At 45.5% G+C, this 132,152-nt stretch overlaps 1 long non-coding RNA gene across 1 annotated transcript; it reads left to right on the top strand.

Moving 5' to 3' along the window:
* The first annotated feature begins 29,268 nt into the window (after window positions 1–29,268).
* On the top strand, window positions 29,269–119,179 carry LOC142776284 (uncharacterized). Its single transcript, XR_012887420.1, has 2 exons — window positions 29,269–29,511; window positions 118,594–119,179. It is a non-coding gene; the product is annotated as an uncharacterized LOC142776284 (long non-coding RNA).
* The last annotated feature ends 12,973 nt before the right edge of the window (window positions 119,180–132,152 follow it).

The raw sequence follows: 132,152 nt of genomic DNA, 5'->3' as shown, positions 1-132,152 counted from the left end.
TCTGATAAGCGCAAGTCATATGATGAGCGGTCGGTTGGTTGCTCGATTGGGAATCAAATGGTTTTTCTTTATGAATCCGTGCGCACAAGTCCCTTTGCTGTGCTTGAAAAACTGTTACTTTAAGAGGAAGTGCTACCCATTCTGTCTTCGTTTTCAATATATTTCGTGTGGTTGTATAGTCGGTAGCACTGATTTCTTGAAGAAAGTTAGGACGTCCTTTTGTCGCTGCTATTTTTCTAATCTGCAAAGCTAACTTCAAGAAAATATTGGCCCAATTATTTGGCGATGACTCTTGGAGAATATGCAGAGACAGGCCTCAGGTTGCTAATATTTGTTGGCGTCACATAGCAAGTATTTTTTTTTTGCGCTATAGCGTGAAGGCAACTTGCCGTACCGCATTATCTGCCAGTGACAATCTTTTTGGTGGCTCTAAAAGAAGCAGAAAGGCGGAAAATATTTACAGCAACAAAATTGCTCGATTATACTCTAAAAGTGAGCATTTTAAATAAGTCACTTTAATCTAAATCATGTTCATGTTTCTAGAGCACATAACAAAAGCCATCCGAAATAGTGTATTTCATTACTTGCATGACATGCTATACAGCTCGTCTTCTTTTTGCTAACTGTTCGTGGAAGTGTAATGAAACCAATTATATTCGTTTTATTACGACCGTAATGCGCGAGCGTCCGCTGCTACCGAATATGCAAACGTCCTCTGCGGTGATGTAGCCGTTACGGTTCTCGGGTACTGACCAGAAAGCCACGTGTTCGACCCCGGCCATATTTCGATGGAGGCAGAGAATAGTGGAATATACTGTGCGATGTCAGTGAATCTTAAAGAGCACCAGATGAAAGAAATTCACGGAGCCCTACACGATGGCATCCCTCATAATCATGTCGTGCTTTTGGGGCGTACTACGTCGGGTGATAATTGGATGTACATAACCGTAAAGCATACCTCTTTGTTTCATTGGCTGAGCGGTCTGCACATTGATCGATATGCGGGGTTTAACGTCCTAAAGCCGCTATAGGATTATGAGAGACGCCGCAGTGGAGGTCTTCAGAAATTTTGATTTCAACATTAAATGTTTGAAGCACGTACAAGGGACAGGATATCGTTATCGGGTTAAACTTTTAAAGGCGAAGCTTCAGTATTCACTAATGTTTTGTTATTGCTGTCTTGATGCTCTTGTTGGCGAGCTTTTAAAGTAGCCACTATATAATTGTGCAATTTTATGTTATACGCTGGTGCAATTCTACATTTCTGTGACACAACGTTACACGCGCTAAGGGGCCTCCTAACACTACATGACATTATTATAGTTTTTTTTCATACAGTTTTATGCACTGGCTTGGCTGTGTTCTAGAAAGAGCACCTGTTTTTCGTGCAGAAGTACAGAATTTGATTTACTGATTTATTTATGGACAAGCTGAATATTAACATTATTAATTTATTTGCACCTATCTCGACAGATCCTGACACCAGCTCCCGCACCGCATTTTCAGAACAGATCACTCTTTTTGGCACGCTTTTAGCTACCAATGAGTAATCCCGCGCTGTTCAAGAAACTCGAGGTTGGTGTAATAACTATAGTACTGCATGCATCGTTCCCGTTAGTGACGCCTCAATAACACTATACTCACCTTTTCATTCAGAGAAAATGTGTGGCTCACATAGTAATAATATTACAGTAATATCAATGATAATATTATTATTTGTTACTCTTATTAATATTGAAAGTAATGAAAATAAAATAACAAATGTATTATTCTCATATGATTGTTGTAATGCTGTTGTTGTTGCAGTTCAAAAGTTTATTGAATTTTGGTGTAGGGATTGACCGGTAGTTCTACCAACAACTCTAATAAACGAATCTTGCGAGCTAACCAATAGCGTTCTCGTACAGAGCGCGGTATAGACAGACCTGCTATGTCACAGGAGATGATGACGCACTATAGGGTTCCTTTCTTTTTCACCTTACTATTATTATTCGCTAAATCTGGCAGTGACGCAATCGAGCGAGTCCAGAAAAAATTCATAAGAATTTACAACCATCGTTTTGCTATAAAGGCCTCTAGATCTCGTTCTAACACTGCCAGATTATTATCATTTCCATCACTTCACTGCCGACGAAATCACGCTGACCTCTTATTTCTTTCTCCACTACGGTGTCTCTCATAATCATATGGTGGTTTTGGGACGTTAAACCCCACATATCAATCAACCTCTTATTTTTTTACAAACTAGTTCTCGGTATGACATCCTGCCCTTAGCTACTGAGCTAGGCAAATTTTCGGATTCTGCGTAAGTTAACTAAAGAGAATCGGCCATTTGTTGTAGCTGCCAACTTCTTTCAGCACTATACTGCTCACCGAATGCAAAGTCTATATAGTGTTAACCTTTATCACCTTGACGTTTTTCACAGTTCACTGTCATTGTTTTGATCTTCGTTTTGCACTGTCATTAGATCATTTTTCACAATTTGCAGATTGTTCCCCTATCCGTTTTTCAAGAAGCGTTCCACATAGTTGTATACAGCTAGAAGGGCACGCCGAGCTGTTCGTCCTAGGTTAGCAAGGGCCATGTAAGTGACTCCATCGGGTCCAGGCGATGACGAGCGCTTGCATGCTGCCAATGCTGCCTGAAGCTCCTCTAGAGAAAACATATTGTCCATCCGAGTGTCTCTGGACACCGGCGCGTTTCGTAGGTTACTCATGTTGATCCCGGACCCCTTGTTTGCAACCCTGGCACAGAAGTCTTCCGCTACATCGATTTCACGCCGGCCTTGGTGGAGAGCAAGGTATTTGAACGGACGATTCTGATGTGGCAATGTTCGTAGGCCGCGGATTATTCTCCATATTTGCGAAAGAGGTTTGTGGGGATCGAGCGACTCGCATAGTGACTTCCATCGTTGCGACTGTAGTGCATTGATTTGACGTTGAATCTTCTTTTGTAGACGTCTCGCTTCCCTCAAGTCGTGGATGGATTTCGTGCGCCTATAACGTCGTTTGGCGCGACGACGGATTGCGCGAAGTCGCTCCAACTCCACCTCATATTTGCAAAAATCTGACAAAGGTCCACAATTAAACGTTGCCTCTTGAATAGCGGCCTTCATTATACCTTCTAGGCTTTCAAGAGAACCTTCTTGGTTTCTCTCGCATTGCTTCTCTGTGGATGTTCTGTACTTTGAACAGTCTATCCGTGAAGTGGGCGCGATTTGCGACTTGCTCAGCCCCTTGATTTTTATATAGGTGGGGATGTGGTCTCTGCCATGCGTTTCATTGTCCGCAAACCACTGCACCTTGGTGTTCAGGCTGCTTGACACAAAAGTTAGGTCGAGACAGCTACTATATGTCAGACCCCGTAAAACGTGGGAGCGCCGTCATTTAAACAATATAGTTGGTGGTCAGATGCAAAGGAGGACACTTCTCTTCCCCGACGGTTCATCTTCTGGCTTCCCCACAGGGGGTGATGAGCATTAAAATCACCGGTAATAATCCATGGCCTAGGTGTCGCTGATATAATAGCGCTTAATCTTGCTGGGTCGAAGCGGCCTGAAGGCGAAATATATACTGCCACTAGCGTGAAGTTCATGTTCTTACGCTTAACTGTCAGGCACACGTATTGGTTGCTGTCGTCCGGTGTTACTGGATGCTCAATATATGTGAGTTCGCACCTGATGTAAACAATGACCTTACTGGTTTCGTTACGGGTTGCAGATCTGAAAGCCTCGTATTTAGAAATTCGTATAGCATTGTGAAGACGTGGTTCACAAATTACGATAATTGGAAACTGATTCTTGAAAAAATATGCCCGAAAATCCGAAATGCGGGGTTTAAGACCTCGGGCATTCCATTGGAAAATTGATGCCTCTTTCACTTGTTTACGGAAGGGCTGCAGGGAAAGAGCCATGGTGCTTCTGTAGATTTGATAGCACTGGATTCAAAGCGTCCAATATTTGAAGAGCGCTGTGCGCAGCCGGAGTCTGAATAATATTCAGGAGTACTCGAATTGTCTTCATGAAGGTCTTAATCACGTCTATTATTTCGTTGTGGAGCAACTCGTGGAGCAACGGTTTGGTTCCTCCTTCGTGGAAGTTCAGCCGCCTTGTGCCCCTGCTCAAACCAGGCAAATCGCCTCTGGACATGGCCTCCTATCGCCCCATCGCGCTTGCCAGCTGTTTTGGAAAGGTGATGGAGAGAATGGTGCTGACTCGCCTGGAGTGGTACTTGGAACATAACAATATATACCCCGATGCTTTGACCGACTTTCGACGTGGACGGTCTTCCATAGACAATGTTGTTGATCTTGTCCCGTCTGTACAACAGCAGAAGAGCCTAAAGAGATTATCAGCGGCACTTTTCTTGGATATTAAGGCTGCATACGACAATGTATTACATGAAACCATCCTGGACGCCTTGGGCAGCATTGGATTGGGAGGCCGCGTTTACCAATGGATCGACAGCTATTTGAAGGACAGAACCTTCTTCATTCAGACAGAAGATGGCGCAACAAGGCAACATCATACTTATCGCGGCGTACCTCAAGGTGGGGTCCTAAGCCCCATGCTTTTCAACTTTGCGCTCATCGGCCTCGTTGACGTCCTGCCACACTCCGTACATCTGTCGATATACGCGGACGACATCTGCATCTGGGCATCAGGGGTCACGCGTCTACACGTACGAGCCAGGCTTCAGACAGCGGCTACACTGACGTCAAACTACCTTCAAGGACGAGGACTGGAGCTGTCATATCAGAAATGCTCACTAGTTGCGTTTACGCGCAATACAATGACGCCATATCGCATCAGAAATAATGGACACACAATCATCTATCAAAAGACTCACCGTTTTCTGGGAGTAATAATAGATCGTGATTTGTCTTGGAGCCCTCATATCGCTTTATGAAGAAGAAACTGACCATGATCACCCACGTCCTAAGGTTTCTTGCGGGAAAATCATGGGGTGCATCGGTACGAGCCATGCTTCAACTGTATGCTGCACTTTTTCTTGGCTTCATGCACTACAGCCTACCTGTGCTTGCTAAGGCCCGCATAACAAACGTACATGTCCTCCAGTCATTACAAGCTCAAGCACTGAGAATATGCCTCGGGCTGCCGAGATGCGCATCCTCAGCAGCGACTGTCGCAATCGCTCACGAACACCCTATCACAACCTACATTCGTGTCGATGCTTTAAGAACGCACATAAGACATGCCACCCGGTTTCAATCGCATCACCTCGCCTCCCTTCCAACTTCCAGGCCATGCTCTGTGTTCTGCTTTATTATTGCCCCACATCGCACGGTGATTCCCACGAACTTCACGCACGCAGCAAGACCGTCGTTACCATTGTGGTGTCTAGATCCACTGGAAGCCCTGATGACCATCCCCGAAATGCAAAAGAAGAAAAAATTGTCAAATTTGGCCCTAACACAAACAACATTACTGTTTCTGCATGAGAAATACAGTAGACGCATTCACATTTACACGGATGGGTCGGTCACTTCAACAAGTTCAACAGGCGCAGTGGTAATTTCGGAGAAATCCATCACGATGAAGTTCAGGACCTCGCATCTGACATCATCCACGGCGGCAGAACTCGACGCCATTCGTGCCACTCTGGAGTTCCTAGTTGAAGAACCGCAACAGACATGGTCAATATTCTCCGACTCCAAAGCAGCTCTCCAGGGAATTGCCTCGCCATATCGTCATAGACCAAACGAACAGCTAATTGCTGAAATACGACTGCTTCATCACCGGGCTATAGAGAAACAACATGACATAGCGTATCAATGGACACCAGGGCACTGCAGCATTGATGGAAACGACCGTGCAGATGAAGCAGCCCGAACTGCTCATGATGATGCCTCTTGTGTAGCTATATTATTATCAAGAACGGATGCCGCTGCAAGGCTTCGATCACTTGCACGAGAACTGACACTCGCTCAGTGGAATTCACCGGCATTCTCCAACGTCCGCCTTCATAATTTGGACCCACACCTACAGCTCCGTGTTCCATCAGGAATAACCAGAGCAGAGGAGACACTTTTGTGCCGTCTGTGGATTGGGGTGGCCTTTACGAATGCTTATTCGTTTCGAATCGGAAGGGCCAGAAGCCCGACATGTGACAACTGTGGCTGCGCAGAGACTTTCTCCCATCTTCTCTGCGAGTGTCCCCGCTTCAGCGTGCCAAGAAAAGAACTGTCAAAAGCTTTAGATAGAATAGACAATCGCCAATTGTCGGAAGAAGGGGTATTAGGACACTGTCCGAGACCGTCCTCTGCACGCAAGGCATTGAGAGCGTTGTCGCGCTTTTTGCGGGCAAGTGGTCTTAGAGACAGAATGTAAACAGCGTCGTGGATCGTCTGATGACCTTCTCTCTCTTTTCTCTCATCCTTCATCCCCATTCGCCCCTTCCCCAGTACAGGGTAGCCAGCCGGTCTGAGAACTGGCTAACCTCCCTGTCCTTCCTCAATTATTTCTCCTCCTCCTCCTCTTTCCACATAGTTGCGTATATTCCCCTTCATTTTTCACTGCCATTTCATGAATTTCGTTTTGTATTTTATTCTTCGCATTTTACGCCGATTTCTTTTTGTCTGTGCGTTTTTTCTCACTTTCTTCGATTTTTTTCCTGTAGATTGTATTGTATTGTTTATTGTTTTTCTTTCCGTGTGCCTGCACAAAGACCTTATGGTTGTTCTTGAGCGCGTTAACTATTATTAATATTATTATTATTATTATTATTATTATTAATATTATTATTATTATATGACCAACAAATAGTGAGTATAATTGTCTTAGCAAGGACGTAACTATTGTAAACGAGGAAAATTAGTATACATATTACACCAACCACACGTTTCGGAGCAGCGCATAATTTCATCGGTGGCTGAGCATTCTTAGCGAAAATAAGCTTCTCCCAAGGGCCAGAATTGCACAGAGATACAAATAAATAAACAATGGGAATATTCAGCTTGAGCGAAAATCTTATCTAGAACTTCGCCATGAAAACACGTGTTCTTCAGTGTTTTAATAAAAATAACTATAATAATGTTTTGTAATACGAAGACCCCCTATCACACATGCACTATTGCGTGGCGGAAGTGTAGAATCGCACCATCGTCGTACATTCCAATTGCATGATGAGTAGTTGCTTTGAAGGCCGACCGATTCCCGAGTGCACAAGAATAAGTAATAATCATTGTCAGCAACACCATCAACAAAGTGTGCTGCTACACATTTGCGCTTATAACCTTCAAGATCCCGGAAAAATAATTATGCCCTAGCGAGCCTTTTTGCAGGTGTTCTTAGAAAATGCATTGTCGGATAGTTTCAAAAGGTACATGTTACGCGCACAGGCGTATTATTTTTCTTTGCGGCAGGGTGGATTTGTGCTCAGAAAAATTAAGCGAATATAGCGATGGAGAAAGCGAAGTGAACGAATCTCCAACGTGCTAGCACGTTCTCCTCGTGAAGGCGAAGCTCAAGCTTGCTTAAAGTTCTTTAATTTGTTTAAGACGTCGTAAATAAAAGCCCGTCGATTGGCTACAGCGGTGGTGTATATTCTGTAATATATATGTGCATTTGAACCCGGGGCATTTGTCGGTGCCGACTAACAAATTCAGGGATAATTTTGCGGAGTGAGTGACCATGGCGCTTTAAGCTGCATGCAAATACGCTTCCAGTTAACTTACAATATTAATGAAAGTTGGGCTTGTTAGAACGGGTGAATTTTTGGTTACAGCACGGAAACGACAAACGTGGAAACAAGGGGGACACAAACGAGCGCTGACTCGCCACTGAAATTTATAGTTGAAGAACACAAGAACGTGAAAAAAAACACCAAAAAACAACGTATTAACAGTTTACAGAATTGCCAAAAAAGAATATAAAAAGTTACATAGAGTATCACTTGATGGCACATGTGCTGAGAAAATATGCAAACTCTTTTTTTGGGGGAAAATATATCGATGGCTCACTGACGCACGCTTTATACATTCGTTTAACATGGAAAGTCTCCATCACTTCCCAGTTATCTAGGATCTGTGCTTTACAAAACCTTTGTATGGGCAAAGACAAATGAACAGCCACATGCGCTGGAATGCGACGCAGGATGCAAGGCGTTGGAATTGCTGGAATTGCTGAGCGAATTTCTGTGTTTTCTTAAACGCACATTATGCAATGGCTGCTCTGTCCCACGTATGAATGTCCATATGTAAGAGGGATCTGCTAATCGATACCGCGCTTGCAGGGCAAAAACGTGGACACATGAATAATTCTAGAGTCACTTCTTTCCTTGTCATTTTACTTTATTTTACTCCGAACCATTGAACAAATTCTACTGCTGAATACCTGCACGGGAGAATAATGAAGTGTTAATTGTGTGCACGGCAATACTACCGAGAAATATAACTTTATTATGCCCTACAATGCTGATAGTTTTCCCACATATTTTTAAAATTAGTTGTTACATTCAATGGTTCCATTAATTGCCTATGTCGAAGAGAGAAAATTCATATGCATATCGATGTGTCTTGTCGATTGTTACTTCTTACTTTGAATGACGAAGAGCTATTCTTAAATTTGATGGTTTACTCTAACTTACCAAAGACATGTTATTGCTAATCATGAACATAATATCTACACAGTATAAATACCTTGCGTAGATTGAGCAGCCTCAAAAAAAAAAAAACAACCTTACAGAAAAGAGCTGCAAATTTTATACGTATTGAAGTAACCGAAAGCGCTACGAAGTGCGTGTGCCCTTCCAAGGTAGTTTCACTGCAAAACAAATGCTTACAAAAGTGCCCGTCGCACCTCAGGAACTTTCCTGATATCATCGAAAGTTCACAAGTACGAAGACAGTGTCGTCGAAATTTTGTAACTTAAGTGATTTAAGGAGATGAAGGCTAATTGTTTTTATAAAAAAAATTGAAATTCTCTCCAAAGGAGTCTTCTTAGCACATTAAAGTCTCTCTCGAACCAAGAAATTTCATGGAAATAAAGTGAATTTTCTCTTATTTGGAGAGAATGACGCGCAGTTTATATATAAAGAGAGATTTTAGCATATATTCAAGCGTTCGGCTGCAATAAATGTTTAAAGGCCGTCTCCCTTTGAGTGACGCTGCCGCTTAGCAGTGAACCCAACAGATGGCGCTAGCTGTTGATGTTCAGAATTCCTGGACATTGCTAGCAGATTTGTTGCAATATGCCGCAACTGTCAAAAGGGGGTGGGGGTATTTCTAGTGTGCTAGTTTCCATTTGCCACTTTCTTCGAGCGTAATTTCATAAGTGTACAAACAAGTGAGGTAAAAAAGGGAATCTCAGAGCAATAATCTTTGTTGAAAAAAAAAATGAACAGCGAAAAATATGCGCCTTTGTTTGGCAACTTTTCTATAACCTTGTAAAACAGACGTAACTTTTGTCTGATCAATGGAGTTCGAATTCAGAAATAAAGTTTCATAGCACACAGGTGCCTTTTATTTTAAGTACAATGTTGAAAGATATTGCATTGGCCTCACACAAACATCCCGTCCCTCACTAATAATATTACTAGTATTATTGTGGTGAATGTATCGAAAGCTGTTGATTCAGCGGGTAACAAAAACGCTTAGCCCCTTTTACGTTATTTTTTTAACAAGTGTGTCAATTTATTTATTTATTTATTCATTTATTTACTTCACAATATCCCTAAAGGACCCAAAAGGGACGTTACATATGGGAATAGACACATAAATCAAATGATGAACGTTCACATGGTGTGATAAAGGAAATATACAAAATAACAAACAAAATAACGAGAGAGGGCTATATAATGAAACAAAAGAAACAAGAAAAACGAACACTAGATGCATTGCAAAAAATAAAAATAGAGGAAGAACTAAGCACTGAACAACCTATGAAGGTATTTAAAAAAGCACTCGTGAGGTAGAGTTTTAGTTAGAAATGTTGCGTAAAAGTTCCTGAAAAGTTGTGAAATCGGATTCAGTAGCAATGCGGGATGGCAGGTTATTCTATGCAAATATTGTTCTTGAAGGTATGGTCCTTGCGTTGAAAAACTCTCAAGCGTTTCCCCGAGGGTGAACATGATTAAGTGCGAATACACGGGGTGATGCTATAAGGGGTATTCATTAATTCGCACTATTATATTTAATAATCACACTATGGTGCCTTTATGGTGTAATGGTTCCTGGGAATCGCAATTTGATCACACGGGGGAGTTTACGTTAACTCACTGGCGAATGCCAACGAATTTTAGCTTTACTCCCCCTCACGACCCGCTCTCGACGAGAGACTGAGAGAGAAGGCGGGCGCGCTAGAGAGAGGGGTGCGCGCGCAGCTGCAGTGAGCGAGGAGAGCGGAGGAGCGAGTGAAGGGGGAGGGGGTATAAGGCGCGTTACTGACACAGATATCAGCGTCACGTCCGTGGCTTGTTCGGTAGAGCGTCGCGCTGCGGCCCGCCAAGTCCTCTTTCTTTTAAAGATAGAGAGAAGACTGCGGACGCCGCCGATGGCGGTGGATGGTTTGGGGTCGCTTATAAAGTGTATTCACACTTAAAAGCTGTTGGTGTTTGAACGGTGCGGTGAAGGCATGGGTGATCATCAAGTGTATAGAGACGCGAAAGATGGGCAGTTCAGCGGCGATGAGATAAGTCTTCAAGTTGAGCGCGAGATTTTAGGGCTGGAATGCTGGTTTAGGGTGAATAATAAGAAACAATCAAACGCACTGCGCGGTTTTGTAAAGACTCGATGTCACCGGTGCTTTAGATTTGGGTGGGATCTCATATACCCCACGCGTAGTCAATTTTAGGGCGTATTAGCGTGTTTAATGCTACCTCACGGAGGTTATCTGAAGGATCCTTGAGGTTACGTTTCAGCAGACCTAATGAGAAGTTTTCTGACCAGCGTTAGGCGGATGTGACAATGCCATGTAAGGTCAGAATGCAAGTGAACAAACATCAAGATAATTATGTGAAGTTCTACGTTGAATTACGTTGTTAATATTTTGGTAGAATGTAGGAATGTGGTAGATGCTCTTTGTAATTGATTATAGCTTTATTTTACCTGCATTGATTGCCACAAGTCATGTTTAACACCTCGTGTTAATTGCGTTAAGACCATCTTGAATGACACGTTGGTCATTGTCATATGAAATTAATATATAAATTACAGTCATGCGCGAAAAGTCTGATGTGAGAGGATCAGAAGTTAGGCAAGTCAACAATATAGATGAACAAAAGTAAAGGGCCGAGAACACTGCCCTGCAGAACACCGGAACTTACGTTGGTGGATGAAGATGTGCTGCTGTTGAAAGATGCGTATTTTGATCTAGATGAGAGAACGTTTGTAATACATCCAATAAAATTTTGATGTATAATAAGGTCCATTAGTTTTATCATGAGTCGGCACTATACTTTTCTGCACTATATTTCTGTGGTAAGGGCAGAGCACCTTAGTGTACCGGGCTGTAGTATGTTGTCATATGCTGTCATCGTCGCTTGGCGTTACGCACGCAAAACCACGTCTAACATAGCCATCTGCTGCTCTCAGTCGCGCCAAAGGTAAGTCTTCTTTCTGTTGTCCTTCAAGCACCTTGATGATGATATGAAGTGCCGATCATTTCAATAAAACTACGTATTAAAATTGATTAGGAGGGAAAACAAGCGAAACATAAAAGGAGAAAGAAATTGAAAGAAAGCCAGTAATAAAAATAAAAATAGGTGAAAATGAACAGGCAAAAAGGCAGAAAAACTTGTAAAAAAGAACAAAAAATAAATAAAGGAGCAAAGAATTAGAAAATACCGAAGAGGGACGAGGAAAGTCTAGCTAAGCCTTTCCTTGAGGCTTGGCACCACAAGTGTAAAGCTGCCTTAATTTTTCACGTATACTTCTCTTTGCAGACGCCAGTGCGCAGGAAAGCTCTCGTGCAATACATTGTTGTACTGCGCCCTCTTCCCTACGACACCTATAGTAATGAATGTTGCCCCCCCCCCCCCCCCTACGTATATAGGTACTCTTTTCACTAGCAAGGGTTCGCATATCAATAAGATGTCGATTGGGTCGAAAACATGAAAGTCCCCCTACCTAAGCGCATCGTTCTTCGGGAACAATAATGCTTCGATAGAAAATACCTAAATACATATTTATATTGTCGTGATTATAGCGCACATTTAGCAACTGCATTATTAGGTTTTGCAGGAGAGCCCCACTGCAGTGGTCTAGTGGCTAAAGTACTCGGCTGCTGACCCACAGGTCGTGGGATCGAATCCCGGCTGCGGCGGTTGCATTTCCGATGGAGGCGGAAATGTTGTAGGCCCGTGTGCTCAGATTTGGGTGCACGTTAAAGAACCCCAGGTGGACGAAATTTCCGGAGCCCTCCACTACGGCGTCTCTCATAATCATATGGTGTTTTTGGGACGTTAAACCCCACATATCAATCAATCAATTAAGTTTTGCAGGAGAGAGAAATGTACGTGAAAGGCCACTAAAGTTAGACTTGATTCTTACAGCTGCAAAATAAATATAGAGAGAAGGAAGTCCGTAAATAATTGTGCTGATTTACTAGAAAAAGCGAAGTGTACTTATTTGCTGTTCAATATTGTGTATTTTACGTAATAAAACAATAATAAAAATGTAAATAAAATGTAAATTTAAATGAAAATGTCGTAATATTTGTAATTCCCTTTCGAGCATTACTTTGGTCTACAGTGGTGTCCTAAATCTCCACTGCTCGCTCTTCTAACGCGCGCCATTGCTACAACTAAGAACACTTGCAGCTCCGGACGGAGGGTGAATGTGACCTGAATATAGCTGAATACAATTATCGGTGTAAGCTGTGAGATTGCATTCGCAATACAGAAGTGGCAGACTTTGCGTTAATTAATAGCACCTACCATTCTTAAGGAGCACTCACATCAAATTTACTCTTGCCATGATTTTCGCGTGAAAGAGTAGCAATCGACCCCATAGTAACAATTCAAGTGAGGTCAAGTCATTTATTATTTTCATATAATGAAATGTTATTACCGAAAAATATACAGGCGAGGGTCTCAAAATCGAAGACCGCAGCGGGACCATCGGCTAATAATAGTTAGCAAAAAGTCTAGATAGGAAAAAATTGAGAGTATGTGAACAGCTCTCATTTTATTACAATAAATTATATTATTATAATAAAATATATATTTAAAAGCAAGTAACAAACGAAATTCACGAAACTGAAGAACGAAAATGAAGAACGAATAACAATGACTGTTATTCATTTATATCGCTGGTATCTATAGCACGATTCAAAACGGCCGGCAATCCCGCCATTTTAGGGATGGAAGCATCCTAACGGTGGTGCTACCTCGCGGTCACCTCCAGATCGTGACTCAGGTGACCACTTCTCCACAAAAAAGAGTGACGTGAGGCTCAGCTGCTCCGCAAACATTTCGTCTACTAGGCGCACACATTCAGTCATGCCTTGTCACCTGCTTTGCCATCGTCGCCGTACAAAATGTCGACTAGGGTTTAATACGACTGTCTGTAGCTTGGAGTCACCACGATTCGCGACGTCGCGAATCCTTCCCTTGCCAATCGGCCCTTCGCAGAACAGCGATTTCAAAATGTACGCTGTTCCAAGCAGGGTAACCGAAGGTGCATGCTTCGACTATGCTCACTAGTGCGTCTAAATTAGCTGTATTGGTTCGTTTTGGCGTGCACAGCAGTCAGGTATACGCAGAGGGGTCAATGGAATATCAGTATAGGGAATACCCACCAGCGGAGAAATAGAATACGTTCCTTCTCACCGGGGTCTTCTTTGCGCCTCCTGTTGGTCCCACCTATCCGGTCTCTCATGGTGGGGGCGGCAGTAACGAGGTATTAAATGGATGCAAGAAAGTCTACTTACGAACTAAAATTCACTAGTAACAATACTTGCGTGTTACTTGTTACCGATGACGTCTGTCTATACGCTACTCCCCTTCGGTAGCTTGTGGTCGTGTTGGAGTGTAACGTGCAATGAAAAGACACCCTCATTACGCTTTTTGCGGGTTTCGAATGAGACCACTGCAACTCACAGCGGTTCGCCAACATGCTGACAGACGTTGAAACACGTTGACTTAAGCTATTTTTTTTCACCGATCTTTCATGGGCCGTTTGCATCTTGGTAATTTTAGGAAATCATTCAAAGCGATACGACGACTATCATACATGACGAGTGAGCGTGTTTGCAGGCTTCGGCGCTTGTCGGCACGAGGATAAGAACCCTCGGATCGTATAAGTCGGCGCTACTAGCGCATCGTCACTCAGGATGATATGCGTGGAATCTACCACACCGAACGGGTAGCACTAGTGCCGATGCCGTGGGGCCACTCAATTTTTCATTAGGCTCTCATACGCTGTTTGTCGTCAAAAATAAAATAACCTCCACGTGGCGGAAGCGATTCTACTTTGGCCAAGAGGACCTACGCACACCGAGCAATCGAATGAAGGATACATCTCAATTTTAAAATATGACGTCAGTGCTCCTTTAGGTTTACCTTTGTCTTTTATTTGCGGAGCATAGACCGACGCAGTCGTGGATCCGACGTCGGCGTATCCAGCATCCAAGCCCCACTGCACATGCTTGCGTCTCACGTATCGTGCCAACTGTCGCTCCCCTCCCCCGCTCTAGCCTCGCAAGGCCGACGCAGGCAACGTCTGCTAGTAAAAGAACAAAAAAATAACCGACTGCTCGTGTTACATAACTGTTCATTGGCCACACCCGTATATGTAGGCACTGTATCGCGCGTTCGGAGTTCAGTCAAGGCAGTATTTACTTGGCTTTCGCTTGAGTTGACGCTTTGCTTGACTTTGTAGGTGCGATGAAAGCAACAGTGTCTTCAACTACTAGTGTGGTACAACCCAGCATCAGTCCCCCACCACTCGTTGCTGGCAACGCTTCTCCTTCATTCAATAACTAAGAATAATAAAGACCTCCACAACATTTAAGCATTCTCAAACCATACCCAATTACGCAACATTCACGCGATAACCCCCACCACTTTTCGACGCTTTTACTCGAGTTCGCCGGAACGGGAAAATGTGGGTGGCATTTTTCCTCTTTTTATTCCCAGATGAAATAATATATCAGAGCGTGTCATAAAGTGGCGTTAGCCGTCCACACCAACTACTCCGTAGAAATATTTATGAAGTGGCTGCACACGTGACTGAAGCACCAAAGTTTCCCTATGTGGAAAGCATGTGCTGCCGCCCCAGCCTATAACCAATGGTGGCGGCGACGTTCATGTTGCGCACGTAGTGTGTCGTCACAGACATTAGGAAGTTTTAGAATACCGTGTGCAAGCGCTGCGGGGGTTGTGGGCGTAGTGGGCGCCATATGAGTTTCAGATTAGCGTTTGCCTTGCTGCAAACCGCCACGCACGATCGCAGCGACACCGTAGCCTCGAAACCAGCGCTTGCGGGCCACATGCGGGCCATGATAGCCGCACGCTATTTCGAATTTTCTGCGCGTGGACCGCGAACGCGAACGCCGACTCCCGTTACGACGCATGCGCAGTGCAGCGACCGCACCGCAAGGGCTTGCGGTGCGCTATTCTAAAACTCTCTAATAGAGAGTTTTAGTTTAGCGTGCGCAACGGCCTAGCGTACGCAGCGCGCGATACGGAGCAATAAATAGAGTACATGCGCTGAACCTAAAAAGAGATGCGCACAATAGATCTCTGCGCTTACATTGCGCCCGCTAGGGCCGTTGCGTATCTATACATGTGGCTCTCGCGAGATCTAGAACAGCCGAGACCAAAACACACAAGATGGCTGCGACCTACCACACTACGGTGCTCGTCGCAGCGAATGAAGTCCACGTGTATTTCGTTGCATTTGGAACCTAATTAAATAGCCTGAAGCCAATAAGTGAACAGGTGCAGTGGATTGGGATCGTTGCTAAGCCGGAGCACAACGTTGGGCGGCTGGACAACGTCATTTACGAAGAAGCAGAAACACGATGGTGACGTGAAGCACCGCGATGGATTTGTGGGTTTTATACGAGGGAACGTGTGTAGTGTGTGATCCATTTGAACTGTGGCGGTTGCTGCGTGTGCCTAACTAGAAAATGTCGCCTGCAAAAGCATTCCAAGTGCTAGAAAGTAAACTTTAGTTCTGGTCAACCATTAAGCGTGCACGCGGTTGCACGTCCGTGTTCTAGGAAGCTCAGGTAATTTTTCTGCCACGCGGTGCCTTGTCATTGTGAAAGCAGCTATAACGACCTGAAGAATGACATGTGAAGATCCCGCCGCCAATGGGGGCATTTTCGTATTTAGCGTTGGGCAACCCTCGTTTGTTTGCTTTTTTTCTTTTGTCTCGTGATCTTAGGAATTGTCTGTAGCAAACAATAATTGTTAAACTGCAGTAAGCAATCGTCTTCACCGTGTCTGTTTCTGCTATTGCAAGTTGACCTATCCTCAACACCCGCAACCACTACTCGTCCTCAGAAAAGATCGCCTTGTCTCATGCCCTGACTTCTGTGTTGCGCCGAATAATATTGGTTATTACAACTTCTAGACTCACCACGAGATGGCGTGGAGCAACTCTAAAAGGCACGCCTTTAGACGCTCGTGTGCACTTCACGTTTCAGATGTTGCGCACGGTAAACTAATGTTGTAGACATGCAGCCTTAAACGTAGTGTACCCAGCACGCAGCACGTCGCGGACGTACAGCATTGCGTACACTAAGTTAAAACTCTCTAATGAAAATTCAGATGCTGTTTTTCAGTAACCAACACCGACTTTATTGCACAAGAAGCCATCCGAAGCTTTCGAATAAAGTAAAAATTTATAGATCACACGTACAGTGGGAATCGGTGATATGCAAAACACGAATGAGAAAGATTCCATTGTCGCAATAAAGTCAGCAGAACGTTACGAGGCGGACGTAAATTTTGCCGTACATGACTTCCATGTCATGATTATCATGTTTACAACTGGCATTGGTGCTCTTCGTCCATATACATCAAGTAATAGCGAATTTGGTATATACGGAACTAGCTAAACCGCCGCAAGCAGCCTATGAGCGTAGCATGTAGTCATGTTTTACGTTATACGCAGGTATTGATTATAATGTTCGGACGTGTCGTTTATCTTCCTCATCTATTCACGTCACGTAATACCAAATTTGGTATATGTTAAGCTAGCGAAACGACCACGAGCGCATCATGAGCGTGGCATGTAGTTTTGTTCTTACATGACACGCATGTCATGACTATCATGTTTGGACCAGTCCTATACCTCCGTCATTCATTTGCGCCACACGATACCAAATTTAGAATATATGAAGCTTGCGACACGACCGTGAGCGCATCCTGAGCGTGGCACGTAGTCAAGTTCCTATATGACACGCATGCCATGATTACCATGTTTACGCCACTCATATGTCTTCATCATCCAATCACGTAACGTAATGCCAAATTTGGTGTATATTAAGCTAGCGAAACGGCCGGAAGCGTACCATGATCGTGGCATGTAGTCATGTTCTTACATGACAAGCATGTCATGATTTCCACGTGAGGGCCTGTCACTTATGTTCGCCATGCAGTCATGCCATGCCATACTAAATTTGCGATATGTCATGTTAACAAGACACTCATGGGAGCACCAATACCATGATATGTAAACCATTACACTGACGACGTACATGTTATGATTTTTATGTAACGACTGGTCGCTTGTGCTCGTCATACAGTCCTTTTTTGCCGTACCGATTTCGCTATAGATCAAATTATTCTAATGGCCAGGAGAGCTAAAAGTCGTAAGTGGCTGGATAGATAGATAGGTAGATAAATAGATAGATAGATAGATAGATAGATAGATAGATAGATAAATAGATAGATAGATAGATAGATAGATAGATAGATATATAGATAGTAAATGGTCAATCTCGCCAAAGCTCGCTAAGACATGCTTCGGATAAAAAAATTATGGCAGATTCGCACTAGTGGGGGCAAGCCTGAAGAAAGAGTGAAGCTGGGTCGCCTTCCTGGTTTCGATTCATTAGATGAGAAGCAGCTCTTCGACTAGCCTGTGTAACGCTGTCTCTCCATCCACACCGCTCCCCTCGCCGCAGGTGTTAGAGCGGGGCGAAGTAGCTGCTATGCGCTCGCCGCGAGTCAGCGGATGGCGACGTCAACACCGACGAGGCGGGAGCCAGAAAGCCGAACGAGAGCGTCGGCAGTGAAAGGCCAGCGACACCGACAAGGTGCGTCTCAAGAACACCAATCGTGTTCGAGAATACTGACAGCGCGCGGGTAACACCAACGAGACGCGAGCCAAGGAAGCCGAACACAAGTGTCTTCAACGCATCCCGCGTCCCGTGTCTTTGAGTTTAAAACAAACGTTTACTCTAGTAAATGCTACACCGAGTTTCGCTTCAAACTGTTCATCCAGCACCCGCGGCGACGTCCGTTTCAACCGGGTCAACGCCATGCACACCACTTCTGCTTTGCACCCCATCAGGGTTCCTTTCGGGGAGATGTTCAAAATTTTTCTTCATTTCTCTGTGTTTTTTCTATCTGTTTTTATCACTGTTCCCTTCTACAGTAAAACCTTGGTCATAAAAATGTCATGGCGTCACCAAAAATAGTCATATTATCGAAAATTGTTACAACCAGAAAGCGTGCAAAATTGGCATGCCACAACGAAGGCTGAGGTTCAAGGGGGGTGGTGAAAAGTTCGCAGGCCCCTATCCCATGTATTCCTATGGCAGCGTGGCCTCGGAATTTTTCACCCCCACTCTTTGTACAATTTCATTTGTTGTTTTTAGGGCCACAGCATCATTACGAACAGCCCTGAGTGATTGCCAGGAAAGTTTTCAGACGTCCTAAATTATACTCGCCCTCGTAAGTATATAGTCCCTGAGCGGGTGCGTAAATAATGAGCAAGGTGTTTTGTGACCCGTCACAAGTTGCCGCTTCGTAATCTTCGTACGCTTTTTCACGTCACACTATAGTACTGCTGCCAAAGTCACTTTAGGAGCACTTTGAACTTGTTTTATCAAGGTCAGAAACTTTGAAAACGCTATCTTTTGTAGTTATTTTTATAGCGGTGGTGTTAGGGTTTTTCCGGGATATTTACAGCCGTGCTCTCACAATCGCAGAGTTAGCTGGTGTGCGTGATGATGATGATGATATGTGGGGTTTACCGTCTCAAAACCACCATATGATTATGAGACACGCCGTACTGGAGGGCTCCGGAAATTTTGACCCCGTGGGGTTCTGTAACGTGCACCCAAATTTGAGCAAATGGGCCTACAACATTTCCGCCTCCACCAGAAATGTAGCCGCCGCAACCGGGATTCGATCCCGCGACCTGCGGGTCAGCAGCCGAGTACCTTAGCCACTAAACTAACCTGTGTAACTGCGGTGGGGTAGCTGGTGTGTGTGTTCAAAACAATCGCGCATGGCTGTATGATGCTTAGCTTTTTCGCCAAGACCATCTACTTCGTTTTTCGGTCCTCGTTAATCTTTCACAAAATGTCTGATGTGCAAGGACATGCCCTGAATTGACGCGGCATGCACGTGCACATACAGGAGAACGACAGAAGCATGCGTCGGTGCGTTCAAAAAATTCAAAAAAGGTTAACGCCAACGCCTTCTGTAATATAAGCGTGAAGGTACAGTGTGAATTAGGGGCTTCAATGTTCGCACGCAATATGTCGGAGACTACGACATGCAACTAAAGATTTATCCTGACTATGCACGGTATAGACGGTATCGGTGTTTCAAAACAAACTGGCTCGCGTCGAACGGCCTAACCCAGCAGACTTCCGGTGCGGTACTTCCGGTAATGCTTTTTCAATGGTCGCAAAGATGTTTTCGTGTGGTATTTGAATTTGCTGCTATATTATTTTGGGCATAGTTTTAGTATGTCTTTGAAGCAACGTCTAGTGGCTACATGAAGGGGCTTGACGTAGCGCACGGGAGGTACAGGTGCGGCCACTGTTGCAAGTAACACGGCTCGCGTGGCCGATGGGCGCCGCGCAAAGTATCCGTTGGGATGTTTTGATGAGTGTGACGCCCTGCTCCGTGTTACCCCTGACAGTAGCCGCCCCTATACAAACATAAAATGCATAAACTGCAGGAAAAGCTTGTCAGGGAACCTAATTGGGCCAGTTGGTTCTCCATGTCGATAATGCGGATGCGCTTTAAAGACGCAGACAGAAAATTGACAGGGCACACCTGTCTTTTACCTCTGCACGTCTTCAAAGCGCATCCACATCGTCAGCAGGCAGGAGAAGAGTAGCCTGATGTAAGTTTGAGCTTTTGTACTAGAACTGAAAACCTTCTCTTGTCGAACAGTGAATATATTCGTGTTTTTGTCTAAGCACACAACCTAGGAAAAAAAAAAACGCTTGTTTCTGCACCTGTATCACACCGGTAGATCAAGGGCAATTGTAATCATTCGCTATCCTAAGTGTCCGTGCGACTGAGAAATTATAAAATGTACTGATAATGTGATGACGTGAGCTGCGGCTGGGTCACGCAAACTATAATGGTTTACTCACGAGTGAGTTATTCCTGAATCAAAATTTCAAGTCGAACCAACCTAAACCTACAGTCCGTGTCCACACCGAACGATAAATTAGCTAGAATGTGGCGATGTTCGTTAGCAGCAGAAAGATAGGCGATAAGTCATTTGCTCGCACAGATGTGAGCCCACTCACCAGCGTCGCATAAAAAAAATCAAATGTAACAACAATGAAACGTTGACATCTACGATGGTGTCCACATTTCAACACTGTGCGGCCATTCATGTTGAGCGTGCACGTGGCTACATTGTGTCTCATGTTGCTTTGAACAATGCACATCAATGATGTCGTTAAAGCTGTACGAGAAACACTTTGCGAACAATTTTTTGTGTTATATTTCACTTTTTACTAGCCCTTTCAGGCGTCAGTACGCTTATCTATGTTCCCGGTAACTGGGGGCCTTCGACTAGTATAATGTCTGAGTATCACCTCTGTGCCATTAGTCTGCGCAGCATTGCCTTTAATAAAATGGGCACAACAAACCTACGTGCTCTTAGTAGGAATCCAGTTTTCTCGCGTAAGTGCTGCAATGAAGGCGCCATTTCTATCGTCACCGGTCGCTAAACACAGCGTTTTGACTAACATATAAAACATGTGCAGTTTGCGGACTGCATCCTAGCCTGACGCAGTTGATCCCGAGCGGCCAGCGCTTCATTGGAAAATTTTTATCCGCCTAAAACACCAAAACGCTGCAAGGTCAGCAAGAAAGACTTCAGAACTGCGCAAAAACAAGCTAAATGAGCCGGAATTTTTCAGAGGTGCTTTTCTGGGGAACGCACAATGTTTCCGTTGACCGGCAGGCTATAGTGAAACCGTCTATGAGAAAAGCATTTGGTAGCGTGAGCTACACTGCATGGCCGAAGTTGAGCAGTTTCGTGTGGCATATTGTGACCCTTGCTCTGAGCGAGGAGCTGCGAACGCGCGCGCCTTGCTAGTCTGCGCATTCCAAAGGAGTGACTTCATATCCATGGAAGACGCATTGTGATGGTACCCCGTGGCTTGTGATACTCGATCCACGCTGCTCCCTTCTCTTTTGGTCGCATCTGTCACTGCACTAAGTGTAGTGGTGCGCTTGCCAATATGGTATAGCCATAGACAAGGAGAGAGAAATCGCTGCTCATTAGAGCAGAAGAGCGGAGAAGCTTAACTCATTGGATCCCAAAGTAGGTGCCTGGCAATTAGCGGCGGACAGTAGTTAGAGCGAAAAAAAAGAAGGCTAAATAGTCTACGAAGACACCGGAGCGAAAGAAGGAATGTCTAGCAAAGCGGCGTCACCAGGAGGCGGAGCGACGAGCCTGACCATCTCGGCAGCAGCAACAAAAAAGACCCCGTCGAGAACGCCAAGACTCGCCGATTACTTAGCGAAAGCGCCAGTGCGACTGAAACCGTCAAGACGGACTTCGTAAACAATCCATTTCTATATGCGAGCGACGTCTGTGAAAGCACACGAAAGACTTGACGCCGGTAAGTAGAGCCATGCGTGAAACGTTGAGTTTAGCGGCACCATCTTCGTTCACGCTACCTATATTCTGACTTAGCCGAGCTAAGCCTCTGCTAAATATTTTTTCTACATCATCATTCCGGTGAACTTCAGCCGCGGCGCGCATACTGCTGTTCACTTTGATGAGCTTCCTATTTTTCTGAAGTGAGGCTGCATTGACAGAAGCAGCTTGCCAGGTGCACGATTTTCAGGAAATCGCGCCTCGACTGCAACAAAAAACGAAGGTCTATTCATGTTATCTTATGCGTGGCTCTCTTTGCCCTACCCAGTTATGGTGATCGCAGCGATGAGGGCACTGATGGCGACATTTTTTGCAGCGCCACTTGGGCAGGGTCTGATGTCAAATGGTGTTGAAGAGCATTGAAACAATATCCAAAAGGCTAGCTTTTTGCTAACAGACTCATGAGTCGACTCACTCAGACTATATCGAGCTGGGAGTCTGAGTGAGCCAGGGTGAGTAATATATTGGTGCGTTTGGGTCCGAGTGAGTCCGATTGAAGAAACTTTTCGCGAGTGTGAATCTGAATCAGTGTGAAGCGCAAAATATATTTCATCTGTGTGCCTGAGTGAGCCCCACATGCTTTCCTGGCCTGTGGCTTCGCAGGAAAAATGAAGCACTGAACGCAATAGCAACAAATTAAAATGTTACGTGAATAAAGGCCACCATCCATCTCCTTTGGAATATATTTCGCGGCCTCACGCGTGGCTATAACTGACTAATTGTTGTGAAGATCAATGTACCGTGGTGCTGAGGGGAAGCCTCCATAATAAATGCAAAGCGAGCAATGCTAGGCGAACATTGGCATGGTTTGGGGCTGAAGATACTCCTCTTCGTTCTAACACCTGTATACATGCATATCCAACCTCAAGCTCGCTTCCTTCTTCAATACACCTCCACTCTACTGTACTCTGTTGTCCTTCCTTCTCATCCTCCTATCATTTTTCCGAACCAAAAATTCCCATTCTTACCCCTGGTTATGCTACAGCATACATGGTTACGTTATCTTTTATCCGCTCCTTTCTGTCCTCCTTGTAAGCAGCCTGGTAGTCGAATAGTGAAAAGCGTCTATTACTGAGGGAATGGTGATCGTAGATTAGCAGAGACATGATGCAGAAGTCATGCGTACATCATGCTTGATGCTTGACCTGATGACCTCACGCTGGTACAGCTCTTCTACATCTTCCCCTTTCTTGACCAATAACAAGCCTTATCTTTTGAGTTACGGGTACTGCCAAGGCTCGCGTCATTGACTTGAGCTGTGCGTGGAATTTGTGCAGGTTTTGAAGCTCCTCGTCAGGGTGGGGTAGTTGCCACTTGAGTTTGTAAGCTCTTGGCATGCTCTCTTGTGCGATAAATTGCCGTACTATCTTCAGTTTCCAAAATATCAGAGCGTGGTTCGTCGGCTGGACGCAGGAAGACCGCTGGTGACCAGGACCGCATTGTAGTATTATAGAGAGGGACCTCTAGCCACGTGACAATGGTGGTAGGTACCTCGCACTGCGGTTGTAGTAGATGGCCTGCTTTAGACATATGTCGCGCAGTTGTCCGTGGACCATGCCAGCGTGAAGAAATTTTGTTATTTCCACTTACTTAGCTAGAGGTATCATTACCTTATTGGTGCGGAGTAACAACCGTTTTGCTCATGTATCTCCTCTTGGTATGACCAGTACGCACGCACTTGATCAGGTACTTCTTGCTTCGTGGTCGTGTATTCTCCGCATAATCACAAAACATTCTTAAAGTGTTTTCTTCATTTGTTGCTGCAAGCAGGTCGTTCAGGCGCTACTCCAAACCTGAAAGACAATCAAGCAAATTTAGTTGAAAACGTTCTTTCTTCTTCCGTGTGTTCTTTGCTAAGCAATCGTTCAAAAAAACATTCAGCAAGAAACAACTCCTTTCCAAGTGTTCACGTCATGATTATAGGTTATCGCTGCAATTTCAAAAGCATGCGCGGCAGCAGTATCGGACACTGATGCAGAGGTTCGGAAAGTATGAAAAGTAAAAGTCAGTCATCTGTTTTGCCAACTGCGCCATGCTGACCAAAAAAATAGCCATGCAACTTTGCGCAATCGTACTCGATCGCAAAGGTTTCTTTCTCTATTTGTGTACATATATAACTTGGCTTTCTGTGAGAGATCTAAAAGAAAACAAAGTGAACTGGCCATATTGCACAGAAACAGCGTTCATTCCCATTGCCTTGCATTCCCCGAAAGTGCCGATCGTTTGCTAGAGTCGAAGTAGCTCAAGGTTGGTGCAGTTAGTAGAGATTGACGCAACTTGTGAAAGGTTTCTTCCTTATTTCCAGTCTAAGCCACGTGATACCTCTATAAGTGCGAATCGGGCAAGTTGAGACCGACATGTTGGGTCTGAAGCGCTGCACGATCAAGAGAAGCTTTTAGTTCTTTACTGCTCTAGGTGGGGCTGTTCCCAAAATTCATTCAACGCATTGTGGGCCCAACACCAGACCTTCATTGGTGAAGATACGGCTCAGATATACAGCGAACCTCGTCTTACAATAAAAGCATTTTTTTAATTGAGCCTTAGGTGATGATAGTGACATTCGAACAATAGCTGCTATAGGTTGTGCTCGTGCTCTTCTTTAATCTTCCTTCACTGCAGAGTGTCATCCATGACAACTGTGACACATGGTTGTCTTTCATACATACGATGCATCATGGCCTGAATTATCTCTGGTGGAGAAGTGATACTAAGGCATGCGTAAGAAGCGATAGTGGCCGTTAGTGCGCTCATTGTACCAAGCTTCGAACTTGATTCTGAAAGCTTTGTTTGCCAGAAACCAGAAACCTGATCGGCCCGAAGCCGCTTCAAATGTTGAAGAAAAATTAGCTCCAGCAAATCTTGGTGCTACGCCTACAAGATTCAGCATGGGGTAATTTTTACACAGTAGGCATATATATATATATATATATATATATATATATATATATATATATGTATGTATATATATATGTGTGTATATATATATGTATGTATATATATATATATATATATATATACATATATATATATATATATATATCACCAGAAGAAGCAAACGAAAAACGATGCTTTATTGCCAACGTTACGGCCGGGGACCGGCCTTCGTCAGGGCATACGTGCATATTACACTAACACGCACTTCTTAAAGACATAGCATGGGGGCCCCCAATTGTGAATCATCACTCTTAGCAATATTGACATACATGTTAACAAAAAGATATTCAGACATGCGCAGCATTTTGTTGATAGCGGAGCAGCAGCGCGCTATACAGAATATGGTAAGGCAAGGTGACTTGAAAGCGTAGATACAAATAATATGATGGACACTTGTGATATCGCAACATTTGTGAATGAACAAAAAAAGGCAATGCCTTGGTAAGTTACGTTCGTTGTCAGTGAAATATACATGAGCATAATATCACCATTGATGTCACAAATGTGGTAACAGAGTATGCATGCATTCTGGTCAACTAACTAGTGTGTCAACAATGACACCGCAACGTAATCACGGCAGTGGACAAACGTGTATGTGGGCTACGGCGGTTGATTTATCTGATTTGCCGGTAAAAACGTAAGCCTCCCTGGGTTTTCGTTTATTCCAGACGCTATGGCGTTAAATTTATGAATAAGAAAAGATTCACGAACTTCTCTTTCGTAGTGCGATTTGAAACCAGATTCGAGTATTGTGGCAGTTATGTTGTCGAAAGAGTGGCCTGGGGTAGCGAGATATATATATATATATATATATATATATATATATATATATATATATATATATATATATATATATATATGTGTGTGTGTGTGTGTGTGTGTGTGTGTGTGTGTGTGTGTGTGTGTGTGTTTACGAATGTACAGGAGTTTCAACAAACCTGAACTTTGTCCTTCTTTTCATAGTAACCCTGTTTCTATAGATAACTCAGTTGGCTCAATTGCCTGCATCATAGCCCCTTGGTATCCCATTCGGCGTCGTTATTCTTTTACCTTGTCTTGAAGGGCTGCCGGGACTCTCTTTGCGGGAATGATGATACTCATGGTACCAGGCTTGAGCTTCATACTGCATTTCACGCATTTTAGCAATTCTCAATCCTGAGAACACATTATTATTAAGTTGTACTCCCGAGTAAAGCTCACCAGCATGATTGTTATGTATGCAACATATAAAATTGAGGCGCTTTACCACAGATGAACCCAACGTGATGGGTACGTCCTGTTCCACTGCAAAATAGAATTCTTCATGCATCCGTGAATACGACCACAAACGCAGACATATTCTACTTTAGGCAGAAGTCTTGTTTTCGAAAAACAGTGTCTATGTCAAATCAAAAGCTTGCTGTGACTTGTCTGGTAGCTTCTTAACGTCGTTTTAAGAAATCACGCAGCAGGTGGCGCTCCTTTTCAATTTGCACGTGAACGCTTTCCCTTATGTGTTAACGACCACACTGCAGTGGCATGCTGCTACTGTGGTGACTGCCAGAGCTTGCAAAAAGAAGTTTAGTTGTCCTCAGCATCTACTTGGCACATCTATTTCCTTCTTAGACCTTTCGGTCTTCGTTACGGTGCGATCTTCACTGCGGCTTAAATCGATTTGCGCATGCCTGCGCGAAATGATTTAGGCCACAATACTTTTTTTTCATGATTTTACTATTTTTGGGCAAGTTTCACCACGACAATTAGAATAACCGCCCCGTGCGCTGGGCTCGTTTGGTTCGTGTGGCAATTACGCAGATGGCTTCATTCTGTGACAGCACTGCCACTTCAATGATCTGGCGAAACTACTTGAAGCTTTGAATAATACGGTGAATTTTCCCAGTTTTCTGCAACTAGCGGCTGTTGCATGCTTTTAGCCCTGCATGGGCAGAATTTTTTGGTTGCAAATGAAATGTTCTTCTAAACTTTATAATGACAATTATTCACTCAAATTCTGACCTCTGTCAGCCAATAGTTAAAGAATTCATTTTGTTTCTGGTTTCTCAAGTTGAAGTCAACTTCATTGATGGTTAGGTAGTCGCAGGTTTATATAAATCTCAGAACTTGAGCCGCAGTACATTGATGTCACTGTTATGCACCTCCTCTTCAAACTAGAAAGCATTTACGCCTTTATGTCATCTTCCCCCACAATTGCGAGTAATGCAGCTGCTTACACTTTTTTTCACCAGCTTTGTAAACTCAGTAGTGGTTCGAAACATATCAAACTCACTTTTATATGTGGTCCATCCTAACTATTCTTCTGAATGCATCCAAAGGCTTCAGAGGAGTAAGCAGTGTCAACGGAATCGACATGGCGTACGGACACCATTGCCACAATTTAAGCAGGTTGGCAGTCGAACACTGAAAAGCGTTTATGTCTGAGGGAACGCTAATGCTATATCAGCAGAGATGTGACGCAGAGACCACGTGTACATCGTGCTTGATGCTTGGCCTGGCAACAACACGCTGGAGCAGCTCTGCTGCTCTTCTCACCCTCACTTCCACTTTTATTATCCACATCTTACTACGCTATGTTGTACATGTCTATCCTTTCCTTTATTCTCTCTTCTCTTCCTCACCTTTGCATCATTTCTCCCCACCTTGGCTTATTTTTTCTACCCTCCTGCTATGCTACACTTAAATGGCTATGCAACGCTCCTCTCTACCCCCCTCTTCATCTTTGTTAGGCTCCAGAGGATACTTTAGTAGAGAATCTTTTTGCGCTTGTTCGTTCATATAGGCTCACGGGATAAATTTAAACTGGCGCGAAAACAACACGTAAGAACAACAGCACGCACAAACCAAGTGCTTCACGAGGGTGCGTGTGCCTATACTTTAACGTGTTTTATTAGCTCAGTTTAAACTTCTATACTGAACTTATCAACAAACTACCCCAACAACATACCGTACATGCGCGCTTCGTGTGTGCGCATATGCCTATGTTCATAGGTACTGTATTTTTCACGCAGTTGAAATTTCTCTTGTGGACAACGACAGTGCCCGGCCCCGCCGCAATGGTTTAGTGGCTAAGGTACTCGGCTGCTGACCCGCAGGTCGTGGGTTCGATTCCCGGCTGCGGTGGCTGCATTTCCGATGAAGGCAGAAATGTTGGAGGCCCGTGTACTCAGATTTGTGTGCACGTTAAAGAACCCCAGGTGGTCAAAATTTCCGGAGCCCTCCACTACGGCGTCTCTCATAATCAAATGGTGGTTTTGAGACGTTAAACCCCACAAATCAACGATAGTGCCCGTTTGAGTTCACCTTCACCAGCTCCGCCATAAAACGCTGTTCTAATGGAATTCAACCATTCCATGGAGTGAAGTGGTCCTCCTGCGCTTCATTGTCCTAACGCGAAGTGGCGATAGCGCAGCAAGTAGAAGGATATACGAACCTTCTGCGGATGTCTGCCGACGAAGCGGGTGCGCCAGCTTTCGAGACCATGCCCGTATGATCAAAGTTCACCCTTGCAGCTCGGGCAACACTTCTTTTATTTTGGTAGTATTTCTTTAGGAAAGAGAAAAAATAATCTTGACATTGGTCCTAGAACGCGGCAACCCGAGCGATCATTGATCTTGCTAGCCTCTCCGGCAAAATTATCTTCTGAAGCAATGTGCAGTATATACACTAAAGGTAATGAACGCTAGTTGTCCACTCAGGAAGCCTGAAGGAACATGAACTACTCCTTTCAAGCCGCTTGAGAGGACACCGGTGTGCAATGCGCTTTCGATGTGAATGCGTACAATTGCACACACCACTCCCATGTGAATAGGGGAAACGTTACGATTATTCGGTGAATATTTTTGAGTTAAAAGGGGGTACATTTATTCTTGGAGAAGTAAACAGCGTATCAGGGGCTGCATACTGACCCACTACGTCTGGACGCTATGTTTACTTTGGAAGACGAGCAACCATAAAAAGTGAAGTAAAGTGTGGGATTTGACTAGTTGGTAATCCAATATTAAACTTCTCAGCACGTAAAACTACGGACAACTAACACAAGAGACAAGGACGAGCACAGACTTTCAACTGATTTGTTACTTCTACGACGCACAGATATATGTTACAAAAAAGATGATAAAATCACTTGCTGAAGTAAAAAAAAACAAAAAAGCAAAAAATACAGAGGACAAAAAACACAAAACCAAACATTCAAAAGAGACTGAAAGAAACCATGTGTTCATCCAGGAACCTCACGTGCCAAATTTAAAAACGCCATTTCTTTTTCAGATAACGCTACTGATGGTTTGCTGATGCAGCTACCCGAGCGATTGCTGCAGCTTCGATTACAAGTCTTGTGCCTTCGTTCGGGTGGGACGCGAGAACCCTTGTCTTGTCGAACAAGGGCTGGCACCCACATTCGGAACAATGAGCGGCCAAAAAACCGTCCCGTCCTGCACTCATCACTTTCTGGCAATATTTCCGAAATCTTACATTACGGAACCTGCCTGACTGACCAACGTACTCAAGTCCACAAGACAGAGGTACGCCATAAACAATCCCTGTTGCACACTCAACAAACATTTTTTGGTTCCTAATCTTGCAGCTGCTCGCGGTGTTTCCTACGGGACTAGTTCGGACAGATAACTGAGACGATTTATTCGGTGTGGAAAAAAAACACTGACAGGCCCGCTCGTTGGCCAATTTTCTTGAGTTTAAGCGAGATACCATGCAGATACGGTATCACCACCACCCTCTTGGGAGTTGCTTCTTGTAAAGCGTCCCCATCGTTACCTACTTTTGACTGTTTTGAGTTTAGTTCAGCAAGTCAAATCAGAGAGAGAAAAGCAAACGAAAGGTAGGGAGCTTAACTAGGTTGCACCCGGTTTTCTACCATACACGGGGAAGGAGTAAATTGGGAGGAAAAAAAGAGAAAAAGAAAGAAAGAGAGGCAAAGTAAAACGATTACACGCACAGTAGCGCATGAGTAACCGCAGGGACTATTTTCTGGCATGTTAGCTGGCATTCACTTCGGCTTTGTAGCTTTCACAGTGGTGCTAAGAAATGTTATCGTCGAGTATAGTGCTTTCGTAAGGCCACTCACATTAAGCGATATTGAGAATTTCATCAGATGATCTATCGTAAACAATATTCAACAATGAGCACCATTTTCAAGCGAAGCCTTCAGCTTCATGGACTCATGGAGAGAGAGCAAGTAAGAAACCGAAAGGCAGGGAGGCTAACCACGTGAGCGTCCGGTTCGCCACCCTGAATTTTGCAATAATATTACGCACATTCGTTTCTATACTGGGAGGATGAATTTTTCATATTTTTTGATGTCCTTGTGTGCTTAAGCACCTACATTGATTCATCTCTTCAAGTCCCACAACTAGGTCGCTACTGTATTACTAAAACAATTTTGTTCCTTCTTTTTAACTGTATCATCCTTTCTTAACGAAGCATTTCTTCGTTATGTTCACAAAAGCGCTCACCTGATCCGCGTCCGATAAACTCGTGTCCCGAAAGCACGTGAACTCTCCCAAGAGTGACGCTGGCGCCAATGACTGCCGCTGCAACCAGTTGGCTGGTCAAATCCCAAAGTGGAGCGGGCCGCTGTCCACCGAATTTGTTGGTTTTCAACGAAATTCGGCCACAGTACTTTGCGGCACCCTTCCCTAGCCAGAAGAAAAGCTTTATCATGTTCATGTTGTTAGAGTTGCTGATGTATTTTTTGCACTTTTTTGTCCTGCGCACTAAGTCATTCGTTGTCGCAAAGCTTCCTTTAGAGCGAGAACATTGAGGATATGTGTTAAACTATACTCCTTGATTTGGTGGTCTTCATGCTAGTCTACGTACTTCCCTGCAGAGAAAAATTCATCAGTTCTGCTCCAGTGTCGATCGCTCTCGAATCAAGTGGAATTCGGGACGCTGTATGCACGACATTATGTGCTGTACGATCCGCATATATATGTTTTAATGTGCTCTCTTTCCTCAAAGTATACCGAATTAGTAAGTATGTCGCTTTTAATGAAGGCAGTTTTGATTTAAACAAATTATCTGGTACTAAGAGAAGGATAGTTGTATGGTGACTTTAAGGACATGGAACGTGTATGGGCCACAACTGTTATGAGGGAACAATTCTGCATTGTTTTATAACTTCGTACACAGTCTCCAAACAGCTCGGGTGTGAAGCGTTGGCTAAAAGCAAATGGGAAAGACGTCTCTTGGCTGAGCTGAAGTAGGAATGACGTCTTCAGAAACCTTAGTCTTTTTGCTTTTTGTTAGTTTAACCTTGCGAGCAATCCAGGACATCGAGCATGTATGTACCATTTAAAGCAGACCCCTTTCACGGCACAAATGACGCCTTTCTTCGCGTCAGGGCTGCTTTGGTGAGGCCATGCGTTCTGTCGTCATCACTAAACCTGCTGTGCTGCTCAGAAGACACTTCTCGGCGGGATTCAGAAGCGGGGGAAAGAATTCAATGGGCGCTCGTTGGGGCGCTGGCAGAAGGACAACACGCGGAGTGCTAATTCTGGTACCGCCTTTTGTAATGCCTTCATTTTTTATTTATTTCTATTTTTCTTGCAATAGTACGCGCCGAAATGGAAGCACTTGTGCCTATGACGTAATGCCAACACGTACTATTTTTCGGTGAAGGGCGTGAACGCCTGCAACTTCTGCTTCGGCCACACGAGATAATGCCTTACCTCCTCGTTGTCGATTCTCGTAACTAAGCCCACTGCCACTTTCTCGATCTGGCGTTTTTTCACCTGCACATGTTCCTCAGAAGGAGGTTTTACGTAACATCCACCCAATTTTAACTATGTATACGACTGATAAAGAGCGAATCCTCCTCTTTTTTTTTGCTTGTGCAGCATGCTATGCACGTTTTTGCCCTTTCTGAGGTGAGGATGATATGCGCCATACAGAATGAATACGAAAGACGTCTCGTATATACAGCTGACTGCGCAAACAGTGCGTCCTAGAGATGGGTACAGGGAAATTGAGCCCTTACTTGGCGCGATTCTTGGAGCGATGGGAGGACAAGGACGCTTTTTATGCGATCGAGTATATTGCAGGCGTGGCTATAGATGGCACGCAGCATATTTATTGGAGCGTGCTGCGTGGGTGCTACTTCGCGCGTTCGGAAGAGGGCTGCCCACTGTTGAAGGGAAACTCAAAACGCCCATTCAATGAAATGCGAATTCAACATTTTGTCCCCCTCTGTGGAAATTCATTCGGCTAAGTAGGATACTTGAGGTGGGTGTTTTTTACGAAGTATTATTGTACAGTTTCTGGATTTCAATAATTTAACACGAGAATGCTAGAGAGCTCGTTTCGCAGAAATTCAAGTGTCAGTGTAGGTGCCATTGCCTGTGAGCGCAAAATTAAGGCTCCGTGAGCAGAAACTCGACATAGATGAAAATAAATAACAAGGGTGTTTGGTTCGAGCGAAAGTTAGACCCCGGTCTTCTGCGTGCCAAACAGGTGTTCTACCACAGAAGCAGGCCTTTGATTGCAAATCTTCCAGAAAAAAAACTATCAATACCATGCAGTACGAGGAGCCTTCTCAATGCATGTAATGTTGTGCTGCAGAAGCGTAGAATTGCACAAAATGTCGATACATGTGAAACGCACCACAAGTGGATGGTTTGACGGGGCCTCTAAACAGTTTTCAAGACATCATTGTTTGGTAATCCTGTTTGCGCAGACTGAAAGCTGAAGAGATTAGTTTGGCAAGAACGACAGTGAAAGGGGCACGCAGTACGAAGTTGTTAAGCTAGAAAGTGGAAAAAATAATAAAAAGGATGCCTTTCATCAACACAATCTTCGAGGAGTCAGCTGCCCACATTTATTAGCCACTGACGTTGCAACACGTCGCCAATGGGATGAGCTGAAAGCTCCTTCGCGCCGTACGGGAAGTTTTCATGACAATTTACCCGTTCTTAACAGCGTGTTGCTTACGCCGTTGCGATGGTAAGACAACGGGGAGGCTGAAAGAGGGAGCCACACGTGCGAAACGAGGCATCTCACAAAAGTCTGTATAATGATTCGTAATTTTACGTACTTTTATTTATTTATTTATTTATTAAACATACACGAAGAATTCTGTACATATCCCAGGGTTTTATGTGAGGAGTTATCATGGCGTCTATATTAACACTATTACATACTTACCTTCATTTATTTCAAACAATGGCCCCTATAGCATTCCCCGCGCGATTTCTATAGAGCCGTAGTGTTCGGGGAGCGCATCCTTGGCCCGGCGCTGCAGTATTCAAACTGAAAAAGTCCATTAACGTTGGTACATTTGGCATTCTGTGAAAAAGCGTATTAAAGAAAAAAATGAAACCTCGTGATGATCACTTTTTTTTATGCAAGACTGCAATTTCTTTCAACGTCAGCTTTATTCAATGACAGCCAGCACTCTGCTCTGTAATTTCCACCACCAATAGTTATGCTTAGTGCTACTCCCTACTGGTGCGGCCGATAGCAAGGTATGCTGTTGGAAAAAATTCTTGTACGGTCCCTTTAAAAACCCTTCCATTACAAAGCGCTCACATAAGTTCATCACGAGGAGCAGCAAAAGCACTGACAAAGTTCTCAGCTACGTAGGTGAACGTGTTGCCTTACTGAGTACCTCTCTGTCTCGCAGAAACAAGCATTTATGGCGTAGTGGCCACTTAGTACAGTACTTCCAGTAGGCATTCCATAACAGATGTACACGGCCTATGCAACTCGCCCAGACGTTCCTTTCCCAACAGCACGGTTGAGCTGTCCACCGAGAAGCGAAGGAAGGTGATCACGCTTTCGTTTCCTACTCTTGAGGCGACGCTCAGGCGACCTCCAGCTTTTTGTGAACGCTTTTGCTCTCTAACAATAGAACATTCTGAGGGTTCCCTTACAAAGCATGCTTGCTTTGCAAACGTTTGCGTTGTAATGGGCTCTCTTTCGCTGAAAGTAGGGGGTCGGCGAGCTTTTGAGGTGGAGAGCCGAGTTGCATAAAGCCGACACAGGGGGTGCCCAACATTGATTCAAGGGGAGGGGGTAGGGGATGCAGGCGAAGCAATAAAGTTAGGCGAATAGACAATAACGAAGAGAACTTAAGTAAAGCTTGTTTATTTTGAGCACATATTTTTGAAGGTCGCAATTTAGAAGGCATAGGTAGTAATTTGAAGTGCAAGCGATCTTTGTTTTTGTCCGACCCCTTTTGAGGCCAAAACCATCATTTTGTCCTTGAGATAAGAAATGACAAGGGAAAGGGAAAGGGGGGAGGAAGTTCACTCAAACAGCAAGCCTGCCTCGCCATTTGACGTTTGATGTTCTCAGGCAGCCGTGTGCGGCTGTTTGCTTCGCGCACATCAGCCGTTCTTCACTGTTCAAAAAAATGAGTCCGTGACCCATTTTTGTGCCATTTGCCGTTTACCGGAGAGTGGTTTAGCCAATCACTGATGGAGGAGCGACATGGCTGGGCCACGTCATCTGCTTTCGCCGCTCCGCACTGTCTGCGTCTGCCGCGGGACACTTCGAGCTGCTTGCTTCTTGCTCCACGGTTTTCACGATATGTCATACGTGTTGTTCGCAAACTGCGTGCCAGCAGTGAATAGAGCATTTTCGCCTGTCCCGTATTTAAAAAAAAGCGCGCAGCAATTAAAAATGACGTCCCCAAAGCAGGCGTTTCGATAAGTGACGCCAGCTATCCAGCATTAGGAACAACAAACAAACGTGCAATGTATGCCCTCCGAGATTTGGGAAGGCTTGCCTAGTCCTAGAACTTCAATTATTTCAGTATATGGTTCTCAAAAACGGTGCCGAGTCAATTCGAGTACTGCGTTGTCGACGCTAAAGGACATGAGTCTAAAGCGAATGGGAGCATCAATTCGGAGCTTACGAGATACAGGGCACACGGCGGCAGCTTGATGGATTCGAGGCGGTCGACAATAGCATTAGAAAGGGCAGCCATGTTTTTCGGATGTTGAAATGCCTCGCCGGCGAAGCTTGGCTTGCACGTTGAACAGCTTTCCCGCGGATGGCGGCAGCCGACGGTTTGCGGTACTGCACCGTTACGGCAGGCTTTCCACTAGTGTGAACCGGCCCTAATTGATTCTCGCGGGCCGCAGGTTGCCAACCGCTGTCCTGAAGCAAGTGTTCTGTGCTCGACACACTCATTTCTTGTTCTTATATTTTCTTCCTCAGTGGCACACTTTAGCGCAGTAGTTGTTCAGATTACATTGTTTTGTGACTGCTCTCTATAATATAGAGACTTTGTTCAAAAACTTTAGTCTGTAAGACCATTTTCTTCCAGCTTTGAATTGGCTGCTTTTAAAATATAGTAGTTTGTACACCTTGCATCCTGCAAAAATTTAATCAACGTGTTTAGTTCCCGGCATTGAACATCGTTTTGTTTTCTTTACTCGCCTACTGTTCAGGGCTGCGCATCATACCTTCCATTCTTTTCTCCTCTAGTTGGCAGCCAGAAACTGAGAGGGTCTTTTACGCAATCATCTGAGACAACTGGAAGGCGGAAGCCGTGTTCTTCTTTAGTTCTCAGTCGATTGAGCCTCCCCCTCTCTTTTATTTATATCCGGAAGCTTCCTGCACATGACATGATTTTGCACAGTCTTCCTGATCAGCTCACCTTCGATCAAATAGCGTTGTTTTGTCATTGTCATGCGAACGTGTGGTTTCAAGGTATGTATGGCTGGGAGCAAGAACGATCCCAAAAAACGACGAGGCTCTTCGCAGGTTTAGAAACAACACTTTAAACACACACAAAACACATACACTAAAGCAAGCTGTACAAACACATCGAAAGAATAAACTAGCGAATTTGCTAGTTTAGTGACATTCACAAAGGTCATGTACTGTGGCCAATCACAGGATCACACGCTTGCATGTCCATCTGGTTCGGCGGGTCGTAGGGCTGAGGCACAACGTCAAATTGAGGTGCTCAGAGAGTAAAGGGCCGCTTCGGAGAACTTGGCACAGGTCGGTGGGAACTGGCGATGAAGATTTGTGGTTGCTGCTGCGAAGCGTTTAGAGACGGAGGAAGGTGGCAGCTACGCGACGTCCTCCGCCTCAACTCGTGGACCGTAACACTGAAGTATCACACTAGGCTCTGGCCATCTGATACTCTCGAAGAACTCGCGCTGTTTGCCCCTTCCTTTTCTTTTTGTTACACTTGCCTCCTCGTGCCCATGCCTCTTTAGCGCGTGCCTCAGCATTCTTATCATCTTCTTCCTTCGTCGCACACACTGGCGCGCCCATTCATTGGCACGCACACTTTAGGGATGACGTCAGCGTCAGCGCAATCGCGTATCAAGGCGTCAAAGTGACTCCCAAATTGTGGTGATCTGTGGCACTATGATGACGTCGACTACACACACACACACACACACACACACACACACACACACACACACACACACACACACACACACACACACACACACACACACACACACACACACACACACACACACACACACACGCGCGCGCGCGCACACGCGCACACACGCACACACGCACACACGCACACGCACACGCACACGCACACACACACACACACGCACACACACACACACACACACACACGCACACATTATGTCTGTGACGCTAGATGCGGGAGACCTGGCCTGGCTCATACGCCATGTTTATTTCACTGTCACCTCTTCATCATCTAGTTCTCCTAACCATCCCCGCCTTCTTACGTCACAAGATTCCCCCTCCCCCCGAAAGAAGTCGCGTCAGACACAGAAACAAAAATTGAACATGCACGGCTTAGAAGTGAACACTTTCAAAAAGGGAAGATCATTCCATGTCCCAGGAAGTTCCCGTAAACACACTATAGCTTCATAGGGGAGTGCAGCAGTCCGATAAGTGCTAGAGTTCTGGTGGGTGTGACTGACTGTTGCATACTGAAAAACACAAGTACACCTTGAACGTGGAAACCGCAGATAAAACTGCTTATATTCTTGCGAGGGATGAACGTGGTGGTGTGAAGGCTTTAGAGCACCAGCAGCATGATTATCGTAGGTGTCGTGCTCTTTGCCTTGATTGGTACACCTACAGCGCGACCCATCTGCGTGTTTCTTGACCAAAACTGATGTGGTGATTTTTGCGTGCTTACGGAATACAGGGTGTGGTTTTGCGCCTTCTTCGTCGCTTAGTGTCCTGCTTGTTGTCTCAATAGCTTTGATTGTAGACTGAGTCTTTATCTCTTCTGGAAAAAACTTGGCGATGTACCTTTTTGCGAAAATGTCTTGAATTAGATGACTTGTTTGTCTTAAGCGAGACATATCAAATTTGTCGTCACTTCACTTGACCCACTCTTAGACGCCTTTGTTTAATGCTTGAGTGTTTTTCCAAAGATGTTTGTGTTCATCTTTGTCCTTGTTGGTGTAGCCCTTGGAGATTCTCTTGTTCTTGGGCTTGTTTTTGCTGGCATTGATGGTGTCGCTGCGGAAAGAGCTGAGGTGGCAGCCATTTTTGACCATGGCCCTAATTTTCTGGGCAACTTGATGTGGTGTCCAATAGGCAGATGGTAGTCTGTGGACTGTTAAGCTGCATTTCGGTTATTGAAGGTTGTGCGCTAGAATTTACTGGAGGATCTGCGGAAGCTCCTGTGACGCCGTTCCTAATAGACGCTTCTGGCTCTCGGCAACGTGTGAGATTTGACGCTTCCAAGCGTCCTGTGTTGTTGAGACTCACAGGTGTGCGTGCACTGAATAGTGACACCGCAGCAGGCGTGGTTTGGTCAGATTTAAGTCGGAAATGTTCGTCTTTCTGTGTAACTAACAAGCTAAGCTGTTCTGACGCATGCATATGTACAGAAGGTCCAAGGCCTGGCTGAGTATCTTCCGAGTTTCTCACCTCTATATCAACCGTAGCGAGCATGCGAGATGTGAGGCGAGCGTTGTGAGCAACTGAAGAGCCAAGCAAAGGAAAAGCAGGAGGTGGTTAAAGTGCGCGAGACAGAGAGTACAGTGCACAGGGTGTCTTCCTAACGTGAGTGCTACGGTGCAGTGATGACGTAAAGGTTGGTTTTCGATCAAGCAGTAGCAAAACGTGGTGCGGTGGAGGGTGCACTCTTCCTGCAAACAGATCTGGCCACCTTTCAGTGAGAGGGTGCTTTAATTGGTCTTGTTTCAAAGGCCGATTCATTCTTGGTGTCCCCATGCGTGAGCAGTGCTTTTGACTGTGGTGACCGAGTAGAATTGTTTCCAGAAGGTTGGCAATAAGAAAGTCTTATCATAGTCGTGAAAACAGGCGATCATCTCTCCTCTGATCTTTTGCCACCATTCGTCGTTTCTGTATATGTGTCTCAAGTAAAACCTGAAAGCCTCCCGTTCCATCATCTGCATCATCTCCCGTTCCGACCTTGATGCAGCGGTAGCGTGGAGTTCGAACAGTTGGAATCAGTCCTGCACGTGTCCATCGTCCGCTGCTCCGGTGTACTTGGGGATGTCTAGGTCGGCCGATGGTTATGTCACGGTGCTGGTCGTTGTTGGGCACTTGGCGATGATGCACAACAGCGACAGTCAATGCGGGGACCGACTCTCTGCACGAGCTGCTCTTCTTTTTACGAAAAAGGCGACCCACTAGAAGGCTCTAGAGAGAACGACCCACTGTTCGAAGGCTTCGCCACAACTACCCCGGGTAGAAAGCGGGAGCCGCCTGGTGACCTAACAGCTTGTTAGTATGAGCGGGTCGTGGTAGGTTTTGAGGTGCTCCACGTTGACAATGTCGTGCCCTCGACGGCACATGTCCGAAGATAATTCGATGGGTTCGATCAAGTGATTTACTGGGGAAGTGCGTTCGATAACACGGTAGGGGCCTTTGTATTTGGGCAACAGTTTTGAAGATAGGCCAGTTTCAGATTTGGGTGCACGTTAAAGAACCCCAGGTGGTCAAAATTTCCGGAGTCCTTCACTACGGCGTCTCTCATAATCATATGGTGGTTTTGGGACGTTAAACCTCACATATCAATCAAATCAAGATAGGCCAGTTGCAGTGGTAGGGACCGATAGCCAGACGAGCGCTCCAGGGAGGAACGTTGGCACAGTAGTGCTGGTGTCAGCGCGAATGCCCTTTTTCCGCTTTTGATCATGCGCCGTAAAGGTCTTTGCAAGCTCTCGACACTCTTCAGCAAGCTTGGCTGTAGCAGAAATAGGCGCCCACTCGGACGGATCTGGCTTGCACGGAAGTATCGTGTTGATGGTGTGCGACGGGTGCCTTCCATATAATAAAAAGAAAGGTGAAAAGCCAGTAGTGCTCTGAGGGGCGGTAATATATGCGTAAGTCACGAAGGGTACAATGGTATCCCAATTTGTGTGATCGGCGGTGACGTACTTGGAGAGCATGTCACCGAGCGTACGGTTGAAACGTTCGGTGAGGCCATTCGTCTGCGGGTGGTAAGCAGCAGTTTTGTGGTGAACAACGTTGCACTCTTTGAAAATGGCTTCGACGACTTCAGACAGTAAGACGCGGCCTCGATCACTGAGCAGTTCCTGAGGTGGACCGTGTCGTAGCATGAGTCGTTGGAACAGGAAGGAGGCCACATCGCTTGCTGTAGCCGCGGGGAGAGCGGCAGTTTCGGCGTATCGCGTGAGGTGGTCCACAGCGACAATGGCCCAGCGGTTACCAGCCGACGTTAGTGGAAGTGGCCCATATAAATTGATGCCATTGCGCCCAAACGGCCTGGCACGGCAAGGTAAAGGTTGCAGACCTACCACCGATAGGTGCGTTGAAGTTTTGCCGCGCTGACAATCTATGCAGGAGCGAACGAATTTCTGCACGTAGTGGTACATGCCGCAACAAAAGTACCGTTGGCGAATGCGGTGATAAGTCTTCGATACCCTGAAGTGCGCACAATGCGGATCAGAATGAAAGAACTCGCATATGTCAGAGCTCAGCCGGCGGGGTATGATTACTAGCCATTGGCGGCCGCCACCGTTGTAATTGCGTCGGTGAAGAAGGTCGTCGCGAACGGCGAAATGGTGGGCTTGACGATGGAACGCGCGAGTGGATGGAGTGAATGGATCAGTCGGCAAGTCTATCAGTGAGGCAATCCATTGATCCTAGCGCTGTTCAGTAGCGACGGCATGAATGGTAATGGAAGAAATGGCAAGGCGAGACGCTGAGTTGTGGGCAGTGTCGTCAGGCAAGGGAGAGTGTGACAAACCGTCGGCGTCAGCATGTTGCCTTCCGTTGCGGTACAGCACGCGAATGTCATAGTCTTGCAGGCGAAGAGCCCACCGGGCTATACGGCTTGAGGGATCTTTCAATGACGACAACCAGCATAGTGCGTGATAGTCAGTGACGACATCAAATGGGTGACCATACAAATAAGGTTGGAACTTTGTAAGGGCCCAGACAATTTCCAGACATTCTTTCTCGGTGATGGTGTAATTAGTCTCGGCTTTTGTAAGCCTACGGCTTGCGTACGCCACGACATATTCCGGGAACCCTGGTTTGCGCTGCGCAAGGACAGCGCCGAGGCCGACACCATTGGCTTCCGTGTGTACCTCTGTAGGGGCCATAGGGTGGTAGTGGCGTAGTATAGGAGGCGACGTCAACAAACGACGGAGCGTTGTGAATGCGTCGTCGCACTGTGATGACCACGAATGGAGAGGCCCGTTACTTCCGAGAAGCTTCGTCAGCGGCGATATGATAGTCGCGAAGTTTCGAGTGAAGCGCCGAAAGTAGGAACACAGTCCTACGAAACTGCGCAGTTCCTTGATAGATGTCAGCTTGAGGAACTCGGTCACAGCCCGAAGCTTGGCTGGATCGGGGAGAATTCCGTCCTTGGACACGACGTAGCCGAGTATTGTCAGCTGCCGAGCTGCAAATCGGCACTTCTTTAGGTTCACTTGCAGACTGGCGTCACTCAGACGCGTTAAAACATGCCGCAGGCGTTGAAGTTGCGTGGAGAAGTCCGGAGCGAAAACGACGATGTCATCAAGTTAGCACAGGCACGTGTGCCATCTCAGGTCACCCAGAACGGTATCCATCATGCGCTCGAAGGTGGCGGGTGCATTGCACAGTCCAAATGGCACGACGTTGAATTCGTACATACCGTCGGGGGTGACAAAAGCGGTCTTCGGTCGAGCGTCCTCAGCCATAGGTACTTGCCAGTACCCTGAGCGCAAATCGAGGGATGAAAAGGATTCGACTCATTGCAGGCTTTCAATCGCGTCATCTACCCATGGTAGTGGGTACACTTCCTTACAAGTGATCTTGTTGAGGCGTTGGTAGTCCACCCAGAACTGCACAGAACCGTCCTTCTTCACGACGAGAATGACACGAGACGGCCAGGGGCTGTTAGAGGGTCAAATAACATCGCGGTGAAGCATGTCGTCGACTTGCTTGTTGATTACACGGCGTGCCCCGCCGCGGTGGTCTAGTGGCTAAGGTACTCGGCTACTGATCCGCAGGGCGCTGGTTCGAATCCCGGCTGCGGCGGCTGCATTTCCGATGGAGGCATAAATGTTGTAGGCCCGTGTGCTCAGATTTGGGTGCACGTTAAAGAACCCCAGGTGGTCGAAATTTCCGGAGCTCTCCACTACGGCATCTCTCATAATCATATGGTGGTTTTGGGACGTTAAACCCCGCATATATATCGATTACGTGGCGTTCTGTGGGGAGATACGCGATATGGACTTTTCCGTAGTGGTTGTTGTGCTCCTGTGTCGATGCGATGCGTAACGGCGGATGTGCGACCGATAGAAGGTTGAGCGACATCGAAAGAAGAGCGGAATTCATCCAACAGGCCTAGAAGCTGGGAACGCTGGAGCGGCGTAAGGTTGTCGGGAATAGAGGAACGGAACACATCAGGGGATGATGAAGCAGATGTAGAAACATCACTAAGCGTACTGGGACTTCGGTAGTGCGTGTCATCTGGTTGATCCATGATTTGTTCGTCTTCAATGGGTTACAGGCTGCCGAGACATTCTCCTTGCACCAACGTAACTCTGTACGGGAATGAGTTGAGAACAAAAATAGTGGTGCTGTCGTGAGTGACTTGCACGGCCGTGAAAGGAACCAGCAAGCCTTTTCTGGTGAAAAGACGATGAGATGGCGAGAGGAGTGCTGCGGTGTCGGAAAGACTTGCGCAGCAGATGGACACCGTCGCCAATGAGGTTGCAGGCACTTCCGTGTCGTCGCTGACGAGTGACTTGCTTGGAGCAGATGGATTGTCGGGCGGCGTCAAAGAAGAGAATTGTGTGAGCTCTATTTCTGCTGCTGGGCAATGAATGATGGCGTCGTGGTGGGAGAGAAAATCCCATCCTAGGATGACGTCGTGAGATCATGAAGAAATTATGATGAATTCGACGGCATACATCACGTCCTGAATCATGAGGCAGGCTGTGCACATCGCTGTAGTGTGAATGCTTTGGGCGCTGGCTGTACGGAGGGAGAGCCTGGAAAATGGCGTGGTCACTTTGCACAGTAATCGGTTAAGTTTCGCGTCCATGACGGATATGGCGGCTCCAGTATCTACAAGGGCAGAAGCACGAACACCATCCACAAGCACGCCTATCACGTTCGATGGGCTTTCCTGATGGCTTCCGCAGTTCGACAGCGTCGCAGCCATTACCTCGTGGACTGCGACGACTAGTTTTCCTGGTCAGCCTCGAGTGAACGTGGGCGCATCGGCGGCAGTGAGCGACGTCACGGAGATGGTGAACGGCGGGTAGACGGAGCGGGGTGGGATAACGGTGACATAGGCGGCGGTTAGTCATAAAAGCGGCTCGATTGGCTGGGAAAGTTGGAGGCGACCTGCGGTTGCTGCGCACGATTTCAATAGTGTGCTACGTGACCAACGCAACCACAAGCAAAGCAGATGGGGCGATTGTCAGAAGTGCGCCATCGGTTCGCGGGTCCTATCTATGTCGCAGAACGCGATTGGCGAGCCGGCTGCTGATATGACTGCATAGTGGGCTGCATTCGGGGCACGTGGATGACGTCGGAATATGTAGGCGGCACATTTTCTCCGAAGGCCTGGGGCCTGGCGATGGTTTCGGTGTAACCAAGCGGGCCAGTCACAGGAATCGGTGGGGGCGGCCTGGCGAAAACTTAGGCGTAGCTGAGTGGCGCAGATACGGGAGGCGGCTGGTGGTATTCAGGAACGACCTCCGCAAATTCCTGCTGAATGACTCGGTGAGGGGAGGCAGAAGTGTGTTTGACGCTGTTGAGCATGTTGCGGAGAAGAAAAAAGCCAGTAAAGAGACCTGGCGGGCAAGTTCCTCACGCACGAATGACGTGATTTCGGTGAGTAAGGTTGTGTGGTCAGGAACTGTTGACAAAGCCGAGAAATCAGCGTCACGTGAGGGTGGTCGACGGGTCATCAAGCGCTGCCTCCGCAGCTCTTCGTAACTTTGGCATAATGTAATGATCTCTGCCACAGTGCGAGGGTTCTTGGCCAGGAGCATGGTGAAGGCATCGTTGGCGATGTCTTTTAGAGCATGCGTGATTCTCTTAGCCTCTTACATGTTCGCGTCCACTTTCTTGCACAAGTCAAGGATGTCCTCGATGTAATTTGTGAAGGACTCACCGGTCTGCTGTGCTCGTTCGCGTAAACGCTGTCAGGTTTGCAGCTTACGAACGGCAGAACGTCTGAACACGTCGACGATGGTGGTTTTAAAGGTGGCCCAAGTCGGGAAATCGGATGCGTGGTTGTTGTACCACATGCCGACCGCACCCGCGAGGTAGAAAAACAGGTTGCCGAGTTTTCCTGCCTCGTCCCTGTGATTGGGGACGCTGACGCGTTCGTACAAGGCCAGCCAGTCCTCGACGTCGGTGCCATCCACGCCGGTGAAGAGAGGAGAGTCGCGGATGCGGGGGACACCGGAACAAGGCGTCGGCGCAGGAGGAAGCGTTTGCTGAGCGGCGTCTTCGTGCATGGTAGAAGGCACGGTACGGGATCGAACCAACAAGGGCATCGAATGCGAAGCAAAGGTGTTTAAAGGGCACAGCACTATCCACCAAATTGTTAAGACGTTTATTGGCGGGCACTCGGCGATGATGCACAACAGCGACAGTCAATGAGGGGACCATTGGTTGGTTGGTCCGTTCCTCAACACCTTGGCGCAACCCACCTAGGGGGTAGGCCATGAATGGGACGGTGCCTTGCTTTTTAAATCAATTCACTTCTTGAAAGAGAGGATTGAATTAATTAGGTAATATAGGTAATAATAAAAAGGTGTTAAATTTCTAAAGAAAAAAACCTTGAAGAGAAAACATAATAAACATACAAAAAATATACATAAAACAACTGAAGTTACTTCTTTTTAGCATTTCATACTTTTATATTCTCGTAAGAAATTTGTAACAGCGGTAAAAACGCTCCTGTGGCTGAATCCAAATGCGACTGCGCCAAATGAAAGAATCACCAGAAGTGTGAAGTTTAAGCCCAACTTTCGTAGCGGTTCATCTAGTAGATTTTAATTGATTGATTTGTGGGGTTTAACGTCCCAAAACCACCATTTGATTATGAGAGACGCCGTAGTGAAGGGCTCCGGAAATTTCGACCGCCTGGGGTTCTTTAACGTGCACCCAGATCTGAGCACACGGGCCTACAACATTTCCGCCTCCATCGGAAATGCAGCCGCCGCAGCCGGGAATCGAACCCGCGACTTGCAGGTCAGCAGCCGAGTACCTTGGCCACAAGACCACCGCGGCGGGGTAGTAGATTTTCCCTTTGAGTTTTGAATTTTCGGCATGACAAAAAAAAAGAAGTGCTCCAAAGATTCCCTCTCATTACAATAAAGGCACAAAGGCGACTGGGCCAGACCCGACCTGTGAAGGTAAAAGTTCAATGAGGGGACTCTACAACGCAGCCTGGTAATCACTGTTTCTTCCTTTCTTGATGAACACCACTTGTTATTCTAAGGGAACATTAGCTGAGGTAAGTCTGATACAAACAAAGGGAATTTTTCAAAGTTATTGGCCGTTGTGGGTTTTTCGAAGCGTGCTGCTGTGATATATTCCGAAGTGGGCAAAATAGGTAAAACAGGACAATCAAGGGAAGATACAGCTAGTGCATCTGCATTCTCATTCAGAGCTAAACCTTTATGGCCTAGTACCCAAACTAGTCGGACGAGTCGCACATGTGTAGGAATGAGCGAGTAGAATGTTTCTAAGGTACGCGAAAAAGTTGGTGAGCTTAAGGCAGTACAGACCGAGAGACAGTCTGTTAGAACAATCACCGCTGATAGATCTTGCGGCACTTAACGCAATGCTAGAACTATTGCCAGTAGTTGAGCTTGGTAAATAGGTGTAAAGTCGGGTAATCAAATTGAGAAAGCCCAATCTAGAGAGGATGATACGATTCCTACGCCAGCCTTCTCTTCCTAAACCGAAACGTCAGTCACTATCACAATGGATGTTTCTAGATTGGCCAAATGATCTTCAAAAATGCAATTTATATACTGATATGGTTAATTTTCTGCATTCTTGGGATGTATATCGTCAAATTCTATCCGAATTGCATCTACAGTGTACAGCACAAGTGTTTCCCAAAGGTTAACTCTTAAGGGCTCCAAAGGTTCTCAGTAAATATTATTTGAGGACGACTCTCTGCACGAGCTGCTCTTCTTTTTACGAAAAGGGCGACCCAATAGAAGGCGCTGGAGGGAACGACCCACTGTTCGAAGGCTTCGCCACAATATATATATATATATATATATATATATAAATATATATATATATATATATATATATATATATATATATATATATATATATATATATATATATATATATATATATATGTATATATATATGTATATATCCTGATGAAGGCGACTCTAGGCCGAAACGTCGAAATAAACCACGTTGTGACCGCTCACGGAGGATCTACTAGACTATATATATATATATATATATATATATATATTTATATATATATATATATATATATATATATATATATATATGTATGTATGTGTGTGTGTGTGTGTGTGTGTGTGTGTGTGTGACTTTCTCCCTCCCAGTGGTTAGAGTGCGTTCGTGTAACTCGTGCTGGCTATAGCGAATCTTTAACATACATAATTTTTATTTAATTTTGGCTTTTTGTATCTTCGTGAATAATTTTGCGCTAGTTTCCTTTAGTTTTTTTTAGAACAATTTTTTTCTTGGAAACCTTCACAGGTGACTGGTACCTTCACGGGAATGCTGTAGCTCTTAGAGAGCAGGTAGTTTGCCTTAAAGTAGCGCAATGCACGGATTAGGTAGCAAAACGTTTAGCACTGATGAATCCGGTCGACAACGAATCACTCTATCAAACTGTCTGAAATCTCCACCCCTCCAACTTTTCCATGTTGAACTTGTAAACGCCTGGTTTGAGCAAATTGATGTGCAAAGCAGTGCGTATACACTGATTTTATGACGGCATGGTCATTTTGTGTTCCTGCATCTGCAATGTGTCAATCATATATTGTTGCAGTTTATTTTTTGATGCTTGACTTTTTATCTAAAGCTGCGATAATATTTGTCTTTATTCGGTGACTTTCAAATTAGTCGGGCACTGTATCTTCTAAAAAAAATGACCCCGTCTGCGTGCCTTCTGCTCCCAAAGAATTTAGGATTTCTTTTGACTATTTCTTGGTGTCGGAGAAACCACGTGCTCTCAGTCATTCATTTCGTTTTGCTTTCTGCCTTGGTTATGATACTTGTCACAAACATACTGAAGTCTTTCCTCTCCTGCGAAACTATGTTTCAATTCATGTTCGATAATATGCAGGCTTACATAACGATATTGTGACGAATTTTATTCTTCCTTGGCTCCACGGCTTCCACTCGGGATGTCATCTCCCCTGCACTGCTTTTATCAATTTGGGACAGCGCCATTCCAGGCTCAGACGCAAAAATTAGTGATGAGAATGGCACCACGTCGTGAGTGAAGGAACAGATGAGCATTAGGTGCAAGAAATATTTATTTTGGTGATTAACGAATTCTAGACTGTGCCGAATTCTGCTGTTGGTCAAGTCTCATGAGAAACAAAGGTTGTGAATATTTACGGAGAAAGAAAAGCTAAAAAAAGGAGGCGATCACGAGAGCTCCAGAAGCGTAGAAGCAGCCGGAACACCAGAGATATCGAGCATCGGGCTGCACGAAATGTCTCGAGATGTGGGATTTTTCTCATTAAAAGAATCTTTCCCGTATACATTTGGAAAATCGAGTAGTGTGATTGGGACTGCGCCGTGTAGAGCGAGTAGAAGCTACCGCTTGTCATCACGTGCTTTGTACCATGATTCCTCGTCGTTGCGCCCGTCAGCCCGTCGTGAGGGGTCACCGTTCGCTTACCCCCTACCTTTGTTAACGAAATGGCTGCCATAAAACGGAGGAACCTTTCTGTGCTCCATACGGCTGGCAATAATTAACACAGTTGAAGTAGAGAAAAGAAGACTGACGTCGCCACTGCTTTCAACATCCCAAGAAACACTCTGAAGTTGATATTAAAAAAAAACAACGCCAAGATTAGGACCAGGGCAGCCTATAGAGGCTTCCGGGACTCGACGAGTAAGCCAGCCATTGTATGAACGAAGGTAGGAACAGCATAGAAAGATGAGGCAGGGATCTAATCTGTCTAGAAAAACTGGTACATTATCTTACTCTGGAGAATAGGATGGGTATATTGGAAGTAAGAGGTAGAGAGAAAGAGAGAGAGTAAGATGGCGAGGGGTTTTTTCACACACGTAGTCACACTCCTTCTTGTGAATCACCGAAAGAAAAAGAATAGATCAAGGGGTTGTTTTCGTAATTATACACAACATTGATGAGAACCAAGAGATAATTAAGCCAAAGAAAGAACGGAAGCTGTTATTTGTAGTAATTATGATAAACATTTGAAGAAAGAAAGTACTTCTAAAAAAACTTGCCGCCGGCAGGGACCGAACTTGCTACCTTCGAATAACACCGAGTGCTTTAGCGACTAGACCACCGTAGAAGGTAAGCTACAAGGCACCTTACCAGCTTTGTTATAATTCAAGTACAATAGCAGCGCCTCCCGTCCTCGCTAGAATCGTAACATTCTCTGTAACGAGAAGGGGAGGCATTGCGATTCTCACGGATTCACAAGAGTGGGTATCCGGAGAAAGGAGCCTTGCTCAGCGATGGTCAAACACACGGAACGCTAAGCTGCGAGTAACAGTTGCGGCAAAAGTGGGAGGCGCCGCCTTTGTAGTTAATTTTCTTTCATGCAAGTTAACTGCCTTGCTGTTTTTGCCACTCGTCATTATCACTATTTTTGTATAACAGCCGATGGGAGGGCATGCTCTTAGCATGGACAGCGTATTTTATCCTGTGCAACCCACCGCTACATATATCGCGCTGCGCCCCCTGCAAAACATAAAAAACTAAAAGAAATGCGGGTATTGTTGTGAAGTCACTTTCCTCTCATTGTGAAGCAGTGATGTGGAGCCAGCTTTCACAACAAAATTCGCATCGGCAAACGATTAATACCTTATTATTTATATATCAAATCAAATTGTACAATAGATCAATCTAATTCCCAATTTTTTTCGTATGCAGATATGACTGTACTGGCAAACTGAAATGATTGTATACTTTATGCTTTAAGGACACCTTTAGGTTGGCGTTCATGATTTTGAAATTTTGGTCGTATGTGGTTTAGCCCGTCCTAATTATCTCGGTATTTCCATCTTCATAAGAGATTGACACTTACTGGGTGGCTTACATACGTACTCTTGCACGTATTCTGGAGTCCTATTGGCAATCATGGATTCTTGATGCTTCCAACGCTATGGAGCATTGCCTTTGTTTTCTGCGTGTGTATCTTTATTCCCAACTTAACCTTTTTTTGTTGTTCTCAATCATTTGCTGGGTTTAAAGCAATAATTAGAATATAAAATGAAGAAAAAAAACTAAAATCTATATCGCTCACGTGTACAGGCGTCTCGTTGAAGACGTCTCCACAGTATGGCTTGCTTCGACATTATATGAATGCAATTTTTTGGTATTGTGCTAGGAAAGCTGTCACGTAAAAGTATTCTATGCTCGTTTTATTGTAGCCTGCCTGACATCCTATTTATGTCACTCTGCAACGCAAAACGTAGGTGGGAACTCGTAACTTTTTGAGAACAGCCAAGTCTAACACTGTTCACGAGTCACAAGTCATCCAGTTTACCTCGAGTCATCTTTAACGAGATGCCTTGAGACCTCTCGAACAATTTTCTTCACTCATTTGTTGATACAATGTCGACGATCGTACAGAGCGGACGGGACACATGGGTGAGAGCACATGAACACGAGGTTAGAACACGTAGTTCAAGAGTGTTCCTTTAATTTTCGAAGCAACTCGGTTCCATTCCTGTGCGTCCGGGCTCCCATCGGTTCGAATACAGAGCAAAAAGTACCTCTACGTAGCGCTCGGTGGTGAGGGTACTCATCGCGGGAAGGTGTGCTTCTTTTAAATGCGAAGCATTCCTTTGCGTACTTTAAGGCACTTTCAGCATCTATCTGCGTATCTATCTATCTATCTATCTATCTATCTATCTATCTATCTATCTATCTATCTATCTATCTATCTATCTATCTATCTATCTATCTATCTATCTATCTATCTATCTATCTATCTATCTATCTATCTATCTATCTATCTATCTATCTATCTATCTATCTATCTATCTATCTATCTATCTATCTATCTATCTATCTATCTATCTATCTATCTATCTATCTATCTATCTATCTATCTATCTATCTATCTATCTATCTATCTATCTATCTATCTATCTAGCCAATTACCTCTGGGTGCTCTCATAATCACCCCCTTGACTTGGGCTAAACTAAAATTAGTATGCGAGAGTAAAATGGTTTGACGAAAACGACTCGCTCTTTATGTCATCAATAATGCCACAATCCCATCACGTATGTCGTCAAAGAATTTTCAATTAACACTGGCACATACTTGGGGACAGCTATGTGCCACTGGTTTGAGGGCATGTGCCACAGGTGTTTGACAGTTTATATCTACCCAGGAACGGTGAGAACTTACGTCGCTAAGAAAAACGCTTCGTCGCTAAGAAAAAGCCGACATCGGCAGCCTTCACCGAACGAATGCAAGGAATAAGTGTCGCTGTAACAGCGGGAATCAAACCCTAGAATTCTGGGTGGCAATCAAGTGTTCTACCACAGAGCTACGCCAGGTCTCGCAGCTACCTTTCAAATAGACCCATATGTGTGAACGCCAATTGTGGTTGCAGTGCTGGCTTTGTAACTTTATAAACATTACATATGTACTCCTATAGACGATACAGCCCTCACTTTGGGTTAATATCAGTTGTATTCAGGTGTCATCCGTTTAATTTTAATCATTTAGTAGTGCTCAGGGCTAAGATTCTCAGGAACACCAGCGCTTCATAACCGCTTCACGCTTCTGGTGTTGCTAATATCCATGTAGCTGCTGGCATTATTATGCAACTGTAAACAACTGTTGATGTAAAACATATCAGGCTGTTTAACGTATGTCTCTGTGTGCATCTTCAGTGCAACTTCGTAACGTTTCGCTCAATAAAAAAATTACAACACAGTCAGCTTGCATGTGCATGATTCGCATAACATTGATTCCCAAGGTACGTGGGATCTGTCAAACTTTTTTTTTGCGCTTTTCTTCCCCAGACTACGGGGCGCAGTACTCTACTACAGGATTTAGAAATAAGCGTCTTTACTTACCCCAAGCTGCTGCCATTGCAAATGTTTACGCGTGCTTGGCGGCGTTACACTAACATGTAAAGATTTATTTTATGCGCAAACATATCCATTCACGCTAGAAGAAACAAACAAAGCCAGAACTAGCAGTGGTCAGCCATGTTTTAATATTTTCAGAACCGGGCACTAGCCAGCTGTTCCGAAGAAGTTTCGTTTCAGCGTTAATACATTGTTTATGGCAGAAACGTCACTTGGTGATTTTTGACGGATTTGTGGCTTCGCGTGGCAGACACGCCGTGTTGGCGTGGCCCTAGTAAGGATGAGCAATAGCACATTTATGTGGTCATGGCGACAGAAGTGTAGAATCAGAAATTACATTTTCTCTTTCACTTTAGCTTATCTTGAGATAGCTGCTTGTGCATGTCATTATGATAGGGGACGTCTTCGCGATTTTTGCCGCATCACGTGATAGACAAGCACAGTCGGCTTGGCACGGAAGATTGCGACCAAACATGGTGTGCTTATGCAGTGAACTCGGTATAGAAGAAAACGAATACCTTTACCTTATGCCTATAGTTTGTTCCATAGATCTATTTCATTGGGCACGTAATGAATGCTTGGAATTTCTTTTTTAACTATTTTGATTGTGCTAAAAAGTGAATAGCAAGAAGATATTGCGATTCAGTAGCACTTTCAGATAAAGGGATACAAAGATTAAAAGTAATGTTGTCACATTTTGCAACAATGTTGCTCCATTTGTGCTTATGCAAATGAATGGGTCAACTCTAGAGAGGCCCTTCATGGGCATTTCTCGGCGCGAAAGCTAAAATAAATTGTTTCGCTCTTTTTTATAATACGCAATGAAATAACAGCTTAGCACCCATTTTCTGTTAAACAATTATTGAGCGTTTTCTCCAAGTTTCAAACAAAAACTGCATCGAACCAAGAATATCATTGCACTTAAGCGTTTCTGCCAAAGCCCCCGCTTTTTATGCAACACATATTCTGAGTCTACGCTATTACAGTCTGCATTCTGGGATAATCTAGATGTTGTTATACAACCTCTTTTCACAACAATGCACTTTAAAGAATTTAAGTGCGCACGCTCATGGTGTATCAGTTCTACCACCGAGCCACGCGTTTGGTTAGGGTGCATCAGTGTGACTGTTTACCACGACAGCGTTAAAGAGCTCATTTCGCAGAAATTCAGGTGTCAGCGTCACTGCGAGTGAAAAGCCCTCATCTTATGCGTGACTGAAAAATTGCGAACGATTCAAGAGGTCCGTGGCTCGAATCCCACTGCCATACAGTTCCCAACCGGATTTTTAAAAAAACGTCCGCGTGGTGATGGAACTGCAATAAAAGGCCTGGGGTGTTATCTCACCGGTGACCACCACCGGTAAAGCACTCCCTAACTAGACAAGGATTGGCCATTCTTGTGCAGTATTTGGCCACTACTTCCCACATGCATACGTCAAATAACAAAAATTAAGGATAACATAATCCTGGAACAGAGTGGGGACCACAACATGGTTGTTTGAGTAGAAGTAGATATAGAACCCGGGTAGTTTGCGTGGCAAGCGGATGTTCTACCACGTGGCCACGCGTCTGCTTCTGAATAGAGTGAAAACAACTTAATCTCCTTGGAAATGCAGTGAAAGTAGCTTTCGTGCTTCACAAACACGCGCGTACTGTTTACAAGCTTCATAATGCAACATAAAATATTGCAGTAATAATGCGCGGTACAAGCGTCCATTGCAAACGGGCGTCAGAATATGTGATTATCACAATGGCTCCGTGGTTGAAAGTCGGTACCCCTCTACAAAAGGCATAAACGCTAGTGGATCTGTTCCCTTAAAGCCACGTAGTGGGTGCATAGCAAGTTCGAAAAGGTTTCATGCACAAAGTGTTTGAAGTAAGCACTAGAAACAGGATATCACTATCGCCGAAGCCCAGTGAACGGCGCAGTATCACCGCCTGTCCCAGACCAGGACGGGAAGAACGATACTACAGCGCATCGGAATCAACGCGCCAGCGACGACTCCGGAGGTAGCAAAGCAGCTACCCCGAGACGTTCTCCAAAGACTGAAGGTTCCACCCTTACCGAAGCACATGCATCCACAAGAGCACCAAGAAAGAAGAACGGTGAGAGCCAAGGCCCTCACAAAAGGTCACGCCAACGATCCGCGCGCGTACTACGTGGACGCGGCGAAGTATCCCCACCGGCCAAACACGTACGCAGCAGCAGTCATCGCAGCAGACACTGGAGTACTCACAACGTCGGGAAGCATACGGTGCAAGTCGCCCACGCAAGCCGAAGAGTTTGCAATCGCACTGGCACTAGCGATCCCGGATTGCCGCACGGTCCTCAGCGACTCGAAGACGGCAATAGCCAACTTTGCTGCAAACAACGTCCATGGAACCACTGCAAGAGTATGTTCAACTATAGCAAGACCGGAAACCAACACAACCGTCAAGTGGTTCCCTGCGCACGCCGGGGAGCTGGACGTGGGCCCGAACCGCAACGAGGAGGCATATACGGAGGCACACGCGCTAACTAGCCGCGGGTCTCTGTCAACGCATTCCTCGGAGCCGCAACGACCCGATGCCGAAGACGGAGAGTATTTCATCACAATCTACGCCGACGTTCTGCAATGGTACAGAACGAGCAGACGCCTCTACCCACCGCCTCACCGAGACCTACAACGCAGAGAAGCAGCCACACTACGGCAGCTGCAAGTACAAGCAATATGGACCCCCGTCTGGGCAAAGCACGTTTGCCCGGAGGTTTACACCACTGATGTATGCCAACACTGCAAGAAGGCGCGAGCCACCCAGAGACACCTCCTTTGGGACTGTGCACCACCGCCGGGTAACCAAGAAGTAATGCCAACTGCCATAAGCAGCAAAATTATCAGCCGAGAGCCAGGCAATCAAAGAGACGTGGTCCAGCACGTGCTTAGCATCCTGGAACGCCAGCGGCCGAAAGCGGCGCCCCCACGGGTTTTACGCGAGTAGGTTGCTGCTCCGGGACGTCCGAGCACGCTAGTGTCTCGCTTTAATCCCCCTACCTCTTCCCCCTTTATGCCGGATCGTCAATAAAGTTGTTTCACTCACTCACTCACTATTGCATTGAACTACGATTGGTGAAGCTTTGGGGTCTTTTTATATTTTGTTGATGTCCTGACGGAATTGTAGCAAAGCTGACATTTAAATAATTTGACAATACCTGTACAACTTTGAGACATTTGTAATATTTTCTTTTCCCAGTTTCATGCAATGAAGCACGAGGTGTAACCGTGTTCATTAGGTTCACGTGTAAGTAAAATTACCTTTGAATGATCTATGTTGTACTGATGTTGCGCTCCTCAGTTCATTAAACTTTTCATTTCATTTTATTTCCTCGTTTGTTCGCTACAGCACGGGGTTCAGCATAACATGGTGACTTTTCACTCTGCATACTTGTCGTTCCTTTATCCTGTTTTAAAGGCGTCATACATGTTTGGCTTATATTCAGTAATTCCCGAACCAGGGTTTCTATAATATCCCGCTCATTTACCACCCCGTGTTCTCCATTTATTTTCAAATGCGATCACTTTTCAGCAAATGACCGAACGGTTGTAAATGATTCATTGCGAAAACTTCTCAACTTAACCGACGTCTTAATGCTAGTTGGTTTAGTTCATGCAAGAATCAAGGCGAAAATCTACCTGATCGTTTTTCAGGTATATTTGTCTAACACCCAAACTGTCAGAGGAAGAAATTGCGAAACGATGAAAAATGTGGAATGGCCGTGTGATGGATAAAGATTCTTGACATCAATTTTATGGATAAAGAATCGACTCTGTACAATATCACTGCGTGGGAAACTTAGTAGGAGTGTTGTGCTGAAGACAGGTTTGTTAATACGACAGGTTGTCGCCTACAGCAATATATTGAGCCTACTACGTAATAGTCAAGGTACGCACATAGATAATTGTTTTGTGCAATGTCCAGGAAAAGTCAAAGAATAGAATGCGAAGATAGATGTTGGTAGCCATGCATACATTGCAGAAAATACTACATACACTGTATTGGCGGCCAACCACTCGTATACTATAAATATTTCCGCAAGGTTTACTATTGGTGTTTAAAGAACCTACCGTCGTGTAAATGATACATCTTCTAGGGCCGACTTCAAAACTGCTACTTACCCTGATATGTTGAAAAATTCTTGTAACAGGGAATGTAGCTGGAGCCAAAGTTTTGACCAGTGTGCATGTCTTTCTCAAGGCACCAAGCGAAGCCAAAGTTGAAGACAAGACAAAAAAGTCCAAGGCAAGTCTACTAGTCAATTTAGTGGCTCCACAACTCACCTTGCATAAATAGTTTCATTCTCTTCAAACTTCCATTATCCCCTGATGATCAAGTTTTGTTTGGTGTACCTCAATAAGAAAGTTTTCGCTGCCGTTAGACTGTCCAGTGTCTATTCTAAATGTTACATGGACTAGCACACCGGGACCCATATGAATGCACTCGCTACGCTATATCTTTCCGTAAGTAGCACATATATTATTTTTTGCTGTATTTTCTGCTCATGGGGAGCTTCTGCTCATTTTGTTCAATCAATCGCCACAGCATGGCTGCGTACGTATACTGTAAAGGTCATCGCTCTGATGAACCTCGAGAATTTTTTCGATTCTTGTTGGCTTGTTCATTTTCTGTATGCATGGTGTATGACGGTGGAGGCCTGGTTAGTAATAACGTGCACCAAGGTCTTGAGAAACTCTCCGCAATGTGTAATAAGACATAGGTCATTACACGTAAAGAAGTTGCGTATAATATACGTAAGGGATGTTATCTGCTAAAGAAAGCAAAGACAGAGATAAAAATGAAGCTAATGTATACACATTCTTTCACTCAGCAGCTGCCTTCATTCTCTGGTAGGAAAGGATTAGGATGAAATACGTTTTCCTTGCTTTTTGTAGACGAAGAAACGGAAGTGTCAAATACTACAAATACGCACATAGAAAAAACGACATTAAAAAATTACTACGTGGGCCTTCTTGTTTTGAAACTCTTATGAGCTATCTTTTTTATTTCGCTTTTGTGTCATAATATCGGTTGTATTGCAGCTAACAGTGAGCGCTCTTTCAGCGTCCCGGTTCGAAGGCGCATGGTGAGGCACCTCAGGTGACATATAAACTGGAAGCAGGCGGGCCGCAACATTTTTATTTTTTTTTTAAAGTTTTAAGTTCGGATTTTTAATCAGTGACATGCGAGCTTGGGCGAATTTCAGCGATTGTGCGTTTTTTTTTATACTAACACAAAAACAGTGTTGAAAGTGAAAGTACAATATGCTCAAGCCTATGCTACAGAGAACAAGCTCTCGATGACTAAAATTTGGTTCGTCAAGTCTTTTAATTTAAGATGAGAGTGCAAGTGTCGTCCCCCTTCTTCTGTGTCCTTGCATAACTTCTGCGGAAAAATGCATTACTCTCCATGATAAGCTGCAATCTCCAGCCTGCTACTGCATTCTCATCTCGCTCCTCCCACCTCACTTTTTCCCTCCCTCGATCACGGAGCCCGCACTGTATGTCAGTGAAATATGCCGCGTGGTAATACTGGTTTTATAACTGATGTCGGTACTCGGGACCACCAGTACTGCTGTTAATGGTATCATCATCGCGACATAGTACTGGTGGTACCGTGTTGCACCTCGTTACAGCTGAGAGAGTGCCCTCACATTGTTTTTCTCTTGATGTCGTCCGAATGCTGTGCGTGTAGTTGTCGACGCATACGTTGTCGTATGATATCTCTGCCACAAGAGGCAGTTGCATAGAGTGCACGGACGTTGCGAGATGCTCCCTGAGGACTTGTTGAGAAATCTTTGAACAAGAGGGTGTCACTAGAAATAACGTTTCGACAATGATCTTCATCATCTCGCTTGGCCCCGTCTTCCACTGAATTTCTGTCTTATTTATTTTTCCTTGAGGACAAGGTGCACGAGTGCCGGTTAGCTGTGCTCGCGGGTAGATCCTTAACTATAGGGATGATATAAGCATGCGACCACGCCTAACCTATAGCTTACCATAGGGCGTGAAATCGTTTGTCATAATTTTACAATTTTTCTCAATTTTTAAAAGCTTTTTGGGGCATTTTTATGGTAATACAATAAAATTCGGTGTGATCAACGCACACGTATGAAAAACATGGCTGATTCTTTTCTAATTGGAATTATAGCATCAAAGTGAAAGCTATACTTCATTGAAATAGTTGAGCGTTATATATATATATATATATATATATATATATATATATATATATATATATATATATATATATATATATATATATATATGGGAAAGAAGTGTATACTCATGGGCTCAATTTTCCTTGTTTTGACACAACAATAATGAGATCTAACAGACAATAATGCCAAGGAATGCAAAGGGGAATTTATTAGACCAATATTAATGTAAGTGTGAAGAAAGAAAAGTTGGTGAAAAGAGAACTTGCCATGAGCAGGAACCGATTCCTGCTCAGGGCTCGGTTCCTGCTCATGGCAAGTTATCTTTTCAGCCACTTTTCTTTCTTCACATATATATTACTATTTGTCTAATAACTTTCGCTGTACATTCCTTGGCATTATTGTCGGATATATATATATATGTGTGTGTGTGTGTTTGTGTATGTGTGTGTGTGTGTGTGTGTGTGTGTGTATGAGCACTTTTACAATGTCTAGTTATGTTTGGCAGCTACAGCTACATTTTACGTAGATTCACCCACGTGGACAAAAACAGTATTACTACTCAATTTCGACCACTGATGCCCATAATCATGAACTAACTGTTGTGGTACAGCTGAAGTTAACATATACCTGAAAGCAGCATATCATTTACCCCACACAAGAATCACATGAACAAGCGCCTAAAAAGTCACAGCTTCTCTGCAAGGGCGAAGCAATGAATGCAATAGCTACAAATTTTAATGTCACCCGAAGAAGGGCAAGCAGATCAAAACTGGCAGCGTGCTACTCAAGCACAAAGGACCCACTAAAAGAACACAGAAAACGAACGTGAACTAAGAGCCGTAACAGCTCGATACTTAATGTGCACTGCTGAAATGCAAAAAAAAAAACGCACGAAATGAATCACAAGTATGCGCAGGTCAAACACGAGCTAACAACTTCTTTGTGTTGGAGCAGCATGCTCAATTTTCAAACTTGACCTGACCTCTTAGGGTAGCAAAGTGATCTTCGTACGCTCTTTAAATTCAACTTTATTATGAAAGAACAAGATGTACAAACTACCTTAATCACTAGAAACACAACCACAAAATAAACCACAATCTTGGAAATAATCATTCTGTAGTTCTTTCTACGTCTTGTTTCGTTGCATTTATAGCTACAGCCCAAGCCTACCTCATAATGTATTTAGAGGGCATGCTTGTCTACGAAAACCGTAAAGGTGGAGCATATTCTTTGTTGACATTCCTTTCTAGCCCACACATGGCTGCCAATAGGTACTTATTCGTTCTTTTTAACACGAAAATGTTTTATGCTGGTGTCAACAAAGATTTCAATGATGCAAATGCACGGGTGACCACTTGGTGTAGGATCAAGTACAGATGGTATAAGTAGGAGGCATGTGCACGTCGCAATGAGTGGGGCAATGACCTTTTAAGAGCACTCAATGTGCCATCTCGGCAGTGAAAAAAAGAACACGCTGAAGTTCTACCAAGCTCTCAGTACCGCCAATGGTAAATGGCGTATATAAAAAAATGGCAGATCACACGTAAAGTGGTAATCGATGATATGTGAAGCACGATTGAGGGAGGTGAATATATCACTCTGAAATCAGCCCAACATTACGTGGTGGTTGTAAATTATACTGCACCTGACTTCCATGTCGGGATTAGTATGTTTGGACGTGTCATTTACCTTCGTAGTCTATTGACGTCACGTGATACCAAATTTGGTATATGTGGAGCTATGCAGCGAAATGACCGCGAAAACGCCATCAGCGTAGCATGTAGTCACGTTTTACATGACACGCAAGTCATGATTACCATATATCCACATGTCATTTACCTTCGTCATCTATTCACCTCACGTGATACCAAATTAGGTATATGCTGAGCTAGCGAAACAGCCGTGAACGCATCATGAGTGTGGTATGTTGTCAAGTTCGTGCATGACACGCATGTCATGACTATCATGTTTAAACGAGTTATATACATTCGTGATCTATAGAAGTCACGTAACACCAAATTTTGTATATGTGAAGCTAGCGAAACAGCCGCAAGCACATCAAGAGCGTGATATGTTGTCGTATTCTTACATGAAACGCAAGTCATGATTATCATGTTTCCACCAGTCATATACTTTTATCGACCACTGACGTCACCTAATACGAAATTCAGTATATGTGAAGCTAGCGAAACGGTCGCGAGCACGCCATTAGCGTGGCGTGCAGTCATGGCTTATACGACATACATGTCATGATTTCTACGTTAGGTTCGGTCACTTAAGTTTGCGACGCAGTCATGTCAAACCATAGCAGTTTTGCAACATGTCACGTGAACGAAACCACAGCAAGAGCAGCAAGACCATGAAATTCAAATCATAACACTCATGACATACATATCATGATTTTCACGTTATGATTATTCACTTACACTCGCCATACAGTCTTGTTATGTCATACCGATTTTCATACCGATACCATTATCGAAATAGCCATAAGAGCTGAAAATTGGCAGATCCCCGTACAGTGGGAATCAATGATATGCGAAGCACGAATAGGGAAGGTGGATATATGATTTTAAAATCAACACAACAATACGAGGCGGAGGTAAAGAATGCCATGCATGACTTCCATGTAATGATTATCATGTTTGGACGTGTCATTTACCTTCGTCGTCTATTCAGGTCACGTGGTATCAAATTTTGTATATGCGGAGCTAGTAAACGGCCGCGAGCGCACTCATGTTTGGTCGCCTTCTCTCTACCTCCGTCGTGTAGTTACAGCACCTAAAACCAAATTTGGTGTATGTTAAGCTACGAAACGGCCACGACTGCGCTAACAGCGCAGGATTTGTCATGCTTACATAACATGCATTCATGATTATTATGTTTAGACGTGTCATTTACATTTGTCGACCGTTCACGTCACGTAATACCTAATTTTGTATATGTGGAGCTAGCGAAACGTCCACGAGCGCATCATGAGTATGGCATGAAATGATGTTCCTGCATGACACGCATGTCATGATTATCTTGTTTTGACGTGTCATTTCCTTTTGCCGTCCGTTCGCGTCCCGTAATACCACATTTGGTATAAGTGAAGCTAGCGAAACGGTGGCGAGTGCATCATGAACGTGGCATGTAGTCATGTTAATACATGACATGCATCTCATGATTATCAAGTTTGCACCAGTCTCATACCTTCGTCTCTTTATGTCTCGTAATGGCGAATTTGGCATATATGGAGCCAGTGAAACAGCCACGTGCGCATCATGACCGTTGCATGTAGTCATGTTTGATGACACATATTTTATGATTATCATGTTTGCACCAGTCACATATATTCGTCATACATTCACGTCCCGTAAGGCCCGATTCGGCATATGTGAAGTCTAGCTAAACCGCCACTAGCGCATCTTGAGTGTGGCATGTAATTTTGTTCATACATGACACGCATGTCATGTTAGGATCTGTTGCGATTGTGTTCGCCATGCAGTCATGTCATACCATACCAATTGAGCAACATGTCCTGTGAAGGAAACCACCACAAGAGCAGCAGGACCATGAAATGGAAATCATGACATTCATGACATATATGTCATGATACATGTAGCCACTTATGATCGTCCTACAGTCATGTTATACCATAGAAATTTCGGTAATGATACCTTTATCGAAACGGCCTGGAGAGCTAAAGGTCGTAGATAGATAGATAGATAGATAGATAGATAGATAGATAGATAGATAGATAGATAGATAGATAGATAGATAGATAGATAGATAGATAGATAGATAGATAGATAGATAGATAGATAGATAGATAGATAGATAGATAGACTAAAAAACGCCAAGGTTTCATAACAAATGCTTCGCATTTGGAATGGTGAAGAACGTATAGTTGCTGGCTGAACCTTTCTATTCCTGGTGTCATATATTTGTATTCTAGTTTTTATTGCTATAGCAATGATATGGACACTGTGCACTGGGTTTTGCCACCGGTTTCAACGTTGGTGTCGCCATCACTCACCGCACATGTAACTATATAAGTGTAAACGCAAGAAAGAGAAATAATCGAGAAAAAAGCTGCGGCACGCTGACTCGATTGTGGGACCTCTGCATTGTGAGCCACAGAGGTGTACCTTCTTCAGCGTTTCGACGGCAAGCTATTTATATCTACCCCTTACCGCTCTTGATGGGCATATCTCGGGAGGAACTATCGTGTTTTCTACATTACCAGCAAGATGGCGCGATGAGCGTGCGTCGCCACATTGTCATGACGCGGTGGCGCGTGCCCTCATCTCCCACTCGTACTTTGCCCCGCGGAGAGGAGGGGGTGGACGCTCCATATCTCGCTGGAGGGATCATCGTACATCTTGGCCGGCCTTGGGCTTTAATTGTAACCATTCTGTTGTAGTTACCGGGCGTGCGAAGGTTACTGCAATCATCGCACAGTCTCCGTTTGCGAAAAGGGTGCGCTTTTCAAACACAACGAAGTAACAATCGAGACGCCTATTTGTGTTCATCTGTACCTGTGTGTACGTTTTGTGCGGTATTTGTGCGTGAGAATTGCGGGGAACGTTTCAATTTGCTTCTCATTCTGCGCATGACTCTCCTACTTATTGTTATTGCACACATTGTTTAGCATTTGCAGGCAAGGTGTCACTTTTTTTTCCATCTGTTAGTGTAGATTTTACATCATACGTATGACGAAAACGCGTAAGTGATTTTGGTGGACAGTGGCATAAAACACTTTTGTGTTAAAAGTGGCAACACATAACTACAGGCTGTCATTGTGCATTGTGTAGATGTAATGAAGATTCTAAATTTAGATTAGATACATCCTTACGTTTCTAACAGAAAAAAAACGCGCCCGAAAACACACCACAAAGCTGACTCGGGCTGCAGACATAGACGCAACGTAGGGCAACGTAGAAACAGCTGCAAAATATCTATTAGCGAGATTGTGGCTTGCTCATTATTTTAATTTGATAAAAAATGCCAAAATAGAACCATCCTTTGGAAGTCACAAGCAGCTTAATCGTCAGTGTATAGTGGCAAACTCAATTCAATAATTAACTTACAAGACTCGCAACAAAGATGTGATACGAAATCATTTTAAGGCGGTCTACAAGTTTCCACACCAAGCATGTGTAATTCATGGACTTTCTCGTGAAGAAGTGACGCTGTTGTACCGCATGAGAACTGGCTCCGCATACACCCCAGCCTGGTCATTCAAGACTGGGAGATACGCTTCCCCGTTCTGTGCCTTCTGTGGTGACATCGGGAATATTGAACATTTCATTTGGCTTTGCCCAAATGAAATGTTTTTCGCGCATGGCAATTGAAGGTTTTTCATTTGTTTTGTCTGTTCTTTCGTATTTTGTGAGCATATATAAGCACGCTCTTCGAAATAAAATATTGTTGGAAGTAAGCGCTCCCCTTTGTTCCTTCTCGTGTCATGTGTCTCACATATTTGATGCGCTACGTCATTAATTTATTTAATCCATGGCGGAGACCGTCTCACTTTCACAGTGTTTCTCGATCAATTAGGCTGCCACCACCGCGTTTTTTCGACAGTGATCGTATGCGTTTACTATGGAGCTGTCTTCAAATGGCTCGGCAACGGCTACTGTGGCGCTGCTACAGGCGGGCATGATGCCAAGAGTACAGCTCCTTAGTGCTGTGATTTGTTGTGTTGTGTTGTGTTGTGTTCCGTGCATGATCCAGTAGATTACCTGACTTCGGCCGTGTGTATACTCGCCGTGCGAGCGCTCCAAGTATTACGGCGGACGCCAGTGCTTCCAAGTGTTTCGATGAAGCTCGTACGCTGGCATCAGTTTAAGCATGGCGAGAAAGCTTGTCTAACAAGCGTAATGAAGTATAATAGCAAACTTTTGATGCTCTGCCTTCACCGTACTCCTTAGCGGCCTCCTCTCAGGTGAATCTTTGCTACCTAGCCGAAATATACGGTGAAGAATACCTTCGCCGTCGAAACACTTGTTCACCGCGCCAGCCGCCCCCTGTTAGGCCTGAGCCCAGAGTTCGGTCCTTGGACGGAAAACATGACCGCGCCCGGAACCAGTTGCCCCGCCATGACCAGACCAAGCACGACACAGGTGACTGTTTTCAACCCTAATATCCCTGTAGAATTCCACGGCAACACATATGAGAACGCAGATGACTGGCTTGAGGAGGTCGAGTTCACAGCCAACGTTAATGGGTGGAACGCCGCAAAGAAGTTGGGGTACGTGTATTTCCCTCTTCAGGACGGGGCTTGCACATGGTTCACGAATCGCGTGTGGTCAACGTGGGACGAGTTTCGGTGGAAGTTCCTGGACACCTTCGCAAACACCGAAAGGTGGGAGCATGCACAACAACTCCTCGAATCACGGATCCAAAAGCCAAACGAATACATTGCTATATTTGTTGAGGACAAGGCTCGTCTCTTCCAACGAGCCGACCCCGATATGTCCGAGAGCAGAAAGATCAGCCACCTCATGCGCGGTGTTAAAGAGCAGCTCTCTGCTGGTCTCGTGCAGAACCCACCTTCAAGCGTCGACAAATTTTCGAAGGAGGTGACCGCCATCGAACGCGCACTACAGCTACGCTACCGCCAGTACGACCGCCCAAACAACAGCGGACAAATCAGCGCAACCGCCGTGACCACTGTGACACCTGGCGAGCGTTTTTTGCGTGACCTGATACGCGAAATTGTGCAAGAAGAGGTGAATAAGCTCGCCGCCACACCGAATGACTGCGCGATTGTGTCGGTCACAGAAGTGGTTCGCCAAGAGATAAGGCAAGCGTTTTCACTTCCCGAGCCGAACTCTGACATAGTTAGGCCAACATATGCAGATATTCTCCGTCGATGGCCATCTAACGTGCCGCCACCTCAGCAGTCCCACCAGCAAGAGCTGTCGGCAGTGCCTTGATACTACAGCGAAACGTCGACGCTGATGCGACCTCCACTCCGCAAAACCGACATCTGGCGTACCCCTGATTACAGGCCCTTGTGCTTCCATTGTGGGGAAGCAGGCCACATCGTGCGGTATTGTCTTCATCACGTCGCCGGGTACCAAGGATTTCCGTCCACTACCCCTCGGAGCTATTTCGACGCAAGACGCAACGTTGATACGAGCACGACGATCCCGCGAGACGTTTCCCCTGGGTTCCGGTCACGCTCGCCCTCTGCTGGTCGTTTTCCCTAACCTAATAGAGGTAGCACCACGGACAAGGCAAGAGGAAGATCTCTCATTCCACGCCGGGGAAACTAAAAGCAGCGACCTTAGGGGGGAAGGTTGCGAATTGACGAAGATTTGAAAATCCCCCCTTACCGCCGCGCGAAGTGCCGCACATTTCGAATGAATTGACGAAAGCCGATATTGTCACCGCCGACATTACACTTTCAATTGACGGTCACGACGTGACGGTACTGGTCGACACTGGTGTGGACTTTTCAATAATGAGTGCGAATCTGGCCGACAAACTCAAGAAGGTGAAAATGGAATGGATGGGTCCGCGAATTAGAGGAGCCGGAGGCCAGCTGCTGACGCCTACCGGAAAGTCCACCGCACGAATCGGTGATTCATCATTCGTCGCAACCTTCGTTATTCTTTTTGAGTGTTGTAAACACGTCAACTTGGGTATGAATTTCTTGCGGGAGTACGCTGCCATCATATATATACCGGACGGTGTTCTGACCTTATCAGCGGACCATAGCGCAGCGCTGCAGCGCAAGCCCATGCGCGTCATTGACGACGTGACCAGGCCACCGTTGTCATGCCGCCTCGTCTCTGTCACGTGTAACACGCAGCATACTGGAGAAGGTGTCGCGGAACAAGTATCGACGCTTTTACTCTCTCGAGGAATCGCTATTGCCAGAAGTCTCGTCAGTGTAGTGTCTGGGCAAGCAGAGGGCCCGTTGACGATCTTCAGCAACGAGCGTCGACACATTACAGAGGTTACCACTGTTGCATACTTCGAAGAAATTGTAGAACTCTGCGAGTGCTCGGCAGTGCAACAGGCAGAGACGCCGGCCGCTCCAACACCACTACCTGTCGACGTGAGCACAGATTTATCACCAGCGCAGAGCCAGAGTCTTCTAGATGTTCTCGGCCAATTCGAAAACTGTTTTTCATTGACCTCAAGGGTAAATCAAACGCCACTGACAAACCACCGAATTATAACGGAAGAGACGGCAAGACCGATTCGACAAAACCCATACTGCGTGGCACCGAAAGAACACGAAGCAATCCAAGAACACGTCCAGAAAATGCTCGATGATGACATCATTCAGCCGTCAAAAAGCCCTTGGGCATCATTGGTAGTGCTCGTTGAGAAGAACGATGGCAGCTTACGCTTCTGTGTGGACTACCGCAAGCTGAACCGCATGACAAAGAAAGACGTATAATCATTACCGCGTATTGACGATTCACTTGACAGGCTGAGCCATGCACGCTTCTTCTCGTCGATGGACCTGAAAAGCGAATATAGGCAAATTGAGGTCGATGAGCGAGACAGAGAAAAGACTAATTTTGTTACACCTGACGGGCTTTACGAGTTTAAAGTCTTGCCCTTCGGATTGTGCTCAGCCCCAGCAACATTTCAGAGGCTGGTGGATACCGTCCTATCAGGCCTTAAGTGGCATAGAAGTGTGGCAGCTTGGGCTAGTTGGTATGGCATGACGATAGTTATAGCGCGAGAACAAAACGACGACACAGAAACAAGAAGGACACGAAAGACACGAGCGCTCGTGTCTTTCGTGTCCTTCTTGTCTCTGTGTCATCGTTTTGTTCTCGCGCTATAACTATCGATTAAGTGGCACACATGTCTGGTATACTTCGACGACGTCATTGTTTTCTCAGCAACATTCGAAGAACATCTAAGACGGTTTCTATTAGTATTTCAAGCAATACGGTCCGCTGGCTTAACGCTGAAACCTGAGAAACGTCATTTCGGTTTCATGGAACTCTGATTCTTAGGACATGTGGTGAGCCATGAAGGTGTTCGTCCGGATCCCGATAAGATCGACGCCGTCCGAAAATTACCGGTGCCAACAGATAAGAAGGCCGTAGGACGTTTTCTTGGCCTTTGCGCCTACTACCGCAGATTCATCGCCGATTTCTCGCACATAGCGTCGCCCTTAACACGCATAACCAGAGACGATGTTCCATTTTAATGGGGCGAAGAGGAGCAAGCAGCATTTGACGATCTACAACAGCGCCTGCAGACACCACCTGTGCTTGCTCACTTTGATGAGTACGCTCCTAGCATGATCCACACCGATGCCAGCAACGTAGGTTTAGGCGCTGTACTCGTCCAGTGGCAAGACTCAGCCGAGCGAGTGATTGCATATGCAAGTAGGACGCTTTCCCGTGCCGAGTCCCATTATTCCACAACGGAAAAGGAATGTCTTGCTGTAATATGTGAAGTTATGAAGTTTCACCCATACCTCTACGGCCGTCCCTTCCCCGTAGTCAACGGCCGCCACTCTTTGCTGGCTGACCAACTTGAAGGACCAATCTGGTCGGCTAGCGCGCTGGAGCTTACGCCTACAAGAATTCGATATACCGGTCGTCTATAAGTCGGGACGGCAGCACTCTGATGATGATTGCTTATCTAGGTCAGCTATATAAAGCAAGACGATGTCTCTGAAGATGACGACATGGTGTTTTTAGAAGTGGTCGACACGGTCACCATTTCGTCTAAGCAGAAAGAAGACAGCGAGTTGCTTCCTCTTACTAATTTTCTTAACGGCCAGTCTACAAGCATTCCCAAGATATTTGCAAGAAGCCTGCCATCATTCTTCTTGCGCAGTGGTGTCCACATAAGAAGAACTTTTCCTCCAGCGGAGATGCCCACTTACTTGTCGTCCCAACATCCATTCGCGATGAGATCCTGAGTGCTTGCCATGGTGAGCCAACCTCCAGCCACCTCAGATACACGTGCACATGGCCCAGACTCCAACAGAAGTACTACTGGCCGAAGCTTCCAGACACTGTAAAGCAATAAGTCCGCACGTGCCTCGATTGTCAACGACGAAAATCGCCACCTTTAAACCAGCCGGATAGTTGGGAGCAGTTCAAGTGCCCACTATACCTTTTGCACAAATCGGAATGGACCTCCTTAGACTATTTCCGACTTCGCACACTGGAAACAAATAGGCAATTGTCGATACCGACTATCCTACTCGCTACGCAGAAACAAAGGCTTTATCAAGCGGAACCGCAGGAGAAGCGGCACCATTTTTCATTGAAAATATCGTTCCGAAGAATGGTGCTCTTAGAATTATAATAACGGACAGAGGTACTGCTTTCACGGCCATGCTCCTTAAGTCAGTGCTTGAGCTCAGTGGAATAGTGCATCGAAAAACTACCTCCTACCACACCCAAATCAATGGCTTAACAAAACACCTCAACAAGGCAATCGCCGATATTCTGAGTATGTACATCAACGTGGGTCATCAATTTGGGAGAACGTTCTACCTTACGTGACGTTTGACTATAATACGGCGCAGCAGCAAACTACCCGAAGCACGCCATTTAGTCTTCTTTATGGCCGTGAAGTGACGACAATGCTTGATGCCATGTTGCTGCACGACTGCGACGACTGCGACGATACAGACATGGATGTTCAAGCCTTTACCCAATTAGATGATCATCTGTATCAACGAGAGGGTAAGTTCTCCTGTGTTTTTTTTATTTCCCCTCTGCTTATGTCAGATCACTATTAGAGGCAGTTTAGGAAAAACAAAACACAATGGAATTTGCCCCAATGAGTGTGCTGTTGTTGCTATTATGAGCGAAACCTAGCTTCGATATACAGTGTCTATGCAGCTCATAGTACCAATGAAGAACCATTGGGGAATCAAGCAGAGGGTCCTGCTCTGTAAAACCTGCATGTACGCAAGAATGCATGAAGTGTCGTATGAAAACGCAAACATATGAAATAGAAATACAGCAGATAGCCCCCCCCCCCTAAAAGAAACTACTGGCTACGCCACTGATTCGTGCAATTAGATAATGGAATTACATAACCATATGCCTGGTCAGCTGCCCAAGTGCCTGAGCCAAACGTTGTGTCAAAACAGTCAAAGCTCAATAGCTAAACCATGTCTGTTCTTTACCGCAAGAAATACGAATGAATATGTGCACCACGAGAAGTAAAAGAAAATGCGGCTTTGTTGTCCTATTACGTATTTCTAATATTATTTCTTGCCTCATTCGTGCAGGGGTCAGGCTGCCGACAAAAGAACACAGAGTAAAGCACTCCTAAAAGGTGCCGTATTAGCACTGTATTGCAGAGTTTGCACAACTCTATACAAAAGGATAAAATCTGCAGGCAGTACGTGCAGCTGAACTGCATTAGACACGCTATGATTTCGACCCCCTGGATCTTGTATATGATGTCCTACGAGCTCGAGCTTTATCTTTACAGTGTGTAGGTTGCATATGCTTGATTGGTGAACACTTTGCAGTTGCACTTTTTTGTTTGCCACTTTGCTCTTCATCAGCCACATGTAGTAAAGGTTCATTTGCCATTGGCAATTTTTGCTTTGTTCAATTATCAATACATACTTATCGTCACGTTTGTCTTTTCATGATAAGACAGGATCGCAAAAACCACTTCTCCGATTTTACAGGCAAGCAGTTCTACAAAAATCAAACTTGTTTTATATACAGCAGCACTACTTCAATTCCACGGAACTGAGATGGCGCGGTTTAAACCTGCTGATATGCTAATGTTGCAGCAATAGCAGATATTTTATTTACACGGTTCTTACCAGATGTAGCCGCGATCACTGCAATACTCTTGAGCATTGTAACCGCTTTGTTGCAGTGGTCTTCGTTGAATCAGTAGGGTTAAATACTCTGCTTGTTGACGAAACTTTGTTCAAGGTTGAGAGAACCCACATTTTAGACGGAACAGCACCATAACTCATAAACGGCTTCAATTTTATGACTTCCACAAGAATTAAACATGTCCTATGAATTATGTACTCCTGATGCCTTGGAATGCAGCACAGACACCGCAATCTTTTTCAACAGGTATTCCCAGCAGTCATATTTTGCAAATGAAAGCCAATACATAAGTGCAAAGGTCATTCGTGCACTAACGAATGTGCTTACAAGCTTGCAGACTAAGGAGACGTGACAAAAGTTGTAAGACGGCCGCTGCGTAAACTTAGAGATGGAAGCTACAAAGATATAAAAATTACGTGTATTCGAATCTGTCATATTACGCGCATCCACAAATGCAGGGCGAATAGAAGAAAGATGAAGAAAAATAACTGCTTACTCAGGCATCCTCTGAAGTCTATTTTTTTAAATAAAGCACACACACAAACACATACCAGTCCCTATAACCCGACTATATATGCTGCTAACTGAAGAAAACAACAACTTTAAAATGCCATTTTTTTCGATAGTGGAAGAAAGGCACACGATCGCTTTTAATAACTTGCGTAGCAATTTAATTCGAATGCTCAGCCACGAGTATAACATACGTAGTTTTTAATGCGACCCTGGTGTAACATTAAATAGCAGTTCCAAGCACTGTCTTCCGCATTTCCTATTACACGCATAGAAACAACTACGAAAGTGCCACGTTGAAATTCGCAGTAAATAAGAACAATAAACATAGCACAGGCCCCTGAAATTAGGAACTCCTCACGTACTCCCATAGCGAGAACGAATGTACGTAAAAGTAATCCTTTTACGCTATGGGAGCGGCGGCCGCGAGCACGCTGACTATAGAAGAAAGGAGGAGGACAACGATGATCGGATGTGCGCTGGGTGGCACGCGGCAGCCGCTGGCAGCGGGCAGTTGCGGCCCGGGTTCCGCTAAATAAAGAGGGTTCCTCGTCTGGCTCCGCGTCTTCCCTGCGGGGTTCTGGGCCGAGCAGCCTTAAAACCCCCCCTACAACACATTGCGGTGGTGAAATAAAAAAAAAACAATGTAATGTGATATATAGTAAAGATCACTCTACCACGTTATCTGTTTGGTGGCTACACTAGTGATAAGCTCTCAGCTACGCGAAAAGTAAACAAAGCATCCGTTGGGCTTTTTGCTATCACTCACGTAGTTGGTTAGTACCCCGGCGAAAGTTAGGTGTCGAACAACACGCACGTAGACACTACCGTAAATATAAACCGCAAATAACAGGCGCTTCCGAAACTAAATAAAGTAAGCAGGTGGAAACGTTCAGCAGCAGACAAAACTCCATCAGGTGTTCGTTCAGCGACCTGGGTGCGGTTATTGCCACAGTTGAACTAACTCTACTGGCTCAAGGCTTACGGAAACCAGGCTACCCCTCTAAATGCCGTGATGCCCATTTATAAAGAAGAATATTTAAGAAAAGCGTTTATTTATGGTACAGAGATTGAAATTTCCTGACCACAATTAAATATATTCTCGCTATCAGGCGCATTTTTCGGTCCACGTGGTTCCCTTGGGTGAAGGAAACGTTTCCGAGGCCTCCCTTGCCGAAGGAAATGTGAAAGAGCGTTCAAGAAACGCAGTGGCTCCTTGAGGAGAGGAGCCCGTTCCGACTTGACTTGGTCAAGTCGAGGGGGGCCCTTGAGCGAAGGAGCATCTGTGAATACAGGGGTCAGTGCAAATGTAAACATTCGACAGAAGTTTGTCTAGTTGGGTATGAAACTCGGAGATGATTTCGACTCAAACCAAAAGTTTTGATGAAACCCGACGTTTCGGAACCGACTTGGTTCCTTCCTCAGGGGTGACTGCACGACAAAACGAGAGAGAGGTCATTATCCACCTCGCGAGTGCTTTGAAGACGCGGCTGCCACGTAGCCTCCGCAGTCACCCCTGAGGAAGGAACCAAGTCGGTTCCGTAACGTAGGGTTTCTTCAAAACTTTTGGTTAGAGTTTAAATCATCTCCCAGGGGTTAGTGTGTGAGGGAAGAACGAACAGGTGTTCTGCGCATAAAACACCACAGCATATCCACGGAAAGAATGATGATGAGTGGGGCAAAGCGTCCTTCAATCCTTCCGTGCTTCCGTCCATGCGTCCGTCCGTCCGTACATGCGCCCGTTCGTGCGTCTGTTCATATTGTAGCGATGCTGAGGCAGACAGGTTGAAAAACAAGCGTATTTATTAGGGCGAACTTGTGCCCACGATTCTAAAGACTATGGTCGTCGAGTCCGAGTAGCCGAGTGGCACGGATCCAACTATCTTCCTCTTTCTCGTTGCCGGAGCGCACGAGCGCGTGGCGCATGCCAGCCGGGTCTTGCTTGTGCTTTTGCCACGATGATTGCGGCGGGCTACTTGAACGTGGCCAACCTGTCGCGGCATTATCCCCCTCCTCAGACGCATCGTCCCGATGCTTAAGACAGTGAAAAGATACATACGCACTCTCACTCGTTTTTCGACGATCTGTCATGATAGGGTTTCATGCGGACTACGTGTACCACTTCCGTGGGATTGCGGCGTCTTGAACTCACGTGTTCAGCGGTTCTGACTTCATAAGTGACGTTGCTGATACGGTTGAGTACTTCATAAGGGCCGAAGTATCGGCAAAGAAGCTTTTCAGAGAGTCCGGGGCGGCGCACTGGTATCCATATCCACACTTTGTCCCCGGGATGATAAAGTGCGTCACTGCGTCGCTTGTTGTACCGACTAGAATCGACGTGCTGTTGGTGGCGTATTCGGTATCTTGCCATTTGCCGTGCTTCTTCGGCTCTTTGCAAGAAGTCATGTAAGTCAGGTGGATAGCTGCTTTCATCCTGTAGTGGTAACATGGTATCCAGCGGGGTGGTCACTCTTCGGCCGAATACTACTTCGAAAGGGGCAACGTGGGTTGTTTCTTGAACGGCTGTATTATATGCGAATATTACGTAAGGTAATATTTCATCCCACTGTTTACGTTCAACATCGACATACATTGATAGCATGTCGGTCAGAGTTCGGTTGAGGCGTTCGGTTAAGCCATTTCACTGAGGGTGATACGCCGTTGTTCTTCTGTGATCGGTATTTGTCATGCGCATCAGGCATTGCATTAATATGTCCATCCGTCTGTGCGCCAGTTCATCGTACGTGCACCCGTTCATGCGTCCATTCGTCCATGGGTCTGTCTGTCCGTCCGCTTGTCTGTCTGTATGTCTTTCTGTCCATCTAGGGAACACTTCAAGTACCACCATCTCGCTTCTTTTTATCATATATTCATCATAAACAAGTACCGCCATGCAGCGGACATTCCAAGGACTGAACGAGAGTATGTACCACATTTCTGTTGTCAGCACTTTGTTAACACCGAGAGGGAGATAAAGACACCGTGCTACTTTTTTCGTAACATGTGGACATGTGGGTATCTGCCCAAGGGCAGGTATGTGCCGCTGGTATGCGGGTATACGTCACAGGTTACGCACTACGACAACGGGACGCACAAGCCAAGGCATAAGGAGCTTCACTTCTAAAAAAAGGAAGTGATGGGGAAATGAGTATGCATACACGTGTCCCTGAATCCCTTTTGTCCAACTGGTGGTTTGAAATTAACGATAGGTTTGAAATTCCTAAACGGAGAGCGCAACTCGAAGTGGTCATCTCTGTGTATGTGCAATACCGAATGGATTCAAAAGCCATTTTAGAAACGTTTATACCTACCGGCTGGAGTGTATTGATGTTGTGAATGAGGCAAGATTATGCATATCTCTTAGCTTTTGCGGACCGGAAGTCTGACAAAAGTATGTAGAGTTTGACACAGCCGAAGTTTTGCCCTGCTACACTACAATGCTCTGCTCCTGCTTTCGGTAATTTCTTTGTCATATCCATGCGATGACGATTTGATCAACATTAATAGGCTGTGCTGTTTTGCCAATGTACGGTTTACGATAATATGAACATTCGATCTTGTAAATAGCGCTTGCACTAGTGTCAGATAAAGCTAGATTTTATATAAACATAATCACTTCCAGTGCTTTCAACAATGATGTCATCTTTAGTGTGTTCGAAATTCTTGCATCTTGAACGTGAGCAACGTGTTACTTAGGCAGTAGGATGCCAGTTTACTTTTGCATGCAATAACCTGTCTTTAAAATTTCTAATGTGGCGTACACGACCTTTGGTACTTCGGGAAACGCTTTTCTGCATAGCTCGTTGCTTGCCAGTATTGATTAACACTTACGAAGGATATTATTTATGTTCATGAGTGCATTTGAGTATTTGGTTATAAATGCTAGCGGCTGGTTGGAATTCGCTACAGAGTTTTTAGACGCGAAGCATTTTACGAGGGCGCTTGATCCGAAGACGTCCGCGCTAACCTACACATGCGCCTATTCTCGCTCTCACTCTCCACTATTACACTCCCCCCTCTCTGGCAACCAACGTTTTTAGATACTAAAAACGTTGTTTGCAACGCCGACGGCGGCAGTGTCTGCTATAGTCTAAGCTTTCCCCTCTTTTTTTTCTAGGCATGCCTTCCTGTGGCATCTACACCCCCCCTGTGCATGCGCGTCTTCTCCCTGTTCTGTCCTCTCCTATGCTTCCCCCTTTCTTGCCTCGCAATGCCTACGCAGGAAGAGTCTGCTAGTGAGTTTCTTGATTGAAAAGACCGACTGTTCGTGCTGTGGAATCGTTGACCAGCAACCCGTATACGTATATAAGCACTGGATCTTGACATCCAAGGTAGTATGGGTGAGAGATTTCTCCTGCGCATTGTTAAATAATAACAATTCGCATTATGCACGTTACTAAAAGCGGACTACAGGTATCTGCCTCACCGAGTAGTCTTCCGTCTCCCATTAGTCATCAGCAGCGATGATTTGATTGATAAGTGGGATTTAACGTCCCAAAACAACTATATGATTATGAGACACGCATCATCAGCAGCGATGAAATAACTTCCTAGTGTAAGGAACTATGCGAACGACGACGAAGCAGCGTGAAACGGCAAGCCACAGCGTTGGTGCACACGAGATACCCGAGCTTGCGTTTGTTTTGTATTTTCGGCCTGTTGGCGTTCCTCACTCTTCTGGCGTTCCTCGGCCTTCCAGTAGGTCTGTACGTAAATAAACTGCGTGACATCTGGTGGAGGTGTGTGGACTCCCGTACAAACCTGGAACTTCGCTCCCGTAAGCTTCACCCCTCTACGTGACACGAACATGGCCACCGAGACGCCTCTTAAGGTGGGACCTTCGACCGTCCATGTCACTTGCGGCGCCGTGTATCCTCAACGAGACCCTCCTATCTTCACGGGCTCCACTCAGTCAGACGTCGAAGATTGGTTGGCGAGGTACAACAAAGTCGGCGCAAGTAACAAATGGGACGACCCAAGTAAGCTGGGCTACGTCACATTCTACCTTGCAGACACCGCGCAACTGTGGTTTAATAACCACGCAGCTGACATTACTACGTGGTGTGCATTCAAGACTGCTTTTACGGACGTATTTGGACGACCTGCGGCACGCAAGCTTCAAGCCGAGCACCGTTTACGTCACCGTGCGCAGCAACCAGGCGAGACCTACACGGGCTACATTGAAGATGTGTTGCATCTATGCAACCGCGTCAACTCTACCATGCCTGAGGAAAAAAAATCAGGCACATATTGAAAGGTATTGACGACGGCGCCCTCCAGATGTTGCTCGCGAGAAATCCCCCCACAATTGCTGTCCTTGTTTCCTTCTGTCAAAGCTTCGATGAATTGCGTAGGCAGCGCGCAATTGCTCGTCAAGCCCTCACGACGCCAGACACGCTCGCAAGCTTGCACCTAGCTGCCCATCCTACCGATCAGCAGCCACTGCTTTCGAAAATCAAGGACTTCGTCTGCGAAGAGGTAGCGCGCCAGCTGTCACTGCTGCCACTGGCACATGAGCCCACGCAATTTTTGGCACCGGACTTCCAACACGTCATTCGGACCCAAGTCGCTGAGGCCCTTCCGCCGATGCATCAGCAACCACCAGTCACTACGCTTCTCACGTACGCCGCCGTCGCTGCTCGGCCTACGCAACAGCGTATGCCATATGCTCAACTTGCCACGCCACCCTATGTCGTGCCTACAACCCCAATTGCTGCGCCGTATCCCTACGTGAGATCTTCAGCTCCATTTTACCGTCGCTCAGACGCTTGGAGCACGCCGGATAATAGGCCCATCTGTTTCGCCTGTGGTATAGCTGGACACGTCGCCCGCCACTGTCGCCGAGATCCACCTCCAGTCGACACCTTGGGCAGGCCAATGGCGTCGTCGTCTAGGATGCCATCAAGGTACACCACTGACGGTCCTCGACCCTACGCAAACCATCGGTCACCATTGCCCCGACGACGCTCCCTGTCACCTATGCGTCGCCGACCTGCTACAGAAGAGGGAAACTGATCGCTGCATCTCCGGAGGCAACAGCTGCATACAATTCGAACTGCTTAAGGCCTCCATCTTTCTCGCCGCAAAACGTTATTGACGTCAATGTTGAGGGGACCGCCGCACAAGCGCTTATCGATACAGGGGCCGCCGTTTCCATAATCTGTGAGACCTTCTGTGAGAACCTACAGCTGTGTGCACTGCACGTGTCAATATCCACGGTGAACTTTATGCCATTGAATTTTTTGTACTGGCATCATGCTCCCACGAAGTCATTCTTGGATGGGACTTTCTTTCGCGTCATCGGGCCATCATAGATTGCTCACGTGCAGAAGTTGCCCTTACACCGCTGCCAACCTCTTGTTTGGTGGATTCTCTTTCTGAAGCTTACAAACTTGTCGTTGTTGCAGACACGGAAATAGCACCGAGAACATCCACCCTTGTAGCCCTGACCTGTACGGCCACTCCTGCCGGAACTGTTTTGTTCACTCCGTCTGACGTATTTACCCGCCGCCATAGCCTACACCTGCCCTTTGCCGTACTCACCGTGGAATCCGGTGCTATTGCCATGCTCGTCGCGAACTCGCTATCGTCGCCAGTTACCTTACTTCGCGGAGAATGTTTGGGTAACATACAAGACGTTGACCTCTTGCGCCCTCTAGAGTTCGCTGAACACGCACCTCACCTCCAGCTCAATGCTATGACGCCACCTGTGGCCACACTGCCCGCGCTAGACTCATTCCAGCCCTCTGTTGCCGCTGAGCTATCGCCGACACAAAGAAGGGAACTCTTGTCCCTTCTTCGAGAGTTCCGTTCTGCCTTCGATTGCGCTCAACCATCTTTGGGTCGCACAGCGAACATCACGCACCACATTGACACCGGTACTCATGCTCCCTTACACCAACGACCATATCGAGTTTCAGCGGAAGAGCGCCGTATTATCAACGAAGAAGTCGACGATATGCTCAAGCGTGGTGTCATCCAGCCATCGCAGAGCCCTTGGTCGTCCCCTGTTGTACTTGTGCGCAAAAAGGATGGGTCTATCCGATTCTGTGTCGACTACCGCCGGCTCAATAAGATAATTCGGAAGGATGTGTACCCGTTGCCACGCATTGACGATGCTCTCGATTGCTTGCAAGGAGCAGAATATTTCTCCTCTTTAGATTTACGCTCAGGATACTGGAAAGTTCCAATGGCTGATCCTGACCGATCGAAGACTGCATTTGTAACACCTGATGGGCTGTATGAGTTTAACGTCATGCCGTTTGGACTCTGCAACGCCCTAGCTACCTTCGAACGGATGATGGACACCATCCTTTGCGGCTACAAGTGGAACACGTGCCTTTGCTACCTAGACGACATCGTCGTTTTTTCTCGCGACTTTTCGACTCACCCTTTTCGTCTTCTTGCTATTCTCACGTGTCTCACCTCTGCTGGCCTTCAACTTAACATCAACAAGTGCCATTTTGCCGCACGTCAGCTCACTATACTGGGTCACGTCGTCTGCAAAGAGGGTGTTCTCCCGGATCCGGCAAAACTCCATGCCGTGGCCGACTATCCGAAGCCCTATTCCATCAAGACGCTTCGAAGTTTTATCAGCCTGTGCTCATACTTTCGTTGATTTGGGCGCAACTTCTCTTCCATCATCGCGCCCCTTACCAACCTGTTGACAACTTCCAAAGGCAATTCTTCTTGGTCAAAAGAGTGCGACGAATCATTCACCGCGTTTTGGTGGTTATTATTATCACCTCCAATACTACGTCATTTTGACCCCGATGCGCCTACAGAGGTCCACACCGACGCCAGTGGTGTCGGTCTTGGTGCTGTATTGGCTCAACGAAAACCAGGGTACCAAGAATACGTGGTAGCTTACGCGAGTCGAACCCTCAAGAAAGCCGAGTGTAATTATTCCCTCACGGAGAAAGAGTACCTCGCAATTGTCTGGGCTTTGACGAAGTTCCGCCCATACCTTTATGGCCACCCTTTCGAAGTCGTCACGGACCACCACGCTCTATGCTGGCTATCATCGCTCAAAGACCCGTCGGGGCGCCTTGGCCGTTGGGCGCTTTGCCTACAGGAATACGACATTCGTGTTGTATACCGATCCGGCCGCAAGCACTCCGACGCTGATGCGCTATCCCGCTCGCCGCTACCGGCCAACCCAACCTCCTCGTCACCTTCTTCAGCTGTCATAACACCAATCGACTTCACAGACATGGCATCGGAACAACGCAAAGATGTGTGGATTTCCCAACTCCTCGCCTTTCTGACTGATCCGTTAGCTAATTTGGTCTCAAGAACTATCCGCCAACAAGCCACACATTTCGCTATTCGAGACGACCAACTCTATCGGCGGAATTACACGTCTGAAGGTCGGAGGTGGCTGTTAGTGATACGCAACCACATGCGCTCGGAAATCTGTACTGCTTTCCACAACGACCCGCAAAGCGCTCACGCTGGCGCTCTGAAAACGTACAACCGTACGTCAGCGATACTACTGGCGCGGCATGTACACATTTGTCCGCAAGTACGTACGTGCTTGTACTGCATGCCAGCGACGTAAAGTCCCACCTCAACGCCCTGCCGGTACACTTCAGCGTCTGCCTTGTCAAGCGCGTCCGTTTCATCGCGTCGGTATCGACTTATATGGACCACTTCCCACGTCGTCTTCTGGAAATAGGTGGATAATTGTCGGCGTGGACCACCTCACGCATTACGTGGAGACGGCAGCACTACCCGCAGCAACCGCGAGGGAAGTTGCGTTTTTCATTTTGTGCAACTTTGTTCTTCGCCATGGTGCTCCCCGTGAACTTTTGAGCGACCGGGGGCGTGTTTTCTTGTCTGACGCCATTCAAGCGTTGCTCGCTCAGTGCAACATGGTTCATCGCATGACGACAGCATATCACCCGCAGACGAATGGCCTCACAGAACAATTTATTCGCACTCTCTGTGATATGTTAATGATGCACACAGCTTCACACCAGACCAATTGGGACACTGTCCTTCCATTCGTCACGTATGCGTATAACACCGCTACGCACGCGACAACAGGGTTCTCCCCTTTCTTTCTGTTGTACGGACGCGAACCATCGTGCACGCTGGACACTATCCTCCCATACACGCCCGACTCCCCTGAGTACACTGCAATTTCTGATGTTGCCAGGTACGCAGAAGATTGCAGACGATTAGCCCGTTCACTGACAACCGAGGACCAATGCCACCAGAAGCTACGGCATGACACCGACCGACATCTCTCTACTTTCACGACTGGTGCTCTCGTTTGGCTCTGGATTCCACCGAGCACTCCTGGCCTTTCGTCGAAATTACTGGCACGATACCACGGGCCCTACCGCATTTTCGCCCGTACGTCACCAGTCAATTATGAGATTGAGCCTTTGACACAGTCTCATGACTTACGCCGTCGTGGCCGAGAAAGTGTGCATGTGAGTCGCCTGAAGCCGTATTACGACCCCGCTATAGTGACTACGCCTTAAGTCGCCAGGTTGGCTACGCTATTCACCGGGGGCCAATGTAGGGAACTATGCGAACGATGACGAAGCAGCATGAAACGGCAAGCCACAGCGTTGCTGCACACGCGCGACCCGAGCTTGCGTTTGTTTTGTATTTTCGGCCTGTTGGCGTTCCTCGCTCTTCTGGCGTTCCTCGACCTTCCAGTAGGTCTGTACGTAAATAAACTGCGTGACACTAGAAATAATGACCATTATAATCCAGTAATGACCAGCATATGACCAGAAATAATGACAAGCAAAATCTAGTTGAAAACACCAATCTATCACTGCGTGCTTGGCGCCTCCCCAGCCTTCTCTCCTGTGGAATGCCGCAATGAGAGCCAGCGTCAACGCCACCGTCAGTGTAAGCGTTGGCAGCTAGTTGAAACTAGTTTTATGTATGTACCGTCAGTGTAAGCGTTGGCAGCTAGTTGAAACAGTTGAAACTAGTTTTATGTATTGATCTTGCTCTTTGCATATATCTGTATCTGGGGTCAAGGTTCTCGGCGGTCGTAAGGATTCAAGATGTTTCGCGAGTCGATACAGTCCGCTAAGCACACTTGGCGACAGTGTTCAGGACCCCAGTCGAAAAATTCGTCAGGGCACTCCTAGCTGGCCGTCAGGAATACTGTTTATCGCCCAGGATTTTTTTATATTGTAACGAACAAATACAACGCCGGGAGCTAAAACAGCTATTTATTTATGGCGAAATTGTGCCCGCCAACTAAATACACAAAAGTTGTCCGGAGCTCGCTAGAGAACACTTTGTCAACCTCTTCTTTTGCGTCTCGCCGCGTGCCGCTCCTTCGAAAACACCCGCAAGTCTTCTTTTTCCAGCGCGTGGTGTGGTGACACGTGCAGCCAGCGTTGCATGGTGTGTTTATAGGTTGGCGCGTTTGGCTTGTCAGTGGGTGCGGCAGAATTCATAGGAGCAGGAAGCGGCGCAAGACTTCAGTAGGCGCCTAACAACATGCGACAATATGAACTACAGTTACAATGACGCCGCGATTGGGCTCAATTAGGATAGCTGTTCATTGGCATGCACATGCAGCATATATTTAAAGAATTTTCGTGACTCGACACACAAGGGCAATGACTATTGCAATTTGAAGAGCTCTGAATTGCCCACTCTCGGTCCTACAAAACTTGGCCAACAGATGCGTCTAAAAAGCAGCCCTTAATACGCTAAACTTATTCCAGGACGTGAGCGTTACCTTTCCGAATTATTGAAAACAACATTTTTCATTTATTGCAGGCTGAGCGCGCGTGATTAACTTGATCTTACCTTGTCGCAAAATGTTCATGCCTTCCCGTACTTTGGTGTCAACATGTTTTGTGTTTGTACGACTGTACAGTGCATGGACTTAAGTATTGGTAAATAACGCCACTTTGTGGTTCTCTGTCTGTTTTTTATTTTCGAAGCTTGTCTTTAGGACTGACTGTTCGTATTATACATCTTTAAAGCAAGAGCTCTTAAAACGAATAAAGAACGAAAACAGCAGAATTGAGAATCTGGCAGTTAGACAGTGTCATACCATATTCTTAGGTCTTTTGTACTCGTTTTTTTTTTGTGCGCTTATACAACTTTTGCTTTAAACATGATTGTTCACCAACTAGCCTATCTCGCAGTTTTCTTGTTTGTATTATGTTCCATGACATTGAATTTGAAAGGAATATTGAGTAACTTTTTGTGTCTACTTCCTTCTCTATTTTGAATTTCTTGGAAAAAGAGTAGGCCGACGCAATGCATAAAGATTATAAAGGTTTCATTATATCGAAAGCCGCATATCACAAAAATGAAGACTGTACAAAACTAACACAAACAAGGAAACGATTGGGTCGAGAGCGCAATAAGAAAATTCGAAGCAAAATGACAAAACTATTGGTGACACGACGGCAGCAGTAATACGCCGGTAATTGTCTACGCTGCGGCGTTTTGAACAAAAGTGTAGACAAAGAGGCGAGAAAAAAATGAAAAAAACGTAGGAAGGAAGTATAACAAATGCCCGTAGAGAAAAAATCGCTCATTAGTTGGCGTTGGTAAAATGACGAGGGAGTGGGAGCTGAACGCGGTCGCAATTGATCGCGTCGCCTGGGGAGCGAAGTACGCAGCGCCTGTTCATTTGGCTAAAAGAAAATTGCTCTCTGAACCACGGGGGACCCGAGTTAAGCCTCGCGCAAAATACAAGTCAACTTGGTCACCCGAAAGCACGTCCATATTACACGCACTAAAACGGCCTAACTCCTCGTCATGCGACTTCTTTTTAGTAGATGCACATACTTAAGCCCTTCACGCACTGGATATTTACGCCGGAGACTTACTTCAGAATTTGAAATGTTTTCCATGTTGGCACACTGCACGAACGAAATAAAAATTGAGAGAGTCATACGCAAAATAAATGTCGCTTATTGTTTGTGCGTTCTGCATGGACGAAGTGGAAGAATAAAACATAAATGTTGGCTCTCACACATACCAGGTGTTCTAAGTTAAGGTTTATGGTATTATTAAACTTCAAAACTGGGATGAACATGAAAACTATTTTTGTGGATAACATGTATCCGGGGGGACAAAAAGCTAAACAATGATAATGGCTGTCAGTGGCCCAAATAACTAAGATTTATTAACACTTTTCAGCAAGTGGGCATATTTATATTGAAAACTTGTGGAATATATCAATGGTTTATTTTCCGTGACTTCTGAAATTTTGAACTCTAACAGAGCTGTTTGATAAGTTTTTATGATATTGATGACTACTTCTAACATTAATAATTTTCACATTGACAGCCAAGGCATTGTTCGCACGCATTGAGTATTTGCCTTCTCGGAAAAACTTTACCACCAGTGAAAATTCGCTTAAAAAAATGACAGTATTGTTTGCGTGCACAACGTCAGTGCTTTGGCATGATCGCCTCATAATGTATTCTTCAACTGTGGTATTGTTTGTTTATTTGAGCATTCAATGGGTCCTTTCAGGAACTATGTGGAATAGATCAATGACTTAATTGCCATGATTTGTTCGAGTTTTATTTCAATGAAAAAACTGACAACGTTGTGACTACTGCCACAGATTACTTAGCATTGAGAAAAAACTTCTTTCTTAGAATAAAAGTAGCACTTTAAAAGATTTACAAATAGGGGCTTTTAGCTTAAAGCGCAGAGACTTGGCTGATAACTCTTGTAGAATTTCAATGATGAGTACACAACTGCAAAGAACCTACATTAGAGAGCAATGAAGGACCCAAAAAATTCAATGGAACTCTGGCAACCAAATGATGCGAAATTCCCTGGCGTGTTCATGGGGATGCAAAGCCTTTTCTCGCACTTTGATAATTTTCAGTTTTGCAAGCAGTTTTTAGACACAGGCACACACACAAATGCACACACAGACATTCATTAAAGTATGGTTGAATACCCAGCGAAAAAAGATTCCAGCAAAGTTTAAAACGTTGTGTCGACCTCTCTTGATTTTGTTTTAATTCATTGTTTATCTCTTTATACTTTTTTATGCCAAATTGTCCTAAGGACTCTTTTCCTTTTTGCTCTTTTCAGTATAGCAACTAAGCACACACCGACAATAATGCAATAAAATTCATGCGTATAACGACCCGGTGAGTCACTTTGTTTTTACAGACATCATTCACTTGGCATATTCTACCCAGTCAATAATGGTAGAAAACTTTCTGCCTTGTCTCCTTTGTGCCGCGCAGAAACAACGGGGTCTCAAAATATAGCCATGCGCCATCCGTGTCCTCGCCCGGGCAGGTGCCGCTTGATTGTGACGTCGGATCGTCGAAGCAGCGGCGGAACTTGCCCCGGAGGCTTTTCCGCTGCTTCAAAACCAATGTGACACCGTCTGTAAAGAAAAAAAAAGAATTGCACGTGATCGGCGGTTTTGAAGCCAAAGCGAACTTCAACAAACATACCTTCGGTGATGGGCAGGACCAACGCTGCCACCTCTCTCTAGAGAGCGGTTTTACTTGTCTATTTTTGTAAATGTGCCTGGCAAGCCATAAAGGCTACCGGGCATCCACTGCAGATATAAGAAGTTCGTTATCGAGTGCGGCTTCTTACGCTGCTGCTGCTGCTGCCATGACCGACTATGTTGTGTTGCTGAGAAAGATAGCGCGTTCGAAAAAAGCGGTAACCGGGCACGCACCCAGATGTTTTGGAAGACACGCTTTGCGATTAGTTCCTGCGAAAAAAAGACACTTTCGGCACTAAAGTCGACTTCTGCATTCGGCTACTATCTGTCGGTCAAATCGGTGCCAGTAACAGCTATGCCGCAGTAGCGCTTTCGCAAAGCTCCAAACGCCTTCGCACACGCGTCATTTCAAAGTCAATACCAGATGGCCGCAAAGGTCCTCATACGGAGAGCGTTTAGCCGCCCTTGCTCTGTCTGCGCATGTGCGGTCTTCCGAGTGCGTACCACGCACGCTCGGCCAGCGTATGCAGAGCGTACGTATGGTTTGGGCTTTATGCTGATGCCCTGTACACCCATGTTGCCAGTGCCAGTGTACACTTCTCCAGTCGCCGCTCAAGGTCGCCGCTCCGGTAGCCTGTCCGGTGATTTTACCAATACTTACTAGATGGCGCGCCACCACCCAAGGCGTCGCAGTTTCGACGCAGTGCATCCAAATTACAGAAAAAGAACACAGGCCCCAGTGGCCAGCATTTTTGGATATCAAGGGAGTGTACGGTAGCGTGGTTCAAGAGGAATTGTGGGGAGTACTGGACACACTAGGCGTGGAAGATGTAGTCACTAATATTTTAAAGGATATCTATAAAGTTTTAAAGTGGGAAAAACAGGTATCCAAGCCTGCAGAGGTAAAACGGGGGCTTAGGTAGGGGTGTCCCCTGTCACCCTTATTATTCATGATGTACCTACAAGGATTAGAGGCCAAGTTAGAGGGAAGTGGACTGGGCTTCAACCTCTCTTTCGTCAAACAAGGAAAACTCATTGAACAGGCACTACCAGCATTAATGTACACAGATGATATAGTGCTAATGGCCGACAACAAGGAAGATTTGCAAAGATTGATGGACAGCTGCGGTAATGAGGGAGATAGGTTAGATTTTAGATTCAGTAAGGAAAAATCGGCAGTCATGATGTGTAATGATAATGAAGGTAGTGAGCTTAAAATACAGGAGGTCACGCTAGAGATGACAGATAAATACAAATATCTGAGTGTATGGATGAGCAATGGGGCCGAGTACCTAAGAGAACACGAAATATACGTGACGACTAAAGGTAACAGGAATGCAGCGATAATGAAAAACAGGGCACTGTGGAATTACTATAGGTATGATGTTGTGAGAGGAATATGGAAAGGGGTCATGGTTCCTGGACTGACGTTCGGCAATGCGGTCTTGTGCATGAGATCAGAAGTTCAAGCAAGATTAGAAATTAAGCAACGTGGAATAGGCGGGCTCGTCTTAGGAGCCCCCGCAGGGGCGCCTGCGCAAGTAGGTGTTTGGTGTGTAGCGACACCATGGACCCGAGCTAATGAGGTAGTTTTGGTTCCCTCCCACGCCTAGCCGTGCGTGGCTGAGCCGTGTCCGGGGAAAAGGGGATTCTGGGGGTTGAGCCGACGCTGGGTTATTGGACCTTTAAGGCCCCCCTGAAGAGGCAACACACCTCTTTGGCCCCGGCTTCACGTAGACGGCACCTCTGGGCTGACCCACCCAGGGGAAATCAGCAGTCACCTTTTCCTGTTTCTCTCCCCTACAGCTTCGTCTTTATCTCTCACTTTTAGTCTGTCCTGTCTACTTCTCTCTTCTGCTTACTTCCAATTTTCCAGGTGGCAAGGGTTGACCTTGTGTAGTTACTCAACCTTGAGTAATTATATTTGGTTATAGCTGCAATGTACGGCTGGCGTCTGCAGCCTTATGCTATTAAGTGCTTCAGCGTCCCCTGGTTGGACTCCATGGTGGGTGGTCGCCATTGCTGCCGAAAAAAACGTACACTACTATGGAAACACCTGCATTTCCCCGTCTCCTAGCTCGTCTTCCGCTTAAGAGGGGACGCACCGATGAAATATCAGTTTTCAGCCAACCCAGACAATGCTTTCCAAAATTCCATGTTGTGCACAGCGAAAATCAAACAAAACAAGCCAGAGCCATATGTCTCTTTCTTGTTGCCAAATCTCTGACTGAGGTCTTTGGCCCAGGATACAAGGTTACAAAGAGGGCTAGCGGAGACCTTCTCCTTGAGCTGCCTGAAAAACATCACTATGAAAAACTTGGCAGTCTCGTAGCATTTGGTAATATCCCAGTATGTTTCACCTCATAGATCAATGAACACCTCACTCGGAGTCGTTTCAGAAGCAGACCTTCATGAAATGTCTGAACAGGAACTGTTTGAAGGGTGGAAAGAGCACAATGTCACGGATGTGAAACGAATCGTCATCAGACGCGACAACAAAGAAATACCTACCAAACATTTAATACTCACTTTCGCATCTAGCACATTGCCTTCATCTATAGACACAGGCTACATCAAACTCTCTGTCCGTCCCTACATTCCCAATCCAAGACGTTGTTATAAATGTCAACGATTTGGTCATGGCTCGCAGAACTGCCAGGGTCAGGAAATTGTGCAAGATGTGGTAGCCACGGCCACACATCTGATAACTGTGTTACTACGCCTCACTGCGTGAATTGTGACGAGGAACACGCCGCATATTCACGTTCGTGTCCTAACTGCATGGAAGAAAGAAAAAGAAATAATCACTCTTAAAGTCAAAGAAAATATCACATTCAAAGAAGCAAGACGAAGAGTGTCGCCATTTTACGGCGCAACATATGCTGATGCGGCGCGTCAGGGGGCAACGCCGCACCAGCCCTCGCCACTCCTTCGGCCAGCGCAGAGCGAACCATCGGCTGTGCCACCTGCCCCCAAGGCGGCAGTAGTTCAGTCTACTCCGCCTCCAAGCAAGAGACCGGAGACTCTAGGGTCCTCTGGTCTCAAGGCCTCACCTCACCAGGCAAGGCCTAAAATCTGAACCACCAGCTCGCATGTGCGGGCATCCAGTGCCTCTGAGGAGGCAATGGATACAACGGTACCCTTGGTACCGAAAGAGCGGCGCGCCTCCTTGGAGCGCGCCAAGAAAAATAAGAAACCAATAACGGGGCCGGACGACCGTCCTGCCACCTGAATTAATAAGCTCACTCTAACACAGAATACTCTCTGTACACACAGCAGCATTTCTTCTTTTAATATGCAGACAGAAATATTACAGTGGAACATCTGAGGCCTTCTTCGAAACCTCGATGACTTGCCAGAACTCCTCCATGAAAACAATCCTAGAGTGCTGTGTGTACAAGAGACACACTTAAAACGAACAAACACAAACTTTTTACGTAACTATGTAATCTTCCGAAAGGATAGAGATGATGCCATGCCACCATCCGGTGGTGTAGCAGTTATAGTTAGTAAATGTATAGCATGTACACAATTACCCCTTCAAACTTCTCTCGAGGCGGTGGCTGTCCGAGCAGTTATTCTAAACAAACTTGTCACTGTCTGCTCTTTGTACATACCTCCGCACCACCATCTTGAAAAACTTCTATTCCAGTCTTTAATAGACGAACTACCTAAACCTTATCTGGTCTTTGGTGACCTGAACGCACATAATGGTCTGTAGGGTGACTCTCGCTGTGATGCACGAGGTCGTCTCATTGAACAATTCCTCATTTCTTCAGGTGCTTGTCTGTTAAATAGGAAAGAGGCAACATACTATAACCTTGCCAACAAAACTTACTCTTCCATAGACCTCAGTATCGCATCTCCTTCACTTGTACCATTACTTCAGTGGAACGCCATAAATAATCCATATGGAAGGGACCATTGTCTTTTAGTTTTGAGTACACCAATAATATATGAATGTCCTCAAACTGTTCCCAAGTGGCTGGTAAACAAAGCCGACTGGGAACGATTTCAAAAGATTACTCACCTAAGTTGGACTGACATGTGCGGATTAGGCATAAATGAAGCTGTGCAGTACTTCACGGATTTTCTTACTGACGCAGCAGCCAAGTGCATTCCACAAACATTTGATCTGCTCGGCAAACGACACGTCCCGTGGTGGAACACTGAGTGTCAGAATGCGCGAAAGGAACAGAACAGGGCATAGAGGTTACTGCGGAACTCGCCGACAGCGGAAAACCTTGAGAGCTTTAAGAAAATGAAATCTCAAGGCAGGAGAACGCGTCGGCAGGCCAGAAGAGAAAGCTGGCACAAGTTTTTATTAGGGATAAAATCATATACACAAGAGGCTAAAGTCTGGAACATGGTTCATAGAGTAGCAGGAAGACAAGTTCACTCACTCCCACTCGTAAACACACAGGGTGACAGCCTGGAAGATCAGGCGAACTTCCTCGGTGCACACTACGAGCAAGGGTCTAGCTCATCACACTATACTGAAGCTTTCCAAAGATATCATGCAAGGATAGAAAAGCAGAAACTAGAATACAAGTGCACAAATCATGAGGCATACAACCAACCTTTCAACTTAGCTGAGCTACAAACATCACTAAACTCTTGCAGTAATTCTGCCCCAGGCTACGACCATGTCACGTATGAAATGTTGAAAAACCAGCCGCTCAAAACCCGAAAAACTTTATTCTCTCTATACAATGCTATCTGGCCTTCTGGCACCACCCCTGCTTCCTGGAAAGAGGCTATTGTTATCCCTATTTTGAAACAGGGCAAGGACCCTTCCTCAGTTTCAAGTTATAGGCACATCGCACTAACCAGCTGCCTTTGTAAACTGTTTTGAAAAAAAATGATAAACCACCGCCTTTTACATTTCCTTGAAACACACAATCTGCTTGACCAGTTTCAGTGTGGGTTTCGAGAAGGTAGATCCACCACCGACCATCTGGTGCGTATCTAGGCACAGATCTGAGACGCTTTCGTCCACAAGCAATACTTCTTCTCAGTGTTTCTCGATATCAAGAAGACTTACGACACAACATGGCGTTTTGGCATATTAAGAGAATTGTCTCACCTGGGTGTGCGCGGTAGAATGCTTTCCATAATCGAGAGTTACTTGTCCAATCGGAAATTCCGTGTCCGTGTGGGCAGTATTCTCTCCCAAACGTTCGTGCAAAAAACGGGAGTACCGCAAGGTGGTGTACTTAGTTGTACACTTTTTATTATCAAAATGAATTACTTCCACCTGTCCATCTCTCACAACACGTTCTATTCCACATATGTCGATGACGTCCAGCTTGGCTTTAAGTCATGCAACCTAGCAATGTGTGAGTGGCAGGTTCAGTTAGGTTTAAACAAGGTCTCCAAATGGACAGAGGAAAACGGATTCCGGCTAAACCCAGAAATAGGCACGTGTGTCTTGTTCTCCCGAAAGAGAGGCGTGCACTCAGAACCCGACAATGAACTGAACGGTCAACGTCTGTCTGTCAATGCGGAGCATAAATTCTTAGGCTTAATCTTGAACAACAAGTTGACCTTCGTACCACACATCAAGTATTTAAAAACAAAATGATTAAAAGCCATGAATGTTATAAAAGTGTTGTCACGTACTACGTGGGGTAGTGACAGGCAATGTCTCATGAACCTATATAGAAGCCTCATTCGCACCCGCTTAGATTATGGGGCCGTTGTTTATCAGTCTGCGACTCAAAGTGCTTTGAAGATGCTGGATCCCGTGCACCATTTGGGCATCCACCTTTCTACGGGTGCTTTTCGCACCAGCCCCGTAGAAAGCCTTTACGTTGAGTCAAATGAGTGGTGGCTTCATCTGCAGAGAACTTACATGTCCTTTGTTTATTTCCTTAAGGTGAAAGCAGACAAGAAGCACCCCTCATACTCTACTATTAATGATTTGTCGAGCTTCATTCTGTTTCAAAACAGGCCTTCTATGAGGCAGCCCTTCTCAGTTCGCCTGAAGCGTCTAGCTGAGGAAACTGAAGTGTCACTCGAACACCGTCTAATGGCTCCTGCAGCATACCCGCCACCGTGGCAGTGGCAGACTTTAGACTGCGATGTGTTTTTTCTAGAAGTTACAAAACATGCGCCTAGTTCCCATATCCGAACATACTTCCTGGAACTTCAACACAAATACACCCGTCCTGAGTTCCTTACAGATGCCTCCAAGTCTAACTCCTCTGTGTCCTACGCTGCTGTCGGCCCATCCTTTTCGGATGCTGCTGGCCCTCTAAATCCAGGCACAAGTATCTTCACAGCGGAAGCTTATGCGATACTTGTGGCGGCTAAATACATCAAGCAATTACAAATACAAAAAGCAGTAATTTATACGGACTCCCTCAGTGTGGTAACGGCTCTGCACACACTTAAAAAACAAAAAACCTAGTTCTTGTCTCACTTTACTCCATTTCATGCACACTCTACACACTCAAACAACATGTCGTAGTGTGCTGGGTGCCAGGGCACCGTGAGATCCAAGGCAACGTGAGGGCGGATCAGCTCGCTGCATCCGTCCACAAAAGCACTGCCCCTACACCCATATCAATCCCGGCCCTTTATCTTAAGCCGTCTCTCAAACGAAACCTTAGGGACTACTGGCAGAGCAAGTGGGATACACACACACAAATCAAACTACACATTATTAAGCCACACCTTGGTCATTGGCTGCCAGTATGAAAATCACGTCATACAGAGGTAATACTAACGAGACTCAGGATAGGACACACATACACGTCACACACATATCTTTTCTCCAGTGGCGATCCACCATTGTGTGACAGATGTGGTGAAGCATTAACAGTCCTTCACATGTCAATCCTGTGCAAAAACCGAGAAACAGTAAGAAAACAACATTTTTCATTACCCTAACGACAACATATACCTTTACACCCGGCAATGTTCGTCGGTAGGGAACCGCTTTTTAGTCATAAATTATTGTTAGCGTTTTTAAAAGAAATTCATAGTTTTCATATCATATACCCGGGCATTCCGTAGCATGACCTCTCCAGAGAGGTTTTTGCTGCGGTGGCTACACAAGAAAACACTTGCCTCACGGCCCTTGGACGCAAGGGTATGAACGAGTGAGGCACTTGTGCTAATTCCATACATATCCACCATCGTTTTTTATTATCACCAACTTTTGTCATCTATTCACACCACACACACCTTTCACGGCATGGTCATGATTTTATTACTTGTATGTTTTTACCCACCTTACCGCGAGGAATTTTATGGCCCTTATACAGCCGCTTATCACAATCATTGTCCATATTTTTAGTAAGATGAACTGGCGCTCTTTGGCCGTGAAATGGCCCTTGCGCCACTAAACATCAAACATCATCGTCATAATTGTCTTAGGAGCTCACGGGAATACACCAAATCAGGGAGTACAAGGTGATATGGGATGGACATCATTTGAGGGCAGGGAAGCTAGAAGCAAGATAAAATTTAAGAAGCGATTGAGAGAAATGGGGGAGGAGCGTTGGGCTCGGAAAGTATTCAGCTATTTGTACATGAAGAATGACGATACAAAACTGAGGAAGCGAACCAGAAAATTGACTGGTAAATACTTAGAAAACAGAAGGGAGCCAAACCAAAAAGAATTATCGGTTAAGAAGAATGTGAAGGAAGCTGAGACTGATATGTGGACAATTTGCATGATTAAGAAGTCGGCACTAGAGATCTATCGAACTTCTAAGCAGGAAATTGCTAAGGAAAGGATCTATGATAATACTCGGGGTAGTTATCTACTGTTTGGGGCCAGGACGGGAGTATTGCGAACCAAGGCATATCGGGCCAAATACGAAGGGGTAGACACGGTATGTAGTGCGTGTGGAGAGGAAGAAGTGACTGCCGAACACTCGATAATGTTCTGTAAAAGGGCTTCACCCCGTAGTTCAGGATGATGACGCAGAGTGTTTCAAAGCACTGGGGTTTAGCGACAGGGAGGGCAAAATAGACTTTAAGCGGGTAGAATTAACTTGAAGGATGTTATATGATTGGTGGCTAAAGGCAAGGAATGAGTGAAAATTAAACCCTTCACTGCAAAGTTCGAATCCTCAACCTCACTATTTTTAAAGAAAAAAATAAATCTACTTTTTGGTTCATAAAGTATTACGGCTTGGTGGCGCTAGCCATCGCCCGATCTAAAGGGTACAGCCATATCCATCCATCCATCCATCGTCGGCATAGGGTTTATATGGGCGTCGGTTTTCGATGCCCCCCGCCCTCACCTTCTAGCGACTACCTCCACTTCGTTCTCGTCACTTCGTAGGCACGCCAGCACATGACAAGTTTCTACGATTGAGTGTTACGCACGGATACCGATATCTTGTCAAGCCTCCTTACTAGGCTGCTCTCAACCCCATTGAAGAACGCTGGGTAGCTGCACGTCTGCCATTTATTTGTGAGCTTTAGGCATTTGACTCTCGGCCGCGGCCAGTATAGCATAAAGGTGCAGGTTGTTAGTGTGCCGATTGGTGTGGCCAACACTGTGTGGTGCCTGCCGCGGTACATGCCAAACAATGTTGCCTTCTACGTACACTTTGTGCGCGGGCTCGTTAAAAGCTTTCTAAGAGTAATGGTGTGTCAAAGAAACGCCCCATGCACTTCTAAGCAACCTCCTCCAACAGAACTCATTTTGAGGTTAGGGCGGTGATTTTAAATGCGAAGCATTCCTTAGCAAACTTCGGCGACTTTGACCCTATCTATCTATCTATCTATCTATCTATCTATCTATCTATCTATCTATCTATCTATCTATCTATCTATCTATCTATCTATCTATCTATCTATCTATCTATCTATCTATCTATCTATCTATCTATCTATCTATCTATCTATCTATCTATCTATCTATCTATCTATCTATCTATCTCGCCACGTAAGACTTTTAGACTTCCTGGCCGTTTCGATAAGGGCATCGAGATCAAAATTAGTATAGCATAACTTGACTGTATGACAAGCATAACTGACTAGTCATAACATAAAAATTGTGACATGTATGTCATGGGTATCATTATTTACATGCCGTGGTCTTGCTGCTCCTGCGGAGGTTTTCTTCACACAAAACTGGTATAGTATGACATGACTGCATGGAGAACGTATGTGACCGGCCCTAACGTGGAAATCATCACATGCGTATCATGTGAGCACATTACTACATCCCATGCTCATTATGCGCTCGCGGCTGTTTTGCTAGCTTCACAACATAAACCAAATTTTGTATTACGAGACGTGAATGGACGACGAAAATACATCACACGTTTTAACCTAATAACTACCACATGCGGGTGATGTAAAACATGACTACACGGTACGCTCATAGTGCATTCACGGCCCTTTCAGTAGCTTCACATATACCAAATTTACTGGCACTTGACATGAATGGATGATATATGACTGGTGCAAACATGATAATCATGGCATGCGTGTCATGTAAGAATATGACTACATAACATGCTTATGATGCACTCGCGGCCGTTTTGCTATCTTCACATATACCGAATTTCGTATTACGTGAGGTGAATGGACGATGAAGCAAATGACACTTCCAAACATGATAAATATGGTATGCATGTCATATAAAACATGAATACATGCTACGCTCCTAGCACGCTTGTGGCCGTTTAACTACCTTTACATATACTGTATTTGGTATTACGCGACATGATTGGATGACGAACACAAAGGCCAGGCGCAAACTTGACAATCAAGACATGACTGTCTTGTATGGTATAATTTACATGCCTACCCCTGCTAGTGCTGATATTTCAAACGTTAGTGGTGGCGTCGTTACACTGCTGTAAACAACATACTTGCGTCTTATCCGGATACATGATTGCGCATAACATTTGTGATTATGTCATTGTGTTTACTACGTACTACGTCCGTCCACCTCGTCTAGTTGGGCTGATGTGAAGTGACACTGTGCCTATATGATCTGCAAATTGTTTAAAGTGAAGAATGAGGATTGAATGAGTACCTGTGCACTCATCACAAAGTTCTTCTCAGAGGTCAGTTACCGTATTCTTTCTTGTGATCACTTTTTCGCATCTGGGGACTGCACATGACACGCTACAGTCACAACACAAGCACATTATTACTACTTGTAGCTTAGAATAGGAGTTTTATGAAGATTCGATTTGAATTAGAATTTTTTTTGGGGGGGGGGTGGCACGGCATTGCCTCAATACTTCTTCAGATGAGCGAAATTTTATTTTGTCATTTTTGTATCGCATTTTTGCTTGTTTTTCAACAATTCACCCGGTAGAGGCAACACTGCATAGCTTAAAGGAGCACTGACATCACATTCTAAAATCGAGATTTGCCCTTCATTCGATTGCACGGTGTGCGTAGGTCCTCTTCCCGAATTTAGAACGGCGCCCACTGCGTAGAAGTTATTATATTTCGACGCAAAAGAGCGTACGAGAGCCTATTAGAAAATGGAGCGACCCTGTGACATCGACACTAGAGGTGCGTGTATGATGTGATACATTCAACGCTTACCATCCTGACTGATGACACGCTCGGAGGGATGACGATCACAATCGGAGTGTTCTTATCCTGGCACTGACTGGCGCCTAACCTGGAAATGCACTCACTCGCCATGCCTGATCTTTGTCGCATCGCTTTGGATGATTTCGTGAAATTACCATGATGCGCCATCATTAGCCTGGCTATGCCCACTGCAGGGCAAAGGCCCCTCCCATGATTGCCAATCAATCGCAATCTTGTACTTTCTGTTGCCACGTTATACCTGCAAACATTTTAATCTCATCGCCCCACCTAAATTTCTGTCTCCCGTTCATGCGTTTGCCTTCTTTAAGAATCCAGTCAGTAACCCTTCATGACCAGCAGCTACCCTTCCTACGTGCTACGTATCGGATAACAGTTGCAAACCGCTCATAAAAGATCGGTGAAAGAAAAGAGCATGATTCAACGTGTACTCGTCCATCAAGGCGGGGGAACCGTTGTGATTTGAATGCATCCGGTTAGAATCGCGGAAAAATCACAATAAAAATGTATTTTCATTACGCGTGTGTTACACGCCAACATGACCAAAAGCTATTGAAGCGGAGATACGTATAGACAGATACAACCGCACCCCGCCGCGGTGGTCTAGTGGCTAAGGTACTCGGCTGCTGACCCGCAGGTCGTGGCATATAATCCCGGCTGCGGCGGCTGCATTTTCGATGGAGGCGGAAATGTTGTAGGCCCGTGTACTCAGATTTAGGGGCACGTTGAAGAACCCCAGGTGGTCAAAATTTCTGGAGCCCTCCACTACGGCGTTTCTCATAGTCATATGGTGGTTTTGGGACGTTAAACCCCACAAATCAATCAAATCAACCAAACAGATACAATCGCAAACAAGTAACACGTAGGTATCGTTATAATGAATCTTCGTTCATTCGTAGACTTCTTTGCACCCGTGTAATACTGGGTTACTGCCACCGCCACCCCGACAAGCCATATAGGTGGGGTCATCTGGAGGGGTGAAGAAGAACCTGGCAGCAGCGAACATTCTAATAACGTCGCAGCAAACGTAGGCGGAAATGCTGTGATCCCGTGTGCTGAGATTTCAGTGCACGGTGAAACACTCCAGGTGGTCGAAATTTTCAACGTCCTCTGCTACGGCATCTTTCACAATCATATGGTGATTTTGGGACGTTAAACCTCACATATCAATCGATCGTATTCTATTTCTCCGCTGGTGCGCTTCCCCTATACCGTTATTTCATTGAGCCCTTTGCGTTTACATGAATGCTGTGCACGCCACACATACCAATATAGCCAACTTAGACACACGAGCAAGCGTGGCGAAGTATGCATCCTCGGGTACCTGTAGATTCCTACTTGGGATGGCGACTATTCTGGAATCGCTGTTCAACAAAAAAGTCGATCCATGCAAAAATGATTCACGACGTCGTGAATTGCGGCGATTCCGAGCTGCTGAGAGTCGTGATCGACCTTATATACATGCTTCTCTTTCCCTTTCAACTTCTTTGAATTCGTCCTCATGTGTGAAAGAGCAAGGAAGGAAGGAAGGAAGGAAGGAAGGAAGGAAGAGAGGAAGGAAGGAAAATAGCAGGAAAAGAACGGCAGTGAGGTTAACCTGCCTATAGGCAGCCGGTTTGCTATCCTGCACATGGGAGGGGGATGGGGACGTGAAAGATAGAGAGGAGAGAGGGAAGAGAGATAAACCCAGCACATTATGCAGCACACTCGCGCACACTAAGTCATAGTCCTGTCTTGTCTTTCGTGGTGCGTGACGTTGCTGTTACAGCCGCTTGTTCAAGTGCGTGTCACGTAGGAATTTCAACAGTGCTTTTGTCGCCATCTGCTGCAATCTCTTCTCTCGGGCCCTTGAAAGAATAGTGTCCACAGACGTTTGGCTGTTATCAATGCGCGCAAGAACGGACGCTATGTGACTGTCTTTGGATGTCATACAACGAACAGTCGTACAGGATGTGGTGTCGCGTCTCTTCGCAACGACAGGCGTCGCAGACAGCGTTGTCGGACATTCCTATGACAAATGAATAAGATTTTGTAAATGCCAAACCTAGCCATAGGCGATTAAGGAGGGTGGCTTCTCTTTGGTCGAGCCCAGTGCGCATGCGGAGAGCCATCAAAGAGGGCAGGTGCTGTTGACGATTCGTCTCGTTGCTTGGTGGACACCGTAGTGAAATTGTGATTTCACGCGCAAGTCGTCGAAGATTACTGGCAGCATCCGTCCGCGAAAGTGGTATGGCTTCTTCTCGTGTTCCTTCAAGATTCACATAAATGTCGTACGAACTCGCCCAAGCAACCACGTTAGCTACTTCCTTCAAGAACTGCCCGCACGGCAGTATCGGCATGTTCGTTCCCTATGACGAAGAAGTGACTTGGCAGCCACTGAAACGTCACATGATGTCCTTTTTCGTGTGAAGTGTGGAGAACGCATCGAATTTTGAAAACAAGCTGTTCGTACGGCCCGCGACGCAATGCTGAGAGCACAGATTGTAGGGCAGGCCTTGAGTCGCTGAAAATCAGCCATTGTTGCGGTGGTTCCCGATTGACCACACGAAGTGTAGCGCGCAAAGCAGCTAGTTCCGCTGCTGTAGATACCGTGGAGTGGTCAGTCCTAAAGCTGATGGTAACACATATTGCTGGGACAACTACTGCACCTGACGAACACTGACAGCTCGTGGAGGCATCGGTATATATATGTACGCTGTCTGAATATTTCTCGTGCAAAGAAGAAGAGACAGTTCTTTAAGCATGGGCGATGAAAGCTCACATTTCGTCTGGATTCCTGGCACACTAAGATGCACTGTGGGTCGAATAAGACACCAAAGGGATAGAGATCGTTTATATGCAGGAGTGAAGCCCGAGGGAAGTTTCTCGATGTACTTCACAATGATTTTAGCGAACAATGCTTGGTGCCTCTCTAAAAGGAACAGTGCAAGGTGATGACAGGGAGTACGTGCAAAGTGTCTATTGTGCGTTCTCAGGACTTCTACAGCAATGTGAGTTTGTATTAGATAGTCACCAGCAATTGCAATTGTTGCCTCTGTTGACGTACATCTGGGCGGACGAAGGCACACCCTCAGTGCTTGGGTTTGTACTGCCTGTAGAACACGAACCTTGGTTTTGCAGGTATTGCTCAGCACGGGCAAGCTATATCTTAGGAAACCGAGAGACAGGGCTCTGTAGATTTTCATCATTGCGTCTACTGACATCCCCCATGTCTTTCCTGCCAGGAACTTGAACAATTAGGAAATAGCGGTCAGGCGCTTCTTCATATAGGCCACATGCGGACTCAAACAGAGGTCCCTATCACTAATGATGCCTAGAAACCGGTGGATTCTGGCGTAAGAAATGGGTCACCCGCAGATTAAGATGACATAAGGGGTCATTTCTTTGTGAGTGAAGGCCACCAGTCCGCATTTTTTTGGTGATATGCTGAGAACTTGTTTTAACAAGTAGTTGGCAACCATAGTTGCTGCTCTTCGAAGCCAGGAGCGTATCTGAGGACGTGTGACTGCCGAAGTCCAGGCACAGATGTCGTCTGCGTATATTCAGATCCTAATGGTACTGGGCAATTATTCAGCAAGGCCATTTAGTGCAAGATTGAATAGCGTCGGGCTAAGAACTCCGCCTTAACAAACACCCCTGGAACTATATTGTTACGTAGTTGGGCCATCTTCTGTTAACACAAAGAATGATCTGGCAGCCTGGTAACTCGAAATCCACCGAAAGACTCGACCACCATGGCCAGCCACTGCAAGAACACCCAAAATTGCTTCATGTAGTACATTATCATACGCACCTTTCACATCTAGAAACAAAGCTGTAAATTGTCCCTTACGGGATCTTTCGTGCTGAACGTACGAAACTAGATCAACGACATTTTCAATGGAAGAGCGGTGGCGTCAGAAAGCAGCCATTGATTCAGATAAATCTTGTAGTATTCAAGATACCACTACAGGCGGCCTACTATCATTCTTTCCATGATCTTTCCTACGCAGCTGGCTACTGCTATTGGGTGCTATGAGGCGAGTACGAGTGGGGATTTGCCCTGCTTCAAGATGGGTACCAAGCAGCTTACTTTTTATCAGGAACATTTACATACTTTATTGTTATACTTAATATGTAGTTAACCTTCCTACCTATCATATTCTTATATGTATGTCATTCTTTCTTTTCTTTCATTTCTCTCCCCTTTCCCCATTACATGGAAGCAAACTAAACTTTATTTTGGTTAACCTTCCTTCGTTTCACTTTTTCACTTCCTTCGTTTGAAACAGAAAAAAAACCGTTTCACGTTTTTTTCTGTTTCTTATTTGTGTGTCACCAATACGCCGTTTTATACTAGTTATGGGGGTGAACGCTGTTAGTTCACTTCTTTCCTGATGAATTTAGCAAAAACGGTTTGTGTAGGTCTAACAGGACAGTCATTCGCTACGCCTGAGGGCCACATGCAACCTCGGGCTGGTCGACATTGGTGTAGCCAGAAGGGTCTTTGTATTATTGCGTACGTTTGTAAGGCCCCTATCCTAAGGCACGTGTTCAGAGAGGACCTGCTCTTGCGCACTAATGGATACAATCGACTTGTGTGAAAACGCACTGCGAAGCGTGGTCATACGAGCGAGCATACGTATTTCAGTGTTTCACAGCAGCTGTCACGATGGTAGAAAATCTTACCAATGTTGGCGTTTACGCGCGTTTATCCGATGCCGTCTCTTGCAATGAAAGATGTTCTGCATTTTTACAGCACGTGTCTTTCTCACCAATGTGCGTGGCTTTCTTACGAGTTCTCGTTGGTCTTAGAACATTCAGCTTAGGGTAAAACAAGCACGATGCTTGCTTTTCGATTGAAGGCATAAAACTCCTTTTTTATAGCTTTCAGCTGCCTCAGATGATCGACAATATGCCCGCGATTACTGCTGGTCTTCAGCAGCAGTGATTATTCACATCAATATAGAACTGCGAGTTCCTCTCAAGTACTCACCTCTATAAGCGCAAATGACGCATTTGTTCTCCAGCAGCTGTGAAGTGGTTGGAAGACCCATGTTTCATTGTAAAGGGCTAGGACGTGTGTGGGGCACAGTTCCTCGTAGAGTACTAGCTAAGCATTTGTGCTGCTGCGATTCTCAGCAGTATAAACATATAGCTAGGAGGGGAGGAGGAGGAGGAAGGAAAGAAATGAAAGGCAGGGAGGTCAACCAGACGCACGTCCGGTTTGCTACCCTGCACTGGGGGAAGGGGTGAGGGGATTAAAGTAGAAGAGAGAGATAAGTGAAGGGAGACGTGTGTGTAGATGTGACCTTGTCCATTGCACGCTTATAAGCGGTCGCGTAGTACGGTCGTCTTTAGAAAACTTAGCAATGCCCGCGTCGCCTGGTTTGCGACGCGTACAGCCATGAACAAAGGATCTTCTCTTCGGAGAAAGGTCTACTGTCTAGTGCCTCTAACGTTTCGCGTAGCAAGTTGCGTTCACTCGCAAAATGTTCACATGAACACAGCAGATGTTCCGTTGTCTCGTCAGTGTCACAAGATTCACATCGGCAGCTATCCGCCATTCCTATGCGAAAGGAGTACGCCTTCGTAAAAGCTACTCCTAACCACAAGCGGCTCAGTAAAGTTGCATCCTGGCAGGAGAGGTCTGACAGAACTTGAAGTTTTCTCGATGGGTCCAATTTGTGTAGGCGGCGGGTCCCGACACTGGGGTCACTCAGCCAAATTTCCGACATTGTGTTAGCGAACGAGTGAAGGCCTCTTGCAGCGTCGGTTCTCGACAATGGAATTGGGGTTGTCTGGGCGTCCGCGTGGGCGGATCAGGCAGTATTATCAGCAAGGTCATTACCGACAATACCACAATGTCCCGGTAACCACTGAAACACCACTGTCCACTGTCCTTTCGATAAACCACTGTCCTTTCGATAAAACTTCATGAAGTACTTCTCTTTTTCATTCACTAGTTGTTGATGCACCCTTTGTCGTAAAGCTGATTGCAAGCTCAGAAGGGATACCTTGGAGTCGCAGAACACAGCCCATTTTTGAGGCCGGGCTTCCGCGATATAATGTATAGAAGCACGTAAGGCGGCGAGCTCCACTGCTGTGGAAGTTGTCCTATGCGAAAGTTTGAACTTTAGAGTGACCTGGTACGTCGGGATGACTACAGCACCTGTGGAGCAGTCAGCCGAGACGGATCCATCGGTGTAAATGTGGGTCCTCAGACCATATTTTTATTTGAGTAGCGACAATGTCTACTGTCGTAGGACCACTGTTGAATGACAGCTCTTGTTTGTTATTTCCGGAATAGTGAGGCACACCTGTGGTTGTTGTAGGCACCACGGTGGCGACGCTGGTCTTGTTGCTGGAGTGAAGCCAAAAGGAAGGCATTCTCTATGGGCAGAAATAATCTTTGAAAACATCGCTTGTGGTCTTTGAAGTGGCAACACTGCAACATGGTGACCAGGAACTCGGCAGAGGTGTCTTATCTGGGCTCTCGAATTGTCAGTGGTGATGTATGTTTGAATTGGATGCTCTCTTGCGATCATAATTGCCCCGTAAGTTGAGGTGCATCGCGGCAATTCTAAAGACACGCGTAGTGCTTGTCCTTGCAGACTTTCGAGGGTGCGGATGGTCGTCTTGCACGTACTTGCCAGTAGCGGCAAGCTGTAGCACAAAAATCCCAGAAACAGTGCCCTGTATAGCTGCATCATTGACCTTATCAATGTGCCCCAAGATTGTGCGCAGAGGAACCGCATTATATGAACAATGAAACTTATCCTTCTCTTCAGGTAATTGCAGTGGGCACTCCACGAAAGTTCCCTGTCAAGAATCACACCCAGGAAGCGATGGTTCTTCTGGTGTGGAATATTTTGTCCATTGATGGTAACGGGTATTGTGTCATGGCTCTGCGCGTAAACGCAACCAATGCACATTTATCCGTTGAGACGGAAAGAACTTGTTTGCGGAGATAGGAGCATGTCAGGATGGCAGCCTGCTAGACTCTTTCACGTAATTGTAGACGAGTTACAGCCGAAGTCCATAGACAAATATCGTGGCCGAAGTCTACAGCCGAAGTCCATAGACAAATACCTCATATATGGATATGAGGATAGTACTTGGCAAAATTTCACGAAGTCCTACCATCACGAGGTTCACTAAAGTGAGACTTAGTACGGCGCCCTGAGGGACGCCACGGGAGGTATAGTAATTGGTGGAAGGTCCATCTGAGGTTTGAACAAAAAACGACCTTCTCGTCAAATAATCCTGGATCCATTGGAACATCCGACCACCGATTCCGACAGCTTCCGATGAGTCTAGGATGGCTTGATGTGTTACGTTTTCATAAGCCCCTTTGACGTCGAGGAAGAGTGCCAGTGGTACGCGCTTGAGGCTCTTCTGTTGCTGAATAAATGTTGTGAGGTCAATCACGTTGTCAAGAGATGACCTACCTCACCGAAAACCTGTCATGCAGTTTAGGTATATGTTGTAGCGCTCGAGATGCAATTCTAGGCGTGTAAGTATCATCCTTTCCATGACTTTTCCTACGCAACTTGCGAGAGCAATAGGGCGAAGTGATGTCAAATCAAATGGTGACTTTCCTGCTTTGAGTAGTGGCACAAGTCGACTTATCTTCCAATCCTGGGGAACAATGCCCGCCTGCCATGAGTGGTTGCAATAGCATAAGAACTGTCCCCTGGCCTCCTGTTGAAGGTTGGCTAAAGCGGCGTAGGTGATGCCATCGGGTCCTGGTGAAGATGATCGTTGGGAAGTCGCCAAAGATGCGTCAAGTTTTTCTATAGTGTGAAGATTGTCCATTTCGGAGATGCGGGGTTCAGGGATAACACTCCTAATGGGGCCAGCGGACAAGGCGGACACACCAGCGATTCGCGTACAAAACTCATTTACTCACCTCAAGTTGAGTGCGGCCTAAATGTAGGGCTAACTGCATGAAAGGATGTCTCTTTTGGGGAGTCGAGCGCAGGCCACGAATAGTTCTCCAGATGCGTGACAACGGCTTTCGGGGATCCAATGATTCGCAGAATGATTTCCAGCGTTCCTGTTCAAGTTTGTCTGAACGTCGTTGGACTTTTTTCTGTATGCGTCGTGCCAGCCTTAAGTGGCATATTGCTTTCGTCCGTCTGTATCTCCTTTCGGCCTTTCGGCAAAGCGCACACAGTTTTTCCAGTTCAACGTCGAAATCTGAACGCTTGCCGGTGAACGGGAGGAGACAGGAAGCTTCCCTCACTGCCTCTTTGATGACATCCTCCAAGTTCTGGTCAGTGTCTTCATGGCATGTATTTTCCATGAGTCGCTGAAATTTGAACCAATCAATTCTTCGTGTTGTGGTCCTAGGAGAGGAGTTAGTAATACCCCTTATTCGCATATAAGTTGAAATGTGGTAACTCCCATGCGTGTTGATGTCTGAAAACCAGTGCACTTGTGACCAGAAGTTTTTGGATACCAGAGTCAAATCGAGGCAACTGCCGTACGTAAGGCCCCGCAGGTATGTATGACTGCCATCATTTAAGAAACATAGGTCGTGCTTGGAGGCGAATGACATGAGGTTTCTTCCTTTAGCGTTGACCGTCGAACTACCCTACATTCAGTGTTGTGCGTTGAAGTCTCCAGTTAAAACCCACGGGCCCGTAGTTTTTGTCAGTATGTCTCGTTGTCGGTCTTGTTCAAACCGTCCGGATGGTGATATGTAGACACCAATGAGTGTGAACGACACCTTTTCCTTTTTAACACTTAAGCAGACATATTTATTGTCATCATGCGGTTGAACTGCGTGATGCACATATGTGAAATCTGTGCGAATGTAAACAACCACCTTGCTGCGTTCCTCGCACGTTGAAGAAACGAAAGATTCATACCCTGATAGTTTAGGAGGTTGTTGCACGTTTGGTTCACATATAACTATTAGAGGAATACGATTCATGAATATATACTGACGGAATGAAGAGATGCGGGATCTCAGGCCTCTCGCGTTCCACTGCAGTATCGAAGCTTGTGGAACCTCGTTGCGGAAGGAGAAAATTGGTCGAGCCATGGTTGCTACTGGAGACTTGCAGATACTGGACTTAGAGCATACAGTACTTGTAGTGCACTCTGAGCGATCGGAGACTTCAGGCTGCTGCACAGCTTTCCCATGGCATCCAGCAGTGTTCCGAATATTCTGATTACTTCTGTGTCCTCCTCAGGCAGCTTGTCAGCGGCTGGCTGGAGGGCGGATGTGATTGTCGATGTACACTTGGAATTTGCAGGTGGCTGTGATTTCGGCAATGAAGGCCAAATTGATTCATCTGCAACATTGTTGTTCTTTGGTTTGTTGACCGCGCTGGCCGCCTTCGGTCTGGGAGGCAGGGGCGGTGAAAAAGAAGGGTGGTGGAGTGGCGCTGTCGATGCAGCGTCTGCGGCATTCTTTGATGAACTGCGGCGACGATCATGCCCCTTTCGGACGGTCCTGGCAGCCTCTCTATGCGACGAATTGACTCAGACCATTTGTTTGAATACCGCTATTTCTATTTGGATTTTGGGGCATTCTTTTGACGAAGCTGCATGTGACCCATGACAATTCGAGCATTTGAGGGTAGTTGCTTCGCAGTCATCCGCAGAATGGGCTTCCGCGCAACGAGGACACACCGTTTTATTTTCGCATACGCTTCTCACGCGGCCCAGAATCATGCACTTATGACACTGTAAGGGCTTCGGTATGAAAGGTCGCACAGAATGCCGAAAATGGCCTACCTTTACGTGTGAAGGAAGAGAGTCGCCCTTGAACATGATCTTCAAGCAGCGTAAGTTTCCCAAACGGACAACTTTTGCGATGACGCTGGCTTCATTTGCCGGTTTGACCAGAACATCGAAGTCGGAGCTGGAAATGGCAGTATCCACATCGTAGATGACTCCAGTGACGACGTTAGAGCTCACAGGAATGTAGGAGCAAACTTTCATTCCTCCCGGTTTGTTGACGTTGCGCAGTATATCAAGTGCCGCAGCATGTAAAACGTCGATGGCCAATACGTTCTTACGCATGTTCACTCTGATGTCTGTGATCTCGTTTGGCACGAGTCCTTCCAGAATTACCGAAACAGATTGCCTGTTGAGGCGCTTCATGTTGCTGTCCGGTACCTCAGGGACAAAAAGGCTAGTGTGTGTCACGGGTCTCCTTGGCACTTTGTCGTTCAACGTACTCGATGACGAAGATGTTCTGACGTTCCGCCTCTTCGCTTTACGGCTCAGCACCAGCTTAAAATCGTCGTCGTCAGAAGGCTCTTCGCTGCTCATTGAGTAAACAAGAGTGCCCTCGCTGTCGTAGTTGCTGTAGAGTCCCGTACGCTTCCTGGATGCGGCCACCGCCAACGACGCCGTATCTGGCGAACGTCCGTGGGGGTCCACGTCCATTACAGAGGGACACGGATATGATATTCGCGACGTTCACTTATAATTAGTGAAAAAAAGAGCACCTACTGAAACAGCGATCTGCTAAGCAATTACTTCGTCGTCGTCCGTCAACATATAGCTAACAATTGGACTATACCAACTGGCTCCCCGTCGAAAAACTTATGATCGTTATTTTCACGGGGAGCATCTGCGACAAGAATGATGTCCACTGACCGTCATCTATGACTCCTGTATAAACGAAAAAGTTGGTCATTTCATCGTGCATGTATATATCCCATGTAAACGGTGGACAACCATTTGACGAGATACCCTTAGGGTTCACTCGAGCATCTGAGCATTTTGAACTATTGCCTAACAGTCATCTACAGAATATCGCACAGCTTCTTCGAAAAATCCACGTAACTGAAACTCAAGGCATCTCGCTATTAGTGAAGTGGCTCGACAATAGAAGGGCAAAAAACAAACCACCTAGAAATATAACGGGGGATAATTGCCCGCGCAATTGGCGTTAGCATCATTAGAATATAGGAACTTTCAGCAAGACCCCGACGACGTGACGCTACTTTTCCGTGCAGACCATGGTTGGGTGTCGCGTTCACTCGTGCGTACGCGTACTGCATAGGGATGGCCAACACCACCACCTGCGTAGAATGTGGAGATGAAGAGACGATTCGACACGTCCTACGTGACTGCCCGTAATATAAAATACACAAACAATGTGTTTCTAGTACGCTCAACAAGTTAGATATCTAGGTGCTGTCACAGGAAAGTATATCACCCCATTGACTATAGACTCATCGTCACAGCAAAAGGCCTGCAAGCGCTACTGGGCTTTTTGCTAACTAGTGGCCTGTTTGAATGACTCTGAGTGGATTGATTTTGTGTGCGTGTGTGTTTTTGTTTTTTGTTCTGATTTATTTTTTATCTTTCTCTCACTTTCAACCTGCTATTCCCCAACAACAGTGAAGGGTAGCACACCAGGTCCTAGCTTCTGGTTAACCTCCCTGCCTTTCTCGTTTCTCTCTCTCTCTCTCTGTTGGGGGTTGTACAGATCTATGCTGTTTGAAGACCAAATTGTTTGTCTGTCAGAAGTGAGGCAACGTGGCAATCTGTACCCGCTAACCATCGCCAAAAAGGCAACGTAAGCGCAGCCGAAAATGGCTATACCACAAATATTGGAGTAAGGCGACAACATGATATTACATGAGGTATTGAAAACAGAAATACACTACTGCATTTCAGCCTTATTAACTGGGCAATGCTATGAGAACATTTAACTATGGTGAAGGGAAGTGTAGCGGTGGGATGGATCGGAAAACATTTCAGTGCAGATTTGTTGTTTCACTAGAACTATATGCTGTGTAGGTATCAAAACCACATGAGCGTGTTATCAAGAAATCACTTAAACATTAAAGCATATCCACAGAATGAATGATGATGAGTGGGGTGAAGCGCCTATCAAGCCGTCCGTGCTTCCGTCCATGCGTCCATCCGTCCATACGTGTGCTCGTACGAGCACCCGTTCGAGCGCCCATCCATCCATCCGTCCGTATGTCTGTCTGTTTTTTGACTGTCGGTCCGTCCGTGCGTTCCTTCGTCTCTCTAGTGAACACAAGTACTGCCATCTTGCCTTTTTATCATATATTCATCATATACAAGTACCGCTATCCAGCAGACAATTCAATGACTAAACGAGAGCATGTACCGAATTTCTGCTGCCAGCACTTGGTTAACACGGAGAGCATAATAACGACTCTGTGCTACGTTTTTCGTAACATGTGAACATGCGGATCTGTGCTCGAGGGCGGGTATGTGCCACTGGTATGTGGGTATGTGCCACAGGTTACGCACTACGACAATGGAGGACGCACAAGCCGCACCATAAGGAGCTTCGCCCCTAAAAGACAACTAGCGCTGCAGTGTATTGGGCGTACGGACATATCGCGGCGCAGCCATGCGGAAGCATTCTTGTTGAACGGCTTGCGAGCCTTCTTCGGAGCCAGCAGTTGCTTTTGCGTCTCCTTTTTGTTATTCTTGCTGCACCAACAAAGCGAGTGAAGTATTGCTGCGCCTTTGTCACGCACTCTATGAAATGCTATATTTCCGAAAAAATGATACGCTACTCATCATGCCTTAGACAACGACCCGACTGCCGGCGACTTCTGCTATGGCCAGCTATATGAAATTTGCGGTGGCTGAGCGTGCTGCTTCTGTGCGCAAGTGATAACAAATAATTGTGTCTCGCATTGAAGCATCAAAACGGTTAAGTGGGTACTTGTGGCAAAGAAACGTACTTTCGCTGCTAGAAATACCGGCAACCGTGCATCTTCATTCATTGCAAGTTTGCATCTGAAAACGAGTCGCGGTTGACATATATGTCGGAATGCCGAAACCTGTTTAGCCCTCATAGCCCAATGAAGCACAACGAAAACACATTCGCCTTTTGGGAAGCATTGCTTAGAGCTGCTTGCTACCGCAACCTCTCTGATATGATTGAAGACAAACGCAAGAGACCCAAACGCACGTGCCTGCCTCATTGACAGTTGTAGCTATAGATAACATTTCATATAAGCGTTATAGTTTTTCGGTGGCTGGTACGTCATATTTATCTATTGCTCCTCCTCATTGCGCGAATTTTCTTCGGCTCCGGCAAAGTGCAATAATGATCGTCATTGATTGGTTGATATGTGAAGTTTAACGTCCCAAAACCACCATATGATTATGAGAGACGCTGTAGTGGAGGGCTCAGGAAATTTCGATCACCTGGGGTTCTTTAACGTGCACCCAAATCTGAGTACACGGGCCTACAACATTTCCGCCTCCATCGGAAATGCAGCCGCCACAGCCGGGTTTTGATACCGCAACCTGAGGGTCAGCAGCCGGGTACCTTAGCCACTATAGACCACCGAGGTGGGGCAATCGTCATTAAGCAACACAGGGTAAAAAAATTCGGTGATTGACTCAGTGCTGCAGCTGCTACAAAGGGGCCAATTGCGACCAAAGATTATGGTTCCGATTGAGCTCAATTCAATACCAAAGGCCATGTGTTCCAGCAGGACCTATTACTTTGCTAACTGAAATGTGTGTGATCTAAAAGGTGAGCTTATCTTGTCTAAATGGTGAGTTTATGTTTAGGAAAAATACTAGCTTTGAGCACTTAAAAATTCTTTGATAAGCCGTATGTGGCTTTAAGGCTGCTCAAAGAAGGTAGATCAGTGTTTGAAGTTGGTCATGTTTATACCTATAGCCTAAAACAACATAGATAACAAGTGACACCAGTTATGGGCTCATTCTACAGACGTAATCCATGAGCAATGAACACGATAATATGAAGTCGGTGGAAACTCGTGTGGTCCGGAGAACACATGAGGACCATTAAAATGCACACCAGGGAGGGGGGAGTGCAGTGTGCGTTGAAGTTACGTCAGCAGAACAGGTAACTGTCAGCAAAGACTCGAGCAGCGTAGCTATGATGTCAGAAAGAAGGTTTGATCGAACATTCTCGTTACACATGCAGAAGCGACTGGCTGTGAAACAGACTGGGATAAGACAAATGCACCCGAAAGAGAAGAGCTTTAAACTTCTTGAACCTAGCCCGAGCCCAGCCCGGACCCATGGCTCCAAGCCCGGGCCCGGCTCGAGCTCGTCATTCAAAGCCTGGGCCCAGCGCGGGCCCGGGCGTCCATTACTTATCTAGGGAGCGTAGCTTTATTAGCAGGCGTTCCCTGGGTCTGCTAGAGCTTATTAGTTCTTGATGATCATCATTAACGATGCTTTGTGCTCTGTAGCGGGTGATCAGACGGAAAATGCGGTGTCTACATGCATTGAAATGTTCGTTTGGCCGCGGGGGTAGCTCAGCGCTTAAGCTGTTTCGCTGTTAAGTCCTAGAATTCGGGTACGATTGCTGCGGCCACGGTGTCCGCACTTTGATAGAGGCGAAACATGCAGGAAAGTGAAGGAGGGAGCAAAACGTCATGCAGCCAGCCTTCGCAAGCCAAGCCGTTTTGAAGCCAGCGGTGTCGGCCCAACACGTGACTTTTTGTGCAAGAACAACATCTCATCAATGAGACTTGCCGATACTTCCCGAGCATGGCGCCAGGTAGCGTTTAATCAAAACGCGCTTGCTCATTGGCGATTGGAGGCAGGCTCACGAGGGAGGTTAAGAAACGGAACATCATCGAGAGTACTAAAACCTACCGCACACTCTGATGTTTTGATCACGTGTTGGGATGATATGGGGGGGGGGGGGAGGGGGCTTCACTCATGTGTCACGGTGGGTTTCACTCGGGTGACGTAATGCTCCCTCACTTGTTTTTCTTCCTCCAGGGACGAATTGCACTTTACTTATCTTTAGGCTCATGTTAAAAAACTCCAGGTGGTAAAAATTAATCCATTCTCTACTGCCGCATGCCTCGTAATTACATCGTGATGTTGTCGCGTAATACAATGAAATATAAATGAAATGTTGCCTATATGGCACATTGGAAGTCATTACAATAACAGTAAAGTGAAAATGAAACATAGCAACAAAATTTGTTCAAGTAAGTGTATATCTAGTATTGAAAAGTGGATAGAAGGAAGCCCTTGATATTTTGGTTAATGCTGGTTTTTTACACTCGCACTGGAAACATTATTTACACAATTTTGTTAAATAGACTTCTGATTATACTTTGTTGCAGCAAGACAAGGAACGTTAACGTTATATATGATGAACAGCAGTTGTGATATGAATCGTGCCCATTCTAACGTTGTGACGCAAACATTATCGTCATGTACAGTATGTTTATATAATCAAGCTGGTACACTCCATATTTGATACTATGCACACTATGTATACATATGAAAAGGCACCAAATATGCATTGGAACAAAACAATTCCAAGACACCCGACCAGGCATTCGTACCAGCGACCCCTCACTCAGCGCGCTGCGTTAGTCAACTCAACCATGCGATATGCATGTGTCGACCTAATAACTGCGATCTATTTATTTACACCATTTACCACTGGCCGTACGTAGATTTCGGAGGAGCTTGGGCGTTTTTCTTTTGTTTTGGTAACGCGCAGCACTCCTGCATTTTCTTTAAACTTTCAAATTGCCCTTTAGACGCACACGGGAAAAAATGGCCCTTTTCTGAACCCACTCGTGGTGTGAAAAAAAAAAAAGACTCAGATAGGCCACTCAGATAGGTGCCACTACAGGCACCGCTTTTTATAAGAAAAGGCACATTTATGAGCACTGGGTTCTGCGTTGCCGACACTAGCCACACTAACACACGAAGACGAAACAACAGCGACAGTTCTTAGTTCACGGTTGTCCTGTGCATACCCGTGCGTCCTTCGCTGTGCTTCATCGGCACGCTGCGAGTTAAAGTATCGAGCTGCTTGTCGTTCTTCGTGTGACTTTCCAAATTCCTTAATATCGCATTTCTTGCTTCGCCCACGCGGTGAAACTGCGACTTTTTTCATGCCTGTCGGTTACACCACTGATGACAGTGACACCATTGCACGCAAGGATGGATGAGCTGTGCTCTCAAAAATTTAAACACTAACAGGGTTGCAGACGAGGCTATAAAGCTATATCTCACGTAAACAAATTGCGGCTTCATTTGGACTGAAAGGCTAGTCACAATTTGATTTCGAGAGCATCAAGTGATATGCATGAGAATACGATACAACGCTTAACCTGACAAGGATTCAGCTTCATATGTCGCCACACAAGGCACGCACGAGGTAAAAACTCTACGTTTCGCCAGAGTGAACAGCCCATCAATGTATATGCACGAAGATGTAGCGCGTTTCAATTTCATTGATTCTCTCCATTCCTCCCCCGAAAAAAAATATGTCTAGGGGCTCACCTTTCGGGTATCCGTTCATTTGTATCCACATATGCTATGCATATTTCTCAGGAGACTTAATTTTGTACGTGTACAAGAAGGAATCGCTATGAGTGCGCGTAGAACAACAGTTGTCATCGGCGTCTGTGCATATCACTCGTTAGCGACTGTGTTTGTTTGTTTGCTTGTTTGTCCGTTTGTTGGTTTGTTTGATCTCCACGGTGGGTGCGCAAATAATTTCGAAAGAGGACCTGTCATGTCGCGAAACAAGAGACGCATGCATCACATTAGGTATTCCGTGTGTCACATGTGTCGGCAAAGACAGTCTAAAATTATTACAGAAACTGCATATGAGGTAAAGCGATTATTTTGTTGACAACCCTCCAACAGTGACGAATTTCAGATCCGAGATAATGACACCATCATTATATTCCGCTTCCTTACTGATGTTTCTTTAGAAGTCCAAGTGGCACTTGACCTATGCAGACGTCACGAATGCATAATAGGGTAGACCTCTTGCTACCAGACACTCATTTCAAGATAAAAACTCATTGAAGGGAAAGTGGCCACTGCCCGTTTGTGGTGCGAAACCAGAAAAAAACTCGCACAAGAAAATCCATACGCATTTTTTTGAGTTACGCATTGATAAGCATTTCATTTCGCATTTCACACGCAATCAATACGCCTCGCATTGGCAATTCATACGCATTTCCTTGTGGTTGCTCGTTACAAATGGTTGATTGTCCATTACCTCTTTCAGAACTCTTTCCGCCCCCGTGTGCAATTACACAAAACTCATTCTCAATAGTATGTGTTGATGCACTTCGGGTTGTCAATAAATTAGGCCTCGTGCTGCCAACTGTTAGCTTCCTAGTCAGCCTATTTGGCGGAGCGACCGTTGAGGCTATGGTCCAGGGTTCAATCTCCGTACAAGGGAAAATTTTTCGACAACGAAAATTCTTTCTGAAGAATCTTTATGGATTCCCTAGTGGCTTCGCGCTAAAATTTGTTGGTTATCAATTTCCCTCTCTTGACTCTTTCCCACACCTTGCAGAATTCCACAGAACTGATTCGCGAAAATAAAAAAATTGAAACCAGCGAAGCGCGGCGCCTGCGGGATAATGGGCAAAGAGATTTGAAATTTTGGAGTTGTCAGCGTCAGCACCATTTTTAGTATACTCCACTGACTGTAGTTCTGTAATGAATACATTTTCCCTAAATGCTTACCCTAAATTAGCAAAGTCTTGCTCTTTAACACGCGCGTTGGAAATTATGCTGTTCATATTTGCGATCGCTGCTACTAATTGGTGTGGGCAATAGAAGTTATCATCTTGTATCGAATCATCTATGTTTTGAATAAACTGAGACGCGCAAAGTGAAAGAAGAGCGCGGTATTTTAACTAATCTGACTGTCAAACTATGAAGCCAGCAGGTACTATTCTGATGAACAGGGACAGTCCATTTTTTCTTTTGGCCAAAATATATCATTATGCGCTTCACGCCTTACTAACAGGAGAAAATGCTGAAATGTAGTTTCTTTAGGTTTTTTATTACTATTACTATTTGAAATGTAGTTTCTTTAGGTATTTTATTACTAGTACTATTTGATGGTAATAGGTACAGCTTTGTCTGGGGCAGCGCTGTGCGAATATATAACGAGTCTAGAGAAGAGCAAAATAATTGAGTTTCCAGTTTAGAGGTACTCGTCTGTGTGAGAGAAAAAGTTGGCTTTAACGAGCGCCTCTAGCGAAGAGCCCGCAAGTCTCTGACCGAAAGAAAAAAAAACCAAAAAAGGAGGAAACAGAGGAACCAATAGCATCTCTCGGAAAAGCACGTTTAAGCAGAATCGAAAGCGACGCACTAACCTCCTTATTGAAAGGATATTAAAAAGGAAGAAGAAAAGGCGTGGGTCCTTCATGAGTAGAGAAGGTTGACCGGAAGACCTTATTGAATCTCTACGAGGGCGCGAAAAGCTAAGCGCGAGTGACAAAAACCGACGCTGTACTACCGTGAGGCCCATGGTCTCTCGTCTAGAAGCTCTTGCGTAGAAGGAGAGAGAGAGAAAAGAAAAGTTGAAAAAAAAATAGAGAAGTGGTCAGAGGGAAAAGCTGAACGATGGAAGCAGTGGTAGAGCGAGATTCTCTAATGCCAAGAGTGGATTAAACGCGGGGATTTCCACGAATGAAGGAGGCCAGCTTCTTGCCTGACCATCTTCAGTGACACTGCCAAGAAATTGGGAAGCCAGCGAGTTTTCTTTCTTTCTCTATCTTTCTGTCACCTGGCGAACCAGCAAGGGCACATGCCAGCAAGCGAATAACGGCAATAACTGCGCTTAGTAACAAACCGAAGCATGCGGTGCAGGAGCAGGCAGCCAGACTTGCTATGCCCTGAAGAAGCGTGCACAGAGAGAAAAAACGAGCCGCCGCCCAGGCATGCACACTGCGTGACCGAGAGCGACGTGCTCGGCAAGACTAAGGAACAAGGCAGAGGAACACAAAACCCGCACTGATCTCGAGGATACCGTGATTAACACCAAATAATTCATGCCGCCAAATGAGATTCACTACGCTGTGAAGAGTCTGCCAGGCCCATCCGATTTGTTTATTTTCTACTCGCGCCGGCTTTTTTTGGAAGGCCACTTGGGCACTCACGCGTGTCTTCAATCGCTAATCCGAGGGCCCTCCAGGAGCACGAGAAAATGAAATGGTACTATACCGACCATGTCTGCCTTCTTCCGCCCACTATTCTTGCTCAACCAAGACAGTGATTGTAAGACATTTGTTGAAGACAAAGCCCGCCTTCCTTAAACTAAAGCCAATTTCTAAACTACAGAAGTGGCTGACTAAGACCCATGAACTTCAGTGCAGTTGGAATCAACCAAGAGGTGCATGAATGGAAGAATCCTGTTTTGAAACCATCGTTCAATTTAATTTGAAAACAACTACACAGGAAACAGGTTTAGTGAAAAAATGGCTTTCAAATGCTTTTCGATGCGGATTTTTTTTTTGTGTGTGGTTAATGACTACTTCTTTATTAACTCTAGCTTCCGTCTATGCTCACCAGAGTGGGCTCAGCAGAAGCCGATTTCTTGGCGAATTTGGTCTTCTTAGTGAGCCACGTGCAGCTGTACATCCTTTCTGTCATTTTCCGCCATGCTTAGAGTGAATTTACAAGTTACATTCACTTTGATAATACGCTATTTGCCATAAGTCAATTTTGTGGTGTTGAAAACTTCAGTGCAAGAAGAAATGAACGTGAGCTTCTTGAAAATCCTGAAGACATTATGACTACAGGACCAAAGAGGAGAACAGATGGACGGATGAATGGACAGATTTTCGTCTGGTGAAGACGGCATTGCGGGCTATATAGTTGTGATCACTGGCATCCACTCAAGCAGCGCAAAAAAAAAAGTAAGACGCGGACACAGCAAAGGACACCTATAGCGCTCGTTCTGCATACGTGTCCTTACTTGTGTCTGTGTGTTATTTTTGTTCACGCAGTCCAATTGCAAGCCAGTGATCCTGTCGGGATGTGGGTCTTTAGAGTGGGACTTTCATGTTGCATTCTTGATAATCTAACTGCGCTCGTTGGAAAGATGTGAGGACCCCCTCGGCAATATACACGCTAGTTTGTTGGGTCCCCCTCGACGCGAGACGGCGTGAAAGTTTGCCAAACTGAAATTCGTATGGTCATGAGGACAGCTTCGCTCCGAACCAAATAGTCAAACCGAAAACAGTGATAGTGAACGATGGCTTCCTCGCATGCTTCAATCGTGAATGTGTAAACATACTAGTTTTCCAGACCACCATGGTTAATAACGCCCATTAATTGGTAAACTAATAAGAAAATAAAGGAAAACAGAATTGAATTGTTTATCTCGACGACTCATCACACGTCACTATCACACAAAGTAATTACTAGAGCAAAAAGTTGTCATTGGTGTAGCCAGAATTTCAATTTTTACTACTTGGACTTTGCTTCCGCTTCTTTTTTCCTGCCAGATTTATGAAACCTGCATTTACCGGAATTCCACGCGTGCTCTTGGTTATTGAGGCATCTGTTGCACGATTCTTTTTTTTTCATTTTCCGATCCCACTCTTAAATATTTATGCCATCAGATATGCTGTACGCAGAATGCCGTGCCTGTGGGCTGCACAGTAGACAGGCTTTGATCTCCGTGAAATTGACTGGCTACGGAACCTCCCGATGCCCCTGCGTTCGGCATCTGCACCGGCTTTGCTTGCGTTTTATTTGTTCACACGCACCCGCGCAGGACAGTCAGAGAGGTGAATGCTGTTTGGATTCGCACTCAAATTATGTACGACGAAACTAGAAAGTAAACAAGAACAAAACGAGCTTCAATGACTGCGGTGAGATTATTATGAACGAACGACCTGCTTCAGATGCCTCCGATTTTTCATTCTGAAATCCTAACCTTTCTCTGCAGAACTTGGGCCCATGTTCCTGATATATCGGTTATGTGGCATAAAATGTGGCATTGGCGACTTCAGGAAGAACGTTGCCCCAACTTCATTCACTTGTTGTTCAATTGGCGTTGGTGCCGAAACCTGGACAGAAAATAGTGAACTCAGTGCTTCTAGAATCAACACTCGTGAAAAGAGCACACGAATTTACCAATAAAGGCTGAATCGGTGTCCGAAATCTCAACGTCATAGAATCAGCAACGCCTGTGGATATACAATGAATTATTCATATATTCCTAGTTGAGTCTACTGCTGACCCGCAGGTTGCGGGATCAAATCACTGCTTCAACAACCGCATTTTCAATGAAGGTAAAACTACTTGAGGCCCGCGCGCTTAAATTCAGGTACACGTTAAAGAACGCCGGCAGGTTGAAGTTTCCGGAGCCCTCCACTATGGCGTCTATCATGATCATATCATGGTCTTCAAGTGTTAGCACCAATTAATTTTTATTGCTTGAGACGATTATTTATTACAGTTGAATTAACCCTGACATATCGAGCTCACTAAAAAAAGGCTTTAGTTCGCTATATCACATACTTCAGTATGAAATTGATGAAAAGTGATTTCAATCTTAGAGAGAATTGCGGTCCGCAAATTGGCTTCGCGATAATGTAAGAAAGAAATTTTTATGTTGTATTTTTCAGCTGCTCTGCAGTTTGTTGATATTAACCTATGTAAAGGTGCGTTGTTCGCGAGAAAATAGAACATTGAAGTGACTAGCACCCGGACATCGTCACAGGCAGCTGTGAGCCCTCATGGGTGCCGGGAGTCTCTAGCTAGTCTGCCTTGGAAATGTGTATTGCTTGTTTTTGAATGTCATACTCAGCACGCTTCTTGGTATATCGTACGCAGCGGCAATGTAAGGAATTTTTTTGCACGTTCAACTGCACTAATTATCGGCAGCTCAGAGTAGAGTGTTTATTTTTCTCTATTTTATTACTTTTATTACGTTCACAGCCGAAGCCAAGTAGATAACGGCGACCCCACACGACATGCAGGCGTGCGCCACCACAAGGAACTGTTAAAAAAAAAAAGCCACGTGATGGCAAGCGGTATAGATTACACTCACTTCACATGGCGCTGTCCGTACCGCTCCACTCACTCTTCCGAATGCTTTAGGAAAGGTCTAATTCCGCAGACAAAAGCGAAATTGTTGTCACTAACAGTCAACTTTTAGAGTTAAGAGTTGTTAACGTTCCATACATCATCTATTTTGGATTTTGATGCTCTATTGAGCAGTAGATTTTCCTATGCATTCATGTTAAAGCATTGCCATTCCCAAAAATAGTTCGATGTAAAGGCTAATTGGACTTAACCAATTGGGGGAAAGTCGAGCTTCACGGTATTTTGGGCTTGTTGCCATGGGTAATGCTTTGGTCACTGTTTACTTTCGCGTTTTGCAATACAGGATTGGAAATACTGTAGAGGAGATGCTGTAAAATACCTGCATTTTTCTAATTAAGGTGAAGCCTTATGAAAGTGAATATGTTTCTTATTTGTTTACAGTAAAGAGTGGGCCCTAATGAAGCTTCAGCAGACCGAAAGGTGCAGAGAAAAAAAGACGATACATTACAAAGTTCTGCCTTACAAAAAATATGTCTATTCGAAAGAACTAATGGAAATTACATATGCTCATAGCTCAAACGTGTACATGGCGACACCACAGAGCTTGCAATCCTGCCGATGCATAGTCACCTGGCACTACCCTTCACTATTGATGCCTGCGATGCCGCACACGTGTCAAGAATTCAAGTTGATTGCCTTTAAAATAAATCGATGCATTGTGAAGCTGATACACGAGTTGCCCACAATATCAATTCCTCAATTGTTCATTTAGCTTTTTGTCAACAAACCTTCGAATTGTTAACACTACAGGTATTTATATATGCTGCCGTTAGTGCTCTCACACAGCGTGCCATAGTGTACAGAAGTGTTTAGGGAGAGGTGTGTCATAGTTCAATTCAGTTGTGTGACAATAAGATCTTTCATTATTACGTTATTGTGCACCGCTTAAAAGACGAACACTTAGAAGACGAAAAACTAGATGGACCCAAAATTTTTCCAACTCATTTTTTGTATATATTTTTTTGTAAATATAAAACGCGATTGTATAAAAGAGACATGTTTCCGCCCAATATACTCAGTTGAAAGTATGCGCCTGTGTCCGTCTAGTTTTTTGTCTCCTAAGTGTCCGTATTTATAAGCAGTGTGCAATAACGTAATAGGGAATAGCTACTATAACTCGTCCAAGCAGGTACCCGCATAAATAACATATTTAGCGCATTTAGTAAAAACGAGGGACTAGCTCAAATGCTACTAGTCTGAGATGACGGTCATGCTTGGTGGCTCTCCGAGAGAAGAGCATCCTCAGAGATTAAGCATAGAATAAGAATTCTTTAAACTTATGTTCAAACGACTAGATACATTAATTTCAACATTGATTATAAATATTGAAATTATTAAAGTTTTATAAGAGTAGGAAGGTTGCGTGGTCAAAATATAAAATCTTGTTCATTGTTGTTTCGACATTAACAAATGCAAGCCGCTGTATATTTTCGCAGACTGATGAGATTCAACACATTTTATCGGCGACACCAAAGCCGTAGCGACTGAAAGCGACACTGCATGCCATACCATAGGAAATGCCCAGAATGACGCCACTGTTTCCGATAGTAATTAAGGGGCTGCTAGTTCTGCATTCCTCAACCTACGAGAACCATGCACACTGTACTCGTAGGCCCAGATCACACACCCACGAAGCAAAGCCGATCGATATATCGGATATCACGATGCTAGCTTGATCTCGACGTCTCAAGAGAGTAGGGCATTTCGCTTTCGCTCTCGCCGGCTGACACTGTCGGATTTTGTCACTACGCAAAAGTTACCAACGGCCGTGGTTTAGAAATCTCATAGCGGCTGCATGCTATTCACAGGAAAGTCTTCAGCACTCTCATTCGACCCGAGCGCCTGTCTTATTTAATTAAATATAATAAATTTTTAATTAAAATGTCTTAAGTAATGTCGCTCTTCTTTTCAGATGGCTCCTACAACAGAAAATGTAATCTTGAAGGTGACGAGAAAATAACGCTGTTCTCTTATTTTTATGGTATTCGGTTACCATTCTTGAAAGACCCCGCGTAAAAGCCGCGAACTCAAACAAATGACACATTTTGCCAGAACTTTAAGTCAAGTTTTTTCAAATGTGGTGAGAACAAGACCGGGGCAAACGCTCGAGACGACGAGGCTGGTATAGCTATTGTTTAAACCAGCATTTAATAAATGTCTTAACCTAACTAAGCCTCGAGTAAGTGTACAGTTGTGTTTGTAGCTGCTGCGAACTAATACCAAGGATTTTAGCGCTCCGTCAGCTCCCAACATAAGATCACTTGAGTTTCTTAAGCGCGTTATTAGTCAACCTGATTAGGCTAGAAACATCGAAAACTAAGGCAAGGGCAAACGCAGCGCAGTTTGCGGTGAAACGGGTACCACACGGAGCTTCTGGTTTGCACGCCACCAAGGCCACTATGCGGACGTTCTCTTTCTCTCCAAACAAATACACGGAGCCACATGCGATGCACACGCCACACACGCAAGCAGAGTCGAGAGACGCGCCTTCAAAATGCTCAGGAAGTAGAACAAAAATAAGACAGGCCGAACACTCTCTTTTTATATTATTCACGACTTGGTTTGGCAAACCGCATCGTTAGAAATAAAGTGAGGACAATAAATAGGTTATCAAAAAACGGCAACAAGGCAGCTGCTATATGTTCTCGTGACAACGCGGTGAAAGCACCTTTGCTTTGTTGTTCAGCCTTAAAATAACCCCCTCTTATACTTCCGCGCGGCAGCTCAGACCTCGGAGGCACATCCCCGACGCGAGCGCACCCGTCGTCTCTTTGGAAAACACGATTTTTGAGGCATAAATAAAAGAACGCCGCTGTGCGGCGGATCCGGAGCGTGCCTTTTCCTCCCGGTGCCGTGTCTGGCTTAGAAAGTACAAGAGGACGCATTTCAACTTTGGCGTTCGCAGCGCATCCTTTTTGTTCGGGCATTGTTTCTGTGTCGCTTGCAATGCCTCGGTCTAGGGCGAACAGAACGGGGCGAGCACGCTTCTACGCTGGGATCGCAACGGTCGGATATTACCCAGACTCTTTCGTGTAAGATGATGTGTTTGTGTATGTTTTTTTATTTTTTGTAATCAAGGAAATGAGATGTAGAAAGCAGCAAGGAAGCATGACAGAGAGGCAAACCACTCGATACACGAAACCTTTGTGTTCATTATTTCTTCCTTTATTTTTTGGCAAAACTATGCGGGAGGGTATGCACAATGCGGAAAGGATCGCGGGAAAAGAGATTCCCTAGGGATGCTCCTTCTTGTTTAGAATATCTTCGTGGCATCTCCGATAGTTTGCTGATAAAGGTACTTTTAGCCCCTTATGTGGCGATGATGATTTAATTTGTCGAATAGTTACTATTTGTTTAGTAATGAGTTGCATATATACGCTTACGAGTTATTGTTACTTATTTTACCGTTCTTGTCATGGCACCTAGCATCCTCTATTATCGATGGCAAGTTAAGTAATTGTACTGAAGTTGATTTTTTTTACCTGTTAAAGGCCAACAACCAAAAAAACAATCATGTCCTATTAAAAAACATCACTTTGAAAATGTTCGGTGTTGTTTTTGTGTGTGTACTAGAGTACAAGAGACCGATAATTTTTCTTCTTTTTTTGTTAGGAACCACACTTCCGGGAGGAGGAGCGAATGCTGAAAGGAAGGAAAGATTTTACTGCTATAATGCAGCCTGCTGAAGTAGAAGGGTTGAGCCAGATGACGTGGTCATAGTTGTACGCTGTGTGTTTGTGTGTGTGTTGTTTTTAGTAATGTGATGTAAATTAAGATATTGGAGCATAAATAAGCAGCCCTCTGTCGCTCTTTCATAGATTGAGTGCCCAGTAGGAAAAATAAACATGGTAGCAGTAGAACTAATATCGAAACGGTAGTACACAAGAACCCACAGATGTAAGCAAAATATTACAAACGCACATATCAATCAACGCCATCATAGCGTAAAGGAAAGTGTGCCAGAGGTAATTAAGAGTGGTTCTATTAGCGTGTCCTATCATCCTGGAGATGAATTTGTACATCTGAGCAACATAACAACTGCCAGCTATAACAGCTACGACGTCATAGGCATCAGAACATACATATAGTAATAGCAATAATATCTAGAGTATTACGCCCCAAAACCATGACGGGATTATGAGAAACGCCCTACATGTAATAAGTATCATAAGATAATATATTGCATAAATAGGGCACACGTGTAATAAGTCACCTATGTTATTATGAATATGGTATTCTTAACATCTGCCAGTAATTTTGCTGCCTTCCAGGAAAAGTTTTAACTCTTTTGAAGCACGCGTCTGTAAGGCTCTGGTCGTATAGTAAGCACTCAGGGCAAATCGGTCATTCCTCGAAACACCCACATTCACGCACCCTTCCACTCCAAATGCGCACGTCTCACACAGCGTTTACCAGTTCTTTATTGCGCGTGGCTGATCAGTGATCATCGTACATGACAACAGGAAGATGGGTAAAAGTGATGAGGAACAATGGTGCGCATGCACAATGATTCAACAAGTGATGCAAGATCCGATGTAACGCAGCGTGTTTTGTATTTTTCTTCAGTGAAAGCGTGGGTGAATGTGAGTGTTTTGAGGGATTACCAAGTTACGTCAAGTACTTACACCATTGACAGTTACTATCTCGCCCATCAAGTTTTAATCAGGCTCTTGTTAGCCACAGGCACAGAAGTTTTTTCATACTGAGCGGACTATGGTCCTATGTCGTTCATTCCGAATGAAGACGGCCTCTCAGTGTGTCATAATCTTGGCAGTCCACATAAATATGTGGCAAAAATTTTCGTCTACAATTCAGAATTCAATTTTGGGAGCTGTGTTTTTCTCATTTTTTGCCAAAGATACCAGTGAAAACATTCCAAGCTTTTCCGGTAAATTATTTCTCTGAAAAAAAAAATATGTTGTACAAATACAAGCACGGGAAAGCTCTGCGCCTGAAAAAAGTTTTAGAGAGAGATTTGAAATTCCCATGGGCAGTTTGGGGTTCCAATGCAATGAGCTCAGTAACATCCTTTATGAACGATTTGATTTTCTTGGTGTGGGCTCACCTCCCAGTGAACCCTTCTCAACAGAAAGATTTGGAATGTGCATTGTAAATATAGATTCATTGGTAATCGAACGGAGCCATCACCACGCCCTCGCAGCCTCCACTCATCCTCTATGTAAATCGGCCCTAGAACGTCAGATATTCGTAATGGCGTTGATAAAACGCTTAATTTTAAGCAAAGTAAGAAGTATTTTGCTTGAAGTGACGCCATGGTTTGGCATTATATATGCATAAAAACGGAAGTTTTACCTGATGCATCCTGTTATTCTGTTTTCATACAACAAAACTATGCAAACATCAGTCTCTTTACAGCAAAGAAATCTAAAACAGGTCAGAGCAAGGATGGGCTGCAATATCGTACTTTATCATAGACACGTAATTGTTTTATTACTTCGCTCAACAATTATCTGATAGTAATTGTTGGGGTTTGGCATCCTAAAACCACCTCAAGACTTTGAGAGATGTCGTTGTGAATAAGTCCTAAGTCCAAGCCCGTGGGCCTCAAGCATTTTCGACTTCATCAAAAATGCGGCTGCCATGGCGGAGATTCGAACCTGTGCCCCACAGATCACCAGTCGAACACCACAACCATTTGTCCACCTGGGCGAGTGGTTTATAATTGACTTACCCACAGCACGTGAACTTAAGGCATGCTGCATAATTCTGTTGGAAAATCAGTGAACATCTAATTCCCGACTATTTTATCAGATACTATACTCTCAGATATCATGATACCAAGCAACTAGGCCTCTGACAGCCTTGCACGCCAAGGTGGGAGTTCGTAAAGGGGCCACGCAACACAAATAATTTACAACTGCACAAACATACCGCCGAAAACATTTTAATATCCGCCAAGTGTGAGCGTTGTTGAATATTCGTCGTTCACAATAAGTGTTTTCTCCTCTCGTCTCGACAGACGGACTGGAAGCTAGGTAGGTTGGATGGTACGGGGAAAACAAATACGTCACCCACGGGACGTAATCTTGAACAGTTATTCTCTTTCTTCCATTGAACGCGTGACGAAACAGTGTGATCGCGAGAGAGCGCTTCGGCTCGTGGCAGTCCTAGTAACAATGCAGCTCACGATACTCACATCAGCTAATGGTTCCGAATTTGGGTATATGACGAGGTGATATGGGTGTATTGCATGAATAGTAATAAAAATTGAACCACCACATGTGTATGAGAGACGCCGTAGTGAAGGCTTCTGGAAATTTCGACCACATGGGGTTCTTTGACGTGCGCCCAAATCTGAGCAGACGGGCCTACAGCATTCCCGGCTCCATGAAAATGCAGCCACTGCAGCCAGGATTTGATCCAGGGACCTGTGAGTCAGCAGCCGAGTACTTTAGCCACTAGACCACCATGGCGGGGCATTAATATGAAGCAGAGGGAATTATTACTAGCCGAGTTCGATAATTGCGGATTCTAGCCCTCGCGTTGCGCTATAATTTTTTAGGCTCGCGTGTTCTTGCGAGCCTCGACTACCGATCCGCATAGCTTTCTGACCATGTTGAAAAAGTGCTGCAAAACCCCTTTATTGTTTGGAATGACGCAAAAAGAGCAAGCAAACAAGCTATATATTTTAAAAGATAAATGTCGTCTGGAATATACCCAACTGCCTTCGTGTTTTCCATAACGCACGTCCTCCTTATGCATAGCAAGCATATGCGAAAAAGTACTGCCAGGAAAGCATCACTGGCTGTTTTCGCCGACAATGGCAGACAGTTGCGAAGGCCAGTGATTTTTGTACACGCGGGAAAGTTTCTTCTCTTTTGTGAGAAGATAATGTTTTACCTGTTTTGATCTTGAAGATCATATCAGCGCTATATTAAAGCAAAATCCGTGACCTAGTTGACCGAGTTCAAAGAACTCAACCTACTACTTTCGAATAACGCATCCAGTGCTCTACCAACTGCCCCGACGCAGTGTTCTAGTGGCTAAGCTACTCGGCTGCTGACCCACAGCGCGCGGGATCGAATCCCGCGGTGGTGGCTACTATTTCTATGGAGGCGGAAATGTTGTAGGCCCATGGGCTCAGATTTTGGTGCACATTAAAAAATCCCAATCGGTCGAAATTTCCGGAGCCCTCCACTATGGCGTCTCTCATAATCATAAGGTGCTTTTGGGACTTTAAACCCTCCATATCACTCAATAAATGCTCTGCCAACTGAGCTACCACACTTGCTATTCACCGTGCACTTTAAGGGGTACGTATTTTAAACTCGGGAGCCTTAGTCAGCGCCTCCGATGGCTTTGACTTCTTGACTACTAGTGACGCGGACTAGCACTGCCAGCTTTAAATGCAGATATTTATACCCCCGTGGTGGACAAGGGATATATATATTATCGGAGGTCGAAGGTTGCAGGTTCACCCAAAGTGATTTCATGCTCTTCGATACAGAGTTCGTGCCCGTGTGCCATGTTATGCCCAGTAGCCCACAGCACAATTTATTTTCAGGTCAAATTTGCTGCTTGGAGAGACGTGCACATGAGAGCCGCTGGCCTATAGCCCCAACACATCACGGGGCCGTAAATTCTCATACCGCGCTGCTTCGGTGCAAGTATGATGGATCGCGCATCACATGTGTGCACGCAGTCGCTTCCAGCTGTGCAAGCGTTGCCGGAGACCACTGATAAATTGGGGTATTCGTGTCGATTCGAGAGCAATACCCGGACAAACCACACGCATGATTTGCACGTGCGTGGCCGCATGCAGGGTTGCGCGATGCGATGCATCGACGTTCAGTCGGACGTGATGTCATCACTGGCCTCGCGGTCCGATGTAATCATCAGCCTGCCTAAATCTAGATATACGCATCATCTTTCAATAAGCACCCTCTTTCTCGCGGCGAAAAGCGAATAATGATTGCGCGCGTTTACGTGGGCATTTTAGCTTTCTCTCTCTTTCGCTCTCTTTTTTTGTTTGTTTATTTTTTTCCAGATAAACAGATAGATAAAGAAATATGTGGGTTTTAACGTCGCAAAACAACCATATGATTATGAGAGATGCCTTAGTAACGGGCTCCGGAATTATTTCAACCTCCTGGGTGTTTTTGACCTACAGTGTTAATTTTTATGAAAGGAAACACGGTGATGCGTGGCCTGCGCGCTCCGGCGGCTGCTGGCAGCGCGTTCAAGCGGGAGCGAGAGCAACCACAGTCTGTTGTCGCGTCATCTCGTTGCTCGCAAAACAACCATTTGTTGCTGATATAAAACGACAAGACTGCAACCCCTTCACTCTCGCGTAATCGCCTTGAAGGGAAGGGGGTCGCACTCTCGCCTCTGGTGCCATATCAGCAACGAATGGTGGTTTTCCTCGCCGCGAGATGAAGCGAAAAGAGACTGTGGTGGCTCTCGCTCCCGCTTGAACGCGCTGCCAGCGACCGCCGGAGCGCGCAGGCCACGTGTTCGCGTGTTCCCTTTCATAAAAATTGACACTGTACACCCATATCTCAGCATACGGGTCTGCATTTCTGCCTCCGCCGAAAATGCAGCCGCCGCAGACGGGATTCGATCTCGCTACATGCGGGACAGCAGCCGAGTACCTTAGCCACTAGACCACCGTGGTGGGGCTCTTCTTTTTGTCTTTTTTTTTCATCGAGAATCCACTCTCAGTTTATCTACGAGGAGAAACCGCAGGTTGGCGAGCAGATTGGCGATATGTCTGCTGGTAGTGTTAGGGTACACTAATATCATGCCGGAATTCAGGCGTGCGCAGAGTTTTCCTACAATGGGGGGAGGGGGATGATGGCTGGTCGTAACACCCCCCTTATTAAGTGGCTACCCCCCCCCTGCCCTCTTCGAGCGCTCGCATATGCATGCATTAATTCCTTTTATGATATTTCAGTTTCTTTTTTTCAGTGCGATTTTAGGAGATGGGCAGGCGGGAACAAGAAGGCAAAACTTAAGGCTTCCGAGTAGTGGCGAAAATGGCGCCGTAAAAAAGAAGAGACACCTTCATGAACGCCGCTGTTCTTGTGCCATTGCACATGTCGCACCACTAAAGCTCATAACATCGTTTTTTTCTGACCCTTGCAGTGCATTTTCGACTAAACTGTTCGATGCAGCCTAAAGTTGGCATAGATGTTGAAGTCATTTTTTTTACAAACACCCGCCATGGCAGTCTAGTGGTGGTAATGGGGCTCGACTGCTGACCGGAAGGTCGCGGGGTCAAATCGCAGCCGCGGTGACCACATTTTGGTAGCGAAACGGTCGAGGCACGTATACGTAGATTTGTGTGCACGTTAAAATTATCACATGCTCAAAACTTCCAGAATCCTGCAGGACAGAGTCCCTGATATTCATATACTATGCAGTTTCGAAACGTAAACTTGAAACAATTATTATTTGTAATAAATTTTCGTAAATATTTCTTGGCCCCGCAGTGTCGGGACTAGTGTGCTAATGTCCACGTTAAGTAACATATATTCGCGGCCTTCATTTGTGCTAGCAATGCGCGCTAAGAATGTTCTCACTGGAAGAGGTGGAAGGAAACACTAGTGCATTGTCTGTTATCATCCAATATTAGCGTGCTGTTAGCTTTAAATCGCTTACTTTACTACTTACATGTGGGGTGTCGAAGCTGTTGCTATCGCGACCAGTTTGGAAGCAATAGCTGTGAATGAGATATTTGTGAAGGCGAGCGCAGTGACTTGATAGTGCGGTAAGATGGCGTGCCAGCGTTCTCCCGTTACGCAGGCGGGCGTCTATACTGCGGGCAGGCTTCGGCGGTGGGCGGCCATTGATATCAACCGTGCGCGCTTCGTGATACCTCTGTTGCGACTGGAAAACGTATTATACGATCGTAGAATAGTGATTGAACGAACGCTAGTGTTGAGTGATCGTGTGTTACGGGAACATATTAGCACATCAAAAATGAGCGTAACTGTACTGTGGGTAATTTTAAAGACGGTAGTCTTTCTTGGGGACCTTAGACGTAAAAATTTTGGTCTGTCTGTATGTATGTCTGTCTGTCTATCTGTACACTTGTCTGTTTGTCCACTCTTAACGGTACCGGATACTTGAAACGGTCGAACCCATACGCAGCAGCCACAAATGTTGTTCAAGATTTAGCGTTTATTAGTGCAATTGTCTAATAAAAAGCGATTATTGCGCATGTCTGAGGCACCATAACAACGCGTATATATTCTGCATGTGCACCTTTAACTAGAAAAGACACGCAAAAGTTATTGTAAGGACCGTAGCGCTTATCATGCTGCGCTGACCATGCAAAGCTTGTACGAAAGGGCGTCTTTCCAGTGCTTTGCCAAGAGAAGGCGGTGGTGCCATCTACCCGTCGCCTTGCGTTCTACACCTTATCACCTCTGAGAGGGGCGCGCACACCCGTCTCAGAGCTACGCGCTTCCTTTTCCAAGAAAACTGCCAGATGGCGCTCATGTCTCACGTGAGATGCGCTCGTTCACCTCCGCTGGACGCTCGAGGCACTCTAACGCAGCGCCTCCAGAATACCATTCACCAATTTTCTTGCGCAGAACACCAAATAAATGTTTTGTTCACTCTCTCCACTCGCAAGACTATCATCTTTCGGCGACATTTGCAGAGTAACATGCAGATACGGGGCCAATGTTTTTACTCTGAAGCTATCTTCGGATAGCCTGTGCCGTAGTGGTATAGTTGTAGTAGTATAGTTAGCGTTCGCATAAAACTCTCAGCGGGTCCGTATGCCGGCTGACCCATACCGTGATCTCACTTTGTGCAATATGGTTTAAGTGCACGCCTTTCAAGTATATAGCCGTGCTTTCACGACATCACGTGGTCTCGCTCAATTGTATAGACTGCCACGCATAGACGTCGCTGTGCTAAAGACACAGCGTTGCGACCTCTCGAAGCTGAGATTATTCGCGTGGATGGAGTCAAGACTCTGAAGTGCGAACTCTTTTCCGCCAGGTGGATCATCGCGCATAGACAGCCTCGCGTACCAGCCGTATAGATGTTTTGTGCTGCTGGTAGCGAACGTTAGCATCGACAAATCGTACGACACGCGATGCATCAGCGCAGTTCCACTCATATCCCGTAAACTTATTTACAATACTTAAAAGAAAATACAGACCAACAAAAATATGCAGCACTTTGATGACTTGGGCCCTAGCCTTAACGAAGATACCCTAAAGGACGTTTTTTTTTCTCCGATTGTTCTTACAAATCTGGCGGACAAAACCTCATGAACGGCCCACCATGTTCTAACATGATGACTTTGAGCAGGATTTCTGGGTAGTTAAACGTCTTGTTGCCACGTTAGTGTTGATAGCGCACATTTTTTGTGTGTTTTGCGCCCAAGAATAATGAAAAATAGCACTAGTCCTTCACGAATGCGCCAGTGTTTCCTTCTACCTCTTCCAGTGAGAACAATCTTAGCGCGCATTGCTTGCACAAATGAAGGCAGCCTATTACACAAAAATTATGATTATTTATGGCGTAGTGCGTGCCCAGCAAGTGTGCCTGTAGAAGTTACCAAAATAAAACATGGTTTAGAAAAGACTCAGAAAGGCCTCTCTTGCAGCTTTCACTGTGACTGTGCTACACGTTCCGTGGTGCCGGCCTGGCGTTTGTGTGTGTGTGTGTGTGTGTGTGTGTGTGTGTGTGTGTGTGTCTGTTTGTGTGTGTTTGCGCAATTGGCATTTAGCGGGGTGAAACTGGGGTATTTTGTTAAGGCGTATCTAAAGCAATGCCCTTCGTGCCGTACTTTTACTCGACACAAGATTGACAGAGCCAATGGGTTTCGAATGAGCGCCGCAATTGCTGAGTCAGGAAATTTGGCAAAGGCCGCAATTTAATGAGGAAACGTGATCAACAGCCCAGTTTTTGTAGTGCACGTCATGATAAAAAACTGGTACTGCTGCAGGGCAACTATAGAGCTTTTGTGAATATATCAGGCAGTTACCTGCAGCAGAATACTTGTAATATTTTATGGTAGGTGAATGTAAAAAAGAGCATATATATATATATATATATATATATATATATATATATATATATATATATATATATATATATATATATATATATATTGACGAGCGATAGCACACGATGCTCAGCGCGTGTCTCCCGCCTTTGCGCGAGGAAAACGAAGTAGATTGGCGCCGATCTCGCGGGTGCTCGAGGAAAGTCGAATAAGAAAAAGGGTCAGGCAGTTCCTTCCTGAACTTGAGTGTGGAAGTCCTTCTTAGGCCGCCTCGGAACCCAGTATATCTGACGGCCACAACGGCACGTCACCATTGGCGCCCAGCGGCTCGAGGTGAACTAAGAAGACGTTTACCTCTTTTATGCGGGGACGTCGCTCCCTACGTGCTTCTTTGGCTCAACCACTGACGTTTGGGCAGCATCGGCTCCGTGATCCCAAGATGGCGACGGCCCCGTGTTCTGTCGGCGTGTTCGAGCAGCTGGATGACGCCGCCCGGGTGGAAGCCTACAGATCAGCTGTGTCCGAAGCCGATGTCTTAAGGACCGAGGTGGGTCAGCTCCGGAGTCAATCGGAGGAACTGAAACTGATGGTTCTCAAAGAGCACGACACCGCCAAATACGACGACGCACTAAAACCACCTATTGACTCACAGATGCAGACAAGTCATGCCCTCCTAATTGTGTAACTTAGTTGCTCCACTAGTAGAAGGCTACGAGAGTGTGGAGTTAAACGCATGAAAATTCTGATGCAGAATCAAGTACGAGTGCAGAAGAAGGAAGTGCGTCGATGAAACTCAAATGCGGCTCGAAAGAGCAACAAAGACAAGCCAGAAGCAATACTCCCATGTGAATGTCTAACACTGAAGACGCTCGCGACCGACTTCCGAGTTTCGCGGCGAACTCCTTACCGCATCTAGGGAAAGGTTTAAACAACTGGTTTCACTAAGTTGACTATTGGTTTAGAATCTTGAGCATTCCCGACAAGGTCGCCATACCGTTCATTATTTCAAGACTCCCAGCTAAAGATTTTGCATGGATTCATCACCGCAAGAAAGTAGCTAGTATGAAGATTTGGGCTGACATGAAGGCAGCGTTCCGCCGACGTTATATCATAAACTGCAATGTAACATTTAAGCAGCGAACGTTCGGCTCTACGCAATGTGCAGGTGAGTCTTGTAGAAACTTCGCATACCGAAAGCTGAACCTGATGGAGCACTGCAATTATCCTGTACTAAAACAAGAAAAGTGCCAAATTATCTTGGCTACTCTGCCACACAAGGCAAAGAAGCACTTTTGGTATAGACCATTTTAAACGACTAGACGATATAAGCTCTTTTCTGCGCTTTGACTAGATCAGTGAATCGCAAGAAGGCATTCAAGTTTTGGCTAAGGAAGAACGCGGAACACCATCCACAACGCCGTCCGCCGAATGCCGTGTTATGGCAAAGCGTTTGCCTCGGAAGCTTATGCGGCGTCTCTCATAATCATATGGTGGTTTTGGGACGTTGAACTCCACATATCAATCAATCGGAAGCTTATGCGCCATCGTCCACGCGTGGATAGCATAGTCTAGCAGTTCCTCAGATGATGAAGTAGCTCAGAGAAAGGTGCTAAAAAGAGGTGACACGAAAGCGAAGCCATTGCCGTCGCGGCAATGTACTCATTCCGCAACGCGCGTTTTTAAAAGGTCGCAAAGAAACGCCCCGAGAATTCGTAAACTGTGCTTGAACTGCTCCGGAAGTGGCCACTTTGTCACGCCGTGTCGTCTACCGCTGAGTGCAGCATTTTTGAAGTGGCAGGAAGATTTCGAATCTTCTAGCTCACAACAGCGGGTAAACGAACAGCTGGTGACGCCGATTCCCGCGACCAGTCACCAGTAATTGAGCAGGTGTCATATGCCTCTGAAGCAGGTACTTTTTTGTTCCTGTCGCCATCAACGGACAAACTATTAAATGTATCTTGAATTCTGGAGCTGTCAAAAGCATTATTACGGCCCAATAGTTGACAAACTCGAAATAAGCATAAGACCTTCGTCCCTACGTTTGGTGGGAGCAAGTGGCCATTGGCTACAAAATTTAGGTCATGTCAGTGCTCAGGTTACAGTGGACGACTGCCGCATGACTTTGTTGTTGTTCCCCAGTTACTTCCCGAAGGAATACTGCTAGGCGATAACTTCTTGTGGGCTTCGGTAGCCGTCATCGACGGGGGCTCTGAGAGCTTCGCGGTATCGGTCCCCCAAAGGCTACGCAAGTTCTACCTGGTTAGGGAGCAACTACTTCCAGCTTTATCGCGGAAGTTAGTTCCTGTGGACTGGCATCGCATGTCGGTAGATAAAAATATGTAATGGTCATCACTGGGACAAAGCTCTTGTACGAGCGCTATTCAGTCATTTTGGAGCCCATGGTAACTGCTGCATCGGAAAATACAACGAATGCCTTGATCATGAACTGCTCTTCTCAAGCCGTCTTGCTTCCATATCAGATGACAATGGGCTTCACTGAAGAAGCAACCAGAATTCAGGATATTGAACTTTCTGGCGAGGAGTGCAAACAGATCCTCCAAATTTCATGCCTTCTTTCTTCTGAGGACCTTCATGCGCCACCAGCTCTTACGATTGTCGATCCGCAGCACCGTTCAATCGCAATAGGAGATGTCAGTTTTAACATTGAAACAACGTTATCTTCCAATGAGCTGTAGGTCATGAAGGATTTGTTGGCGCAACATTCGGTGTGCTTTGCACAGTCAAGTACAGATGTAGGCTGCTGCGCAGTTTAACGACATTGCATTCCAACTGGAAACGCAAAGCCAATGCCGCAACGTCATCGTAGATTACCACCAGCACAGCGTGATCTCGTCAAGAGTATGAAAAGACCTCAATGATGTCCATATAGTGCGACCTTCTCCTAGTACTTGGGCGTCACCTCTTGTCATTTTAGCAAAAAAAAAAGATGGGACGATGCGTATGTGCGTTGATTATCAACTTCTCAACGCTGTCACTGAGGACATTGTGTACCCTTTCCCAAGAACTGAACATGCGCTGCAGGCACTCACCGGAAGCAAGTACTTTTCTGTTATGGACTTGGTGTCTAGATTTTATAAAATCGCCATATATCCAGATGACATACAAAAGACTGCCTTCGTTACGTCATGAGTCTTTAATTCCTCTGGATGCCATGTGGCCTTAAAGGTGCCCCATTCACATTTCAGCAAACCATGGATACAATCACTGACGGTAATAAATACGGCGATGCCCTTGTGTTTATAGATGACTGCGTAGTCTTCAACCGGACATTTAAAGAACACGTTTCGCACCTTAAGAACATATTTACAAGGTTCGAAATCGCAGCCTTGAAGTTCAAGCCACACAAGTTTTTCTTTTCTTGTACTGCGATAAATTACCTTAGGCTCGTTGTCACAAAAGATGGTGTATCTCCTGACCCATCGATACTGGCAGCGGTTCATGTTTTCTGGCCTCCTCTGAATGTACAGGAACTACAATCATTCATCGTGTTCACATCATACTTCAGGAAGTTTATCACGAATTACAGCGTTATCGCCGCACCTCTTCGATCACTTCTAAAGAAAACCGCTACATTTTTTTTGGGGGGGGGGGGAGAAGATCAGCAAGTGACATTTGAGACATTGAAGCGCTCGTTGTACCAGCCACCTTTCCTTAAACTATTCTCCGAAACCAGAATTGTGTGTCCAAGTACACACAAATGCATCTCTGCTCGGCTTGAGATGTCTATTGCTGCAAGAAGATGAAGAGTTGCGATATTTCCCAGTGCTATACTTGAGTTGATCTCGCAAAGGTGTAGAGTCTAATTATTCTTCGACAGAACTGGAAGCTCTTGTTGTAAAATGGGCATTAGAAGAGCTACGACCATACCTGATAGGCTGAAAATTTCAAGATGTCAGAGACCACCATGCACTATGCTGGTTCTTGCCTACAAGGAAGGAAACCAAGGCCTTCGTCGTTGGTCACTGACTCTGCAGAAATTTGACTTTGATGTCATCTATAAATCAGGAATCCTGCACAGCGCACCAGATTGTCTTTCCAGGAGTCCCCCTATTGTTGATGATGCTGAACCAATTCTTGCAGTATCATATCCATCACTGCGATTCTGTGACAACATGGGTGAGTAGCAGCGTCAGGTTGCATTTTGTGCTAAAGTCCTAGATATGAGTAGGGGTGCGCTAAGCACGAAAAAGCAACAAAAACTGGTGCCAGAAAGGAGCTTATAATGCACAACGACGTGTTGTACAAAAGAGACTTAGTCCCAGTCATTATTCGATTTCTCCTCTGCATTCCTACACAACGACAAACTAAGGCACGCCGTAAAATGCACGAAGGATGATACGGTTACCACATGGGCATCAGGCGAACATTCGGTGCCCCAAGGTCTGAGTATTACTGGCTAAACCTCTATGCAGATGTCAGATGGTACGTGCGTCCCTGTGACCTTTGTCAGAGAATGAAGATGTCGAAATTGGTGCCTTACGGTCTATTGCAACTAATAGAAGCTTACAGCCCATTTCACAGAGGTGGGATAAACATAACAGAGCCATTCAAAACTTCAAGAGGTAACAAGTACATCAATGTAGCCTTTGATTAGCTCACTAAATTCGTGGAGGCAAAACTAATCCGAAACATAGAGGCCGCAGGCGCCCAGAAGTTTGTCAAATGATTGATCATCTTGAAGCAAGGATTCCCAGCCCCAATTATCACAGACCATGGTACTCAAATGATGGTTCGCTCTACTGAATCATGCTTCAAACATCAGGGCATCAGACATGCGGCCACTACCGCATAGTACCCCGCAGAAAACGGCTTGTGGGAAAGAAAAGACAATCAAACAGATGATTGACATGACTACCACCGGGGGAGAAAAATGGGCCAATGCCCTTATATTGTATTCTGTTACAACACCGGGTACAAAGACACGGTTCGCCAAACAAAGACACGGTTCGCCAAAACACACACACACACACACACACACACACACACACACACACACACACACACACACACACACACGAAACTCGAAACTACGACCTTCGAATCGAAGCTACGACCTTCGAATAACGCTTTCGATGCTCTAACCACTGATTCATCACAGCGGCCTTCCCTCCATCCACTTTTTTAGGTTCATATGTGAATTTAAAAGTAGAAGTGTCAGTCA

The sequence above is a fragment of the Rhipicephalus microplus genome, chromosome X (genome assembly GCF_043290135.1).
Source record: "Rhipicephalus microplus isolate Deutch F79 chromosome X, USDA_Rmic, whole genome shotgun sequence".
NCBI classification, from domain to species: domain Eukaryota; kingdom Metazoa; phylum Arthropoda; class Arachnida; order Ixodida; family Ixodidae; genus Rhipicephalus; species Rhipicephalus microplus.
Note: the sequence above shows the minus strand (reverse complement) of the source record. Positions and strands in the feature narration are given on the sequence as shown.